The 144,179-nt window shown below is 41.2% G+C and overlaps 5 protein-coding genes across 7 annotated transcripts; 3 read left to right on the top strand and 2 right to left on the bottom strand.

Moving 5' to 3' along the window:
• Window positions 1-8,264: 8,264 nt before the first annotated feature.
• Window positions 8,265-12,554, top strand: Tmem247 (transmembrane protein 247). The gene is made up of 3 exons (XM_047522139.1): window positions 8,265-8,381; window positions 8,997-9,317; window positions 12,315-12,554. Exons 1-3 carry the CDS (start codon window positions 8,265-8,267, stop codon window positions 12,552-12,554), a joined length of 678 nt encoding a protein of 225 aa, XP_047378095.1.
• Window positions 12,555-41,105: 28,551 nt separating this feature from the next.
• On the bottom strand, window positions 41,106-41,786 carry Atp6v1e2 (ATPase H+ transporting V1 subunit E2). Its single transcript, XM_047521848.1, has one exon. It carries the CDS (start codon window positions 41,784-41,786, stop codon window positions 41,106-41,108), a length of 681 nt encoding a protein of 226 aa, XP_047377804.1.
• A 22,910-nt stretch (window positions 41,787-64,696) lies between these two features.
• Window positions 64,697-99,564, top strand: Rhoq (ras homolog family member Q). 2 transcript variants are annotated; one of them, XM_047523428.1, is made up of 5 exons: window positions 64,721-65,231; window positions 65,787-65,845; window positions 95,027-95,191; window positions 95,513-95,608; window positions 99,239-99,564. In XM_047523428.1, the coding sequence occupies exons 1-5, from the start codon at window positions 65,090-65,092 to the stop codon at window positions 99,392-99,394; spliced, it is 618 nt and encodes a 205-aa protein (XP_047379384.1). In that variant the 5' UTR covers window positions 64,721-65,089; the 3' UTR covers window positions 99,395-99,564. The 2 variants fall into 2 exon arrangements, with proteins under 2 accessions (XP_047379385.1, XP_047379384.1); XM_047523429.1 differs by lacking the exon at window positions 95,513-95,608 and having other exon boundaries at window positions 64,697-65,231.
• A 25-nt stretch (window positions 99,565-99,589) lies between these two features.
• Window positions 99,590-133,425, bottom strand: Pigf (phosphatidylinositol glycan anchor biosynthesis class F). 2 transcript variants are annotated; one of them, XM_047523427.1, is made up of 6 exons: window positions 133,323-133,425; window positions 131,862-132,110; window positions 130,717-130,808; window positions 129,474-129,590; window positions 112,879-112,987; window positions 99,590-99,911 (listed from the first exon to the last, which is right to left on the bottom strand). In XM_047523427.1, exons 2-6 carry the CDS (start codon window positions 132,087-132,089, stop codon window positions 99,798-99,800), a joined length of 660 nt encoding a protein of 219 aa, XP_047379383.1. In that variant the 5' UTR covers window positions 132,090-132,110; window positions 133,323-133,425; the 3' UTR covers window positions 99,590-99,797. The 2 variants fall into 2 exon arrangements, with proteins under 2 accessions (XP_047379383.1, XP_047379382.1); XM_047523426.1 differs by lacking the exon at window positions 133,323-133,425 and adding an exon at window positions 132,789-133,301.
• Window positions 133,426-133,563: 138 nt separating this feature from the next.
• On the top strand, window positions 133,564-143,423 carry Cript (CXXC repeat containing interactor of PDZ3 domain). The gene is made up of 5 exons (XM_047523430.1): window positions 133,564-133,673; window positions 137,243-137,308; window positions 138,166-138,220; window positions 141,976-142,079; window positions 142,285-143,423. Exons 1-5 carry the CDS (start codon window positions 133,658-133,660, stop codon window positions 142,347-142,349), a joined length of 306 nt encoding a protein of 101 aa, XP_047379386.1. The 5' UTR covers window positions 133,564-133,657; the 3' UTR covers window positions 142,350-143,423.
• Window positions 143,424-144,179: the final 756 nt, after the last annotated feature.

Below are 144,179 nucleotides of genomic sequence, written 5' to 3'. Positions count from 1 at the left end.
AAGCACTGTTGTTTACCTGAAATTCAAATGTAGCTGGTCCTCTTCTATTGTTAGCTCCCAATTCTAGCAATCCTACTTCCAGTTCCTTGCTGGGGCTAAAACCTTGACCCAAGGTCATCAAGGTAGCTAGGAAAAGTGGATCGAGGCTACCATGGGAGCCCCTTGAAGCTTCAGGAAGTACATTCCCAAGGCCAAGGGTTTTCCGACATTCTTTTTTTTTCCAGATCTGCCTGCTAATAACGACCCCAGGGTAAGAAAAAGCAGATTCCGCGTGAGCTCTGCGAGCAACTAATTCCACAGGAGGAACACACAGAGTACACAGTGGAAAATGAGCTGAGTCAAAGAAATTTGGGGAGATCGCATTAAACAGAAGGGCACCTGCTCCTTCACTGCTGGGCTTCTCAGGCCCTTGGAAATGTCAGTGTGAAGTATAGGGTTCTAGTAAGGAGTGTGGTGCACAGTACTTTGCAAACCTATCTGGTCAGGGAAACTTGAGGAGTATTGAGAAATATGCTCTGGAAAATGTTGTCCTGGAGTTGAGGCCTGATGGCCAAGCCACATCAGAACTCCCATGAACTCCAGGCAAAGCCCAGATGCTCATACAATCCCTGTAATCTGGAGTCATTTTCAACCCCACCAGCAACCAAGGCAGCCTCTTAGCCAGCAGACAGACAACACAGCCATGACAGATGTCTGGGTTTTTAAGGAGGGTCCCACTTAAGGGCTTGTATCTTAAGCTGCTGGGGGTTCAAAGTCTTAGGCGTGGTGAAGGGCTCTGGGACGTCTTCCTCTAACTCCCAGCCATCACCTCTTCCATTATTCTACTTCACCTAAAATTCCATCCTTTGGGTCAGAGGCCTTGAGACTAGTTCGTATGCTAATAAACCCAAGAGCAGCACAGTGTGTTGAGCCATTATCCACCACCGGGACTAAGTGTGGCTGCTAGATGGGTTCCCCCTCAGGTCACAGTCCCCCAGCAAGGGATCTAGATGAGGTGAGCTTCAGGAGAGGGCAGGTACCCTGCCAGGACTGCAGACAACAATCACTACACAAGTGCTTTCAGCAATGGCCGAACTCAGGCCTCGCATGGAATTTTACAAAAATCTAAGCACAGGCCTGGGCTAATAGCCCCTTACGTGCAGCCAGAGCCACTTAATCCTTCCCTTTATGTTCAGCTCACCTCTGGAAACTCTGACTCTCCCAGGGACGCTAAGCCACCTGTGATAATACCTAGGACATCCAAGAATAGGTCAGCTTGGTCCAGGCCCACCCTAATCCCCCTATTTTGGTGACTGAGTCCTATCTGCTACCCCAGTTCCAAGACCTGAAAACTTACTCTTGTTGCCTCACCTTATTTCCTAAGCCCCATACAAGACTCCCCACCAAACCCTCCCTTTGTTACCTTCTAGGGGTGCTGGGTTCATTGTTTCTGTTCAACAAAGAATTGAAGAACACAGAGATAGCAAGCAAGAAGTAGGTTTATTGCAAAAGCCACAGAGATAGACTTCTCTGGAGACAAGGGGTCCCAGACCTGGGAATGCGGTGGGGGAATTTTGGCTTGTTTTTTTTATGGTCTCTGGAATTCCCTCCTTTCCTCATCCCCTCCCCTGTCCACACTCTCCTCACTATTACTGATTGTGCCCCCTCTGTCCACGTGTCAGTTTTAGTTCTGCTCTTGGATCCCCCTCTTAGGGGCACGAGGACAAAGGTCCCCCACTTGTGTCCTTGAGTACTTTCGTCAACCAGGAAGTTGACTCATCAGAAGAGCCTCTCCATGCTCCTTTGTTCTGGCCCTGTCCCGACCTCCTCACTCACCATCACACTGGCTGCCCAAGCCCTCCTACATCTCCCTCACCTGCTTCCTGCCTCAGTTTCCCCCTGCCATGCCATTAGTCCTACATCCAAACCCAGGACAATCCCAGGTATACACAGCCAAAGCTCACATTGCCTCCAGCGATCATGCGCCACCTACCTGATGGGGTGGCTGCTGCCTGCTTCCTACTGATGTCCCTAATGGCCAAGGCCCTTAGGGCTCCGTCCATCTCAGCCTCACAGGCCCAGCTCACAGGTATTTCTATTTATGATATCCTCCTTTCCTCCCTGGATCACAAACCTCCGCAGATATGGATTGCCATCAGGTAGTTTCAAACTGAAACCCCTTTCAAAGTTCTGTGGGTACTGTTTTTCTGGGGTGACCTGATGATTTTGCAAAGGACCGAGATGAAGAATCCCTGGAAAAACAGGGCTGAAAACCCAACAAGGACAAACTGTTGCCACCAGGGGGCAGTGTTGCCCATTGCTTGTTTTCCAGAGTTGAGGTCACCCTCCTATTGCAGGAGGAGGCAGAGCACAAAGATAAGGGTGGGATTCTCTATGGGATAGAGTTATGCTAATTTATATAAATGAAGAAAGGGGATCAGATGAAACACTCAAGGAGGCTTTTTTGAGGGAGACTCCAAACCTGTCGTCAGGTAGGTCCTCCAAAAGGTCACCTCTTTTGGCTGGGTTGGTTTGAACACCTGGAGCCAAGAAAGCACATTCTAAAGGGCCAGGTGACAGCAGTGTCCATAGCAGGTGTGTGACTGGTACTCTGGCTACGTTGTGAATGCAGGAATCAATGACAGGCCTATATGAAACTGGGCAAGCTTAATTGCCCTGGTGGCTTGAATGCAGAAGCTGCACTCTCACAGGGCTTCGACGGCTTGCCAGCTGGCAGATCTGGGGTCTCCTTGGTGCACATCTTCTGCTGCCCTCACTGGGCCCCTCCTCTGACCTAAAACAAATCAGTGAGCAAGTGGCTACTGGAAGTGGGCCCCGTCTAGAAGGTCTCCAGGACTTCTTCCAGCTCTGAATGATGAAAGCCCAGGATTTCAGACCAATGCAGGCTCTTCTAGGGACATTGCTTGCAGATTGCCAACCTAGTCAAAGCACAGGGCACTTCTCTTCAGGTTTTTCCGAGGTCACCATAAGTAAGCCATGTTTTAACAAACCCTCTCTATGAGTAGCCACTGGGTTCCTATAAATTATAAATTAGGAGACAGCAGCTTTGTTAAATTATGCACAAAGTTCCTTTAAATAGTAAAGTTCCCACCCCTGTCACCCTATTGCCCAAGCACTTAAAATCCAACTAAATTTACACAGCTTGGATTTAGAAGCAACTTGGTGGAAATTCACCTACTACCAATTCACTCCATCAAGGTAGGGAGATGAAAGAAGGGAAGTCATTAGGAAGTGAGGCCTCTGGTTTTCTTGGAGTATCTAGATACAAAAAGGAGAAGGTAAGACTCTACGATCCGCTGATCTGCTTGCCTGTGTGGCACTCACTAGCCAACGTTGAGCCAGCAACCTTGCCAGGGCCATTGACAGAGCTGCCCCTTCTCTGGCTCCTGGGAGCAAGGCCTTGTGTTCTGCCCTCAGCTGGCCTCTCATCTAGTGGGAGACAGTAGACAAGAACCAGCCAGAAAAATATAAAGCCGTTTCACAGGTGATAGTAGGAGCTGGAGGTCAAAGGGGACACTCCCAGGTGGAGACAAGGGGACATGCATTTTCTATACCATGGAACCCACCAGTGAAAAGGCAAGGAGTCGGAGTGTGAATTTAGGGAACAGTGACAGGCACTCCCTCTTTCTCCAGTGCTGTTATATACTCCACAGAGGTAAGAGTTTCATATGTTCCTTGGTACTTCCCTGCTCAGGGTCATGAACCCAGAAGGGACTTCTGAAATATTGGTTTGGGGTAACTTCCCAAAAGACAGGGCAATGACACAAGGGTGTCAAGAGGGAATTGAGCCAGGCATGGTGGTGTATGCCTGTAAACCCAGTAACTCAGGAGGCTGAGGCAGGAGGATTGGAAGTTCAAGACCAACCTCAGCAATGTAGTGAGGCCCTAAGCAACTTAGCAAGACCCTGTCTCAAAATTAAAAAAAAATAAAATAAAAGGACTGGGAATGTAGCTTAGTGATTAAGCAACCCTGAGTTCAATCATGGTACTCTCCAAAAAAGGTGGAGGAATTGACTTTCTGGTCTGCACACACTGTACCAATTATCAACTCATTGCCACTCAACTGCAGATCCATCCTTCATTGTCCTGCTTGTGATTCTGAAGTGTAACCCTATAAACATTCTCTTGTCTGCTGGCATGATATTAAGCTTCTTCAGTAGAGGGCAACAGAGAGACATTACAGGACTAGGGACAGCTCTTCCTAGCTCCTGACATGCTCCCCTTGTCTTTTTCCTGAAATGCTGCAGTGCTTGGCCAACATGCAGAACACTCAGTGGCCTTTTACTGCCCTCTCATCACCAGAGAGTTTGAGTAGCACTTTGGGGGCAGCTTCCCAACAAGTTTCCCAGCTGAGGTTCTCTCCAGAAACTTCTTGACCAGTTCAATACACCCTTACCAGATCCGACCTGCTGTACCTTGACCCCGGTGAACTTACACACCACCCACTGGCTCAGTCACACCCTCTCCAATGAGGTTGGAATCTCAGCCTCAGGGAGCACCTCTCATAATTTGATTCTTTTCTGCATTTCTTAGAGTTCTGTTTAAGTAGTCTTCTTCCTGTTACTAATTAATAATTCTTCATATTCTACTTTCCCTGTTGGAATTGCTGTGTGGTTTCTGGCTCCTGAGTGGGCTTTAGGAATTCACTCACACACCTGTATTTATTAGCATTCCTGCAGCTCCCAGGCAGCCCCTTGCTCCCACCTCACACTTATTTCCCCTACACATCCTTGGAGCATCTTGACTCACCTCCTTCTCTTGATACCCCCTTATCAACAGAATTCAACCAGGAAAGCAGATACCACTCTAGGTATGTCAAGCAGAAAGAGATTTAATCCAGGGACTTTAATGCTTAAATCCTGATTTTAGTGCTCAGATCTTGGTTTCTCCCTAACTGTATAACTGTGGATAGGTAAGTTAGCCTCTATAACTCAGTTTCTGCTTCTATGAAGATAGAAATAATGATAATACCTAATTTATAGGTTGCTCTAAAAATTAAATAAATAATCCATGAAAAATTCCCTGTTGTTGGTATAAGGTTAGTGCCCAATCACTAGGTTATTATTATCATTACTATTATAATCCTCTGAACACTCCAAGAAACCTGTGAATGGGATCGCAAAACCACTGAGTCCATAGCTAAAGCACCAGGAAGGAAAGAAAACATTTTAGTAGAAGACTTCCATCCCAAGTTGAAGTACAGGTTACTCTGGATGGGAGGGGGGACACAGGGATGGGCAGATGATGTGCAGGTTCGACGTGGCTCACAGCTTCCTGCCTGTCCTCAACTTGAACAAGATGCACATCCTAGACTGCCTTTCCTGCATCCTCCAGACACCTTTTGAAATTTTAACTGAAAGTATAATATCTGAACTTAAAAAGTCAGAAGTACAAAATGGTATACAGTTAAGAATAGGTTCCAGCTCCATAATCCCTCCACTCCCTCCCCTCAGAGACGGCCATCAGGAAACAGTTCATCATGTGTCTTTCCAGATATGTTCTATACACATGTGTGTTCCTACTTGAATACACATAGGAGCACTTTCTTTGCTTTTCCAAATTATAATACATTTTTAAGAATAAGATACTCATACTAATGCAGTTAGTTACCTTACCTTTCTTTCTTTCTTCTTTCTTTCTTCTCATTCTTTTTATTAACACCCATTTAGTTTTTTGGGAGGGGGGGTGACCAGAGATTGAATCTAGAGGCGCTTAACTACTGAGCCACATCCCCAGCCCTTTTTTAAAAAATATATTTTTTAATTTTGAGGAGGGTCTCACTAAGTTACTTTGGGCCTCACTAAATTGTTGAAGCTGCCTTTGCACTCACAATCCTCCTGCCTCAGCCTCCTGAGGTGCTAGGATGGCAGATGAGCACCACCGTGCCTGGCTTGCTTAATATTCTTTTTTTAAATTACTTTAATTTTAATTTTATTTATTTTTATGTGGTGCTGAGGATCAAACCCAGTGCCTCACACATGCTAGGCAAGTGCCCTACCACTGAGCCACAACCCCAGCCCGCTTAGTATTCTTGACATAAATACAGGACCAATTATTTAACCAGTTCCCTTCTGGTAGAATTTAAGTTGTTTTAAGTCTCTTGCTATTACAAATAATGCTGTGATAAACCTCTATGCACATACATTTTTCTTTTTATGAGGAAAAAAAAAAATCTGACCTGTTAGAGTTGGATCATGGAAGACCATCCTTGTGGTCTGGTAATAAAACACAGGGGCAGGATCTGGAGGGTCCACTCAGCTGCTGACGTCCTGTGCACCCACACACAGATCCCTGGCTCTCTGAGTGACTGAGGCTCCCTGCTTTTTAGGCAGCAGTAACTGTACCTACTTTAATTTGTCCCACAAGGGCATTCTGAGAATCCAATGAGATAATGCACATGAAAGCTTATGAGTGCTGTGCTAATATACAAGTCTCTCCTCTGGTTATTCACCAGCCCTGGGACTGATCCAAAGCTCTGTGAATGTGCCCTCCAGTCTTCAACCCCAGTTGCCCCTGCTAAGGGAAACTGACCCACCTGAAACTCTTGCCTGTGGACAACCTGAAGCGGTACCACATGGCCCTGCCCTCCCTCTCCTTCCACTTCACTACAGATGACACTGGGCTAGGCACTTCTGCAGGTTGCCCAGTGCTGGAATGAAGGGCTCTGCACTTGCACAGAGCAGCAGGTTCCTTCTGAGTCTTCCCTTGGAAAAGTTTACTAGGCAGCCATGAATGACTGGGTTAGGACCAACAGAACAAAGGCACAGAGAGAGGCCCATGCTCAGGACCACTAGAAGCCAAAGTTATAGGTAAACCAAAGTTGGGAGGAAGCGGAAACCTTGCACACACTGAAGTTATGAAGTAGGAAAACACACGAGGACCTTGGTTGGAAGTGAGAAGACACAAGCAGAAATAAACCAGGCAAGTCACAGCAATGAGAAAGTACACATGAAGATGCACAGCCCTGGCTGCTGGTCCCCAGGACTTCCTGAATCCAGCACCATCCCTCCGAGGCCAAGTCATCCCAAGTCCTGCTGCCTGGCTCCTGGGTGACCCCATCTCCTGTGTTCCCTCATGTCACTTTGCTGCACGTTCCCCTCCTTTGAGGCTCTTTTCCTGTTGCCACAAGTGCAAACCAACCCAAGGCTCATGAGACCCATCACTCCAACTTCCTAGGGAGCTCCCTAAGCCATGGGTTTGATGTATCCTGGGAGAGGGGAAATAAAAGTCCTAGACTGTTTTGCTTAATGAATGAGATGCTGCTTCATGGAGGTCACCTTCCTGGAAAGGGCTGGGTAGGGAAGGGCAGAGAACAGAAATGGAGAGGTGAATGGATAATGATCATCAGTGAAGACTCCACCATGCTGATCCTTTCCTCTTACTCAAATTCCACCCACCCTTCATATCACTTTTCCACCAAACCTCCCAATCATATCATCACTCACCTCTTGACTCTCGGGTACATTACCTGATTGCTCCCAAATCTATCCCCTGTATCCACACCTTCTGTCCTATATCTTTGCAGTTCCCCTGACCAAAATGGCAGAGTACATTTCCCCATTCTTTAACTTTGGGTCTGGCCATTGTATGAGACGGAAGTGAAGGTGTGTTCATTCCAAGGTCTCTTGGGCTTCTTTCATTGACTTGGAAAGAGTGTTTCCAGGCTAGCCCACCATTTTCAAGAATAGGGTAAGAGAGACACGGAACAAAGTTCCCTAATCAAACCCCCAGCTGAGTCCAATGTAGATCAATCTTTAGATATCTGAGCAAAATCAATGTTTACTGTACACCATTGACATGTTATGGTTATAACTGGTCTACCCTAATAACCTCTTTTTAACGTAACTTCTATAAAGATTCTATCTCCAAATAAAGTCACATTCTGAGTTACTGGGGATTAATATGATAACATAGAAATTGGGAGGAAGGGGTTCAGCACCAAACAGGGTTTATGGAGCTAGTTGTGACTTATCCCAATATAATCTTCACTTAAAACAACGCAAAGGAATAGTTTTAGATGGTGGGATTCTGGTTTTCAAGTGGTAGAATTCCAGTTTTCAAAGCAATCCGTAGGAGTGAAAGTTCCTAATAATGGCACCTCAAAGGTGTCACACCCTTTACCAAAGGGGCCTTAGCAACTAGTAGAATGTGGATTATTATGAAAGGATTATGATGGCAGCCAGGCTGTGGAATCTGGTGAGGCCAAATGTTATTGTCTCAAAAGATGTCCTCTGGCCTTAGGTGGCAACACCGTGGTTTTTTAAATGGCAACAGAAGACAGAGAAGTGATGGAAACCCGGGGGGCAGGAGAAAGTTGCCCCACCTTCTCCAAGTTGGTGCCTAGTGACTCCACATCTGAAGGCAAGCCAAGGGCTTCATTGGTAAGAGGGTTGCCCCAGCCGGTTCCGTTGAGGGAAAAGAACACTCGGAACAGGTGGTTGGAGCTGAGTGCTATGAGATGCAGAGAGCTGCCAAGAGCAGGACTAGCACCCCATCCCCATAACTGGCACCCAGTTGCCACCAGGGACCAGGTGGCCCTGCACAAAAGTGTTAAGTCACTTGAAGCTGGCTTTGGTCTCACCCATCTGTCTCCTCATTTGAAGTCACCCCACCCTTTGTTGGTTCATGTTTAGGTTCTCAAAATGCTGGGTTTATTCTCCCTCTATGGCCCCCAGAAGACCTTGTATCTTACAGGGTGGGCAATGGGATGTTACCTCCCTGGAGACTTGAAAATCAGTAGGCACAGACATCTATCTGGGCTTGCCACTTGTGGGCAGGGGTTCTTTGTATTCCTTTGCTTTGTCCTTTGCAGCACTTGGGTCCTGATAACTCTGCCTAAGTACACATCTAATAAGAATGCAGGCAGCCTGAATCTTTACAATGCAGGACACTTTCCCACAGCTCAGTCCACTGCCGCTTGGAGCTGGAGGAGCAGAGGGGTAGAGGTGGGGCAGCCCGATCTGACTCCCCACTGCCCCCCACCTCCCCTTTCCCAGTCCCAGGAGGCAGAGTCCCCCAAGCCAGACTCCTATGACTACTTGGAGGAGATGGAAACCGATGAGGACAGAAACTGCCCAGGGCCCCCGAAGTCAATGACCCCAAACGCTGGACCTGCCACCAAGGGCCAGGCGGGTGATGGACCAGAACCCACGGAGCTGCCTCAGGCCTCGGGAATGGAGCGCAAGGCCATGGAGCTGGAGAAGGTGCGCATGGAGTTCGAGCTCACGCGGCTCAAGTACCTGCATGAGGAGAACGAGAGGCAGCGGCAGCATGAGGAGGCAATGGAGCAGCTGCAGCAGCAGGCCACACCCCGCCCGGTACGTGGGGAGGTAGGCTTGGGGTCAGGGGCCAGGGCCAACATCAGGAGCAGTCGGCACATAGGCCACCTCACGCTGTCAGGGCAGGAGTGAGTCCACCTTCCCTGTGGGCTCTGTGTGTCTAACCATATAGATCCTGGGTCTTAACTGAGAGGAGTGACCATCCCCAAGGCTACCTCCAGCTCTGCTGCCTTGGGTCAGTTCCTGAGATGGACTGAGATCAGTACCCCACATGAGAAGGCTTTGCTAGAGCTTCCACGTTGAGCTGAGAGTCAACTCTCTAAGGCCAGGAGGGGGCCCAGAACCACATGATCTACTTAACAGCCCTTTTGATAACCTGAGGGGAAAATCCTCAGCACTTTCCAGCACTCTTAATTCCTCTTTGCTTCTCATGCAGTGTGACTACTGGAGACCAAACCCAGCATCCCCCTGGAGTTCAGCCCCATCACCTCCCTGACCAGGGCTGTGGTTGCTGTAGGATGACAACTGAAACAGTTGTTTTTGCACAAGAAATGTACACTCAATGCTCATCTGTACTAAACAGGGATAAGAACACCAGCCCAAGGTGAAATGGGATGGGAAGTACTTAGCACAGTAGTAGCTAGGGCATCATAAACACAGCCATAAGGAAAGTTGTTACTGCTTAACACAGTATCTCCTGGGCTTTAAAGGCTGTCCTGTGTTAAAATCTTGCCTCTACCATGTGTAAGTTGCTTAACCTTGGGCAAGTTATTGATCCTCATTGAGCCTTGGTTTGCTCATCCCTAAAGTGGTCCCTGCCTCATAAGGTCCATGAGGATTAGAGGAGAGAATGCATGTAAGGCGCTTTGCAGTGAGCCCAGTGCATTAGGTAAGCACTCAATAAATGTTAGCTATTACCATTTTTATGTACTCATGCAGTTCACTTCTTGACCCAATGCAACAACTTACATTCATCACTTTTCAATTTTATTAGGATGTAATGTATTAGCTGTGCTTCCCAGATCTGAGTCATCCTCAATTCTGAGAAGTTTGCTTTCTGTCTTTCTCCAAGTCATTGCACTAATTGTTGAGGAGGATATGACCTAAAGTAAATACCACTAAAAGAGCTCACTACAGGTTAGCAATGTTCCATCAATCAACACCCTGAAGTTACATTTTATCCAGCTCACATTTCTCCAGCTTGGCCAAATAAACTGTCCCAAGACACACTGTCAAATGGTTTCTCAGAATTAAGATATTATATTACCTATAGCATTTCTCCAATGGCTAGTCAATTAAAAGAAAAGAAAAGAAAAGAAAATAGACTTGGTTTTACATGATTTGTTCTCAATGAACACATGCTAACTTAATTATCTTTTTTCCTCTCACAAAATACCTGCTTAATTATATATTAAATGATGTCACTGAGCCAAGTCAAGCTTATTGAACCAGGACTTCCATTTCCATCTTTTTCTCCTTTTTTCAAAATCTGAAAAATATTTGCCTGTATTTAAGATTCTGGCACATTTCCTGATATTTTTGAAATTTTCCAAGTTCCATTTTCAAACTCATGGGATTTCACAGTATCCAGGGATAAAATTTGTTCCAATTTTGAGCCTGAAACTATTGAAGGGCAGGTATGGTGGTGTATTGAGTCTTTGGTCTGTCTCCTCCTAACCTTATTTATTCTTCCCTTTTTCACTGGAAAATCTTTCTCCTTGCTAGATGAGATGGGAACCCTTGGCATATCCATCCTCTATCCTACCCATCCTCTGCCTTAAGCTTAAAAGATAGGCCATTGAAAGTGTTTTGAAAAGTCTACAGGGTTTCACAAATGCATGTTTCATTATCAAAATCACAATTACCACTCCACCTTCCACCCCATCAGCATTTCAGACTAAAAACACACACAGACTGCCCAGAGTGGCCAAGGCCTCGAGTACAGAGCCAGCGTCTGCAGAGCATGGCTCCTGCCAGGAGAACGCTAGGTCTTCTCGGGTCTCCTCTCACTTTAGAGGCTCACCACCAGAGCTACCTTCAACCCTTCTGAGTTTTAGTCACCCCACATGTCATGTAGTGGTTTTAACAGTTGGTGGGTCCAAGTCCTCAGATCATTGGTAATAGTTTCCCAAAGTGTTTTACTTGTGAGCTTTGGTTCCCCATCTTTTCTTTTTCTGGGAGGCTAGGAAGGATGGATGAATGGGTAGATTTCATTACACTGAAAATACTTCTTTGAGTGTGCTTATTGCTGGTTTAGGGCATCTCAATCCTTGTTATCTGGCTGCTTTTAAAAATATGACATGATTTTTAAAAAATATTTTAAAGAATGAACCACGGCTGATGCCTGAACTAAAGAACAAAATCATTATATCAGCTTTGCTTTACTTATACATTGATGCTGTCTACTGTTAAAATAGGTCTGTCAGATCCCAGTTATACAGATTCCAGAAAACAGCTTAAAGGCAGAATCAGTCAGATCATTCAAGCTGCTTTTCCTAAGCCCAGTGGTCTGTGAGTTAATGGGGGTCCTATTGCTCATCTCTCTGCACTCGCCCCCAGGAAAGACCAAACCCTGGACTAAAGAACATGGACTGAACCATGTGATGTGTGCCAGGACCCAGGGAGTCAGTCATCCGTACCCAAGAGATGCCCTGTCATTGTGCTACTGTCCAGAAATCTACGTTGAATGTCAGTTGTCCAGAGAACACTCCCAAAACCCAGAGTCCAGATCTGAGGATCTTGGACTCGGAGAAATTGCTCCCATGCGTAACTCCAATGCACAGTGTGGGGTGTAAAGAGGAAGCAAGGCGTTGGCCCTGGGCCCCAGCCAGGAGGGATAAGGCAGTTTCAAGATGTGAAAATTAATGAGTTCCCTCTATGTGCCAGTGACCTGACCAGGAATTGTCTCGTTATTTTTTCCTCCTTCTTCCTCATGATTTTGGGAAGAGAGTACTATTACCCTTTCCTTAGGTGAGGATGATAACGAAGTCACGTTCAGGAAGTGGCGCCAGCTCCACTGTCTTCTTTCCCCCACAGTTCTCGGGAGGCCTCCAGGACCTCCTGCTCCCCCAGAACCAGTTTGCCATGTTCCTGTACTGCTTCATCTTTATACACATAATCTATGTCACCAAGGAGATGGTCTTCTTTCTCTTCTCCAAGCACTACCTGTTCTGCATCGCGGCCATTTTGCTGTGTTTGATTAAAACTTTGTGGTCCTACTTCCAAGTGCCTTTGCTCTCTCCATCACTGGGGGCCCCCATGCTTGAGCGTCATTAGGATCCAAGTTAACCCCAGCCTCCCTGGCTGCTGCTCCTCCTATGCAGTGCCTCTCTCCATCAGAACCTGCCCTTAGGACAGGCTCAGCTGTGACACATTGACACCTGAGTGTGAAGAAACATGTCAGAGCCCCTGGCACTGAGCCTGGTTCTCACTGTGGTAACCACACTTGACCCAGCAGGATTTCAGAAACAAGCAGGTTAGGAAGGTGTCTGTGGGGAGGAAAGGTTCAGAAACCCTTTCCAGAATCATAGACTCACCCCATGGCCAAGCTCGGCATACACGTTCATCATTTTCTGACATGTGGGGAGCCCAGAGTAGGTTTGAGGATAGCTCCTCCCACACTCCAGCAAAAATGTCCACATCCAAATCCTCAGCATTGTGAATTTGTTACCTTGCACAGCAAGAGACTTTGACACATCATTAAATTAAGTTCCTTGAAATGGGGAGATGATCCTGGATTATCCAGATGGACACAATGCAATACTGTCCTTATAAAAGTGAGGTAGGAGGGTGTGAGGGGGAAGTGCCACAGAAGCAGAGGTCAGAGTAATGCAGGGCCACAGGGCCAGGAACAGGTGCAGTTTCTAGAAACTAGAAAGGAGCAAGGATATGGATTCTTTCCTAGAGTCTCTAGAGTAAACCAGCCCACTTTAGACTTCTGACCTACAGAACTGTAAGATAATAAATCTATGTTGCTTTAAGTCACCAAGTTTGTGGGAGTCTGTTACAGCAGCAATAAGAAACTTATATAGGAGCCAAGACTATAGAACTGTTTTGCAAACATGTTGGGATAACAGTCAGGCCACTGGCAAGGTGCATTCGGCACTTGGCCTGATGCAGAGCAGCACATAGCCAGCCATGAAGGCTTGGAGCCTGTCTTTTTTTTTTTTAATTTATTTTTATTGTAAACAAATGGGATACATGTTGTTTCTGTTTGTACATAGAGTAACAGCATACCATTTGCATATTCATACATTTACATAGAGTAATGATGTTTGATTCATTCCGTTATTTTTTTCCTTCCCCCCACCCCTCCCACCTCTCTTTTCCCTCTATACAGTCCCTCCTTCCTCCATTCTTGCCCCCCTCCCACCCCCCGTTACGTGTCATCATCCGCTTATCAGTGAGATCATTCCTCTTTTGAATTTTTGAGATTGGCTTATCTTGGAGCCTGTCTTTAGACAATATCTGATTGAAAAGGAGAGATGCTGGCCCCCAGAGAGCTCAGGATGGGCTTCTCAGAACCTGGTGGAAAGGAGCATCCTTATCACCAGGCAGAGGGCATCCCACTGGTAAGGCAGTTGGCAAAATAAGGGCACACTCCTTGGGACATAAAGATGGAAGAATTAAGCACTTGATGAGACCCAGAGGAAGTTATCAGTGGTACTCTACTGGGGGTAATAATGGGAGAAAAAAAACCAAAAAACCCAAAATGGACACACACAACCCAAGGTGCACCCCCACCTCTTCCTGTCTATGCTTACCTACCAACCCAAGCACTCAGACTCGCAAAATGCAGGGATGCTAACCCAGAAACCGTGCTTGCACTCGAAAAAGTCTGTGTTCACCCCTCTCCTTCCCCCGCATAGGGTTCTGCCTTAGGAGGGACCAAAGAATAAGTTTCTGTCTGGCTGGGCTCTGACTGATGCTCCACGTAAAAAAGAAGCCTGCCTTGGGGCTGCACTGCCGCTACACATTAGCACCACTTATGACCATTTCTCATATTCCACCCAATTCAATGCATCCACCACCATGGATCACTGTGTGTGACAGGTACTTAACTCAGAAGTGGCAACACTGTCACTTCTCATTAAATTTTCTCTGTTAGTACTTTTTGCTGTAGGTCACATCTCACCATCATCTAATTGGATCCTGCGTTCTGATGTGGGATGGAGGTGAAAGGAAAAAGGTTAAGCAGGTCATAACTGACAGAAATGGCAGCTTGCAAAACAAACAAAAAACAAAAACTAAAAACTCCAAGTGCTATAAGGCCATTCAGTCAATCCCCCTGTATCAGTAAATTTAAATCCATTTTCTTTAAAAATATTCAGAGCAAGATTTAGTTCACGCCCTTGAGTAATTAAGTTAGCATAGCATCTCACGCCCATAAGCCAGAGATGTGAACTCTCTCCCTCTATCCTTCCTATTGTGTTTGAAGATTGAAGACAACAGTCTAAGATCTGCCTGCTAAGAAAATGAGAACAATTCTTTGTCAACCCTGAAAATTAGTACAGGTCTCCTGTTGGAAATGCAAAGCAAGAAAATCAGAGAGAAGAATAAGTCAACACTTAATCACTTCTTGGGCACTTCGAATGCACCAGGAACTCCAGTTAATGCTCATGGACGCTATTTTGCCAAAACTCCAGGCAGCAGAAATGTATATTATCACCATTTCATAGATGAGAATACTGAAGTTCAGAGAGTCTTATTCCAAATCAGACACTTTTTCCATGTTTCCAAGCTCCTGCTTTGGAGGATCATCCAACCTTGTTGGCGGGGGGTGGGGGGGTGGGGGGTAGGGTTTGACTTTAACACAGATAAAAATGCAAAAGATCTATATCTATAGAGACTTCAGTTAGGAAGGAGATCTAAGTAGGAGAGTTTCCTGGAGTCCAGGGTGATAAGGGAAGACTTCCTGTAAGAATAGCCCATAAGGGTGGTAAGCCTGGAACAGGTGGAAACGAGGAGAGAGAACCCAGGGTGGTAGTGTGTTACCTCTATTCAGAAGAGAAGGGTCATCCTTGCTTGGTGAGTGTGCAAAAGGCAATAGCCTGGAAGATTGGTTTGGAGCCTGGTTTTACAGAGTGTCAAATATTGATCTGGGGAATGTGTTAATGATCCCTTGGGAAATAGGGAATCCCTGAAGACTGTAGGGTAGAATAGTGACCAAAGGTTGGGGGTGGGGTGGATATAAACGTCCTTTCCCTGATAACTTCTGAGGACCATATTCTTGTCTTTTCAGTCTAGAAACATTCCCAGTCTAGAAACATTATTTTTGTGGTCCTGAGTTTAAGCATTGCATTCAGCTGTAAAATAAACCCATTTACAGTTCCTTAACCAAGTAGAGGTTTATGTTTCTTACATATCAAGAAGTTCCAGGTGGTCAGTCCATGGCTGGTGGAACTGCTCTTGGAAGTCACAGAGGACTTGGGCTGCTCCCTCTCCACCATCCTTAGCACAGGGCTTTGAACTTCATCCTGTAGCATTCAGCCTCATTATCTCAAGATAACTGCTAGAGCTCCAAGTACAAAGTCCCCAATTCTAGGTCAGAACAGGGCAGAAGAAAAGGGGACTGACTTTTTTTTTTTTTTTTTTCTTTGCGGTGCTGGGGATTTGTACCCAGGGCCTTGTGTGAGGCAAGCACTCTACCAACTGAGCTACATCCCCAGCCCAAAACTGACTTTTAAAGGCTTCCCAAGAAGCCCCACCGAGAGACTTTTACTTACATCCCTCATTGGTCAGACTGGGTCTTGTAACTGCTTATAGCTGCGTGGCATCTAAGATGGTAAGTGTTTTGCCTGGGCACTGTTGCAGCTTTGAAAGAAATTAGGATTCTGATAGTATGGAGTGGGGGAGATATTACATAAGCAAATAACTGTGTCTACCTTCCCAACTTTCTAAGACCCAGCTCCCGCTCCTAGAGCTGCAGAGCCTGGTCCTTCCTGGGGTTGAACAAGGTGGAGCACAGCTGCAGCTAGTCTCAGGAGGAGCACCACAGGACACAACCGCATGCCATAGCCGGAGGTCATGGTTTTCCCTGGACACGCGCAGGGGGCCACTCTGCCTTCAGCCCTCCCGACCTCTGCCCAAGGTCTCATGACCTCCACCAACAGGGCAGTGGCCTTGCCTGGGAACTTGGAAAGGCACCACTCTCTGTGCTAGGTGCCCTCACAAAGCTACAACATGAGGCAAGTTGAAGTCCAGCGTCCCTCCCTCTCCCGATCCCAGATCCCACAAACACAGCCTAGTCCCAGTCGGTGGATTCACTCAGCTCCCTGACACTGAGATGGTAAAGACTGGGTAACACGTGGAACTCATTACAGAGCTCCACTCAGCTTTAGTCCAAATAATGAAGCACTAATAGTCAAATTTCAGGCAGGCATAGGGAGACAAAGGTGGTGAATCTGGCTTGCCACCCAATTGGAATCTCAGATTGTAACCCCAAGCCCAGGGACAGGCTAGAGTCAGGAGACAGCTGACATCTCTAGGAGGGCAGGAGAGCAGGCTTGGTTCCAAAGACCCCTTCCCTGCCGTGTGTGTTTCTGACCCCACTTTAGCAGGTGACTGACTAAAACAAGTCAGTTAAGCTTTCTAGGCTTCCATCATTTGGGTGAACTGCATATTATCTAGTCTCTACCTCAGTGCAAAAATAAATAAGGACCAAAGCCTAGTGTCTGACTTAAGTAATGTAAGATGGTATCCAGAGGTGACTTGGAGCCTTAAAAGTGCCCCAGTTGATTCTAATGTGCAACCACAGTTGAAAAACTAATTCCTGTTCTTCAGCATGGGGTCTGTGGACCAGTAGCTCAGGACAGCCTGGGAAGCCTCCTAGGAATGCAGTGCTCCAGGCCTCACTCCAGACCCACTGAATCAGATGGACTTTGACAATATCCCTGGCAATTCATAAGCTTGGTCCAGGCTGGAATGATCATTTGGGATGATGAGACTCCATTCTGCCAGCCCTCTGCTGTGAGGGCACTGCTCTCAGCCTGCAGGGCCTTCTGGGAGGATAAGAGGGAGGGTAACTGAGTATGGCACCTTAGAGGTGTCTCCATCGACACCTGGCTCCAGCAAGGGATGGCGGGAGCTTGCCGGGTGACGTCAGGACGCTGAGTCTGGAAGCAGCACACCTGCAACCCTTCACTCTGCGCTCATGCACCAGCCCTTGCTCTGGGCTTCTGAGAAGCCGAATGATTTTGACTGGCACCCCAGGAACCACCATGAAGTACTGGAACCCCTCCAGGTCTGTGTCTGCCTTTTCCCCCTCTTTTGATCCGGCTTTTGTGTGTGGCTTAGGGAAAATCTTGCTAATATACCTTCATTCATTATTTAAAGGTCGCCACTGTTCCTTCAGGAAGGATAAGCATGATTAAAAGATGGGATTTCTCCACAGGGCACAGCGGAAAACCTAGGATTCACATCTTTAAGCTGTTTTGGCCAGGCCTTGTTGCATAATTTAAAGACTGTGACTTATTTAGTTTTAATTAGCCAAAGGAACAGCAGCAGTAGGTTCATTAGTCAGTATTTATTAAGCACCTTCACACGCTTTGTGGGATCCAAGAACAAACGAAGGACAGATTTTGGACTTACAGCTCCCTCAGCTGAAGTAGGAGGGGACCACAGATGGTGGAGGGCATTTTTGTTCCTTGGAGAGCAACAAGGTGACCCAGGTTCACTGGGAAAGGCCCCACAAAAGACCCCCAGTGGGAGATGTCACCTCCTTCCAGGGTTGTAGTAACCAGCTGTGTGATAATGAGTCCAAAGACCAAAGTAAAGGCCTGTTACCCAGAGGACAGAGATTGGCAGGAATTGAACTAGGAAGAGAAGTGACTGGTCACCTGAATTTCAAAAACAGAGGTAGGAAGATGGGATTCAGAATTTGTGGGGCTCAGTACAAGAAGACAAGGCAGGGTCCCTTGTTCAAAAACTATAAAGAATTCCGAGGCATGGTGCTGCAGTCCTGTAATCCCAGCAACTCTTTGGGAGGCTTTGGCAAGAGGATTGCAGGTTCAAGGCCAGCCTCAGCAACTTGTAGAGAGACCTTGTCTCAAAATAAAATAAAATAAAAAGGCTGGAAATGTTGGGAATGTAGTTCAGTGGTACAGTGGTAGAGTGCCCCTGGGTTCAATCCCCAGTCCCGCCCCCCACTACATACACACACAAAAACAGCCAGGTGCAGTGCTGCATACTTGTAATCCCAGTAGCTCAGGAGGCTGAGGCAGGAGGATTGAGAGTCCAAAGCCAGCCTCAGAAAAGAGAGGCACTAAGTACCTCAGTGAAACCCTGTCTCTAAATAAAATATAAAATAGGGCTGGGGATGTGGCTCAGTGGTCGAGTGACCCTGAGTTCAATCCCTGGTACCCACCCAAAAAAAGCTCATTTCCCAGCAGAGCATTAAGCCAAACTGAACCCCTGTGTACTCATGCTGCAAACCCTGGGGGTAGATGAAGGAGACCGTGGGATTGGGGACTCTTAAATACCACTCTGAGAAGGGACTATACTTAGCCCCCACTCCATCAACAGCAGGGAGGGAGCCAGTTCTGAAGGAGGTGGGGACCCCTGGAGTGGACCTAGGGGTGCAGGCACTGAGTCAGGTTGTCTGGGGCAAAGTCCCTCCAGGTCAAGCAGCCTCTCCTACACTTACCAGACCTGGAAGCAGAATCTGGCCAGGTAGAAGGCCCCTCTTGGTGAACAGGTTCTGCTCAGGGCTCCCAGCTGCTAATCACAGGACTAAAGAAGCCTGGAAGTCTCCACTTGGTGGCATTTCCTTTCCCTCCTGGCTTCCACCCCTAGACCCATTCAGCTGACCATTTTCCTCTGTTAGAAAAATCTAAAAATAGGAGAAGAAAGCTACACTTTTTACCCTCTCAAGACTCCTGTATCGAATGACACGGTCACTTTGACTCAAACTATTCATCAAAGGGGCCTTTGTAAGGAAGGTCCTGGGGCAGAAAGCCTTGGAAGACAGCCACCAGGAAGTTGCACAGAAAGTGCTGAGCAAGGGGACCCTGGGTGGAGGAGGTGGGGTGGGTAGGGTTTCAGGAGCTTCCCTCCACCCCAGAAAGCACCAGTGCCAGATCCATCTCCCTCCACAGGCAACTCAGCTCTGAGCACCCTGGAGATGCCCAGAGCAGCAAAATGTGACTTCACTGTCCACCCGACTTCAGGGCTATCGAGTTCTCAGGAGCATCAGAGAACGAAATAAAAAAGCAACAGGCAATGCCAGAAAGGCCCTGTGAGCTCTAATATTCTGTGCAGGCTTCTAGAAAGGGAAGAAGGGCGCTCCTCTCTACCAAATACTTAGAACATGCTGCACCCAGTCCAGTGCACCGTCCAGCATCAGTTTCATCCATGGCCACCCTGGGAAGCAGCACCATTACCCCTCCTAGTGTATTAATCTGTTCCAGCCACCATAACAAGTACCATAGACTAAGTGGCTTAAACAACGGACATTTATTTTTACAAGTCTGGAGGCTGGAAGTCCAAGATCAAGGTGCAGCCTCTCTCCTTGGCTTGCAGGTGGCCATCACCTCACTAAGTCCCTGCATGGTCTTTCTTCTGTGCCTGCATCTCTGGTGTGTCTCTGTGTGTGCAGATGTCCCCCACCTATAAAGACACCAGCCAGACTCATTTAAGTCACTTTTTTAAAAGTCCTGTCTCCAAATAAGGTCAAGTTCTGCAGTAGTTAGAACTAAGGATTCAACATCTGAATTTGGGGGAAACACAATTTAGCCCATAACACCCACAGTGCAGATGAGAAACAGACTCCGATGGTTGTGAGTCACCTGAGCTCGCTCACTCAGAAGGTGGTGGAGGCCAAGGGCGGCAAGAGACTGAGAACTGACTTGAAGTCAGACTTGAAGAAATCTGCTGTCCAGTCTATTTGGGTTTATGGATGGACATTCAGAGCTGCCTGAATCACATATGAAGAAACTTATTTATTTCAGGTGGTAGACACAGCAGGTCTCTCTGTAAGTGTCCTAAGGGTAGTAGAAGCTTCAAAGTTGTTCTCCCTGTAAACCTACACTTTTATTCTACCTATTCTCCCCCTTCCCCTCGCCCAAGGCTGAGGAGGAAAAGTTTATCTAGGGGCTCATGGTTTCAGAGGTGTCAGTCCATAGATGGCCAACTTCATTGTTCTTGGCCGTAGGCGAAGCAGAACATCATAGTTGGAAGGGTGCAGAGGAGGAAAGCAGCCCAGGACATGGCAACAAAGAAGCAGTGGATTAATGCACTGATTAGGTTAGGACTCTCATAACCCAACCATTTCACCTCTAAACTTTCTTGTTTTGTCTCACACATGAGCTTCTGGGGGACACCTCATATCTAAGTCATAACAGTGTCCTTGAGAGGGGTTAGAAGGCAAGTCCTCACTCACTGGAACACCTGTTCTACACACCCTGAAAGAGTATAGAACCTTTCTGAGTGAGAGGAAGGCCATGTTCATAGGCTGCTCATAGGACCCCACACCACATCCTCCACCAGGTTCCCCAGTCAGGACAGTGAGACTGTAACTGGCAGCCTGGAACAGGGGTGGGTCTTCTCTCTCTTATAAAGACCAGGATGCTATGGGCCATTCTTAGATAGGATCAGGTATAGGACACAAGAAAGAAGTAGTTGGAGCAAGAGAAAAATCTGAATTCACTCTCACTGACTTGCCCTTCTGGCAAATTTCTTTACCCTCACATAAAGTACGTGCTATGAGCAAGCCTGAGTTGGTTCCTAGAAAATGATATTTGATTGGAAGACTCTATGGGTGGCAGAAAGCTCACCTTGTCAGGCTAATTTGAGAGGAACTCCAGAAGACTGCCCTAAGCAAACCACATATACTACAGGTCAATCCTGGTATCTGAACAGAACAGTTAGGGCAAGGGTCACTCATTGCCAGGAGGACCCATGTGGGTCAGGTAAATGAGGCAAGCTGGTCAGGTAGAGCTGACAGGAAATGAAGAGTCCATAAAGCAGGCAGCCATCCTCAAGGCCCCTACCCACCTTCACCATGTGGAGGTGCCAGCCCCATGTCCAAGTCAATGGCAGCCAGAAATCCAAGCTTTCATGTGATACCTGCTGATTTTTAAATGTTGGTTCAATTCTCTTTGGTCACTCTGTGAACCTAACAGAAGTCTGCAGGGCCACCAGCTCACAATCTCTGAACTTGAGATGTTATTTCTTTTATGATAGAGTTTCTGTTTCGCTCAGAGACATGCTGGGGGATTTCTTTAAACAGAAAACACTTCCAGTACAAAAATAGAATGTGATTCACTCCCTAACAATGTTGAAGCCCAGAAGCAGCAGGAAGGGATGCTTCTTCCCTTCCCAAATTGCCTCACCTTGAGGTGTTCCAAGAGACAGATCTCCTAATGTATTTCAAATCAGGTTAGAGGGGCAAAAACCTAATTTTCATACAACTCTTTGAAGGGAGATAGGAATTTAGCTATACCCTAGATCAAGATTAAGGAAGGTTCAAAGCAGAGGCCTGGGGAAGGGAAATGAGGGAGAGAGTGTTAGTGGTGGAAGGTGAAAGAATTAAGCTGGCTACCCAGGCTAAGTGATGTGGGGAGGCGATGGCAACTGCTCTGTGAAGTTGATCAGACAAAGACTGGTGGGGCCTGGGAACCAGAGGGAGCCGGAGAGGGGAAGAAGAGGAGGAAGCATCATTAGTTGCCATGGTAACAAAGGAACAAGGAAGGGGAGAAAAAGAACAAGGGAGGATCTCAGGGAAGAGCAGTATCTGCTGCTCCTGCTTACCCCTGCACCCTTGACCCTTACCAAGGATTCTGCAGCCCCTCTCGGACCTCCCCACCTGACTCTGCTCCTTGCTGACATGGAGTACTTACTATGAAATCAAGTCAAAGATGTTAGTTCTTAACACAACTGGGATGAAGGGCACCTATTTAGTGAGCCTCTGGGTCTCCAAAAGGCCTCCTGGATTTAAAATATTTTCTCCTCTGTCCTGCCATAAAGACTATGATTTCACCATTAAGATAATATTTATTGGACCAAGACTTTGTTCATGTTCAGTAATAAATCCTCATTAGGAGGTTTAATATCTTGGCCATTAAATTCAAATTTTAGACTCTCCTAAGGAGGTTATCATATGTACTATGAATCTCAGTTGCAGTCTAGGAATGTCCATAGCAGAGCTTAGGTATATTTGACTCTGTAAGATACACTGGTGAAGCAGACAACAGCTAGGCCAGTTCCTGGGTTGGTTCCAGTGACATCTGCTGTGTGTGTCCAATATTTATTTCCCCTTGATTTTGTTTTTCGGGAGCTCCTTCTTCCTTGATCTTAGTCCATGAGATTGTGGTGAACTGACTTCCAAAACATTCCATCTTCTGGCCAAAATGATTGGTTCTAGTGTGGACGCATGACCTAAACCCGCCCAATGAGCCTCAAACATGGGACTTATGCTGGAACTCCTGAGAAAAATGAACTCATAATCTGGTAAAAAAAAATATATGTCCAGAGCTACTTGTGGCAGTCCTGTTCCATCTGGGGAAAGCCTCGCTAAGAATAAAGCTGACATAGAGAAACACAGAGTCAAGAAATGGAAAGACACAGGCAGGGGGAGAAAGGGAGTCTTCACTGAGCCCCTGAATCCACCTGAAATAAGAGACATCTATTAGCTAAGTGTTTTAGCTTCCACTTTTTCAATCTTTGATTTGAATTGGGTTTCTGTCACTTGCAATCAAGAGCTCTGAGTCATACACATGGATTCTCCCATTACATGAGTTGTCACCTGGGCTCTGCAATAGGTGATAGAGGAGATATCATGGCATTTGCTCCCAGATAGTTAAATGGAGAAAGATGTGAAGTTGAACCTAAGCAAGGGAGTTCCAGGGTTATGGGGAGAAGCAGAGTTATTAGGGGTACATGTGAGAACATGTACCCTTCTGTAGGGAAGAGAGCCATTTCCTCACTTCTTGAGAGAAAACAGGCCTGCTCTAGTTCCCTGAGGGATGGGGCATTGATGCTGGTGCCAAGGGAAATAGTGGCAGGGACTGGCTAAGAGGTGATGCCCAGTGGGAAACTCCACAGGCTAGTGTATGTGTGCACTGCCAACACTCAGTCCACTGCGCTCACAAGAGGGTCCTGGAAAGGCCTAGAAGAAATCTAAAACATCCACCCCCTGGTGAATAGATAATATGTGGAATGTCCATATTATAAAATAATATTCAGCAATAAAAAGGAATAAAGTACTGATTCCTGGTAAAGCATGAATGAAACTTGAAAACAAGTTTTGACATAATGCTAAGCCAAAGGAACCAGACACACAGGGCCACGTATCCTATGGCTCCATTTATGAAATGCCTGGAAAATCTATGAGCAGAAAGTTATTAGTAGTTGCCTAGGACCAGGGTGACAGGGAGACTGGTTTCTGTGTGGGGCTGGGGCAGTAACAGCTAAAGGGTATGGAGTTTCCAATTCTAAAATTGATTGTAATGGCTGTTAGCTGTACAAGTCTGAATATACTAAAAGCCATTGAATTGTATACTTCAAGTGAAATCATATGGCATATGAATTATTTTTTTTTTTGATTTGTTGTTTTTAGACATACGTGACAGTAGGGTGTGCTTTGACATATACATACATGGGGTATAACCCATTCCAATTTTGATCCCATTCTTGTGGTTGTACACAATGTGGAGTTTCACTGGTGGTGTATTCATATATGAACATAAATAATTTATGTCCAATTCATTCTACTGTCTTTCCTATTCCCATCCCTTCTCCCTTCCCTTCATTCCCCTTTGTCTAATCCAATGAACTTCTAAACTTCCCCTCCCTACACTCCCTTGTTATAGGTTAGCATCCCATTCAGAGAGAACATTTGACCTTTGGATTTTTTGGGACTGTCTTTTTTTACTTCTCATGACATTCTCCAGTTTCATCCTTTTACCAGCAAATGCCATAATTTCATTCTTCTTTATAACTGAGTAATATTCCATTGTGTATATATGCCACATTTTCTTTTTCTATTCATCTGTTGAAGGGCACCTAGATTGGATCCATAGCTTGACTGTTGTGAATTGAGCTGCATGACCAACATGATCCTATAATAGGTATAATCAGAAAAGTGAGAAATTACACTTTGTTTATGTCTTATCTATCAAAATGTATAAATGCATCCTACTGTCATGTTCAACTAATTAGAACAAATTAAAAAAATTTTTAAAAGATATTATACAGAAGAAAAAATTGGTGTGGCTTCATCACTGTAGTATGCTGATTTTAAGTTTTTTTGTGTATAATTTGAGCAGTGGGATAATTGGATCAAATGGTGGGTCTTTTCCAAGTTTCCTGAGGAATCTCCACACTGCTTTCCAGAGTGGTTGCACCAATTTGCAGTCCCACCAGCAATGTTTGAGTATACCTTTTTCCCCACATCCTCACCAACATTTATTGTTATTTGTATTCTGGATAATTGCCATTCTGACTGGAGTGGGATGGAATCTCAGTGTAGTTTTAATTTGTATTTCTCTAATTGCTAGAGATGAACATTTTTTCATATATTTGTTAACCATTTGTGTTTCTGAAAACTTCAGACCAATATCCCTGATGAACATAGATACAGAAATTCTTAGTAAAATCCTGGCAAATCACATGCAAAAACATATTAAAAAGATAGTGCACCATGATCAAGTAGGGTTCATTTCAAGGATGCAAGGTTGGTTCAACATATGGAAATCAATAAATGTAACTCATCAAATCAATAACCTTAAAGACAAGAACCACATTATTATCTCAATAGATGAAGAAAAAGCATTTGACAAAATCCAGCATCCATTCATGTTCAACACACTAGAAAAACTAGGGATAGTTAGAATATACCTCAACGTTGTAAAAGCAAAATATGCTAAATCCAAGGCCAACATCATTCTAAACGGAAAAAAATTGAAAGCATTCCTTCTAAAAACTGGAACAAGACAGGGATGCCCTCTTTCACCACTCCTATTCAACATAGTCCTTGAAACCTTAACCAGAGCAACTAGACAAAAGAAAGAAATTAAAGGGATACAAATAGAAAAAGAGCTCGAACTATCCCTATTTGACCATGACATGATTCTATATTTAGAAGACCCAAAAAACTCCACCAAAAAGCTTCTTGAACTCATAAACAAATTCAGCAAAGTAGCAGGATGTAAAATTAACCCCCTTAAATCAATTGCATTCCTATTCCTCAATGACAAATCAGTTGAAAGAGAAATCCAGAAAGCTACCACAATAGCCTAAAAAAAAAAAAAAAATACTTTGGAATCAATCTAACAAAAGAGGTGAAAGACATCTCCATGAAAACTATATAACACTAAAGAAAGAAATTGAAGAAGACCTTAGAAAATGGAAATACCTCCCTTGTTCTTGGATAGGCAGAATTAATACTGTCAAAATGACCATACTACTAACAGTGCTATATAGATTCAGTGCAATTCCCATTAAAATTCCAATGACCTTCTTCACAGAAATAGAAAAAGTAGTAATAATAGAATAATAGAAAAAGTAGTAATAATATTCATTTGGAAAAATAATAGGCCCAGAATAGCCAAAACAATCCTAAGCAAGAAAAGCATCACAATACTGGACCTTAAATTATACTGCAGAGCTATAGTAACAAAAACTGCATGGTATTGGCACAAAAATGAAATTGAAGACCAATGGAACAGAACAGAAGACACAGTCATACCTACATAAATACAGTTATGTCATACTAGACAAAGGCACCATAAACATACATTGGAGAAAAGATAGCCTCTTCAAGAAATGGTGCTGGGAAAACTGAAAATCCATATGTAGTAAATTGAAATTGAACCCCTATATCTCACCCTGCACAAAACTCAACTCCAAGTGGATCGAGGACCTTTGCATTAGACCAGAGACCCTGTATGTACTAGAAGAAAAAGTAGGCCCAAATCTCATGTCGGCTCAGGAAAAGACTTCCTCAACAAGACTCCTAAAGCACAACAAGTAAAATCAAGAATCAATAAATGGGATGGCATCAAACTAAAAAGCTTCTTCACAGCAAAGGAAAAAAACAATGAAGAACATGAACAGAGAGCCTACGGAGTAGGAGAAATCTTTACTCTGCTCCTCAGATAGAGCATTAATCTCCAGGATATACAAAGAACTCAAAAAACTTCATACCAAAAAAACAAGTAACCCAATCAATAAATGGGCAAAGGACCTGAACAGTCACCTCACAGATTAATTATTTCTTAATAAAGCTGTTACAAAAAAAAAAAAAAAAAAAAAGCAAGGCTTATAAGGTTCCTGCCCAGTCTATGTGTGGTGTGGTGAAGGGAGGGTGTCAGCCTCCAAAAGGCCCAGGCACATCACATAGCACCTGCCACTCTGGAGGCAGTGCTGCCCTCAGACTTGAACAAGAGAGACCTCACTCTGGCACTTTAAGAAGATTTAAGAAGCCTATGCTCTGGCTTCCTCTGCCCTGGCTTCCTCTGCCATGCCCTTTTCTGTGGGGTAAGGAAACTAAGGAACTCAGTGTATGTGTCCATCATGCCCACGCTTCCTTCTTCCTAGGTCTTACTCTGAGCATACAGAACCCTGGAATTCCTCACCCAAAAGGCCTAGAGCCTGTTTCTAGGAACTGCCAGCCTCTCCCCTACCCCATCCTTCCCAGGGAAGACTAAATTGCTAGTGAGTAGACAAGAGGGGTGGCTGGAAGTTGGATATGTAGTCTGGAGTGCCTGGATCAAATGCCCTGGAGGAGGAGGCAGGGCTGGGGGCAAGAGGAGAAGAAGGGCAGGCCCCTGGCTGCCAGTGTAGGTGGGGAGCAGGCAGGAAGGGTCCTGGAGCCAGCTCTTCCCACAACTACCATGTTCCAGCAAGGAACATGTGAAGTGTGAGAATTCTAAATTCAAACCTGACCTTCCAGGTCATTATGAAGACTAATTGGTCAAGACAGGAGGCTAGAACACTTGAGAGGTTTTTAGTTCATTTTATGGTTGTAACATATTTAAACAAAAGGTTTATGGACCTCTCTTGGTCCTCTTGTTCTGGTGCCCCACAAATGTTAGGAGCTGACCTGCCAGGAGGTGCTATGTTTAAGAGAGAAACCTATCCAAGCTTTTCTTTCTAGTGAATCGTAGTGTGAGGTTTTCCCAGGCTGCACTTACAGATTTGGGAACAATTCATAGATTCCTTGCTCTGGGCTAAAGAGAAGCTGACTGACACATGGCTGGCAGCCACCTTGAGGAGTAATTGTTCCTCTCATCCAGGTCTTCTCTCTTCTCAGCTGAGCCCAGGGATTTGGACGTATAGTAAGGTGCTGACTGAGACAGGGGTGGTTCTATGAGTTGTGCCAAGGAATTCTGTGTCTGTCGGGCTCTCCCGACTTCTCTTTCCTCTTTTAAAGATCTGATATAATAAAGTTCAGTTGGCAGGAAATTCTAACGGAAGTTCATGAGAACCGTCTGAGAGGGGCAGGCCAGAGAGTGTCTGTGAATCCTTTTCTACATCTCTCCTGAGTATCCATAAACACCAGGGGATGTGGCACTCAAGTGCCCTTGTGGATAGAGACCTACAAGACCGTCTGGCCTCCAAGAAGTCATCATCTGGTTGAAGAATTAACACCAACACATTAAAACACAAAGTTTGAAACACACACTCACACACACATGTAATTTAAGGTAAACAGAAAGTGTTTTAAAGACTAGAGATATAGTCCAGATTCAACCTTGACATTTGGACCAGATAATTCTTTGTGGTGTGTGTGTTGGTGAAAGGAACCGAGGACTGCCCTGTGCTTAGGATGTTTGCAGCCTCTCCCTACTAGATGCCAGTGGAAGACTCCTTGCCCCAGAGGGACAACTAAAAATATCTCCAGACACTGCCCAATGCCCCCTGAGGTCAATTGCGCCCCTCCATTGGGAACCATTGCTCTAGAGCTCCCATCATTTCTAGGGTAATCGATGCCTGTTGACTCAAAATACCGCAGGCAGGCCCAGAAGGGAGAGGTGACATGAGCTGGGGAAGCCTGAACTGTGTCTCAAAGGTTGGGGCAGGGTCAGTTAATCTAGCTAGAGGGACACACTCCAGATGTGGAACAGGGTGCTCCAAAGCAGAGCAGCAGGGATGAGCAGCATGTCCCAAGTGGTTTGCAGTTGTGCAATGCCAAAAGGTGTCCAGCTGAGGGGACAAGTGGGGACTGAAATACAGCCACCCTCCCTGGCCAGGCCAGGTCCCCTGGCACTGGCTGCATCATCGGCCAGCAAGAAGGGGAGCCTTTTTCTTAGTACAAAGGTGTCTTGTGCTCCCCATCCCGTGGGCTCGTGGGACTGCATCTGCCTATAGGGGGCCTTTTTCTAATGGCACAACAGTGCCTCAGGCCAGCAAAGATCACCCCTGCCCCGATGGCAAGGAGAGGCAAACCAGCAAAGGAAGGAGGCCTGCACTCTGCGAGGGTCCAACAGGATTCTAGATTTCCTGGCTCTCGTTGGCTGCTCTCTGCTGCTGTCTGACTGGTCTGCAGTGGACCGCACCCTGCCCTCCAGAGCCCACATGGGAGAACAAGAACTGCTTTCCAAGCTCAAATTGGTTGAACAGAAAGGAGAAGGAAGGCTCTGAGAGAAGTCTGGGGCTGAAGGGACAGACAGCAGCGAGGGTATCTGGGGTTCAGATCACCATTGCTTTTGCCCTCTCTGAAGAAAGACCCTGTGGAGATAGAGCCACACCTTGTAGGGAGCCACACCCAAAGCTTCTTCCCTCCTACAAACAGACCTTCAGAACCTGCAGCCCATCACCTCCCCCTCCTCACATTGGTAAACACCAACGTAGCAGTGGGTGCCCTGGGGGATACAGGAAGATTTTCCAAAGGGTACAGTTTTGGGCCTGGCTCATTTTGAGAGTCTCATGACAAGTTCTTAACTTTCACAAGGGTCCTCTTGTACATAGGATGCATGCATGCGGATGAGGATGCGACTGGTTTTCTTCCTGCCTCCCTTTCATGATCCCCCTCCCTTCCCCTATTTCCTTAAAAGAAAAGCACAACTTACCCATCCCAAATCTTAGCCTGATCCAGTGACTTGGGAACAAAATGTTTGGTGCAATGAAGGGACAATCTAAATCCTGGTGTCATGAGAGTTACTGAGATGACTGGGCAAATCTAGTGGCTTCCAATTCTCTGCTGTCATTCAGAGTGAAGGACAATCCATTCTAGTTGTTAGATGATGGGTTTTTAATTATCTACCCATATGGGTATATAATTCAAAAGGAGCTACACAAGTGAGTGGCATCGCTATCATGAAAGTCCTTGTATTCCTTTGTATTTATGTGAAAAAGGTTTCTGAGCTTGTCCCACACATCAGTTAAAACAGAGAGAAAAAGAGAAATAATGCTGAATCCTGACCCCTCCTAGGAATAAATGATATTCATTCATGGATACATGAACTAACTGGGGTAGAGAACTTCATCTCTTTAAGAGATGCACATTATTGCCAGGTGCAATGGCACACACCTGCAATCCCAGCTACTCTGGAGGCTAAGGCAGGAGGATCTTAAGTTTGAGGCAAACCTCAGCAACTTAGCAAGATCCTGTCTCAAAATGAAAAATAAAAAGGGATAAGGATGTAGCTCCATGGTAGAGCACCCCTGGGTTCAATCCTCGGTACCACAATTTTATAGAAAGAGAGCGAGAGAGAGAGAGAGAGAGAGAGAGAGAGAGAGAGAGAGAGAGATGACTTTTATTTCTATGCTTCCTTATTACTTATCAGAAATCAGGACTGGGCTTGTGGCTCAGTGTTAGAGTGCTTGCCTAGCTTGTGTAAGGCACTGGGTTCCATCCTCAGCATCACATAAAAATAAATATATAAAATAAAAGTATTGTGTCCATCTACAACTAAATTTTTTTTTAAACCATAATGGCACTTATTTTGGTTAGTTGTATACTACTTATTATGATATAAACCCAGACAAAATGTTCTTTAACACTAGAGTCTATGGTCCCAGGAAATTTTAGAAATAAGTCTATCTTATAAAGTTTTGTTGGAGAGAAGTATGATAGGATGGTACATGACTTTCAGCCATAAAAATAGAATTATGCCAAAATTCTGTAAGAGAAGTAGAATGAAAATATAAATTCAGAGAGAAAAAAATGAAATGAAAAAAGTCCAACTTCTCATGTATTTTTAAAAAGGATGATGATAAGTATCCAATCACTATAGCATTACTTTAGAAACATTTCCAGAGTACTTTAACAGTTTTATTTTAAAATGTCAATATTTGCAATGCACCAGATAGGAGTCTCTATGTAGCTATTTAAACTTATGAAAAATGTTTAAATGTTCTTGCCTAAAAATGTGCAAGGGGGTACATAGATTTTTTAAATTCTTTTAGGAGTCTGCGAGAAAAACATTTGAGAGGATGGGGTCATGGAGCCTGGCACTTGCCTGCAAGGGGAAGGTGTCTAGAATGAATGGAAACCCAGGACTTCGAGCAACCCTAAGCCTCGGAGGACGGTTGGCACTGTCAAAGGGGTGGGGCCACAACTCGCACTGATGGTGGGGAAGGATGCAAGGGGCTGCCCCTTCATCCTATCAATACTTTGCTCTGGTCTTTTTGGGTTTTTGTTTTATTTTAAGCTTTCCTCCAAAATTCCATTTTCGGACTCCAGGTGCTCTGTCGGGTCCTAGGGAGTTCTGTTCTGTCTTTTCCCATCCTCCTGCACCCCTCCCTTTCTTGCAGGAAGATCCCTCCCCCCAGCAGTACACCCAGTGCACCTGGCCCCAGCCTGGCTGCCCCAGTCTCATTGACTGTCACTTTGGACCAGCCTTCAATCCCCAGCTAGATTCTAAGTTTTCTCCTGTGTTTCTGTCCCCCAGTCTGTTTCCTCAGCAGTAAGATGTGGATAATCAGAAAGCACCTTTACTGGCCTGCAGCCAGTTGCATTTAGCAAATAGTTGCTAATGGTAGGTTAAATATCAGTTCCCAGCGATTAGAGAAGTCGGTGCTGCCCAGTGTCCCCCTCCTTCTGCTCCCAGAGAACCTAGAAGCATTCACAAGTCCCCAGGTCTCCTTTAAATAACTGGTCAAGTTGGGGCAACAAAACGCCCTCTCGCCACTCCTCTGAGGTCAGGCTCAGGCCACGTGACCTCTGCTGCATCTATCAACTGTGATACAATAACTAAGACAGTCAGTCAAAGCTCTTATGACATTCAGACCTGCTCCCTACTCCTCCTCCACCTGCCTCTCCCCTGAACTGGCCCCTTTGGCACCAAGGGACCGTCTCGAAAGTCTAGCAGTCTCAGAGGTACAACTCTCAATGCTACAACTTAAGAAAGGAAGGGAGAGAAGAGGAAGTGAAGTCCAAGATTGCAATTCTTATTGTTGCAGTTTGAAAACCATGCTTAAGTCCCTGTTCTTGAAAATCTTTTCGGCCAAAGTATTTAGGCATATGTATTAACATTCTTTGAAAAATCCTCATACTATCTTTAACCCATTAATTACAATTCTAGGATGCTTTTCTATGGAAATAACCCAAGCTGGGCAAAGATATGTGCAATTCACTGCCATATTATTGAAATGAACAAAATGCATGATGAGATTGAATAAATTAGTACATAAAAGAGCAACTTAATACTAGGAAGAAATTAAAAATAATGATTTCCAAAAATTTTCCTTAACGTGGAACATGCATGAAAAAAACCACAGAGGCGGTATTTGTGGACCACTTGCTATGTGCCAGCGGTTCTCCTCATTGCTTTCTATGGATTGATTCTTACAACTTTTAGAGGCAGATACTATTATTATCCTTCTAAAAGCTGTCACCTAGAGAAGAAAACTGACTAAGGTTGACCAGATTAATCAAGTGTGAAAATTGAGGCTTAGAGTTTATTCAAAGGGCTAAGTAGCAGAGGCTGGATTTGAACCAGGTCTTAACTGTCCTATCACAATAGTTAACTAGTAAGAAATCACCACAGGCCAGGCATGGTGGTGCACGCCTATAATCCCAGCCGCTCAGGAAGTTGAAGCAGGAGGATCGCGAGTTCAAAACCAGCCTCAGCAAGACCCTGTCTCTAAATAAAATATTTGAAACAAGCTGGGGGTGTGGCTCAGTGGTTAAGCACACCTGGGTTCAATCCCTGGTACAAAAAAAAAAAAATCACCATATAACATCAGGCCAGGGATGTGTGTGTGTTTATGTAGATATACACACAAGCAAAGGAAGAGAAAAAAAAAAGGAGAGGCAGACTCCCACATGTTCACCATGTTATCTGTTACTGGCACAATTACTAGGGGTTTAAATTTTCTACAATGAATAGGTATTAATTGAATAATTAGACAAAATGTTATATACAGATTGATTCCACCAAAAAGCCATGGGCTAATTACAGCTTTATTCATTGTAATGAAAACTTAAAAATAGCTTGAAAGTCAATAACTATTAATTAGTTAAATTAGAAAACTAATTTGTTGCAATAGTTTGCAGATATTCGAAATGAAAATCTCAAAGATCCAGTGATGCCATTCTGTGAAACATCAAGGTACAAAATGGTAGGCACAACATGCATAATTATGTGAGGTCATCATTGCGAAACCTCTAAAGAAAGAGAAAAATGATAACTGTAACAAATGGTGAAATTTAAAACTTGAAATTTAAACATGTTTGAAAGTTTGAAAGTTAAAATTTTTAAAAAGCTCAGAGTTTTGAAACTCTCTGAGTTAACGCAACTTCTCTATTTCTTGTAATAAAAATAATTTCACTAAGTTCAGGTTTAGTATCAAAATTAGCATGGAACACATGGACTCTTGCTTTTTTTTAAAGAACTTTCTGTTTTATCTCATTTCATTGTCAAAATGTCCCAGTGAAAATAAACATTTCTCTCGCATTTTACCGATAGGAAAGTTAAGGCAAAGAGAAGGTGAGTGAGTTACTTGGAGTCAACCAGCAGATGAATGTCGACCCTCGGCCATCTCCCGCCAGTTCCCTGACCTAGACACACACTGCTCTCTTTATATAGGGGCTGCCTTGGGCTGCCTAGAGAACACCAACTGCTCTTATTGAGACCCCACACTCTGAGATCTAAGTGTGGATTCTCTCCATTGGGTGATCCTGGAGGCGGGAAGCCTGCCCTATTCATGTTCTTTGTCTTCTTGGGGGAACACATAAGGCCAAAGCCTTCTGTCCCCTTTCCCAACGCCACCACCCCCTCTCCACACAGGCTTCCTGGGAACATGCCCTCCCCTAGGATGGGGGGAGAGGCCAGTTAAATGCAGTTCATCCTCCCCCACGCTCGTCAGGGTTCAGCACTTGCTGCCCACAACTCTAGGAAGAGGAGCAGAGACCCCACAGGCCACTGTGTGTCAAATGCCAGTAACAAACCAGGTAAGCGCCAGTGACACAAGCCTGGATAGAGACCAGAAGTGATCAATGTCAGTGACAGCTCACCAGCAAAGGCGGAGCAGGATCTGGGGAATCCAGGAGTTGAACCAGAGGACACTGCTGATGAGGTATGGCACTAGGCCAAGGCTTATCAATCCTGCTGGCCAGGCAGGGTCCCCAGTAAGAAGAAAAGGAGGCAGGAGTGTGGGGGCGATGGGGCTTACAGACCAGAGGATTCTGTAAATGGTGCATTTACGTGTTTGCTTCCACCCCAGCTGTGAGCACCAGATTATTGGCTACTGAAGACAAAGGTGAAGTTCATGGTACCCTTTGTAAAGAAAAGAGGTACCATTGACCCCAAATGCTATTTGGCTTTCCAGGAGGGGAAAAAGTCTTGCCTATGAAGAGACCCATGTGTTGGTCTGGGCTGGCTGCTCACTGGGCACCAGCTTCCCAGTTCTGTGGAGTTGGTAAGATCTCTTTTGAGTAGGAAGGTGAGGGGCCAATGCTGTGTTGGGCACACAGTAAAATGAGGTCACACTTACAAACTCTCAATGGCATCCCATCATATCTAGAACAAATCCAAAGGCCTTCAATACCACTCTCAAGACCCTGTGAGAACTGGCCCTGCCCCTTCCCTCTGTCCTCCACTCACTCAGGGAAGCCCTGTGAATCATCTTTATGCTTCTCAAAACTGCAGAGCTTTCCTCGCCTTGATGCCTTTATAGTTCAAGTGTGGTTCAGGTGTCGCTATCATCTAAATGTTTGTGTCCCCCTAAAATTCTTATGTTGAATCCTAATCACCATGTGATTATGTTAGTCAGCTTTTCATCACTGTGATAAATACCTGAGGCAAACAACTTAGAGATGGAAAGCGTTATTTTGGTTCATGGTTTCAAAGGTGTCAGTTCATGGTCAGCAAGCTCCAAGTCAGAAATATCATGGTGGAAGGGCACGTCAAAGGAAAGCTCTTCATCTCATGGCAACCATGAAGCAGAAAGAGAAAATACAAAGGGACAAGGACAAGATATAATCTCCAAGGGTGTGTCTCCAAGGACCCATTCCTTCAACTAGGTGCTACCTCCCTTAGCCTCCACCACCTCACAGTAGTCCATCCAGCTATCAATAATAATAATAATAATACTCCATCATGACGTCAGAACTCTCAGGATACGATCAATCCCCCAAAGCATCACATGTGAACATTACTGCACTGGGGACCAAGCCTTCAACACAGGAGACTCTGGAGGACCTTCCAGACCCAAAATATAACAGTGCTAGCAAGGTATTAAGAAATGGGGTCTTTGGGAGTTGATTAGGTCAGGAGGACCCTTGCCTCATGAATGGAATTAGTGTCCTTCTAAAAGATAGCCAGGGAAGTGCTGGGGAATGACTTTGGCCAAATTTTATCATTATGTTGTGTGCACGTATGAATGTGTAACAAGAAATCCCACCATCAGGCACAAATGTAATGCACCAATAAAAAGTGTGAAAAGAGAAAAAGTAAATAAATAAAAGGCAGCCAGGGGGAGCTCGTCGGCCTCTTCCACCACGTGAGAATCCATAGAAGGCGCCATCTATGGAGAATAGGTCCTCGCCACTCATCAGATCTGCTGGCACCTTGATCTTGACTCTGAGAAATAAATTTGGTTTGTAAATCATCTTATTTGAGGTGTATTTAGCAGCCTGGACAGATTCAGACGTGTGACGCACTTCCAGTTCCCTCTGCTGAGGGTGCCCTCCTCATCCCCAGCTACCCCACCCTGATTTTTATAGCTGCCTCCTTTTCATCCTCTAGAGACAAGGGACAGTTAAGAAGGGTCCTCACCTGAGCTGGGGTCACAGAAAACCTCTCCATCCATAAATTTTTACTTTTTCTTTAGATAGAACTCAAGTCATCCACTGCCTACCTGTTTAGTGACCCCTGGTGAACTCTGACCCCTCCCATTTGTGCCTGCCCCTTCCATATTAGAATGTATTAGAATGCTCTTTTGTGAAGTCTGGGACCTTAATTATCCTGTTCACTACAAAGGACGCAGTGCCTGACAGAATGCCTGGCACTTGGTAACAACTCAATAAATATTTGTAGAATGAATGAATGGATAAGAGGTCTGCTAATGGGAGTCTAATTGAGTGAGAACCCAGAGCTCAAAATCCAAAGGGGCCAAGACAAAAGCCTTCACATACCCCCTATTGTTCTCCTTCCACCAGCAAAACCCCAACCATCTTGCTTCTGCTCTTTCCTTTCCTCCTCTGCCCTTCCCCTCTCTGCCTCCTCCTTCCTTCCTTCCTTCCTTTCCTTCCTTCCATCCTTCCTCCTGTCTTTCTCTAAGGTTCATCCACACCTGGCTCTGAGCCAGCCTGTTGTATACTGGGCTCAACTCCCCACCCAATCATCTCCCCTATGTGCTCCCAGTACTCTGACCTTGCACAGGAACACTGAACCCTCAAGTCACATCCCTGTGCAGTCACGCACAGGCACCCCCATCTCTGTGGGCCCTCATTGTGACCAAGCCCTGAGGTCAGTATACCCTGGGAAGGACAGAAGAAGCCTTCTCCAAGGACCCTCTGTGACCATGTATTGCTGTCATATCTGTCCTGCTGACCAGCCAAAGTTCTTGAGCTTCTATATGGTAAGTTTTTCATAAAATGAATGATGATAACTGAAGTCTTTTCAGGCTTTTTGTTTGTTGTCCATGAACCTTATTAGCTAACTATGACCCTGGGCTGCTTCCTTGCTTCCTCTGGGCTTTGGATTCAAACCAACATTTCTTAAGGTTCCTTCAAGTTCCAAACCTTTTGTGATCTCCAAGACATGAATCTGCTCAGGTCTGGTAGCAGCCAGGATGAGTCCAGTATCACCTTCTGCAGACTCATCTCCCCATGATTAAGAATATGTTCAATTCTATCCCTCCAATGAGGTTCTGAAGAGGGTGCTGGTCTGCCATGGCTGAATCTCAAAGTTTGGAGTTCCCTTTTGCTATGTCTGCAGAGAGAAGTTACTTGTCTTCCAATAAAAAGAGTGCTAATCCTCTAGAACAAGTCCATTGGGTGAGCCATGCACTCACTCATGAAGCATGACAGCTTGAGAGCAAGGGTTTCTCCAACTTGAAACAGAGCACGGGAGGTGGTCAATAGCAGGTGCGACTTCAGGGATCATGAATCAGAAGGGGTACAGAGATGTAGTGGGGGAGATAAGGAGTAGGGTAGATTACAGTGTTCCCAGAGAATGCATCAAGGGGCCACAGTTACTTCCCAGAGGTGGGAGGTAGGGGGTTGCAGTTGGGCTGAAGAGTAGATCTACTGACCCGCTTCTGAGGGCGCAATGACCCGAGGGTCACAGGGGAAGCCCTGCATTTTTGTGCAGTTGGTCTGCTCTCCCCGCCTTCTCTGAGGGTCTGCCACGTGGTCAAAAACATCAGTTCCATCTCTGACTCCTCAGGAAGCTCCAGATCAAAACTCTTATCTATTCTCCCCTCCACCAAGGGACCCTGGCTGAGGGACTTGACCCACAGGTTGGCAGGTGCCTGAGAAGGGCAGGACCAAACTGCTGTGGGTTCCGGTTCTGTTCCCCCAGCTCCCCCGCAGCGCAGCAGGGAGTGTATCTTCAACACCACGTTACCAAAAGCAGAGCCTGTGCAACAGCTTCCCTCGCACCTCGGGAGGAAGTGTTAATGAGGAGAGCGGATGGGAAGGGCTGTGCCTGGCTGCGGTTGTCACAGTTTGCTCCTTTTGGCTTCGGGGACTAAGGCGCTTACACAGGAACACGCCTTCTTAAGAGTAGAGCATTAACATGAATAAAGAACGCACCCGGGTTTGCCCCAGTTGACTGAATTGCCCAGAGCAAGCATTTCTAAAGGAAGACCTGACAGGACGCAGCCGTCCCGCTCTGCAGCCTGGCAACAGAGCCTACCCAGATGGCAAGTCTAGAACTGAAGGCCACACAGACGCTGAAACCTCTGCCACGACTAAGCCCCCCGACAGGACACAGTCCAGGCCCATCCCCCAGAGCGCCCTGCTTGTGCCCCCTGCTCCACAGCAAAGCCCTCCCCTCTTGCTTTCCAGGGAGGAAAGGGGTGCTCTAACCCCTCAGGCACAGCCAGGCGATCGATCCAGGATTGAAGTGAGGCAGCCAGCATTTTCTTCGTTGGTTTTAGGGGCTGCTCCCATCCACAGCCTTTCCCAGGAGTAGTACAGAAGGATGTTCCTCTAGAAAAGACGAGTGCCCAGATCTGTGCAGATGCCTTTCCCTCAACCTCCATCTCACATCCTTGCCCCTTTTTATGGGCAAGAGGACGTGCAAGACCCTGGAGTTCTCCATCTGGAAACAGGGGCCAGGCTCAGAAAGAAGACTAGCAACCGACATTGCTAGTCCAGAGCCTCCCATGCGTGCACCATAGCACCGACCTGCACGCGGGTCCTCTGATATATTCTGCTCTTCACACTTACGGGCCTTTGCACATGATTTCCCACCCTTGCCTGGAGCTCTTTCCCCACACATATGCCAGGCGTCAGAGCCCCAAGGCTGCAGGGGTACAAAGAACAAAGACCATTCCCTGCCTAGGAGGCACTGTCCAGAAAGATCAGGTGGATAGAAAAGTAGCTAACAGCAAACAGAGGCAGCACATGGAAAGTCCTCCAGGATAGGCACAGTCCTTGTGCCCAGGGCCTGGGAGGTCAGGGCTTGATAGCCACCAGGTTTTTGTTTTGAGGGATCATGGTGAAGGAGGGACTGGGAAGTTGAGGAGGAAAAGGTCAGAGAGAGAATGTGTAGCAGCTCTACTGGGAACAGATGTTTCCATGGGGCTTAGGGGAAAGTTTGCCCCATAGTCCTCAACTTCCCACAAACCTTTCAAAAACCCTAAATGACTGTCTGTTTTGGTAGGAGATGAATCAATAGCAGGGGCAGATAACAGATTAAGACTGGCTTAGAGGGCCAGACCGGGGCCAGCCAAGATGTTCACACGCTCCTGGGTTATAGCAGGAAGTAGGGCCCAGTTCCTGGAAGGCAAGGCAGCTGGAGGCTTGGTCAACTGGGAAGGGGACACTTTGCTGGCCTGGCTAGGAGAGAAGGGGATGACTCCAAGAATAGGAGATCTCGTGAGAAAAAATTGTAAGGTGATAAACCTTAAGTCCTGCGCAGGTAAAGAGAAGTTTGGGGGAGAGAGAGGGTAGAAGGCCTCCCCTAAGAGACCTAAGTATCCCTGAGTTTCACTTGCCTCAGGAAGGAGCTGGAGGGATTCTTCATCAACTCTCACTGAGGCTGATAAATAGCCCCCGAGTAGGTCTCTGACTTCTAGTCTCTCCCCTCCTGTGATGTGTCCTCCACATACAGTGAACTAAAGCAATCATTATTAAAGTTCTCATTGTTTTGCTCTTAAAGTCCTTTTAGTGGCCCCTCATCCCTCACCCAAAAGAATTACAGCCAAAGGCCTGAGCAGGGCACAGACATCAGGCCCTGCCCATCCCTGCAGCCCCATGGTGGTCACGGCCTCCTCACTCCTCACCCCCATAGCAATGACCAGCCTTTAAGTATATCCTGCTTTTCACATCAGGACCTTTGCACATGATTTCCCACCCTTGCCTAGAGCTCTTTCCCCAGCACAACTGCCAGCATCCAGGCAGTCTCCTGTGATCCTCTCTGCCTGTCACTGTATTCCTATCCTATCTTGAATCAGTACTAGGCTGGCACTCACCACATTGTACCATTACCACAATCATCATCTGTTTCTACATCTATGACCCATTAAAAGATGGGATTGGATCATCTTCTCTGCAGCCCAGCTGCATCACAGTGCCTAGCTCATCAATGACACTTAGCAAGTGGGTATTGAATGACTAAGTTTGAAACTCAAAAGGACCCACACATAAGACACTCTTTGGGGAGTCCATTTAGCTGATAAAGCCTCCTTTTTCCCCTCCGGGAGCTGCTTCAGACACAACTGCACCAGAGGGTCTGACCCAAACTGGACCAAAGGACTTCCCTTTCAGGAAAGTGGAATTGAAAGAGAAGCAAGTTTGTTTCTGGAACTGGCACATGTAAGCTTTGGAACTGTGGAGCATGCATACTCCACCATTGACATGGGGTAGTAGAGAAAGTCACTCTTCGAAGAAAGAAAGTGAAGTGGCCTGGCTTTCTGAGTCCCAGTTCCATCCCTCTGCTGGCTGTGAGAGATTCCTGTGAGACCCCTGTTTACTAATAAGTTGTTCCCTACTTTGTGGAGAGTTTCGTGGGGTTTCTGATCCTTACAGTATCCTGATTACACAGGCCACAATCTTTGCCCTCAAGAGAGATACTTGGGATTTCCTCAAAAATCTTTAATATATGAGGCATGTTCAGGCATGGAGTAGACCCAGGCAAACCAGCCATGTAATTTGCAGGGTCCACACAAGATAAAAATATGAGATCCTTTTTTCAAAAAGCAGAACAAGGTGCCAGTTAAGGTACTACAATACAAAACTCTTTTTTTCTGCACTCTCCCCACTCTTTATGGTGTTTATTTCCTATTTAATGTCTTCCTAAGTAGAGAAAAATTAAAATTGTAAATTATTAGGATGAATTTAACTATCTTATACTGTGTAATGCCCATATGCAAAATCAGCAAAATAGCATGATCTGATACTTCACAGGTCATGCACAGACCCTCAAAAACTCCTGAGGGTCCTGTCTTGTCACTTGAGCCAGGATGTCCTTCCCACCAGTCACCAGACCTATGCACTATCTGGGCCTAGGATAGGGATGGCCACCATTTTGGCTGGCCTTGAGACTGCACAGCCCACTCCGATCTGCTCTGCATGCCCACTAGGCCCTCCCCAGAGAGTGGCAATGTTCACTGGACAAGGGAGGGAAGGCTGGGTCTCAGGGCTGCAGGGGGACTGGAAGTAGGTAGCCAAGAACCCATCTTGGGGAGATAGGTAGGCTTCAGGAGTCAGTAGCATGCATGAGCTGAAGCTCCAAACCCCTGGTGCATGTTCCAGTGTCCCACTGGGGCTTCACTTTCCAAACACTATAGAGTTAAACTGCAGGTACGGGGCCCTTGTGACAGTACTGACCACATGTCTATGAAGTTGGCCCTTTGTGATGAGGAAACCTCAAAACTTATCACATAACACAAGTGCAGGGACTGAAGCTGAAACAAAAGAATGAAAACATTATACATGTATATTGAAAGAAGAGAGCACAGGAATGCAATTCACATCTCACCCAAAGCTAAGCAAACAAGCAGATGTCTTTAGTTCCCTCATCCAAGACTACAGAATGGCCCAGAAGCTGTTGTATGTGTGGATGAACTTGAATTTGATTTATGAGCGTCAATTTGAGCTTTATTCCAAAGTTAACAATACATAATGCCTTTAGCTATTCAAAGCTTCATGAAAGAAGATAGGACAATATTGGAGCTTTCAAAGAAGAGGAAACATTATTAGTTTCCTTTGCCCAAATAACTTACTTTTAATGACTTAGCAGTTTAACCCGAGTTTCACTTTCCAGAGCATTATATAAAGAACTTTCTATTGGGATTAGCTCCAAACAAAGTCATTCGTATTTCTGGCATCTTTTGCTGGGCTGAGAGATCCAGTCGACTTTCCAGGGTATTGGAAACCATTATTTTCCGATTGCTGCTGTACATCTCCACACCTCCAGCAGCATTCACACCCAGGTATTCTTCTTGATCCATGTGGATATCCACATTTTTTTGGGTTACCTTCTTGTACTCAGGGATAGCTTTTTGCACCGCAGTCTCCACCAGGGGGAAGTCCTGGGGCCTGCAGCGCACAATCATCACCGGCTCCAGCAGTTGGAGCATAGCCTGGATCACTAGTTTATCCAGCAAATCCTGGTAGGTTTTGGGGTCCGCCACAATTCTACTGAGTTTCAACTTTGCATCACTGAGCAATTCTGAGATGAGGTCATCTCGGGCTCTCAGGACTTTCAGCCTTGCCTGGTTCCTCATGGTGGACAACTGAATTTTCTTCTGCTGCTCTATCTGCTTCTCCTTCTTCTCATAATACTCCATGATCTTCAGTCGTTGGGTTTGCACAAGACGTCCTTTCTCGATGTTGAACTCCTCCTCAGCCTTGGCATCTATTTCCTCTGCCTTCTCATTGGCTTCCTGCTCGATGAAAGCCATCATGTGCTTAATCTGCTTCTGTACGTCAACATCACTCAGTGACATGGTTGCTCCCAGAAAGGTAGACAGAGGGAGAGTTGGTGGGCCCTCTGGTTTCTTTGATTTAGGGCAGAGATTCAGAAGCGTCTCTGAAGTTCCACTTCCTCAGCTGTGGAATACACAGAGAATGAAAGAGAAAGTCAGAGCCTAAAGGGAAAGAGCAGAGGAACCATCTACATACCTCTCATCTTACAGATGAGGAAAGTAAGATCCAGAGAGGGAAAGCAATTTGTTTGAGTCTATATCCTAGAAGAATTCTGAGTCTCCAGTGCTCCATTCATTGTCTTTTTCTCATCAAAGAATGATTGGCAGACCTAGTCCAAAAGTTCCCTAGGCAGTTATAGTCCAAGACTCAGGAAGCCAATGGAATGGAAATACCAAATTAATTCATAAATGGAAAGAACTGGCACATTTTGTGGTGGAAAGGACTAGGAAGAATCACAAGACACTGTGGTTAGACAGGATTCAATCTAGAAAGTCTGAACTGAGGTGAAAGGATTTCAAGAGCCTTCCAAGTGATACAAAGTATAGAGTCCTGCTAAGGAGGTCATACACCTTGGGAAAAGCTGGGAGGTGAGAGACGCTGAATGCTGAAAGCAATCTTTTTACTGGGAATGAATTTAAATCTGTACATACCCGAATCACCAGGGAGGGTCTGGAAATCTGTATTTCTTAAAGGTTCCCCAGATGAGGGGTCAATAAGTGTGTTCAATAAATCCAGGAAGATGATGTATGAACAAAATGAAAATGTAAAAAAGAATCAAATTTTGGAACTGAAGAATACAATAATTGAATTAGTAAATTTGTTGGAGAAATACAATGGCAGATTTGATAAGACAGAAGAAAGAACTAGTAAATTCAGTCAGGCCACTTGAAATTATCCAGTTAAAGGAGCAAAGAAGAAAAAAATAAACAAAAAAGTGGAAAAAGCCTAAGCAACTCACGAGAAACCATTAAATGAACCAATATTTGCATTATGGAAGTCTCAGAAGGACAAGGGAGTAAGGAAAGAACAGAAAGCTTTTGAGGAAATAATATCCCAAGACTTCCCAAAACTGGGGAAAGAAATGTATATCTAGATTCAAGGCATACAACAGACTTCCTCTAAGATAAACCCAAAGAGGTGCACACAAAGACATAATCAAATTGTCAAAAGTCAAAGAGAAAGACCTTTAAAAGCAGCATGAGAAAGAGTCTAGTCACATAGTAGGGAAGTTTGTAAGACTACCAGTGGATTTCTCTGCAAAAACCTTGCAGGCCAGGAAGGAAGGAGTGGGATGATATATCCAAAGTGCTGAAAGAAAAATACTTTCAGATAAGAAATACTATATCCAACAAAACTGTCTTTCAAATAGGAAAAAAAGAGGGTCTGTAGTCCCAGTTATTTAAGAGGCTGAAGCAAGAGGATCACTTGAGTCAAGGAGTTGAGTCTAGGAGTTCAAGATCAGCATGGGCAAAATAGCAATACCCCATCTTAAAAAAAAAAAAAAGAAAAGAAAAAGAAAAAGATACAAAGACTTCCCTAGATAAGAACTGAGTAAGTTTACCACCACTGAACCCTGAACCCGAGTTGCAAGAAATGCTTAAAGAAATCCTCCAGTCTGAAGTAAAAGGACACTAGACAACAACATGAAAACATATGAAAGTAAAAATTTCACTGGTAAAATTAAATATTTTGGCAAATATAGAATATTGTAATAACGAAGTACTGTAACAGTGGTGTGTGAATCATTTTTAATTTTGGTATAGAAGGTAACAGACAAAAAGCATTTTAAAACTATAAAAACAATATAAAAAGATAATTTGTGATATCAACAACAGTGAGTGTGGAGTAAAAAATAGTTTTTCTATATGATTGAACTTAAGTTGTTATCAACTTGAAATTGATTATTATAAGGTGTTTTAATACACTTGATTTTAGTCAAAAGACTGAGAAGGGACCCATAAAATGATTTAGTAAGCCCATGGCTACCTTGAAAAAAACACCTGCAGAAGATACACAAAAGGACCCCAAATGGCCAAAATGATCTAGGGAAAGAATAACAAATCTAGAGATCTCACATTTCCCAACTTCAAGACATATTACAAAGCTTAAGTAATCAAAAGTTCTGGGAATAAAGACAGAATAATAGACTAAGGGAAGAGAATGAAGAACACAGAAATAAACCCACACATTTACAATCAAGGATCTTCCACAATTGCACCAAAACTACACAATGGAGAAAAGATAATCTCTTCAACAAATGGTGTTGGGAAAACTGGATATCCACATGCAAAAGAATGCAATTGGACTTTTATCTTACATAAAAAAAATCAACTCAAATGGATTAAAGACTTAATTAAACTTAAGACTTGAAACTATAAAACACCTAGAAGAAAACAGAGAAAATCTTTATGACATTGGTCTTGGCTATGATTTCTTAGCTATAACACCAAAAGCAAACCGAAGAAGGAGGAGGAAGAGGAGGAGGAAAACAAATGGGATTATATCGAATATAAAAACTGCAAAGCAGACATCAATAGAATGAAAAGGAAAACTCTGGAATGGGAAAAAACGCAAAGCACATAACTGACAAGGTGTTAATATTCAAAATGTAGTGCTGATGATATAGCCCATCTCATAGTGTGCTTGCCTTGCATGCACAAGGCCCAGGTTCAAATCCCCAGCACCGTGGCATTGGGGAAAAAACAAACAAACAAAATGTATAAGAAACCTCTCCAACTCAATAACAAATAATTTTTAAATGGGCAAAGGATTGAGCGGAACTTTCTCCAAAGAATACATACAAATGACTAACATGTATATGAAAAGATGTTCAATATTACTAGTTATGAGGGAAATGAAGAAATTTTTTTATTAAATTAAAAGAAAAACACAATGACTATCATCACCTCACACCTGTTAGGATGGCCATTGTAAAAGGAGGAAGGAGGCAGGGGCGGAGGTGTGGGTATGTAATCCCAGCCCAGCAGCTCAGAGGCTGAGGCAGGATGATTGTGAGTTCAAAGCCAGTCACAGCCAAAACAAGGTGCTAAGCAACTCAGTGAGACCCTGTCTTTAAATAAAGTACAAAATAGAGCTGGGGATGTGGCTCAGTGGTCGAGTATCCCTGAGTTCAATCCCTGGTACCCACCCCACCCCCTACCAAAAAAAAAAAGAAGGAAAAAAGAGAGAGTCAGGAGGGGAGAAAGATAGGGGGAGGAGAGAGAGGGACAGAGGGAGGGAGAAAAAGGAAAGTTACAAGTTGGCAAGGATGTGTAGAATGGGATCCCCTGCTTACTGTGGTTGAGAAGGTACGATGATGGAGCACTATGGAAACCAGTATGGAGGTTCCTCAAAAATCAAAAATGGTGGGCTAAGGATATAGCTCAGTGGTAGAGTGCCTGCCAAGCATGCATTGAGGCCATGGGTTCAATGCCCTGTACTGTAAAATAAATAAATAACTATAAAGAGTTGTTTAAATTAAACATAGAATATACCCATACCCATGTTTATTGCTATCACAATAACCAAGAGTTGGAAACAGGCTAAATGTTCATTGAAGGATTAAAGGATATAGAAAATGTGCTATATTCATAAAATGGAATAACGTTCGACCTTTAAAAGGAAGAAAATACTGAACATGGAATGAACCTTGGGGACATTTTGCTAAATGGAATATGTCAGTTACAGTGGGGGAAATACTACATTTCTACTTACATGAGCTATTTGAATAATCAAACTCATAGAAGCAGAAAAACAGAATGACAGCTGCCAGGGGCCAGGGAGGAGGAGGAAATGGAGAGTTGCTGTTCAGTATGTGTAGTTTCCACCATGCAAGGTGAGGATGTTCTAGAGATCTGCTGTATAATAATGTTCATTCAACTAACAATACTATACTACACTTAAACATGTGTTAAGAGGGTCGATCTCCCATTGTTTTTTTATCACACACAAAAAAAGTGTGCTGTTCCAGAAAGATACACCACTCACACTGAGCTTCATGGAAAATCAACCCAGTCTCGTGGCAGTCTACTGCCCTTGGGTTCAACCTTACACACTGTCATTAGAAGCCAAAGAGAATTTTTTCAATTCCATCTATTCCCATTATCTTAGGAGGTACTTTTTAAAAAATTATGTTTTTGTAAAAGGAGCAAAATATTCTCTGCTCTTCAATAAGTCGATTAAATGTTTTTGTTTTTGTTTTTTTAAATACAACTCCCTGAGTAACCCTGCTGATCACCAGCTGTGGGAGCCACAATCAATGAAAGTAGAGAGAGTGCAATGCAGGAAGCCCCAGGTTATGTGTGTGGAGGAAAAAACATCCCCTTACCAGTCCCCTGCCAAGGACAGCCTTTGCTCTGGCGCCGGGAGTCTGTGCACAGAATGTGGAACTTGGAATGCTCCCTGGAACCTGGCACTGTCACTTCCTTCGTTGTACAGGCGACCCTCACAATCTGACCGGCAGTCTGAATCCACAGAACCAGGCTGTCACTGGGAACTGAAGGCCAAGTCTGCCAAGAGGAGGCCAGGAGGGATTTCCTTGGCAACGAGGCCATGACCCGGGCTCATTCTTGTACACTCCAAATCTCAATTAAGTTAGCACACAGTGGGCTCCACTCTGGGGTGGGCTCACCTTAACAAACGTGGGTGGACCCAGGCAGCCAGTTTATTAATTTACTAATGAAAAATACAGCTGTCAGGCTGGCAGTGCGTGGCTTCCTTTTTCAGAATGTGAGTCGCCTGGGAAGCCGAATCTGAAGGTTGTTTAATGAGAAAACGGCACAAGCAAAATTCACCAGATGGTCTTTAAGAGATTCACACCCACAACAGGGGTGCCATGCTTCAGTCCACAAGGGAGACACCTCTTCATGCCCAGACAGGGTTTAAACGGGCATGGCCAGCGTCCATGGTGAGGGCTCTGGTGTCTGACTGAAGAATGTCTAATTCTGCACTGACCATTTGTATGACTTTGGCAGAGTAGCCCAGCCCTCAAAGCCTTAGTATCCTTATTTATATGATGGAAATAATAATGGCAACCCACATCGTAGGGTTATTGTGAGGATTAAATGAAAGAAGTGAATGTTTATCAAAATACTAGGCACAGAGTTAATCTTCATGCTTGGTAGTTACCGACATCACTACTCTCAATGTTACGCCACTCTGTGTGTAACAAGTAACTAGGACGGATTGGATGTCCCCTTGCTAAAGTGGAAATATATCCTAGTCTTGCCTCTGAATCTTAGTACCTTGCCTGGATTTTAAGGATACCCCAATTCTTCGTGGTACCTTCACCCACAGTCTCAGGCATCAGCTGCATCCGTGGTGGTGATGGTGGTTGAATTTCCTAAATTCCAGGGCTCTTAGCGGGGGGCCAAGGTAGAGTCATCTCATGGCCTGTCACATATCCCTGTCCCTGATTCTGCAGGCCCCAGTTCTTTTGCTCTCCCTGCACCCCACTTCTGGACAGCTTATTAGTGCCAGGACTTGGAGGCAGCCGCAGGGTGGGGCAGGGTTAAAAGTCAGGCGGGAGTAGATGTCTCTGCAGGAATGCCGGTGCCCGTGTAATGTGTCCGGCGGATGTAACTCCAGGCTGTCTGGGATGGGGATTATGAGGCCGCATGGGCCTGGGACTTGAGCAAAACAGCAAATCAAACCAAAGATCACATGTCTGCTCTTACCCGCCAGCTCAAACCGCTCTACTCCACTGATGTAGGGGTCCCTCAAAGTGGCATCCCTTCCTGCTGCCTGCATTTGGGACTGGGGACAGTAGGTAGGTCCCTCCAAGCCAGATTTACCTCCCATTAGCTATTCAGTTTCAGGATTTCTTTGCGCGCGCGCGTGTGTGTGTGTGTGTGTGTGTGTGTGTGTGTGTGTGTAAGCGCACACGCATGTGCACGAGGGATTGAACCCAGGGGTGCTTAGCCACTGAACCAAATTCTCAGGCTTTTTTATATTTTATTTTGAGACAGGGTTTTGCTAAGTTGCTCAGGGTCTCATCAAGTGGCTGAGGCTGGCTTTGAACTTGTGATCCTCCCACTTCAACCACCTGAACCACTGGGATTACAGGCATGAGCCGCTGGGCCTAGCTAGTACCAGGATTTCTTTGTTGCCCCCCAACCACATCAGCCCTGTCCCACTTAACAGCTTTTGCTCACACTGTTCTCTTAGCTAAAATGCCCTGCTCTGCTTCCTTCCACCTGCTAAATCCCACCCTCACTTTCAGGCCAGTTTAAGCCCCACCACTTCCTGGGCCTCTGAATTCCTTTCAAAATAATGACAGCATGGTCCATTTTCAGAGTTGAATCCAGTGCCCTTTGTTGTCCCAACTAATTGTGCTTCCTCCACAAAACACCTGGAAAACAGAACATCCTTCTCCAGCAGGAACTGGCGCAGATAGATGCTCAGCAACCACGGTTGATTGGATTAAGGGTCTGGGGGTAGGGAAAGAAATCTCAGTCTCTCTCTCTCTCTCTCTCTCTCTCTCTCTCTCTCTCTGTGTGTGTGTGTGTGTGTGTGTGTGTCTGCCTTGTTTTCGGGGGAGGGATTTGGTTCTGCTCAGATTGTTATAATTTTATGTGTCAGCTTTAAATAGCAGTGTGTCCTCAGCACATCATTTAGCTCTCCAGGGCCTCAACATCCTTCTCAAAATGGAAATGGAAAAACTTTAAGTTGGGAATAAAGGAAGAGGATGCTGATACTATGCCAGGCATATTGTTATTGGTAAATAAGTTGTATTGATTCCATTTCAGACAGCTGTTCTCAGTTGGGGACATTTGGAAAATATCTGGTGAATATCTGGTTGGTTTGCACAACTGGGATTCCAGGGTGGGACTGTGCTACTGGTGTCCAGTGGGTAGAAGCCAGGAGTGCCACCTAACATCATGCAATGCACAGGACAGACCCTCAGAACAATGACAAAAAATTACTTGGTCAAATATTTCAATAGTGCTGAGATTGTGAAATAGTGGTTTACAACAGAACACAACCACCAGTATGTCACTGTGGTTCCCATTTTACAGATGAATCAGCCAGCGAGCCAGAGTTAGCAATGGTGCCAAACACATCTGGTGCTTTCACAAGATCTTGGAGCTGATGTTTGTTGAATATAAAACCTGATCTTTCTGAAGCCAACCACCATCCACTCTCTTCCTACACATCACAGGTATTGCTGGGGACACCTTACCTCTCTCCTTTTCTTGCCCTTGTCTTTGGGATTCGCTGTCCTTTACCTTTTTATTGTGAAATGTAATGCACATTTAGAAAAGTTCACAGAATACAAATGTATGGCTTAATGAATTATTAAGAGGCAAATATCCCTGTAACCACCACGTAGGTCAAGGACCAGAACATTGCAGCCTCCCCTCCCTATAACCTTGGAGGGGACGTTTCAAAACTGGAAATTTTCGTGAGTGTAGAAGGGATCTTTAGAGGAACTGTGAGCTTGGAGATCTCTTTTGGGGGGGATCCTAGCCCAAGTGAGGCTGGGTGCATCCTGGGGAGGTAAGGGATCCACTGCACCATGGGAGGCAGCAGGAAGAGGGAGGAGTGCCTGGTGGGCACAAAGTGTCTGCCAGCCCTAGCTCTGCCCAGTCCAGCTGGGTTTGTAAGCAAGTCTGAGGTCGGATATGTCGGATGTGGGATCCCTCCTCCCCCAGCTCCAGACAAAAGGGAAGCAGCACCAAACTTGGGCCTCTAGACACTTAGAAACAGCATGAGGAAAGGAAGGGGCTTTCCAGAGATTAGAGCACGGGGCAACTTGTAGGAAGTGGGTAAAGAAATTTAGGAAATCTTTTTGGCAATTTCAAATATTAACTAAGTGGGAGGGGAGCACCCCCTTTTCTGTCTTTCAACAAATATGTGTTGAGCAGTGGGGTGGGTGCTGTGTAAGCACCAGAAATGACAGAGAACAAAGCCGATGCTAGCCCTGCCTCCAAAGCCCACTGTGATGGGAGAGAGGATTCCAGGAGCAGGTAATCCCATGTCAGGCTGGTGTGTTGGGAATCAGCAATTTCAAGAGCACTAAGTGAATGAAAGCCCCCCTTCCAAGCCCCATCATAGGCTCTTTTATAAGGTTTTATGCTACAGACAGTTAAATCTTGCAGGGGATGGTTTGGGACACTCCACTGGTGACCATAAGATACCAATGGGGAAGCAAGGGAATGATGAGGAATAAGAGGATATACAGCAATTTAGGAAAACTTAACATGAAATGGAATTTCAGAAAGAACTCTGCCTCCTGATCTCTAGGGGGAAAGCTGGGGAGAAAGCAAGAGTGAGAAGGTACATTTGGTTGGGAAGTAAAAGGAGACACCTAGAGAGGAATCAGAAGTGCCTGAGAAGCTTTACCTCTGTTCAGTGCTGATTATTCAATAAGGGCTACATAGAGGCAGTCCAGGAGGCAAAAGAGGCTTTGATCTGGGCTGGAGAGGGCTAATGCTTACAAGGCCAGGTGGGAAACAGGGAGGGTCAAGCAGGCAAGGACACATTTTTCCCCAATTTACATGATTCACAACTTCTCTGAAAACATCTGCAGCTTCAAAGCAGTGGGGTTCTCCCCATGAGCAATTTGCTTCATATTTGCATAGCTAAAAGTTTCCAGAGATAGCTTCCACCCCGCAAAAAGCCCACTTCCATCTCTGTCTTAAGGAGCAGACACTACCCAGGCCCAGCCTTCTGCCATGCTAGAAAATGTAGATTTGGAAGTCATAAGATCTGATAGTTTAGAGAAACTGGGAATCTCGTTTTAACAGTAAAACCCAAAAAGTATTTTTTTGATTGTGTTAAAATATACATAACATAGATCGTGTCATTTTAACCATATTTAGTGAACAGTTCTATAGCCTGTGCAAATAGCACCACTGTTCATCTCCAGAACTTTTTCATCTTCTCATACTGAAACTTTGTGCCGCTGAATTTCATGTGTTGAAACCTAACTTCTAACACAACTGAATTTAGAATGGGCCTTGGAAGGTATATAGGTCTTGAGGATAGAGCCCTCATGAATGGGATTAGTGCCCTTAGGAAAGAAATTCCAGGGAGCCTGTTTACACTTTCCATCACAAGGGGATGCCCAGAAGCCACCACCTATGAGGAATGGGTCCTCACCAGACATTGAATCTGCTGAGATCTTGATGGTAGACTTCCCCACCTCCCAAATTGTGAGCAATAATTTCCCACTGTTTATAAACTTTCTAGTCTAGGCAGGGAACCACCATATGACTTAGCTATACCACTCCTCAGTATTTGTTATGAAAAAATAAAGGCATCATATTATAAAGATACATACACAACCATGTTTATAGCAGCGCAATTCACAAGAGCCAAACTATAGAACCAGCCTAGGTGTCCGCCAATGGATGAATGAATAAAGAAAATATGGCATGTGTACACAATGGAGTTTTATTCAGCCACAAAGAAAAATGAAATTGTTATTTGCAGGAAAATGGATGGAACTAGAAATTATATTAAGTTAAATAGGTCAAACTCAGAAGAAGGTCAGGGGTCATGTTTTCTCCCAAATGAAGAAGTTAGAGAGGAAAAAGGAAAAGAAACATGGCAGCAGATCTCATGGAAACCAAATGGAGATGAGTAGAATAGAGGAAAGGGACCAAGGCATGGGAGGAGGCGAGAGAGGGGTGAAGCACCAGGGAGTGATATTCAAATTATATTATTACATTGTATGCATGGACTAATATGTAACAGAAGTCCCACCATTATATACAACTATAATGCATCAATTAAAAAATGTGTAAAAATAAGTTACCTAATGTATTTTGCTATAGTAGCCTGAATGGACTAAACAACATGTCATTTCCGTGTTTAACTTTTGAAGAACCAACATGCCATTTCCCAGAGAGGCTGAAGTATTTCAATCACACCAGTAATGCACCAGGGTTCCAATATCTCCACATTCTTGCCAAAACTTGTTATCTTCCTGGTTCTTGTTTGTTTTTTGCAGTGCTGGGAATTGAACCCAGGGTCTTGGGCTTACTAGGCAAGTGCTCCACCACTGAGCTATACACCCCTTGCCCTGGTATTTGCTTTTGCGAACATTCATTCTACTGAGTATGAAGTGGCTTTAATTTACATTTCTCTAACAACTCTGATATTAAGCATCTTTTGTATACTTATCGGTCATCTGTATATCTTCTTTGGAAAATGTTCATTCAGGTTCTTTGCCCATCTTTTAATTCTTTTCATCATTTTGGTTTTTTCTGTTTCTTTTTTCTTTTCTTTCTTTCTTTCTTTCTTTTTTTATTCTTTCTGTTGAGTTGTAGGAGTTCTTTATTCCTCTGTGGTTTTGAGCACTCACTTTCAACTTCAAACTACTGTACTTAGCCAGCAAACAGCCTTACAGCAGGGTTTCCCATTCAGGATCCTTTAGTGGACTGTGAAGTCATTTGTGGGTCACCACAGCAAAAAAAGAAATGAAGCCAAATAAATGGGAAAATCCAGAATTCACTGCAAGTAAAAAGATTAAGTAACATTTTGTTTCACTTTTGTTTGTTTTATGTGCTGTATACACGAACATACGTCACGTATACTGGTTCACAATGAAAAACGGATTCATTCCTGTGATTTGCAGTATAAAATGTTTGAAAAACACTACTCTAAAAGTTATCAGAATCTGCCCTCCTGGAAAGCAGTTAAGCAACCATCTATTGTTATTAAGCATAACTCACCTTGAAAGTTCTCATGTATCCCTTCGATTCACTTATCGAAGTACTCACCCTAAAAATCAGGCCTCTGCTGAGGTGGGGGTGGGGCAGGGGGAGTGGCCTGAGATTTGGCCACATGGTATACAAGCAGTTCATATGGAGGACAACAGCAAGTGTGCACTGTGCTGGGTGGATGCGGGCATCACAGGATGGTAACTCCTCTGAGGTAGGACTCACCTCTGCTCCTTTGTGAAAGTAGGAACCAGGCTGCCCCTGAAATAGGAACTGTCTTTTTGCCTTGGATGCTGCATGGGAAGTAGCTTGTGTCATGGGAAGAGCACTGGACTTGGATCAGAGGTTTGGATAGGTTGGACAACTTAGATCAAGGTACACCATCTGCCCAAATCCTCTTTTGGATGAAGACACAAACCTACATCTGTTAAAACCAAGATGTTAATGAGGAGTTAACATCCACAATGAAACTGTCAAGGTCAAAGGGCAAAGGGGTGACCAGTCTTTGGAAAATGCCTGATGAGTGTCAGATGTTGTTATTCACCAAGTACCACTCCCCTGACCCTAGCTCCTAGCTGAGGGTGGGGATGAGGTCTGCAGGGAGCCATGGGACCTAGCCCTTGTCTAACATCCCACCTGCAAGCTGTGGGCAGGGATAGTCCCAGAGGGAGTGCAATGCTCTGCCTGCTCAGGAACACACAGGAGCAATGTCTGCCCCAAGTCCTCCACTGCTGGTGATATATGCAGATACCAAGTACTGCTTTAATACCATTTTACTCTCAGCATGACAAGTCCTGGCTGGCCTCACCTCTGCAGGGAGACAGTTCTGCACCTGGATCAAGGAACATTCTCATTTCCAAGGCAGAGAATGTATGCATCCATTCTGTGCTGTTCTTCCTTCACCAACTATGTCTAGGGACTTTCTTGGAGACCTTGTTGGAAAGAGTACTCTTTCCAACCTCCTCTGCATTCATCTCTACAACTCCCACAGAATCCAATATGCAGAAGAGGCCTAATCATAACGCCCTTTGAGGCCCGTGGATGAATGGATGAATGGTGAGGAGATTCATTCATCCTCACCTCCATCAACTGCTAACAATCTAACAACTCTTTCAAAAGGAAAGAAGGATGTGAAGATGAGGTGATGCAGTGGTCTGTCCCAAGGGTCACCCCTCCTGTCCTGCCCACATTGCTAGATCACAGAACTCCACAAGAACTTTTAAATGTAAGTTATATAAATGAATTTGCTTGGGATCTTCCAGTTAAGTCTATTCTACTCAAAAAGGTGACTTGAAGGTCCATAAATGTTCCAATGATTCTAAACTATGCCTTAATCAAGATGACACTCTATTATTAAAAACTCAGTTATCAACAACTGATAACCAATCAGAGTGATCCTGCCTCAGTTGGAACAGAGTCTTGAAAGACCCCTGATCAGCTGGGCATTAACCCCTAGATGTTGAATCAGGAGGTCAGAGGAAGCCAGGCAAAGACCTGGTGTGACTGGGACACCCAGGAAATTCAGGGCAAAGAGTGTTTACCATGCAAGACAAAATTATTTCAGTATTTTTACAGCCTGTTTGGTCACACTGCTGTAAAAGGGGTAAAGGTTAGCTTTGGCTCTGTGGCATCTGTTGGAAGTACTCACCTCTATCTGAAAGTCTCAGAAACACACATTGCAGGACACAGCCCCTCTGTCTCTCTCATCTCCAAATGAAGATGCTCAGTCTCAGACCACCTATGCCAAGAACCTTCTCTCCTGATGAGTCCAGGATTCCCAGGATCCTTGAAGTGTGTGAGACCAGAGTGGCTCTAGGAGAGGAGACTGAGCTGAACAGAAGCTGAGGGAGAGCCAGGCCCGTACACAGTGTGGAGATGGAGGCAGTGGGTGGGGTAGTCAGTTATGTCCCTTAATTCTGCCACTAACTCAGGGTAAGTCAATCACCCACCCTTCCACCCCTCTGGAACCCAGAACCAACAGCCTCCTCCCTTCCCCAGCCCTCATTCAGAGATCAAACAGCTTGTTTTTTCAAGTCCTCAAACACAAAAATTCACACACACCCTGTTTCCATGGACGGTAGGGCCAGTTGTCCTGGACCCCTCCCTAGTGTTACATAGGATGTAACTTTCAACAAGGCCAGCTCTAAGTCTATCAGCTCGCCATTTGCTTTCTATTCATTCCAGCTATTCTTTATTTCTTTTTTCCTCTTTTCCTGACTTTTTGATTGTAGTGGTGGTGCTGGTGGTACAATTTTTTATTATGAATTTCACAATAACATAAAGTTAACCATATTAAGATATACAGTTCATTGCATTCAGTACATTGACCACATCTCTCTAAAGTCAAAATATTTTTATCACCCCAAAAGGAAATCCTGTACTCATCAGGCAGTTGCTCTCCATTTTCCCCTCTCACCCAGCTCATAGCAACCACCAATTTGTATGCTATCTCTATGAATTTACCTGTTCTGGATATTATACATAAATGGAAATATACAACATGTGATCTTTTGTGTCTGGCTACTTTTACCTAGCACAGTGTTTTCAAGGTTCATCACATTGTAACATCTAGCTAGACTTCGTTACTTTTATTGTTGAATAATATTCCACTGTATGTATGTGCCACAATTTTTTTGTTCATTTATCCATTGGACTATCTCCACTTTTTGGCTCTTAATAACACATCTATGAACAGGATGGGCACATAAATGTGTAAGTACCTGTTTTCAATTCTTTGGGCTGTACACCCAAGCAGCATCATTGGGTTATATAGTAATTCTATGATTAACTTTTTCAGGAACCTCCAAATTGTTTTCCATAGAGACGAGCTATTTTACATTTTAATCAGCAATATATTAGGTTCCAATTTAATATCTTCACCAAATCTTAAATTCTTTTTCCTTCTTTCCCAGCCCTAATTATAGCTATCCTAGTGGGAATAAAGTAGACCTCCTTGTGGTTTTTATTGGATTTACCTAAAGACAACAATGAAATCTTTTCATGTGCTTGTTGTTTATTTGTAGATCTTGTTTGGGAAAAGTATATATATATATATTTTTTAACTTTTTTTGGCTTTTTTTTTTCTTTTTTTATTGTAAACAAATGGGATACATGTTGTTTCTCTGTTTGTACAAAAGTATATTCAAATCCTTTACCCTTTTTTTTTTTTTTTCCTTTTGGTACTGGGGATCAAACCTACAGGTGCTTTACCACTGAGATATATCCCCAGCCCTTTTAATGTTTTATTCTGGGACAGGATCTCACTAAATTGCTGAGGCTGGCCTTGAACTTGTGATCCTCCTGCCTCAGTCACTGGGATTACAGGCATGCTCTCTCATGCCCAGCTAAGTCCTTTGCTCATTTAAAAAACTGGATTATATGCCTTTTTATTGTTGAGTAATAGTAGTTCTTTATTCTAGATGCCAGACCCTTATCAGCTATAGTACTTGTATTTTCTCCATTTTTAATATTGCGTTTTCATTTGCTACTCTCCTTTCATGCAGACAAGTTTTTTTTTTTCATTTTGATGAAGTCATTTATTCCTCTTTAATTGTTTATGTTTTTAATGTTATATCTAAGAAACTCTTGCCAAATGCAATATTATGAAAATTTATCCCTATGTGTTTTCCCCTAAGAGTTTATTATTTCAGCTCTTTTATGTGGTTGCTGACCTGTTTTAATTTTTGCATATTTTGTGAGGTAAGGATCCAAATTCATTCCTTGAATGTGTGTATCTGGTTGTGTGGCACCATATATTGAAGACACTGTGCTTTCCCCATTGAATGGTCTTGGCCTCCTCCCGCATTTCTTATTTATTCATTCATTTATTTATTTTGTATTGTTTTATCATCATTAATGGCTTATTGGCTATACCTCTTTTATTATTTTTATACTAGTTGTTCTACATTTTACAGTGTGCATCTTTGATATTTCCTAGTCTACTTTTGCTATGATTTTCTATATTTCAAAATATATGCTGGAATTTACCCGATGGTATTATCAGATGAGTCCTCTGGGAGGTGATTTAGGAAAGCAGAGAACTCATGGATGGAGTTAATATCCTTATAAAAGTGCTTGCTGATTCATTCTTTTTCCTTTTTCTCTTTGTGCCTTTCTACCATGTGAGGACCTTGTGTTTGTTTCTTCTCCTGTGGAGGATGCAGCAGCAAGGCACCATCGCCATCTTGAAAGCAGAGTGAGCCCTTACCAGACACCACGTCCGCCGGTGCCTTGATCTTGACCTTCCCAGACTCTAGAATGATGAGAAATACATTTCTATTATTTATAAATTACCCAGTCTAAGGCATTTTGTTATAACATCAGGAACGGACAAAAGAGCACTTCAAATACTATTATATCACTAATGTACGATGTAAAGATTTTATAAGAATGTGTTTCTAGGGGCTAGGGAGATAGTTCAGTTGGTAGAGTGTTTGCCTTGCAAGCACAAGGCCCTCGGTTCAATCTCCAGCACTGCAAAAAAGAAAAGAATGTATTTCTACTCTTGTTTTTCTATCCTTGTGTTGTTGTAGATTTTATTTTTATACATGTTAAAACCATGCTATATATTGCTATTATTTTTGCTTTAGATTGTATTTTAAAGAAATATTTAAAGAAATGCCTCATATATTACTGTTTCTAGTGCTTACTTTGCTGTGTATAGATCCAAGTTTCTATCTGGTATCATGTCCTTTCTGTCTCATGAACTTCCTTTAATATTTCCTGTAGAGCAGATCTTCTGGTTAAAAAAAAAAATCTTCAAACTCTTTGTTGTCTGAGAAAAACATTTCTTTTTCCCTTTTTCCTCCCTAGTCCTGGGAATTGAGCTCAGGGCATTTCACCACTGAGCTACATTCTGGACCCTTTTGTATTTTATATTTTGAGACAGGGTTCAACCAAGTTGCTGTGGCTGGTGTCAAACTTAAATCCTCCTACCTTAGCTTCCTGAGTAGCTGGAAGTACAGGTGGATATAGAATTCTAGATTATAATGCTTTTTTCCTTCTTCTTTTCATCACTATAAAGATGTTATTCCATTAGGTTCTAATTTGCATTGTTCCTGATCAGATATCTGCAATTATTTCTCTGTTTTCCAGTATATAATGTGTATTTTTCTGCTTTTAATATTGTCTATTTGTTACTGGTTTCCAGTGATTTAATTATGAACTGCTTGTTTGATGTGGTCTATTTATTTTTTATTTTTATTTTTTTTCTGCTTTGGGTGTGTTGAGCTTCTTGGATCTGTAAGTTTATGATTTTAATTAAATTTGAAATATTTTGGGCCATTTGTCTTTAAGTCATTGTTTAATTATGTGCATAACTTTAAATCACTTGACATTGTTTCACAGGTCTTTGAGACTATTTCTCTCTCTCTCTCTCTCTCTCTCTCTCTCTCTCTGTATGCACGCATTTCTCTCTGTGTGCTTTCCTTTGGATGGTTTCTATTGTCATGTCTTCTGTGTCATAGACATTTCCTTCTACAATACCCAAATTGCTGTTAAGCCTCATCAGTGAATTATTCACTTCAGGTGTTGTATTTTTCAGATCTTGGAAGTACCATTTGGTTCTTTTTAAATATCCTCCATTTCACTCTTCACTATGTTCATGTTTTCCTTTAAATCCTTGTGCATATTTTAAGTTTCTTTTTACATTCTTGCCTGGTATCTTTATTATCTCTGTCATTTCTGGGCTTGTTTCTATCTACTGAGTTTTCTCCTAATTTTGGGTTACATTTCCCTACTTACTTGCATGTCCGGTAGTTTTGAACATTCTGAATTTTATGTTGTTGGATGCTTGTATTTTGTTGCCCTTTAAAAAATGATGTTTCTGCTCTGGCTGGCACATGGTAGTGGGGATGAACTTGCTCTTTCTGAGGTTTGTTTCTAAACTTTGTTGGGGGGGATTTTAGAGTTTGCTCTACTTCAGGGCTAACTCTGTCCTTCTGCTTATGCACAACGCGTATGTGTTTTCTACTGAACTCTAGACATTCAACAAGGTCTCTTCACATTGACCAGTTGAAATTTAAATGTCTCCCAACTCTGTGTGAGCCCAGGAACCAAACAACTCCCAGCCCTTGGGTAGTTCTTTGCCTAGCCAGGTGGAGTTTTCACCCTCTGTGTGTGCAACTTAGTATTCCACAACTTAGCCCTTTCTGCTGTCATATTCTCTCCTCTAAGATACGCTGCCTAATGATCTTGTCAGCTGAGCAAGACCACTGTGTTCTTCTTGGGTCCCCTCTCAGTGTGCTTCCATTTAGAAAGTTTCCCCAGAGGAAGTCAGGGTGAAGATTTGGCTTGCCCTATTTGTTCCCTTCTTTCAGGAACCGCAGTTCTGTGCTGCCTGCTGTCCAATATCTGAACATAGTGATTTCATACATTTTGTGCCATTTTTGAGTTGCCTCCATTAGGAATTTAAGTCCAGTGTCAGTTACTTGGGCATGGTAGAAGTAGAAATCTCTAGTCTCTCTATAAGAAGAACCTTCAATATAGTGATCTGCTTCTCCAACCCCTTCTCAGGAGGCTGGGTGCAAGCAGCAGAGTTGTCTATGGCTGATTAAACAGAAAAGGAAACTTCAAAGGGTCATAGGTAGCACACAGGATTGTGGGAGAGTTAGGGAAGCCACTCAAGACAGGAATGGTGTCCACAGGAATGGTTCTGATGAGAAAAACATTTCTGGTACCATTATTGTCACCAAACTCTAGACAATACATGTGTACAGTTGTCACTTCTGAACCAGAAACTCAATTTTACCACATCCACCACTGCTACCTTCCCTGATGTGCCACTTCCTGTGTCATGAACTGAATTGTGTACCCACCCCTGAAGCTGCACCAAGGTAAAGAGAGGTTGTCTTGTATTTAACTCCAGTTTTACTAGCTCTTGAGTCTGACAAAGAAATCAAGAATCTGAAACTTCCAGCTCTTATAAGAGCTATGACTTTTCTTCCCATAAAGACTTGAAAAGTACAAGATTCTCCAACTTGAATGGTAGTTCTGATATTTAGTGACCAAACATCTACTGTGGGGGAATAGCCACAAGTGAGTCTTGGAACTGAAGTATGGGGTAAAATTGATAATTTCATTCCTAGAAGGGGGTCTATGATATAGCCTTCTTTGGAGTTTATGGAAGGGGACCACCCCAGATCATATATTTCACTCCAACAACCTCTATAATTAGTTCAGAAATGGGTGGTGATGTTACCAGTCCTAAAGACTGGTATCCTGAACTTGGGTTGCCACCGTAGAATTGAAGATGGCAAAACATTTAGAGTTACTGGAGCTCAAATTCTCAGAGACTAGAGCACATGACTGAGTTTCTGGGAGGTAATGAACTAGAAAAAAGGGTCTAGATACATTCCAACTGGAAATGAAAACCAAGTGAGGCAATGTTGTTGGAGTTTTTTAAAATCATTTTGATCATAGTGACCATTGACCTTTAGGAAATTGCTACAGTGTTTAAGCCTAACATTAATACCTTAACTCAAAATATTGTGCAATGTACATTAAATCTGAAGAAAGAATGATGGAGATGGGAGGTGTTAGTGGGAAGGGAAAGAGGATGGCAGATGACACAATGCTATGAAGGAAATCCTGAAGGGAGTCTGGAGTCTGGGAGCCCTGGGAAGTGAAAAGGCTGTAGTTTGAAGATACAGAGCATGTGTGGCAGAAATAAGCATCATGGACAAGCAAGGCAGCACCAGGGTAAAATGATGACATTCATTTTACTTCCTTATCAATAATTTCTAAGAAGGAGAGGGGGGAGGGAGGGAGGGGGTGAGAGAGGGAGGGAGGGAGGGAGGGAGAGAGAGAGAGAGAGAGAGAGAGAGAGAGAGAGAGAGAGAGAGGGAAGAGCTAGACTAAAAATGGGGATTTGGAGAGAACACTGGTTCCAGTATTGACAAACGAACTGACTGATATCTAGAACAAACCATGGATTTGACATGGATCCTTCCCACCTTCCTTTTCCCTTGACATCTGCTTCTTTCCTCAGATCCTTTATTTTCATTTTAGCTTGGTGGTGGGGACATTAAAAGGTGAGCAACAGCAAGGTATAATGGATATTGCTGGTTGCCTCCCCAGCACAGGTGTCCCTCCAGACCCACACACACCTGCTACCCCATTTGCAAAAACCATAGAATCTGGATAGGAATGAAACCCATGGGTGGAAATGACTGATAAACCAAATCAGAGCCCCTTGTCATCACGATGATTTATTATAACCCTGATGATTTATTGTACCCCTGGCCTAAGGCAACAGCCAACTGACTTTGGCTGGCCCCTATGATTGGTTTAGGGATGAACTAAGTTGTTCAGTGATTGGGTCAAGAAAACCATCCTCCTAGAAAGTGTGGTAAGTGAGCAATGATGCAAACCTTCTCCATGCTGTGATAAGACCCTGTAAATTCTATCATCTAAATACCACTGAGACCCATGCTCTCCTCTTCATGTTCATGGTCATGCTTGGTTCAGACTCACATGATCTCTCTTCTCACTCTCTGCCTTCACTCTCCTACTCTCCAAATCCATACTTCAGTCCCAGACTGTTCTTCTCAAATGACAGACATGAACTTGTTACTGTCCTACAAAAACTTTTGGATTTCTCATCAGTGTAGAACATGGCAAGCAGCATGAGCTTTGAAGACACATCATTTTAAGATAACTGAGTAATTTTGGGCAAGTTTCTTAATCTCTCTGCACATCCCCTATCTCAGTTATAATGATAATAGTGTAATAATTAGGATTCCTTTGGTTACCAGTGACAGGAAAGGAGAGATTTATTAACTCAAGTGACCAGTTTAAGAACAGCAATGCACCAGGGTTTCAGGACTAATTGGATCAAGAATTCAAAAGTGGCCTATTTCCTCTTTTCTACCCTCCCCTATTTGAAGGCAGGAGATCATCTCTCCATCTTCTCTTTGTAATTTCATTTCATTTCTTGGATTGGCTATTTCATGAATGGCCAGCAGCTTCCAGGCTCACGTTATCCAGTTTAGTGAGTAAAAGAGAGGAAACTCTTGTGAATCCCAAATTCAAAATGTTCAGGAAAGGGTTTTGCTTCTCTCATCTTTCATCAGTACTCTCTTAGGGCCAATCCACAGGTGTCAGGGCAAGAGGTGTAAAATGGCAGCTCCCATTTAAACCACACAATTACACAGATGAAATCAGAAAGAACACTGGGCAGAAGCAATGGTGCTGTTCTGGATGGACAAACCATAGTTACCCAGGACAGTGCCTGGCTGCAGGATAGGCAAATGCTCTGCAAATTCTTGTTTCACCCCTCCATTACATTTTTTCTTCTGGGGCCACTGCTTGCCTCAATACCGACTTCATCTCTTGCTATGTAGTGTCACCCCTCTAGGTAGATGAACCCCAATGGGCACAGGGTTGGACAAACAAAAGTCGCACCTGTGAAAAGACAAAAGTGTTCCTTATTGTGATGGACATAGCCTTGAGCCAGAGCTGTGGGCCAGATTTCTCCCTCAATGGTGTTCTTTTGTCCTAGCCTTCACTTTTGTACAGTACACAGACTGTCCAACCTGATGGGGTCCTGCTTTCAGGAGGCTTTCACACGGTTTCCAGAAGCCCATGGACTGGCTACATCATATGGTACACAGTTACATATAAATGGTTCCCATGCATCACTAACCCTGCCCTCTGCTCACCTGAGATGGCTCACTATGACCAGGAGGTTGTATTTGCTTCTTCTTGCCCTGGAGCAGGACCCTCTGCCCTTCCAGGCATTTTTCCTTTCCTCTTTTTATACCCCAGACACTATGGGGTATAAATGACACTACTTCCACGAATCCTTTAGCACACCCAGGATATGCAAAACCGCCTCCTCTAAACTTCCAGAAGCCTGTTCTTTATTCTCTGCAGCAGCACTGATCACATTATATAGTAATTATCTGTTTGCTCATCAGTTCCTTTCCGCTCCCCCTCCAGTGACTGTGGCTTGCCAGCTCTTCATCCCCTGTCCAGGAATAAAGCCTGGCTTCTAGTAGACCTCAATACATGCTTGTTAAATGGAATACTGAATGAATCAATGACGAAGAGGAAGGAGGGAGTAGGGGAAAAAGAGAAGGAGAAGGCTAAGTAGAAAAGTTCTCTGTTCTCACACAGACCTGTGTCTGTTTCAACACTTGCAGTTCAAACAAAAGGAAAAAAGCAAGCAGAGATCCTAGGAGATGCTTAGAAACAGAATTGCTTCCTGTTCCTCAAATCCTGACATTTGAGAACTGCCTTTGTTTTTTATTTATCACTTGGGGCATCATCTTTTTGGCCCTGGGAAAGCAAGGTTCCTGCCCAGGGCTGTTTGGTCCTCCAGTTAAAACAGTCAGGGGCTGACATGGGGGCATTCTGAATAACCACTTCTTCACTCCACAGCAACACCAACGTAGGACTGGTCCCAGAGCTCTAAGTATTCCTGGCAGACCATTTGGCATTGCTGTGGGCCAAAGGAATGAGGTCACTGTCGCCAGTGAAATCACCACTGCATGATTCATCCCACATCAGTTCCCCATTTGGAGTGCTCTGACATTCCCAGAGCTTTTCCCAGAGCACCCAGAACCCAGGGTCCCTGTGAGATGAGCTTATATTTATAGAACAGAAAACTGAGGCCCAGAAAAGGGAAATGACATTCTAAAGGTAACACTGTTAACTCATGTCAGAGCTGGGACCAAATTCAGCTCTTCTGACTGAGTACCCTCCAGAAGTTCCTTAACTTCTTCTGGTAGATCCTCCTTCTAGTACAATAGCCCTGGAAAGGCTGTCTGAGCCTATGGTCCTGCAGACAAATAACAGGGCAAACTCTCCTCTCTTTCCCTTTAAAAGAAAGTGGCAACCCCTGAATTTGAGGCTCTGTACTGTCTTTCTTATCCTGTCATTCAGGGCATACAAAGTTATCTTCCGAATTTGCTGCATTAAAGGTACTGCAAAACCTACATTCAGATGCAATGGGTGGGGTCTGGAGAGATGCTTAATATAGATCCACGGGGAACTTCCAATAACCCTTGAAGTCTTCCTGGGAGAGCGGAAATCAGAATTAAGGGTTTGAGAACTGGGAATTGAGAAATGAGGGCATAGAAATGAGCATTTCCTAAATTGTACATCAAGTCCTTGAATGGCAAGAGTAGCTAGAAGACTTTTGGATAACCACATCACCTCTCTTAGCAGTTTACTCACCTAAAACCTAAGGGCCATGGTCCAAGTGACCTCCATGCTGCCTCTCAACACAGCATTTTCTAATGCTGTGAATCGATGAAAGGAAGCAATTTCCCTCAAGTCAGCAAGCTGGAGATAGGGGTGCGGTGCGCTGTCAGCGTGGAGTGCACTCTTGCCTCCATTTCCCAGTGTTCAAAGCAGCATTGTTGGCTCGAGAACCGGACCTGGCCAGACGGGTTTTTTTGCTTTGCCAGATAGAGGGGCGGGGGATGCTGCTTGGATCACAGGCACGTGAGGGTATCACTTCTCAGACATCAGAGTAGAACACCTAGGAGGGACACGTAGGACCGAAAGAGGGCCTAGGAGAATGTCGCCTCCAGGGGGAGCACCGGTACATGTGCAGCAACCAGAGCCTACGAATGTCCCTTTTCTGGCTCTTTGGGGGGTGCTTTAACGGTTCAACACTCCGTATCTCTTAGTCACCAGTGTTATAGAAAATGATTCAAGCTCGTGCTGTTAAAGGTGTGGGGGTGGTGGAGGAGACTAAGCAATAAACCAGGAGTCCTGCCTTCCAGCTCAGGACCCCCATCCCCATCCCCACTCCGGGCGCCTCCTAAATTATTTTTAAATCCTCTTGGCCTTTCTCCTTGATTTCTAGTTCTATTGTGCACTTAAGAGGCCGATAGGATGGCTCTTGCCTTCCGGGTGGAGTTTAAATATATATGCAGAATTTTGCATGACTCTTGCGTCATCGTTGAAGTCGTCGTGGTTCCCCGAGCGGCCTCCTTGTCTTCTCCCGGCACCGAGGCCTGTGGACGTTTCCGAGCGCAGTGGGCACTTTAGCGAGGAGCCCTCGGCTCCGGGCGAGCGCTTCCCTCCGGCCCCCTCCCCCGCCTCACCCGCCTCACCCTCCTCCCGCTCCTCCCGGGCTCCTCCTCCTCGCCCCTCCGCGCTGTCCTCGCGGGGAGTCAAGCTAGGGTGAGCGGCAGGCCGCGCGGCGGCCGCGGCGGCAGGGCGGGGGCGCGGGGCGGGCGGCCGCACTCGGGGGAGGCGCCGGGGCCCGCCCTCCTCCCGGGCCGAGCAGGGCGGGGGCCGGGGCCGGCGCGGGGCGGGGAGAGCCGCCTGGCCCCTCCCCTCCCTCCGCCGCCCTCCCCAAAGTTGCCGTCTCCCCCGGGGCCGGACAGTCTTATGATCCAGCGGATCCTCCTGGGGAGGCCGGGCCGGGGAGAGGGCGCGGGCGCCGGGCGGTGGGGGCAGAGGGCGGGCGCGGCGACCGGGGCCGGGCCGGGGATCCCGGCAACGACCGAGGCGGCGGCAGCGCCCCGGGCCCGCCGCCCCCTCCCCTCCGGCGAGGGGAGCCGCTGCATGGGGCCGGGGGGGTGGCCCTGCTGCGCCGAGCGGCGGCGACGGCGGCGGACCCCCCAGGCGGGCTGGGGCTGAGCCCGGGGCCGGGGCGGGGGCTCCGGGGGGACCATGCCCGGAGGCCGGCCGGCCGCAGCATGGCTCACGGGCCCGGCGCGCTGATGCTCAAGTGCGTGGTGGTCGGCGACGGAGCGGTGGGCAAGACGTGCCTGCTCATGAGTTATGCCAACGACGCCTTCCCGGAGGAGTACGTGCCCACCGTCTTCGACCACTACGCAGGTAAGCCTCAGAACTGCTGACTAAGGGGCCGCTCCCGGGCCGGGAACTTTAGAGCAACTTTCGCGGAGCCCCCTGGCTGCCTCCCCTGAGCGCACTACCCACCCCTCCCCCGCCGCGCCCTCCACCAGGCGAACTGCCCACCCCTGAGGCTGTGTGTCTCTGGCCACCCCCTTGCTGCAGCTCCCACCCCTCTTTCTCGACCCCTCTCCCGCCCCTGCTCCCCACACTCCCCAGTCCCCTTCGCGCCCTCCTTGACCTTCCCACAGTTGCCTCCCCTATTGCCACAAGCCCCTGGGAGAAACATTTGAGGGTTTCTGGCAAAACGAGTCTTTGGGACTTGGGAGAAGGGGATGGATAGCTGGGGACCACATCACATCCCAACTCATGCCACTTCACAGCGAGCCTTGCGCAAAGGAAAAGGGGGTGACATCTCCCGGGGAGTACCCACATGCCACCAGCTGGGTTGGGAGAGGAGGGTTCTGGTGGGGAGCGAAATTGCCTCAGAGTCCAGGTCATTGTGAGCTTCTCTCCCCACCCCCACTTCTGTCCTTGCAGTCAGCGTTACCGTGGGGGGCAAGCAGTACCTCCTGGGACTCTATGACACGGCCGGACAGGTGAGTGTCTTGGCCTCTGGCCGACGTCTCCTTTTCCCTGATTCTTTGTGGCGCCGAAGGGCTTTTGGAAACTGAGGTGTGTAGGTGGGAGGGTGTGTCTGCCAGGACTCCCTCGGGATCAGGTCTTTTCTCAAGTCAGGACATTAGGGGAAAAAAAACGCACACAGACTGGCCTACCCATGTGAACCCCTGGACTGTGAAAGTTTTGCCTGTGTGGGTCCTTCTGTGTGGGTCCCAACTCCTGTTGCAAAGTGGCAATGGCCAATGGTGAAGCGCCCTTATTTTTAGTTGCAGATGACCAGGTCTCCCCCTCACAGCCTCCGTCTGGTCCCTCATTGGTGAGTGGTCTGCCTGCCGGAGGAGCCTGATTGGTGGGAAATGGCATCATCTAACATGATGGGAAGGCATTTGGTCCTGGTTATGTTTATTACAACATCATTGCACTCTGGGACTCCAGTCCCTGGAAACGTAATTTGTGGTGTTACCCGAGGACCACAGGGAAAAAGAAAAGAAACAACAACCATCCAGCCACTCCCTGGGGTGGGTGTGGGGGAGAAGGGTTAAGAGTTCAGTGTGTATCTTGGAGGAAGAGCATTTTCCCCTCAGGAGGGCCAGGTGACTTTGGGTTTTCTTTGGAGAGATTGCAGTGCAGAAAGAAAATGCACACTTCTTCAGCTGCAGCCTCTGGCCAGTGTTTGCAAATCAGACTGTGCTCCTAAAGGAGTAAGGCCTTTTCTCTCTCTTCCTTTCCCACTCCACCCTCTTCCCAGACCCTCTTTTGCTCTGAGCCTCAGCTGATTGTGTGATGAAGTTTTGCAGAATCCAGTTCTATGATTTACCTGAAGACTTAAGCAGAAGTTTTCTGGTGTCAGACTGACTTGAGTTGGTGAGGGTGTGTGAGCAGCTGAAAGGCTTAGAGATCTTTCAGGGGAAGCCAGTGGTAGTTTCTTTATCTGTAAAATGGGGTTAAAAAGAAAAAAGACCATCCTCCTGTGCAGATACCGTGTGCCATATGCCAACTGATGAGCCCAGCACATACTTGGTACTCAGTTAAAGGAGTGCTGTTCTTTGTAACTTGTCTAGATTTGGCTTTCAGAGTTGTGGTACTCAGTTAGCTTCTGTGTTGGATTCTGAAAATGACATGGGGGAGTACCTTAATGTGGTCTTGGCTTCTAAAACTGAAGATGGAGAACTGCTGGCAGTTCAGGGTGCCAGAAGCCACCCCCTTTACTGGCCCATCACTACACAACAGTTCTTGGCTTCCCAGGGCTCCTTTTGGTTGCCTGCCTGTAGTTGTTGTTCCTTCTACCTTTGTGAGAAGGTATGGAGGGCAAGAGGCAGAACTCATTTAATGAAAGAAGATCAACTCTTAAGAAGTATAGTTAATAAACAAGAGGTTGGCGTGATTGATTGAAAAAGGAAGGTTTTAAAAATTTTTCTCCAATTTTAACTTCTTTCATTACCTCCTCTTCCCTTATCTCTTTTACCTGTCACTATGATCATTTTTTGACCATATATCCCATTCAGCTCAGCATGGGTATGTCAGGGCTGTTCTGTGCGCTCTCAGAGCCAACTGATATTTGCAGAGTGCCTTCTACATGTCACTCTGAGGCAACCACTTGCAAATATTACCTTATTTACTCTGTGAGACAACTTTCCCTTCTGCAGATGAGGACATGGGCTCAGAAAGGCTGAGTTGCTTGCCTAAGGTCACATAGCTATTGAGATGCTACAGGGATTAAGATTATGTCTGAATCCACACTCATTTGAGGTGATTATGCACACAGGAAGTCATGGGAAATGCTAAGATGCATCCCCATGTCAGTCAGATTGTGTGCACATTGATTTGATACCTGGAGTCTTCACAGCCATTCTCAGAGTGGGGTTTGTATGCCATCTTGAACTTAAATCCAAAGAAACACCCCAAGTGAAGCCCACTCATAGAACCAGGGATCCCCATATGTCATTCTAATTGCTCTCTCCAGCAGAGGATTAGAATATATATACCAAGATCAACATAAGGCTTGTTTTTACTTAGTTGTGGGACACCTACTCTGTTGGCCCAAATGTGTGTTAGGCCCCTTTAGTGTTTCTCCTAGTGGCTAAGACATCTGTTTTGGGATCAAAGTTAGTGATAATTCATCTCTTTAACTAATAAGCCAATGATGAGACCAAGTGATAAGTGCCTTCTGTACACCTAGTACTATATTAAGCATCTGGGGAATGCAAAAGAGTAAATTTAAGGTAGGAATCTAATGTCAGCATAAGTAGAAGTGTGTGGATCACATACCTGTTCATATCTCTTATGTAAGAGATTTCTGTGTTGTACTTGGTCATTGAGACCCCATGCCTCTAAGGATCACTGTCAGATGTATGTTATAATAATAATTATAAACAAACACATATACAAACATAGGCGCACATATATGTGTGTATAGAAAATTTTAAACCTGATGGGCAGCAGAGGAAAGCCCATGGGATTTAAAACCATTAGTCACATGATTCTAATGATGCTATTTACCTTCTTTGTAATAGTAAACACATGGATAATGAGACTCTACACTGCAGAGTTGTAGGCTATCTTAAATTCTTTAAGGTATGTAAAAGTAGTTGACACTGTTCTTCATGTACAGTAGATGTATAAAAGATAGTACCAGAAATTATTGTACTCTGCTCTGGGAATTTCATGGGGGGAAGGATCCACAGGTGGAAGAGGACAGTGCATTATGCCTGGAGTTGATAGAAGGTTCACTAGAAGGCCAGATCTAGAATCTTTTCAGTAGAGATATGGAGCCTCACCCCTGTTTATATGAGAAATATCTAAGAGTTCTGTGCAGAATTTGAGAAGCAAGGGGCATATGTAGGCTTTAGCTGGTTTATTTTTCAGGGAGGTAAGATGGGATGAGGAGGAAGCTCGGAGTGCTAGAAAGCAGTTGCTTTCTCTCCAAAATGTTCACTCATGCACATGGGCACCTGCTGGACCTGTTTAAATAACAGCAGTAGCACTAACCCCAGGTTGGCACCTCTAGTCTACTTGCTTACTCTTGACCTTCTCAATGACCCCAGTCAAGTTCAAAGTCACACCCAATTTACATATTTGGAATCTACCAATCAAGGAATTATCGAAGTAGGGTGACCTTTTTCCTTCTAGAGAAGAGTGCTTTTCACTCGACCTGTGCTGCTATTAGGAGAGAGAGAGAGAGAGAGAGAGAGAGAGAGAGAGACAAAGAATGAGAGTATGAGAGTGTGTGGGATGTTAGTCCCCATCATTTGCTTTGCCTGAGGACATTCCTCAATGTCCCAGCTTATTCACTAGCATTGCTGCCAAAGGGAAGCCCTTTCTGCTCTTGACTGAGCCCATGGGTGGTCCAAAGGCAGTGTAACATTTGGACCGTGACGCATTTGGAGTGAAAGTTAATGGCAGCATCTTCCTCCTCACCAGGGGCCTCGCAGGGAGATCTGGCTTTCTGCCAGGGTCTGAGTGGAGTTTCTCCTTTTTTGCCCAGCATTTAGAACTTTGGCATGCGCTCTGTTCCATCCCCACTGTCTTCTTGGGGATTGGAGAGGTGGGATTTTCCCTTCTGCCTCTGCCCTACTTGGAACAAGGGGAACTGGGAAGAATTCCCTCTATACAGACAAGTCAGTGGGGAGCTGCTTGGCAAGCTGCTCTCCAGCCTGGACTCCAGGCTGATCTCTTAATCCTTGGCAGGAAGGCAGAACTTGATACCCTGAAGAGAGAAGGACTGAAGTCCAGTTTATCCCAGGTCCCAGAATACCCATATTTAGGAGGATGTGTGTTGGGGGTGAGTGTGGGTTCCCTAGAATTCCAGATTTAGCCACTGTCTCCGTTTGTGGAATTCCATTTGTATGCCTTTGGACGTGTTGTTTCTATGTCTCTTAACTTAAACACACAAGTTCAGGGATGCATACATGAGAGCTATAAATATCCTTTACTCCAGTGTCCCCTGGGGTAGCTTTTTCAATGACAGGGGAGGTTTGTTTCACACTTGACATAGCCCAGCAGCTGTGGCTGCCCTGCCAGCCCTCTGGGTGCGTAGGGAGGCACTTCCCCTAGAGAAGGGAATCTCCACTGAGGGAGCCTCGACAGGCCCCTCCTACATCTCATGGGGCAGCACCCAAGGGCCCAGCATGATGGGAAAAGGGCAGGAGGAAGAACAAGGGTATTGCCACGCATCAGGTTCCTCTTCCCTTCAAGCCAGGCATGCTCACAATACCCTTCACAAAAGTTCTCCTAAGACTTTTCCCTTAGGAGGAAATGGTAAATGAGTGGGCTTATAAAAACCAGATAGAGATGTGAGACTGCCTTTTTTGAGAGGACCTGCATGGAACACAAGTAGGACCCAGGAAATGCCCACTGGTGGCTTCAGCCCCATGTTTCATCCCTAAGGGACCCAAAGAGCAGAGTCTGGGAGGAACCACAGGGTTCCTTCCAGACATTAGCCACAACAGGTGAGATGCTGGCACTAAGCATCCTGGTTTCCCTTAGTAACCTACTGTAGATTTCTCATCGTGCATTTTGCTAACCTTTTTAGAAGCTATTAATATTTCCAGGCTACACCGAATAACACAGGAATGCTAGACTCCTCCTCTGAGTTGGGACGGTGAATAGCCTATTTCAGCTCCAAAGCCTTTGCTGATTAGAATGCCCTGTGTTCCCTCCTTGGGACTCTGATATCAGTTTGGGATGTGACAGCTCAGACTGTGGACTGGCAGGCAGGGACCTCGAGGTTGGGGCAGTGGCCCATCAGCTCTGATTGGCTTCTTGTTTTATTCCAGCTGTGTCCATCAACTTCCAGACCCTTTGATCTGTCTGCCTTTTTCACTTCTATTATGATTTTCCTGAGGTTTCATGACACTTCTACTGTTTCAAAAAGAGCTTCCCAATAGATAATACCAGGCATGAGGGTTACAGGTGTACTGAGATGCTGTCCCATCAGCTCTGAGGCACCGAGGGAGTAGAGAGCCTCAAAGGGGCAGAGCATATGTTGTCATTTGTTGTGTGTACCATGGAATGACAAAAATGACTTTTTATTTATTTATTTTCCTGGTACTGGGGATCGAACGCAGGGCCTCACACATGGTAGACAAGTGCTCTCCCTCTGGGCTACACCCCCAGTCCATGCCATGATCTCAGAAAGGTATGAAACCTTGTTTTAAAACTTGTGGGTCAGAGGTCTTCTGGAGAATTGGGCTTTTGTGGTTTTGTTGTGGAATTGGGGGTTTCAGGAGATGTGACCTAATGGTGTTAAAACAAAACAGAAGAAACAAAGCAACTCTCCATGGGGGTATCAGTTTGCAGCAAGAACAGTGTGTTGGCAGCAGTGGGTACTACTGAGCACCTCAGACAGACCAGCAGTTCTGCAGAGGAGGAGGAAGGAGAGGCAGTTACAAAGAAACCAAGTGAAAGACCATTCCCGACCTTTTAAAAACAGCTACAATTTATGATCGTGGTAGGCTGACTTTTCTTTCATGGGAGGGGCTTGGTTTGGCCCTCATTTGGCCTGCTGGGGTTGGGGAGCAGCTTTCTGTGCCCTGAGCAGCTTGCTGTTCCTGTTTAGTGCCGGGCACAGCTGCTCTGCACACAGGCTGCAGGGTGGCGGCACAGCCCTCCCTGCTCCCCAGTGGAGATCTCGTGGACCACTGAGTGTCATATTCTCCCTGTCCGGTTCTTGCTCTCTCTGACCTCCATGAGGAAGGGACTGTGCCTTTCTCCATCACATCCCAGTGCTGGTGTGTGTGAGGCCTGCTGTGAATATGTCTTAAAAGGAATTCATTCTCATTCAGCTGTCAGCTCATTGTGCTAAAAGGCTAACCAGTAACTATGGGGATAGCTGTTAAATAATAGCAGCAGGCACAACCCCTTTCCTGAAAAAGCTTTGTTGATACAGTAGAAGTCTCCAAGGGTCCAAGTAGATGTGTAGCAAGCCACCAGTTTTATCCCTACACAGGGCCAACAGCTTTCAGGTCCCCAGGCTCAGGCTTTTGTATCTTTCTTGAGACAACCTGCTCCTGGTCTTCTGAGCAGGAGGCAGTCTGGCAGTGGAAAGACTGCGGCTTTGAATCTGCAGATGGAGTTTGACTCCTGGGGTTTCCTTGTAGCTGTGTCTATTGGTAACCAGCTCACCCCCGTGAGTCTCTTTGTCCTCTGCGTGAGTTGGGAAGATAGTTTCTACCTTGCAGGATCGCTGTAGGGATTAGAGATTGTGTGTAGTTATGGCATGGTGGCAACTGAGAGTGATGTCCTGGACCAGTTGGCGGGTGGATGCGTTGGGGGCTGTTCCACACGTCTTCAGTTCCAGTGGTGTCCATTCTGGTGCCTGCTCTGTGTTCAACCTTCTGGGAAGAGTATGATCAGATCACAGGAAGGTCCCCTGCACAACTGGGAATGTGTGTGTGAACCCTGGGTGCTACAGGAGTCTAGATGGGAAGAGGCAGGTGGTAGAAAGAGCTCTTTGGAAGATCTGGACCTACAGGTATTGAGGCCGGCAGTGGAGCACTGACCACCAGTCTGGGTCCCCCCATTGGACTGCCTCTGTTGGAGGGTTGGCTTCCACTTTCCAGTGAGGAACTTGACCTCTGGACTCCTGTTTCCTTATTTGGAAATGGGATTTTAATAATACTTGCTTTTGGTTGTTGGATGAGAGCAGAGTTTCTCAGCTCCCAGAGGAGGAACTTCCTTAGCTCTCAGGGTAGCTGGCCAGGGCCTAGGGCAGCCAGAGGCTCAGTTGTTCCTTCTGGTTTGAGCAGTCTCACCTCAGTTGCTTACCCATGGCCTCCTGTCCCCACCCCAAGTGCGCGGAACACAGTGTTCCATGAAGTGAAAATCTGGGAAGGATTACAATAGATGAGACCATACAGGCAGAGGGTGTGGGGAATTCATATTCTGAGCAGGGGGAGCAGATGGGGAAAGCAGTCATGGGGGTGTCCCACAAGTGTCTTTGTGGGCCTCAGATCCCTGCTATCAGTGTCAACATGGGGAGTAAGCTTGAGAGCTAAATTATGGAGTTATTCACCCTGTGACTGACAACTTAGTAATTAGAGAGATATTAATCTGGTGCTGCCTTGCTTGTTGATTTTAATTGAAGGAAAAGAAAGTGGGGGGAGGGGGCCTTTATTGTTGTCACTGTTTCTTTTCACGTGGCTGGTGGGAGAAGTGAATCTGCCTCTCCAGATCCCTGGATTGCAGGTATTCCCAGGCTCAGGGTAGAGCGGGGGGCTGAAGGATGACGCACCACTGAATGGCATTTTCAGAGTGCAGAGCATGCAGCATCTGGTGCCTCCCTGGGGCCTTCACCTGCGCCATCACAAATGGAAACCACTGGTGTTTGTAAGTTCAGGGAGGTTTAAGTGACTTGCTCTAGGCCACACAGCTGTTAAAAGTCAAAGCCAAGATTCCAGGCAGTCCCTGGGACTCCAGGTCCTGGGTCCTTTATGTTAACTTACACTAAGCTTGGCCAGAGCAAATATTTCCTTCTGGGGCATATAACCTGTTGTTGAATATTTCAAGTGAGAAGTACACTCGCAGCACATTGCTTTTCTGGAGAGAAGAGCTGGTGGAATGGTTTCTGTGGGTGGAACACAAAGGGGCTGCTGCCAAAATGGCTCCTAGAAACACTGTTACCCCCATGAAGTTGGGGCTGTTCTGTCATTTTGCCCATAAATCCCTTAACAGGGGCATATCTGTGGCAGTGCTTGTGTGCATTGCTGATGAGTGTGTGGAGGCACCTTGGTGCCATTTGCTTGAAGGCATGGCCCCATGTCCTACGTTGAACTGTAAGTGGACTTTCCTCAGACCAGGGACCCAGTGCTCTCTCTGCCTCTTCGGGCTCCCTGTGCCCTGTTCTGTTCACTAGCCTTGACCTGACTGATGTAAGCATATTGTCTGGGAACTGTCTGCAAATGATAGGTGTCCACTATCCCATGGAGGCTACCCCAGGCCTTTCTTTTCTCTCTGAAAATTTTCTTATTTAGGAGAAAGATGCATCTTCAAAAATGTTTGTCCCTTTCACCTGAATATTCCCAGAATATACCCAGAATCTTCCTCTGCCACTTGCTGCTCATCTTGTCAGCCTTCCCACCATCCCTGTCACCACCCTCTTGTCATGTACTCCTGCCTGGGTCACTTCCTGTGGTGGCTGTCAAGACTGGATGAGAACATTCGGCCATTCGGCAAGTATTTCCTAAGCACCTAGATCTGGGCTGGGTCCTGTGCTAGGGGCAGAGTTTACAAGGTAGGTCAGGCACACTTCTTGCCACCAGGAGCTCACGGGGTAGTAGGGGGAGGGGAACTGGGGCCTTTTCATGGGGGCAGGAGGAGGCTGGGGTCTGCTCTTTTGGAGAGACGAACTTCTATTAAGAGCCGAGTAAGGGTTCTCCCGGTGCAGAGAGCATTAGATAAGATTCCCACACTCACTGGCCTCTCAGCAAGGGTTTGAAGGCACTGGTTCTCAAAGTGTGGTCCAGAGTGTATCTCCTGGGGAGTCGTTAGGCATGTGTATTTAGGCTCCACCCCAGATCTCCTGAATCAAAAGCTCTAGGAAATGTCTGTTACTACAGGTCCTTCAGGTGATTCTGCTGCATGCGCACATGTCAGAGGGACTGAGGCAATGTTTGTGTGCTTATATGCCTTCTCTTACCAGCCACCTGCACCCCTACCCCAACATATACACCACCATCCCAAGAGTGCAGAAGAAAATTCAAGAGTGCAGAAGATTTATTTTTTTAACCCTTTGCCCTCCCAACACTCCCACCCCACCCCCACTCTTTCCTTCTAAGATCTTACCCATTTGGGGCTCTCCTTATTTGTTACAATGAATCAAATCCTTCCAGTCATTCGGGCTGCCTATCCAGCCTGCCTATGGAGATGGGCCCAGGCACTGTCAAGAGAAAACAGCAGGATTTCCTTGGTCCATTGGAGTGCCATCTGACTTAAGGTTGTGCACACATTAGGCTCTGCAGGTATTCCTTGATGAGGCCTAAATGCCAAACCATTTCATTAAGAGACCAAACATACACTCTGATCCTGGAGACTGAAGCTGGCACTCTGACTGGGGTCAGATTCTGTGCCCAAGCAGGATGGCAACTTAGTTTGTGCTGAATTAGTTCCAAAGCATCAGATGGGCCATGGCATCCCCATGCAGGTCCCAAGGAATGGGTGGAGGACGAGGAAGGGCTTTGTTACTCCAACACGCACCTTGGCAGTGACTGCTTTCTCAGTGACTGACAGATGCATTCTGTGCCATTCTCCCTTCCTCTGTTCTCCTGACCCCTCCCTTTAAAATGTTTTCTTCCTTCCTTCTTTTCTTACTTTCCCTCCCTTCCTTTCCTTTTCTTTTCTTTCTCCTCTTTCAGTCTAAAGAAACCACCCTCTTTCAAATGGCATAATGGTTGGGATTATAAATGAGTTGGTTCAATGTAGGCTTCCTCCAAGAGAGAGCATTTAATTCTGACCATCCTGTTCGATTAAAATTCCATTACTCTAGCTTAATTTTCCAAGGGCTGTTCTCCCCAGTCAGCCAGGTCAGGACTCACACTTATTACCTGAAGGTGTTTCTAATGGCCTCCTTTGCCCCAGAAGCTGGGGATGGCACTGGATGTGAGGAGAGGCCAGAGGCCAGAGGCGGAATGTCTGCTTCCTTTGTCTTCCAATAGGCAGGAGCCTCAGACCTTCAACCAGCTTTCATCTAGCAAGTGAGAAGGTCAGTCTGAGGCTGAGGGACCCACAGCTTCCTCCCCTCTAGAGGTTGATTCCTTTTTTGAATTTCAGCTGTGTCAGTTGTGTCTATGCCACAATCTGGCAGTTGGTTTTTTTCATGCATAGAGCTTTACTTCCATTAAGATAAGAACCCCTGACGGCAGAGGGCAGGTGGCACATTGTACTGGGCATGGATTTGGTGAGTATTGGCAAGACTATTATGAGAAGAACCTTTCCCCTGACTTTATCACCTCTTTAGTGACTTTCCTATCAGCTCATTTGAAAGGGGGTTCCAACCTGTCTAGACATTATCGAAGAACTTTAAAATCAAGTTAGAGGGGGAGGTTTTAATGCGATTATTCATTATGTTGTTCATTACTGTGGGGCTGGTTAGCAGAAAGGCTGTCAGGTCCATTTGAATAAAATATTGGTGGTGAGTGTGGTCTACTCCAGCAGGCCTTCCCCTGCGGGAATTCTTCTCTGTGCTTTATGTCAGGTGTGCCTCCAGAGTGGCCTGTTGGCTGGCTGTGACAAGTGGGGAGGAGGGGAAAGTGGAGAGAGCTGATTTGCTCAGCACTGCCTTGCCAGGGAGGGAGAGCTGAGTGTCTCCTGTGATCCAGATGGGCACATGGAAGTATCAGCAGCTAGCAGGTGGCCTTATGAAGAAAATGATTACACAGGGGCATTCCTGGTAGATCAGATTGTTGATATATACATTTCCTCCTCCTCCCTTTTAACCATTAAGATATAACTTATAGAACATTTTCATTACCCCAAAAAGATATCCTGTACCTGCTAGTTGTCACTCCCCATTTCCCCTTTGCCTATCTCCTGGCAGCCACTAATCTGTTTTCTGTTTCTATGGATTTGCCTATTCTGGACATTTCATGTAAGTGGATTCAAGCAATATTTTCTCTTTTGTGTCTGGCTTCTTTCATTCAGCTTAATGTTTTCAAGGTTCATCTGTGCTGTGGAGAATATCGATATTTCATTCCTTTTTGACTGAATTTTCCTTCTGATTCCTTGTGTCTGTCTGTCTGTCTGTCTGTCTCTCTCTCTCTCTTTCTCTCTTTGGTACTGGGAATTGAATCCAGCCCTTAACCACTGAGCTGAATATCCAACCCTATTTATTTTTTATTTTGAGTCAGGGTCTCACTGAGTTGCTTAAGTCCTTACTGAGTTGCAAGGCTGGCCTCAAACTTGTGATTCTCCTGCCTCAACCTCCCCAGTCACTGGGGTTACAGGCATACACCACCATACCCAGAATGTCAGTCTTTCTTCCATAGTCATTGTACTGATCTGGGGACCATGTTCAGGGTTATAAGGTTAAAAGCAAAGTTCTGCTGTCCTGAACCTTGAGCTCTCCTCTCTTCCTTTCCAATATTCTTGTTTCCTCTGTGCCTGTGTTCAAAGTCTGTCTCTCCCCCATCTACACCCTAATTCATTAGCTATACAAGAATCTGTTAAACATAGGTGAGGCAAGGATCACAAAAGTCCATCCATTAGGGTTTGTTCCCTGTAGGATTGGTTTATAGAGTCCATTGGGAAGAGAAAGCATGTACAGCTGACCAAAATGCAAGTAGGTAATGGGAGATGTAATAAAAATGATAATGTGAGAAATGTCATAAAGGTGCCCAGTGGCTGCTGACTTGGCCAGGTACTCTCAGATACTCAGGGTCTCCGTAGGGCCACCTCAATTCTGAAATGGTTTTATTGGACCATTCTTGGATTATTAGATACACGGGTCCAATTTATGTTATTTCATGAAAAATCCAAGAATAAATGAGGTTGCCAATGTGTATGTGGCCCTGGTGGAAAAATGGACAAAAGTTGTTAACCTGTAGCTCACAAAAGAAGAAAAGCAAATAGTCAGTAAAGACACACTGTGCAAAGATATGCAAATAAAACCTTTTTTCCCCCACTATCAAGTTGGACAAGATGGGAAAAATTAATACCCAGGAGACAGGAAAGTGGATGCTCTACACTGTTGTAGGGAGTAAAAACTGACACAACCATTTGAAGGTTAATTCAGAAAAGGCTCTTGAATTTGCAGTGATCCATTTGTATAAATTTGTGCCAAGAAAACATTCAGAGTACACAAAGATTTACATAAAATTATATTCTTCACAGTATTGTTAATAATAGTGATAAATTATAAGCACATTGATGCATAGTAAAAAGGGAATTGTTAAATCACAGAATGATGTGTTTTAGAATAATAGCCATTGAAAACTGCTTTCAACAAATATTTAAAGAAATGTAAAAGGCTAATGATGTGTTAAGTGTGAAAAAGCATGAATCAGAACTATATATAGCATGATTACAACTTTGAAGAATATGTATAATATTCAGGGAATAAAATTGGGACAAAATAGTCAAAATGTTAAAGTTGTTGACTCTGGGTGGTGATATTAAATAATTCTAGAATATTACTTCTTTGTACTTCCTTCTGGTTTTCTCCTAACTGGAAAAAAAAAAAAGTCATCCTTTTTTTTTTTTTTTTTTTTTTTTTTTTTTAATCAAAGTCATAATGCAGATGATTTAAAGAATCAGCAATTCTGTTAGGTCCTACTGTGAAGTCCCAAAAGATCCCTTACTGAAAAGAGGTGACCCGCTCCCCTGAGACATCCACTTTTGACTGTTTATTTTGGTAAGAGACACCTTGTGTTGACTTTGTACCCTGCACCAAGGATGAGGCTTTGGCTTTCTTTCATCGGTCGTCCCTGCCACTTCCCATCCACACTCTTCCAGTAGCTGCGTGGTGTTTTCAGGCTGACGGATGGTCGGTATTTCTATTTTTATGACTCCGTGGGCCCAGCTGGGCCCTGTAGTATACTATGAGGACTGTCCTTCTTGTACCACTCTTGTTGCTCTGGAGTTAATGATGACCTTATTTTTCCCCTTATTTTTCACTGTATGTTTCTCTGTCTCACCTTTGATTGTCCTTCCATGCAGTCAGGTGTGTCAAGTGCTCTTGCAGAGTCTTCTTCCTGGGGACATCCCCCTGACCTTCTAGTCTGCTCCCATCTGCCTCTCACCTGCTGCATGGCTACTTCCCCCTCATCTTTGTTAGGATTCTCTTTGCTGCCATCTCTTAATTAGATCTTTGTGTTCAAGATCTCTTGTCTTCTTGGTTTATTTCCTCACTTTGACGAACATTTTTTTCTTTCTAGTTCCCAGAGAAAATATTCCTGGTGGGCAAATTTTTTTGACACCTAGTTTGTTTTTATTTCTTTCATTTGTGATTGACAGTTGGAAAATAGATTGACTTTTTTTTTTTTTTCCAGAATTTCAAAGGTGTTGTTCCATTAAGTGTATGCTGTTGAAAATCCCATACCAACCTGATTCTTGACTTGTCTCAGAAACCTCTTTTCTTCTCTGGAAACTCTTAAGATTTGCTATTTCATCCTCCTAAAATTTCACAATCATAGATTTTAGGGTAAGGTCTAACTGGCTTTGGTGGCCCTTGCAATATAGAAATCATGTCTTTCAGTTCTGAGAAATTTTCCTGGTTCATTTCTCTGGTTTCTTCACTTCCTGTTACTTCACTTCTGTTACCCAGATTTAGAGGCCGGAGTTCCTGGAATGCTCTTCTAATTTCCTTACATTTTTGCTCACTCTGTCTCTTTTGCTCTTTTTGGGGGAGATTTCCTCAATTTTGTCATCTATATCTTATATTCTTTTTTTTTTAATGTGATTCTATTTTTAATGTACAAGAGGTTTTCCTGTTCTCTGGATGTTCCTTTTCTCCCCTCTTATTTGGCTTCTTTTTTTGATGGAATAACTTCTGTAATTTCTCTGTGGATATTGATAGTTCTTTCAAGTTTCTTTAAATTCTAGTATATTGTCATAATTATTCTATTATTATTTTAATCTCTTCGTGTCTATTTTAAAAGTTAAACTTTATTATGTGTGTGTGTAGGAAAAAGCATAGACTATGTAGGATTCAGTATTACACATAACCTCAGGTATCTTCTGGAGTTTTGGAATGTATCCCTTGCAGATAAGGACTATTAGATAAGTATAGAATGACTAAATCTAATTAAAGCCTTTTTTTAACTAAGTCTAATGTCTGTGTTTCTTCAAGGATGGTCATGGTAGATATGTTTTGATCCTTTGAATGGACCTTGTTTTCTTGTTTCTTTGTCTTCAAAGTTTTTATTTCCCTGCGTAGTCTCTCATTTTGATCTGTGCCTTTTATGAAGGATGATTTGACATTTCCTCATATTTAGGAGTGATACTTCAGCCTGTGAGAAATGGTTTGTGAGTGGCATGGTTGACTTTGGTCTTCCCTGTAGATCAGGGTTTCTCAACTCATCATTGTTTATGTTTTGGGATGGACTGTTCTTTAATGTGGGAGGTTGCCATGTTCACTGTAGGACGTGTAGTGGCCTCCTTAACCTCTTTTTCCTAAGTGCCATTAGCACCCCTCCTCCAGTTGTGACATTCATAAAATGTCTACAGACAATGTCAAATCTATCTGTAGGGCCACATCACCTCATAACCTCCTCCACTCCCAGTTGAAAACCACTATTGTATTATGATCTGTCTAAACCTGTTAATTGGAGGAATCTGAAAGGTCAGTAGGTTTTGATCTTTCCTCTGGGGGTGATCATATTCCCCCAAAAGAATCTTCTACTCTTCTGCCTCAGGGGTTTATGCTAGGCTGGCAGTGTCCAGGATAGCTGGAAGAAGTGGGATGGGAAATCTCCGTTTTCCTGGCCTGGTGTGTTCAGTGTGTTCAGCTGGGCCTTGTATCCTGCCTTCCATGTAGCCTTTGTTCTGTCCTTTCCAGAGAATAAATATTCTCTGCCTTTTCCAGGGTTGGGGAGTTTACTATAATAGAAAATAGGATCTGGAATTAAACTGCTTCATAGGTAGACTTTGGGTCCACCCTTAGTTTATGTCTCTGCCTTTGTCCCTTGTCCAGAACATGCTGCTCCAGTCCCCTACCTTCAGACCCTTGGGGTGCCCTGTTTTGCAGAATGAGCTACTACTTGCTCTCATTGCTGGCTTGGGCCTGGCTCCTAGGTCTACTAAATCAGTTCATTCATTCTTTTGTCTTCTAGCTTCTAAACTTTTCTTGCTGTTGTCTCTTTTCCTGTTTGTTTTGTCCTTGTGGCTTTATGCTTTAAAAAAAAAAAAAAAAATTACTGTACCCCTTAGAAGATTTTGGAGGGATCTGAGATAAATGTTCCTGTTCCATCAGCTGGGATTTAACTGAAGTCTTCCCCATTTTATAATTAAAAACATAAATATGAAGAACATAGTTATAGTGATGGCTCTTCTTTTCAGTGCCTGCCTCGAGATATCTGGAAAAATGAATTTGTAAGAAACTTGCTTGGCATTTGGACTTTGGAGCAAAAGTAGTTGGATGTCATGGAGGAGATTTGTTTCCTTCGTGACCTGGAAATGCATGCTGACCTTTTCCTTCCATATGAGAGCATGACTTTCTGGTGACTTGGAACTCTCTCCACTAAGTCTAGCATCTTACCATTGGTCCACTGTGTGGACATCAGTATTCCAGTTATCCTGTGCTAGATTCTGTGTAGGGTCTGTATGGACAATGACCATTCAGTAGACATATTTTTCAGATAGGCCAAAACATACTCTATTAGGTTACAGCTTTCTTTGGTTGCATTTCAGTCGCTTTGATTAGATTTGGGTATTCTCTTATGTCTCAGTCTCCTTAATATGACCTACGCTACAGACGAACAATAATGGTGTGGCTTGATTTTCATTAATGTGATTCTCAAAATGTATGTAGTCTTGTCTGAAATGGTTAGGTGTCTTCCTGTACACTGCCCCCCAATACATGTTGACTCCACCTGCAGTGCAGGGACACTGGCAGGCAGGAAAGAACACGTTCTGCTGTGGTGCGGGGGCAGGTCTGAACAGTTTCCAAGGTGAGGAGTGGGCATGGGTATGTGGATTTGGGGTGAGGAGAAGCAAGTATTCTGGGCTAAGGGCATAAAAGAGGTACACGGGAGAGGTTGGGGGTGGGAGAGGAGCACGGGAGAGCAGCCTGTGTCCGTTTTGGCAACAGAGTGGGTGGCATCAGGGAAGCCGTTGATGCCAGGGTTGGCAAAGGAGCTTGAAGCCAGCTGTGAGTGGCCTAGAACACCCAGCTAACGACCATGCTTTCTGAAGGTTACAGTTGGGAGCTACTGACTTCTGAAGATTGGTGCCATGAGGGAGGGTAACAGAGAGGCACATCATCAGGTGCTTTCTCTGTGTAGCCTTTTCTAGTCCTCAAGAGTGAATGTATTTTTTGCACTGAATTTCTGTGGCATGTAGCACTTTTATCTCCTGCTATTATTCTCTGCCTGCATTTGAGGCCTTCTTTGGACCTGTTTATCCCATTCAGTCATAACATGTGATCTATGAGGTTGGTAGTATCATCTACCCACCCTTTCCATTTTTCAATAAATGAAAAAAAAAGTCTCAGAGACACCGAAAAGACTTGTAGAAGTTTACACACCTGGCCCTTGAGAGGCAACACTAGGCCTCAGGCCAGACCTTCAACTCAGATTTGTATCCCCCTGTTAAGTGACTTCCCTTTGATACCTGGATCTCACCAGATTCCTTATAAGCCAGTGACTCCTTAAAGGGAGCCACTGTTTGATTTTCCAGGCAGCACAGAACACAGGCTCCAAATGGTCTGCAGGCTTCCACAGTCTCACTTACTGGGTAACACAGGGCGGGGCTCAGAGCCAGAGATAGCAGGCTCCTGTGCAATTTGGCCAGGCCACAGCTTCAGTCTCAAACTTGAATCCACCCCTGAAGGTGCAACTGCTCCAGGGACTGTTTCACCACCACTTCACCTAGTGCCTGGGCTCAGCTGCTGCCCTCACTGCCCTGGAGAGAGGATGGATGCAGGGATTACTGCCCCTGTCCCGGTGCCAACGCCATGAGTTTTACGAGAAAGCACAAAAGAGAACAGGCTTGAACCCCTGCATGAAAGCGCGGTCTGTCTGGTGCTTTTCCAATCTACTGTTGTGGTTCCTGGTTTCCTCATCATCTGAGTGTTGCTTCCCTTTGATTTCGCTTCATGGGTTCTTGGTTTGCTTTGGTCAGTGTAACATGGTTCCCTAGCCAGGTCTTTAGAGTAGACGATCAGCTCCTGGATTGGCTGAATTTGAAACGCAGAGGATGCTGGTGTAAATGAGTGTCCAGTTGTTATTTTAATGTCAGCCACTGAAAGTGGCTGTGATTGTGTGCAGCAACAGCCAGGCAGGGCCTGCGGCCACACCACAGCCTGTGTGCACCTCGACTCTTCCCTTTCTGGGCCTCCTCACTAACTTTCATTTTCTGAACACACTTTTGGTTTTGCTGTTTTCTAGCTAGCCATGTAAATGTGCATATGTTTAAACCAGCAAAACTTCTAGGTGTGTTTTTCTCAAAGTCAATGTAATTCTCAGTTCTCATTTTCTGCCTATTTATTCCATATCGAACTGAATGGAGAAGGAACACACCTGGGCAGGTGTGGTTATAAATTAACAGCTATCACATGGGCTAATTGCCTCAGTTCAGTTACTCGTCCCAGTAGCTTGAGGGGAGGATCCATCAGTAGTCCATTGGATAGATGAAAGCCGCAGGAAAGGTAACGTGCTGGAGGCCACTCAGCTTGCAAGCCTGACTCAGATTCACAAGGTTCATGCCTGAACCTATGATACACTGCCTGGTTAGAGCTGATAATTAGGAGAACTGCCAGCGGCTCAACTTTTGCCCAGTTGACCATGTGACTTTAGACAAGTGTTGAACCTTCTTGAGATTCAGTTTCCTCATCAATAAAGTGGAAGCCATCCTATCTCCTGGGCTAATAGTGAAGGCCCAGTAAGATAGTTGGGGTTCATGTGAAAGCAGGAACCAGGTAGTCTCCTGGGGCTGTGAAGTTAAATAGGCTGTAGTCGTATGATGGGGTTTCTTGTTCCAGGGCTGCAGGAGCTCTGCGGGTAACTCCTGTAGTACAGAGAAGCCAGAGCTGGAGAGGGAGAGATGAAGGAAGCAATTCAGAACAGGCAGGGCCATGGGGGTGGATCAGACCTGTGCTGGAGGATCAGCCACGCTCCTTAGCGTGGAGGTGTGTAATGGGGAGTTATGCAGGGCGTGAGGGGTCGATGTGGGGCTCCCAGGGCTTCCTACGGGGTGATTCTGCTGTGTTCAGCACCTTTCTGAGTTTCTAAAGAACTCTATATGAGCATTTGGGGGAAGGTGCCTGCAATGTCACACCTTTGTACACTTGTGTATCTGTACTTTTTTTTAAGTTTGAGGTTAGAATTCATACAACAAAAATTTAACTATCTTGAAGTATATAATCCAATGCAGCCACCACCTCATCTAGTTCCAGAGCATCTTCACCACAACCCAAATTGCATGTAATTTGAAGGGTCTGTCCATGCACAAGTGTCTGTGAGCTGTGTCAGTTCATCCCAATCTTGCCTACCTACTAGGAGCCCACCTCCTCCACAGACAGTGGATCACTCATGGTTTGGTCTGCAGAGAGTGACTCATGTTCTTAGGTCCCAAATGGGTTTGTTAGTCACAGCGTAACTCCTCCATGCAGTTTGGCTGCCTCATCTGGATGTAGAGAAAAGCAGCTTTTCAGGCTTAATCTGAGAGTACTATTAATCCATGGTCTCCTTGGGGCGCCATTCCAGAACCTCCCAGATCCTCAAATCCATGGATGTTTAAGACCCTTATATAAAATGCTGTCGGATTTGCATATAACCTACACACATCCTCCCTTATACTCTAAATCATCTGTGGATTACTTATAATATGTAATAAATGTTAATTGTCATTTTAGGAAATAATAAGGAAAAAAGTCTGTACATGTTGAATACAGACGATTTGGTGTGTGTGAATATTTTCTATCCACAGTTTGCTGAACCTGTGGATATAGAGCCCATGGATAAGGAGGGATGGCTGTTCCTGGGGTCCTCTCATGGCTGCTTGACTGCTTGTCTTCCCAGTGTAGTAAAAGGACAGGTACAAGTGTGGGAGACTTCAGTCTCTGCAGTCTGGGTGTGGGTAAGGGTAAGAGAGCTGTCCCCAGGGAAGTGTCAGGCCTGGTACTTTCATTGCTAGTTCTGGATATTTGTGTAGGTTCTGTGACTGAGCTGTTTTGCATATACCAGTGGTGAGACAGACCGTAGTACTTACCTGTGAGTAGTCTGACCAGTCTCCCTGAGCTGCAGTAATGGACCAGAGAATAACAAATCCTTGAATGCCAAGAAGAGTGGGAGAGAGATGAGGGAAGTATCAGCTGCATAAAAGGCAGAAGAGGCAGGGTCCACTTTGGACTATCCAGGAATGCTTCATTCTGATTGGACAGTTTAGTTCGCATATCCACCCAAGAACCAATGCCTACTCTGGGAAGGATGGGGAATGGGTGCTGATTGGCTTAATCCAACCAGGGATTTTTCTATAGCCAAATAGTGGGTCAGAATCTCCAGGGCCATGTGTCTGGGTAGGCCCTGTACTAAGTCAGGACTTTGGAAAGGAGGAAGCAGGGTGCCAGGTAGAGAGCCAACAATTTTTCCTTCATACTAGGAAAAATAAATGTGAAAACAATGAAAAAAAAGGCTGTGTTGAAAAATAGTTGCAGGAACTAAAATGTGAAATTAGTTCACAGTAGAGTGAGTTTACAGCTGACTTTATTCAGGCAGGTGGGTTGGATCCATTGGTGTGCACAGAAAAAATAACTGTGATCACAGGAACCAATTTGATTTCTCACTGAAAATGACAATAGCAGCCTGAGAAATTAGCCTGTCACTGGAGAACTCAGACACTTAATCCATCCTCTCCAACTCTGAAGTGGTAAAGGAGTGTAGGCCAGCACAGTGCAGGCCACCCGTGACCTGGCTGCAGCCTCCCTTTCTGACTTAGTCTTCCAAGTGCTACCCTCCTCCATTCAGCAAGAATTTAATAAGCAGATGCCATAAGCCAGACTTTGAAGACTAGTGCCCTGGACTTAGAGAGTGCTGTGGAGGAAACAGGTAAGAAAATAGGCACTCAGAGTGTTGGAAATGGAGGAGAACCCACAGTGCTGTGGAAGTACTAGAAGAATGGAGCGTGGGGATGCTCAGAATGAATTGGGGGTTCAGGTGAGATCTGTTTTAGTCAGCTTTTTCACCACTGTGACCAAAAGACCTGACAAAAACAATTTTTGAGGAGGGAGTGTTTATTTACCACTCCTGGTTTCCGAGGTCTCAGTGCATAGACTGCCAACTACATTGCTCTGGGCCCAGTGTGAGCCAGAACATCACGGTGGAAAGGAATGGTGGAGGAAAGCAGCTTAGGACACAATGATTGGGAAGCAGAGGGAGCTTAAGTGGGGCTCACCAGGAACAAAATATGTAGCATTTCCCCAATGACCAACCTCCTCCAGCCACACCCTACCTGTCTCAGTTACCACCCAGTTACTCCATTTGAGTGTCTGCATGTACTGATTAGGTTAATACTCTCAAAACCCAGTCTTTTCACCTCTAAACTTTCTTGCATTGTCTCACACATGGGCTTTTGGGAGACACCTCATATCTAAACCATAACACTGCTGGACAAAGCGATTTCTAGACCAAAACCTGGAAGAAGAGTAGGAGCTACCAGGTAAGGAAGTGGGGAGTGGGAGAGGGATGTGAGGCTCGCTGGGCGGTTGGCTGGCGGGGTGTGCATGAAGGGCTCATACTTCTAATCCACTTGGGGTTGCTTGAGGACTTCCAGGTTTCTGGCTTGGACTACCTGATTGGGTGGTGATATCATTTATCAAGATGGTCAACACAGGAGGAATTGCAGATCTGAGGGGAAGATGGAATTTAGTTCAGAGATGAGGAGTCTGAGATGTTCTGGTTCAGCCTGAAGGAGGCAGCGAGCAAAGAACTGGGTCTGGAACTCAGGCAGCCGGTCCTTCTCACTGCTTGACTCTCAAATTTAATGTGTCCTGCATGGGCCTTGAGTGTTCTCCTGAATGTACTTCTCTCCACCTCTGTCTTTCACATCTCTGTAAAAGATTCTGCCAGCTGCACAAGCCAGAACGTGGATTATTCCTTTACCCCACCTCCAGTCCGTCTCCCAGGCTGAGTCTACTTCCCAAATAGGTCTAGAAGCCACCTTTTCTTTACCTGTCAGCTGCTTTCACGTGGTCCAAGCCACTGCCTTCTGTCCCCCAAGTCCCTGTAGCAACTTCTCTTATGTTCCTGTCCACTTACATACAGTGCCTCCTCGAAGCATCCTGGATAGTCCTTACAAAGTCAAATGATGTGGGTCCCTTGTCTCACCTTGTGATGACTTCCATGGCAGGCCGGCTCCATCTCTAACCCCACCTGTTACCCTGTCCTTTCCCAGAGCCTTTAATGTCTGTCAGGACCTTTCTGTGTTGGGGCTTTTGCACACACTGCCCTGCATCTGGCCTCTTAAGGTCCATGTCAGGTCTCAGGTTGGAGGTCTTCCCCTTAGAAGAGTCTTTCTTGACTGTCCAGAGGCAGCTGGTCTTCCTGGTTTTCCTCTCTCCTAGTACCTGGCTCTTCCTTCACAACACCCATCCCACTTTGCAGATGGTCATTTCTGTCCCAATTTTGCCTACCTCAGGACCTCAGCTATTATCAGAACCACCCCCGTACCTTTTTCTTATCCTTTTTACCCTTATCCTCTTGTTTTTTCTTCCAAGTGAAATCTATACAGCCTCCCTAGATACATAAAATCAGTATAACATCCTAGCCATAACACAAAGTAGAATGAGGGAAAGTAATTCATTATAAAAATATTTATTTCAGTAGTAAATTTCTAAATTCCCAGGGCTTATTATTCCAGAAATCATAATGGAGCAATGAGTTGTCTGTACCTATAGGTATAATAGTTACAATTATGAATGCACCAGCCACAATGTTTTTTGGGTTTTATTTTGGGGGGGGGTACTGAGATTGAACCAGGGGTGCTTAGCCACTGAGCCACATCCCCAGCCCTTTTTTATATTTTATTTAGAGACAGAGTCTCACTGAGTTGTTTAGGGCCTTGCTAAATTGCTGAGGCTGGCTTTGAACTCATGATCCTCCTGCCTCAGCCTCCTGGGCCGCTGGGATTACAGGCATGTGCCACCACTCCCGGCTCCAGCCATACATGTTGACTGACATAATTGTGTTTTATTGGTGATTTGGATACTAAGAACAATATTGCCAGTAGCATGTGATTTTTTTTTTTTTTTTTGTGATAGTAGAAATTCCTGAAATGTTTTGAACAAAACAGTCTCTCCTTCAATTTGGACTGAGACTGCCTTTCTAGAAAATTCATTAAAGCCAAGCTAAAATAAATTGTTTATTGTTTTTATATATTCAACCGAGTCAGGCCCTGGATTCATGTAATTATAAAAGGGATTTTCATGTTTTTGAATGTCTAAGAGAATACATAATAATCATGCAGGTTCCAGGACAATTTTTCATCATACAGGTTGTGTAGCCCCCTAACTCCCACCCCTAAATGCCAGTGGAGTTCCACCATTCATTCTGACAATCAAAGCCCCTCCCAGATTTCCAGCATGGCCCCCAGACACAGAGCCTTTTCCTGCTCCCCCATTATGAGCTAAATTCCAGGAGGGGCAGAGTCCATGTCTGCTTTCCCACTAGTGTGTACCCCGTGCTCAGCACCTTTGTGCCAGATATTTTTTTTGAAATGAATAAATATGAATGACGATTTCATCAATGTGAAATTTGTGCCATAAAATTGAAAAGACGTATACCCGCTGGAAGTGGGACCTGGCGTTTACCTTCTTTCTGTGCGCCTTAGGCCAGATGACCTCTGTTTTAGTGAGAGAGACTTATAATTACAGCCCCAGACATTGTAGAATTTCAGCTGTAAGTCCTTTACAACCAGGGGAGTCACCTCACTGTGCACAAAAGCAATCGTGCTGGCTCTGAAGCTGTGGCTTTTCTTTTTTTGGAAAGGCAGCCTAGTCTGCTAGAAGAGCTCAAAGCCCTTGACCAGCTCTCTTCTCTCAACATGTGTAAGCTATATTTATTCTCCCTTGACGGATGGGGAAATGAAGCTTGCCTGAGTGCCATATTTAGCTGGGTCTTGATCCTTTGCCGTGTGGGGGTCAGCTTCGATAAAACAGACTCCTAAGACTTGAGTTTTATCCAGGAGTTTAAACCTCCTCCCACATTCAATCTGTTACTAGCACTGCTCACAGGGTAAAAAGTTAGTGTGAGCGTTTTCTGTGTGATATGTGGCGATCTGCTAGTTTATTCTCCCTTCAGAGACGAGGAAGTGCTGGTTCCTGAAGACACACAGTAAGATGACGGCAAGGCCAGTCCCCTCCCTGGTTGTCGTCCTGCCCCATCAGTTACACATTTCCTCTCCTTTTTCTCAGGCTGACCTAGACAGGAGTTATGATCAGTCAGGTAGCTGAAAGGAAGGTAGCAATGTAAACAGCCCACCATCTGGGTCCCCAACTCCTAAAGAATTGGTACAGTAATGGGGAGACTGACATTAAAAATCATGTGAAGATGACAGTTGCTGAAAGAAGCTAAACCTTCAATTTTGAGAATTCTGTTACTAAGAGCTAATCAGGCTTGTAACATATAAATACCATTTCTCAACCAAAACGAAGATTAAAAAGAAGAAAAAAGAGCAGATAAATGAAAAGTTTTGAAAAATAGTTACCTCCTAGGAATTTATAGCACATTAAAAAATTGTTTTTTAGCTGGGTGTGGTGGTGCATGCCTGTAATCTCAGTGGCTCAGAGGCTGAGGCAGGAGGATCTAGAGTTTAAAGTCAGCCTCTGCAACTTAGCGAGGCCCTAAGCAACTCAGTGAGACCCTGTCTCTAAATAAAGTACCAAAAAATGAAAAAAAAAATGTTTTTCATACTCAAATGTTCTTTGATCCAACACTACTAGGAGGGAGTAGACAAAGTCAATAAATTGATAACCAATGAGCTCTGAACCAAACTTATCAAAATGGTCCCCAAGGGGACTCAACTCAGCTTCTTTGAAAACAGATTTTTGTTGTTGTTTTGAGGTGTAGGGGATCAAGCCCAGGGTCTGCCAGTGGTGGGCAAGCATGCTACCACTTGGTTATATCCCCAGCCCTAGAGTTATTTTTAAGGAGGTAAAAAGTGATATCTTCATTTCACAAAGGTAAATATGAAATGAACTGAAAAGTGGCAAAGTGACTACACAGAGGAAATGAGATTTCACCGAGTACCATTACCACCAATTAATGTAGAAAGATCTTCAGTATTAATTTAGATAGAACACTTTCCATCTTCAGGAACTAGTTTCAACACGTGTCCCCTGTGAGGGCCGAGGTGTTTCAGGAGTTCTGCTTGGTACCTATTTTGGGCTTCTCACTGGAAACAGATGTTTTAGATGTTGATTTCTACTGTGTGCCTTAGAAGTGACAGAGTTGCTACTATTCATATACCACAAAGCCACCAGTTGTCAGGGTATTCTTACTTAGTTGTCAGACATTTTATATCGTCTCTGAAAGTAACCAGCAACCTTTTTAGACTTTGGAATGATAGGGCTTGTCTATGAAAGAGTTCTTTAATTGTGGTCCCACTTTTTCTCATGCTGAGTCATTATAGAGGAAGACTCTTAGAGGTTGTGATTGATGACTGTTTCCTAAATCAGAGTAAGATCCTGGGTTATTTGGGAGTATAATACATTAGCGTTTGTTAGTGACATCTTCCCACTTTACGACAGAGAAGCAAAGGCTTCAATAAAGAAGGGACTTACCCAAGGCCACATTTGTTGAATATATTCTAATCCTCTCCATTCTGCAAGGCCCAAATCAAATGATTCTTGAAGAAGTCTTTTCTTCATGTCTCCTAATTACCACTTTTGGCATATACCACGTTCTAACTTGTAATACATGTTCACAAACATTTTTCTCTCATCACACACTTCTAAGAGCAAAGACTGTTACACATTTGAGTATATCTCCCCACCAGTCAGAATTCTTCCTCGATGGTACTAGCCTTATGTGTCTTTCCACACCAGCCTGCTGTTTCTTCTAGGCTCTGGCTTTGTGGTCTGCAAAGCCCTGGAGAGGTGCACAGGCACATTGTGGGTACCGTTGCTCATAGGAGCTCCTTGCTTTATTTTTAACGGACAGATATCTTAGAGAGCTTTTTAATGTTTGCAAAGTGTTTTTCAAATTAGATATTTGTATCTTGCCCTTCCTTCATGTCCCTGATGACTACAGCACCATTCTGGGCACCTAGTAGGTGCTTAGTAATAATTCTCAGATTAAGTGTTTATCTGTTCACCTGTTCTTACCTCCACCTGTCTCTCCTGTTGTATGACTTTTTCTGTTTATGTCTTGAATTCCCAACTAAACTGTTAGCTCCAGACTGTGCAATTTTGTCTTATCTGTGTGTATGGAGTCTTATCTTCCATGAAGTATAATCTCAATAAATCCTTACTGATTGCTTTCAAGTGGCCCATGCATGGTAGCACACCAGCTAACAAAGCATGGCCAAGGCTAGCTTGTCCATCATAAATGCATGTCCTAGATGGGTATTTTAAATAGACATACACAACCAGAAACATGTATTTTAAACAAAGAGCAGCAAAGTAGGAAGGAGTACCCAGGTCCACACAAAGTGGGTAAGAATAGTACATAAACATGCTCATGGGCCATGCTGGCTAGCCATACATAAACAGGGATCATGACTGATGGGCATCTGCTGGGTTTCCCCATTGTTCCTGAAGGTCTTTTGTTTCCTCTCAGAGTGCATTTATTTGGTTCCTTGTTGGTGATTTTTGTCTGGTGGCAAGTGTGTAATGTTTTTAAGGTTCACGGTCATCATCATCACAGATTAAGAGTGTCATCACTGAGCTACCAGAATTCATTCCTCTGCTACTTAGCCAGTTAGAAAGAAGCTCAAGAATTACTAACTGAGCAGTTGGTAAACACAGTGACCAAACTCACTATTTTTTTTCATGGTTTTGATGTCAGATAGTTGTCTTTCATACACTTTTCTGTATTCCTGACAATGTTCCAGTTAAATACCTACTTTTTAAATTAGAACTAAAATATCTAATTGGTTTGTTAATTAGGAGGACACTGGAGAGTTGGCTGGGAGAAGTTCTGACTTTGATAAGTAGTCATCTAAAAGTAAGGGCAGTTGTTCCATATTTAACTCTTTTTGTGTTGTCAGATTTAAAATATATAGTTCAAAATGAAAGATTCTATAAGCTTCCATCCATTTATTCCCAAATCTGGCATTTCACATTAAGTTCACTCAAGATATGGTGTAGTGAGTATAAATAGTTTAATATGATGCTGGGCACAGTATGCACAGGGGATAATTTATTTTTTAAATTTTCTGTCTATTATTAGATTTCTAATTACTCAGGCTGGATGGAAACAGAAAGGTCTTATTCTTATAATAACTGCCAGTTATTTAGCTGGAGGTGACAGGCAGGAGGAGTTCATTTAGGTAATTTAGACTTAGGAAGTAATGTTTCTTTCCAAGGAGTTCTAAACATGTTTTTGGTTTTGTTTGTAACCCCAGTTTTTCACATTTAATTATTTTAACAAATCTGCAGTTTAGCAAATTCCTGAAAATGGTTGGCCTAATCGCCTTCCTTCGTGCCCACATGTCTCTCAGCCAGGAAAGTCAGGATTCACTGTGGTTAGGAGAGGAAGCTGTATAACAGACATATGTTCTCTGGAATATTTGGATTAATATTATTAAGTATTACTACTTGGAGAACTTTGAATTCAGCTCCTTGAAATTTCTTGTCCTATCTCCCTAGAGAAGAGAGTGCACAATTCTGTCTCCCTCATGAGGTAAAGTTGCTTCAAAGGTAAAAATTTCATTAAATTATCTAATTTGGCATTCTTGAAAAATATAAATCTTCCTTGGATGTATTTTAAGCAGTCTCAAAGCTGTTGAGTTCCAAAATGACTAATTAGTACAGTCATAATATAACCTTCTCTTTTTATTAATCTGAAATTTTTTATTTCTCACTAAAGGAGTTTCTTCTGGGATTGGGGGGAGATAAACAAAGCCAGGAAGGTGTGGGACTCCGTGACCCTGTGTGGATTTGCAGAGGAAGGGAGAGTCAGCTTGCTATGGGATAAAGAATCTATGTTAAAGCATTGGGCAGATTCTCTCATGTGCCACGGGTGATGCTGAGTGCTTTATAAAGTTGTATTATTTCATTGATCCCTCATAATCCTATGGGATAGTACCCTCATTTCTGTTTCTGCAAAAATTGGAAATCTAAATATGGATGAGGAGTGATGTTTAATGAGAACATCCCATTCTGGGACCAGGCCAAGCACAGGTTTGCTCAGAGCACAGGGCTGCTGGGTAGGATGCTGAGACTGGATACTGTTCTTTTTATCCTTTTATGGATTTATAGTTTGAAAAAGGCAGTAGAGTGCAGAAAGTATATTCATTACACCTGATCATACTACTTAACACTCAAACTGGTATTCAAAACATGTTATATGTATTTAAAAAAAAATTTTTTTTAGTTGTCATTGGACCTTTATTTTATATATTTATATGTGGTACTGAGGATCGAACCTAGGGCCTCACACATGCCAGGCAAGTGCTCTACCACTGAGCCACAACCCCAACCCAAAACATTTTGTATTTTTCACACTAGTTTTTTCATAGTAACTGGCTGGGGCGTGATGGGTTCCATAGCTATTCTACTTGATCTGATCATTACTAATGTCTTAATACCAGGGCACAGCTTTAGTAAAAACCAACTAGAGGCCTCCACTTTTAAAAGTAAAGGGTACAGAAACTTGGGGAGGGTATTTCTCCATTGTCCCAAGATAGCCAGCACCTAAGAAATGTTTCAGTGCCCACAGCTCCAGGATATAGGTATAAAACTTTGCAATAATCCATAAGGGTTAACCTCAAAGAGTGCAAGATGAACACAGTCAGCCCCCCCACACACCCCATATCTGCAGTTTCCGTGTCTGCAGATTCAACCAACAGAGGATTGAAAATATTTAGGGAAAAAAAGAGTCTGTATTGCACATGTGCAGACCTTATCCCCTGTCATTACTTACCAAACAATACAGTATAACAGTGATTTACACAGCATTTGCATTGTACTGGGTATTATAAGCAATCTAGAGATAGTTTAAAGTGTATGGGAAAATCGAGACCGTTATATGCAAATACTATGCTATTTTATATAATGAGCTTGAATATCTGATAATCAGGATCTTGGAATCAATCTCCCACAGATACTCAGGGATTATTGTATGCTTGAGTTGAAAATTATAGTAAGAAATTGTCAGATGATAATAAGAAAGGAAAACTGTTCTATGAGGGATAGAGTACTGCTAAACACTGAGTGGAAGATACTTTAAGGTTTTCTTAGTTTTATATTTGTGCTCTTTTGGTACTGAAGTGGGTCATTTGAAAGTGAAGGAATTGTAGGCCAAAAAGTTTGCTTGAAACCAAATGTGAGTCTAGTCAAGACAAAAGTGGAATTTTGATTCTGTTCCCTCACTAGAATGTGAAAGCAGAATTTTGTGCCACATAGAACAGTCCTTGCAAAATGAGACATTCACTGCCTTTTGTGACAGAGACTAAAAATCCCACCAGGAAGATAGCCAAGAAGCAGCAGTTTAAAACAATACAGTGGTCTAGGGGGTTCTGATTGGAGAGCTCTCCAAGGACATACTCAGTAAGGGAGATGAAGTACATGTGTTCCATGATCTAGTTTATGTCTAGCTGTGTGAACATATATAGTTGCAAGTGTATATATGCTTAGAAAAAGAACTGGATGGATACACATGAAAACATTTGGGAAAGGATATGAAAGGTGGAGAGAGAAGGGAGGTTTTGATGGATTTGCAGATTTTTCTCTCTTTAAATTCTCTCTTATTCACACACAAATTAAGGAAACTACATGGAAAGCAAAAATTGTGGGTCTTAGTGGAGATGTATAGACAAGATAAGGCTCTGGAGTCAAACTTGTGAGTTTGCATCCCAGTTCCTTTATTTACGACTGTATATCCTTAAAACAAGTTATTTGCTTTCTGTGCCTCTATTTATGCAGTTCTGTGACATACAGTTGTTATAAGGATTAAATAATCCATAAAAGACCATATTGATTAGTACTTGACATATAAGTAAATATTCAGGATGTCGTTATTAAATAATGATAGTGTCTAGTTCTCCTCAGTTCTTCCTGTAGACTGTTTAGTTAAAAAGGGTCCCAGTGACAGCTTTAGTAATCACAATGTATTTTCTTTTTTCATTGGAGTCTGTTAATGATACTCTTATAATATTACTCCACTGGTTTTCAGGACTTCGAAAAGAGAAATAGCAAAAATAAGTGGAATTATCTTGCTTTATGTAGAGTGTCATACATTGCATCTATGGAGTACTCCTGAGTTGCCTCTTTGGCCGTGGGATCTGATGTACATGTCATTGTGGATTGTAGATATGTAAATGTGAACAGTGAGTTTTGTCTTTCTTTCTCTTAGGAAGACTATGATCGTCTGAGGCCTTTATCTTATCCAATGACTGATGTCTTCCTCATATGCTTCTCTGTGGTAAACCCAGCCTCGTTTCAAAATGTGAAAGAGGAATGGGTACCAGAACTTAAGGAATACGCACCAAATGTACCCTTTTTATTAATAGGAACTCAGGTATGTCTCCTTTGATTTTACCCATTTAAGAATAAACTGTACAGCCAATCTTTGGGGGTTGCTCTCAAACTGTCCAGCGTTACCAAATAATATATGTGTGTTTAATCTCAGTTGCAAGTTAATAAGTTATTTCTTATTTTTGGAAAAAGCAGTGCCAAAAGAAAACAATTTTATATTGGTAGTTTTTAAAAGTTCAGTTCTTTTATTTTTATTGATTGATTGATTTTTTTTTGTTATATGGGGATCAAATGGGACTATATGCATTGATTTCTCTCTAAAGACTTGTAATATTGTGGGACATTATTGACTTTTCTTAATTAGATTGATCTCCGAGATGACCCCAAAACTTTAGCAAGACTGAATGATATGAAAGAAAAACCTATATGTGTGGAACAAGGACAGAAACTAGCAAAAGAGGTAATGGAATATTTGCAGAATTTAGAAATAACTGTAAAGATAATACTAAAAGCTAACTCTTACTGGTATTTATGGTATGCTGGGCACTACCGAGTGCTTGACATGCGTGATCTCATTTAAATCTTGTACCTACTCAGTGAGGCAGGTTTGACTGTTCCCCTTGTTGTAAAGAAGAGAAAGCAGAGGCTTGGAGATGGCAGGGAACTTGCCCAAGATCCCATAGCAGTGGTGGCAGAGTCAGGTTTCGGTCTAAAGCCTGACTTCAGGGCCCAGGCTCTTGCACCTATGCTACCCTGCCAACAGTATTTTCTTTAAAAGTCACCCAGAAAGAGGCATCAGAAGCAGGTGCTGGGACTTCAAGCCCCTCGTAATTACCTAAATATTTGAACTGTGCAGATCAAGCTGTTTCCAGTTAAGATTCTGGAGTTAGATGGTAGAGTGACACAGGAAGCCAGTTTAAACCTGTGGCTAGTCAGAAAATTATGTCCAGGTTTCTAAACCTCTTAACTTATATTCTTCCTCATCCTGAAGCTAGGTTTGCTTTTTTTTCCATTTGGCCCTAACATTATTGGATTCTATTTTTTAAATGTTGTGACTTTAATAGGACTTCTGTGGAAACAGAATTTCATAAGGCCTTTGAAAATGTACTATTAGGAGATAAAAAGAAAGCAGAAGAACTTTCTGGGGGACAGTTTTTTTCCCAAAGAAAAATATAAATGGTATCACTAACAAATCATTTTAGGAATTCCTCGTATTCAATTTTGTAATCATGGGGAAAGAAAGAATTTCTAAATACCATAAAGGGAAAAGTCATAAATGAAGATATTGATGATTTAGCTACACAAAAATTGAATACCATATCAAATGCCAGAAATTAAAGATCACACAGCAAATCTCATATGTATAGCAGAAAAATACGTTAACACCCTTTAGTGTACAGAAGCCCCCGGCATAAAATGAATTCTTCAGAAGAGGAAATAAATCCTGTAGAAAATAGGCTAAGAACAGCAATAGAAAATTCACCAAAAAATGCAGATTACATTGAAGATAGGAATGTTCAGACTCATTTAGGAGTCAGATACAAGTTCAATTTCCATATATAAAGTTGGCAATGAATGAAAATGTATTATATTCACTGTTCCAAGGGTGCAGGAAAATAGGCACCGGGTTATATTGGTGGTCACTGAATAAAAGCAGTCTTGGCAATATGCAAAAGCCTTAAATCATGCACACTTTCTATCAAGTAATTCCTGACATAGTGATTTATTCTAAGAAAGCTGTTAGGATATTGGTCGAAGAGCACACAGTTTCAGTCAGGAGGAATAAATTTTTTGAGACTGTACAACACGATAACTATCATTAATAAGTGTATTCTGTAATTCAAAATTGCTGAGAGTAAGTTTCAAATGTTCTTACCACCAAAAATAGTAAGAATTTGAGTTAATGGATACATTACTTAGCTTGATTTATTCCTTCAACAGTGTACATTATATCACTTTGTACCCTATAAATATATGCAATTACAATACCAATTTATAGTTAAAATAACTATTAAAGAGATGACTACAGGTGCTCAGTGGTAGAGTGCTTGCCTAGCATATGTGAGGCACTGGGTTCGATCCCTAGCACCACATAAAAAGAATAAACAAAATAAAGGTATTGTATCCATCTACAACTAATATATATATTTATTTATAAAGAGATGACTACAGAGATGCTGCCTTGTACATAATGATCAAACAACCTTGCATCTATTAAAAATTCATTGTAGTTAAAGGACAAAAAATTCACTCCAAAACAATATATTCTCATTTATAGACCATCAGCAACATTAGGCATAGTTGGTTCCTTTTTCTTTTTCTTTTTAAAAAAAATCTTTTTTGTGGTGCTGGGGATGGAACCTAGAGTCTCTCACATGCTAGGTGAGGTCTCTACCACTGGACTACATCCTCATCCACCTCCAAGTTGGTTCTTTCCTAAAACACTTTCCTCATTCACTTCCTCTCTTGGTTTCTCTCCCCTCGTGGCCCCTTCTCCATCTCTTCATCTGCCTGGGCCCCAGAGGTCAGCACTTTCTATAGCCATAACCATTCCATAGGCCTAGGGAGCTTCTATCAGTCTTGTGACTTGAACAATCTGTAACTGAAGATTCCTACATTTCTATCACCAGTCTGCATCCCTTCCCTATACTCAGATGTGGACATCCAATTGTTTGCTCAACAAGTCTCTCTGGGTGGCCAAGCATCTTAAAATTAACATGTCCAAAACAGAATTCTTAATCTTACCCTTCAAGCCTGTCTTCCCGGTTACTTGAGTCATGCTTGACTTTGCTCTTTCTGTCATACTGTACATCTAGCCATTCAGCAAAATATATTATTCTACTTTGAGAACAGATCCAGACCAGACACGTCTCCTCACCTGTGGTCTGGATTACTGGAACAGCTTCTAGCTCACATTTCTGCTTCTGTCTCTGCCCCATGATAACCTGTTCTCAACACAGAGGCCAGAGTGAGTCTTAGGTGTTTAAGGTCAGTCAGGTCACTGCTCTGGCCGTCCCCATGCACTCAGAGTAAAGGCAAAAGCCCCTCCCACAGCCCTTAGGCCCCTTTCTCTCTCTACCCACTCATTGTATTCTAGCTCACTGATGTCCTTGCTGTACCCCCTAAGTTCTGTCGCAGGGCCTTTGTACTCTGCCGTTCCCTCTGCCTGAAGTGGTCTTCCCTGTGTGGACATTATTCATTCTCTCACTCCTTTCAGGTCTCTGATCAAATAGCACTTTCCCAGTGTGACCCTGCTTGATTTGTCCCTGCTCCCTACTTTATCTTCCTTCCCGTTTTTCTCCAGACCACATATTACCTTTGGATATTCTCTATTCTTACTACTTCATGGTTGGTCTTCTCTAAAATGAAGTAAGTTGCATGAGAAAATAGGGACTTATTTTTCTCTGTTGTGTTCTCACATTTAGCAAATGAGTGTTCAGTAACTTTTCAATGAATAGTTTCCCTCTCAGAGAAGCCCACAATTATGTCTTCGAAGCTGCCCCACTGACAGTACCTTTTACACTGCCTGATGCCGTCTGCTATTACTCTGGCTCCCTCACTGTTCTGGAATACTCCAAGCCTGCTCCCACATCAGTCTTTATGTCTGTGGCCCATCTCTCTGGCACTGTCTCCCTTGGAAGGCCTCACTGCTCAAACTTGGCCTGTTGAGAAGCCTTCCCTGACCACAGCCATGCTCAGCACTCCCACCTCCCTCATGCTGTTTTCTGCATTTACCACCATCTGCTCTATATTCCTTTCTTTGTGTGCCTCTACTCCATGGAATGTAAGCAGATGTAGGTGCCTGACAGCAGGGTACCTTTGCTCTTTGGTTCAGTTCACTGAAGTATCCCCAGCACCCAAAATGTTTGACCATAGTAGGTACCATAAATATTTGATAAATGAAAGAATTTTTCATAAAGAATGTCTGCAAGGACATACACTAGTATGCTACCTCTTGGTATTATAAATGTGGATAATGAGTTTATTCTTGTTGCATAGCTATATTTTACAGTTTCCTTATATTATGTGTCATATCAATTGTATATAAAATAATTTTATATATTTGTAATTTGTTTTTTCTCCCTTCCAGATAGGAGCATGCTGCTATGTGGAATGTTCAGCTTTAACCCAGAAGGGACTGAAGACTGTTTTCGATGAGGCTATCATAGCCATTTTAACTCCAAAGAAACACGCAGTTAAAAAAAGAATAGGATCAAGATGTATAAACTGTTGTTTGATTACGTGAGAAACATCTTCAGTGGCCAAGGAAACTGTCAACTTCTCTCAGAAAGCGTGTGAAAATGGTACAGCTATATGAGACCTCTCTTAGATAATGAAGCAATTTAAAACTTGAAAGGAAAAAAAAAAAAACCTGTCCTCAGAATTCTATCAAGTTCATTAAGAATGTTTCTTAAAGGTCTAAGAAGCAGCAAACAGCATCTGAAGCCACAATCTATTATAAATACTTTATTTCAACTAGAAGGTACAATCTCTCAGGGGTTTCATAGTTTAAAAAGCTACAATCACATCATGTCGAAACTACATAAAAAAACAGTGCTGTAAATGGAACTGCTTGGCTTTGACCACACACATTTCTGCACAGCCCTTGTGGAATCTGCACAAAGAACGATCTTCTCCCTTTGCTCTAATTAATTGTTCTTGTACGTAAGTTGCTTTCTATTCCAGTATATCCAGAGTGGTGAAATAACAAGGCCAGCCACGTAGCCAAAGGTCGCTCCAAGCGTACAGGAGATGGGCCATACCTAAGGAGAGAATGTATGAGATCAAAAAAGAACAAACGTTTTATTACTACTTGAGCACAAGTTAAGTGTAACCTAAATATTTCTATATTAAAGCTTAATGTGCTTTCTTAAAGAATGCCAAAAAGTGTAATAAGGTCATAACTGCATTTATCATGAACACTAAAAATGGACACATTTTAGTTAATGTGCATTAAACTGTAACAAGGCTTCTGACAATTGTAGATTTAGTTTGATGCTCCCCAAACTGCATGAGATACATGCTGAAATTACAAATTAAAATTTTGGGTCAGACTTTGCCATAATACTGGACTTAATTTAGCTCTCTGAACTAGCTGATAATTTTTTAAAAATTCCCACATTAGCTGTGTATATCAAATGATGTATGCTGACCAAATCACAAGGAACTAAATTGTGTTAAAGAGGAAAGATGTAGAATCTAAGCATGTTACATGGAATTTATAATAGAGCAGCTGCTTCCACAAAATTGATATCACCTTTCAGATATAGATATTGGAACCATAGCAGAAGTTATAGAACCACTGCTTATGTACACACCTAGAGTGTAAATTAAACAGAATAGTACTGGCTTCCAAATACTCACTTTCTCCAGCTCTATTACATTTCACAATATTACATTAAGCCAGTAGTAAATAATGTATTTAATTTATTTAATCTGCAGGCAGTGTGTTTTGGTCCCTAGGTGAAAGGCTCTGCTTGGGAAAAAAAAAAAGTTGGAAACAGATTTTCATGCTCATCTGTAAAGCTTGGTGTACTGGAGCCATTTATAATCTTCCTCTGTGGTAACAGGCCAGAGAACTGTGTTAGAGGTGAACCATCTTATTAACTGATTCTGTTACCTAATTCAACTTCCTTGTTTGGTCTGCTATGGATCTGCCTTATTCCAAATGCCATGCAACCGACAGTATGTTAGACACAGCTTCAGCACGAACCACCTAATGCAGTTTAGAGAAGCATAAGCTAATCTGTAATTTTTCCCCCTAGCCTTTACACATTTAAACTTGCTGTTGCCTAAACTATGCTTTCTTTGTCTTTGGTGAGCTTCTGTTAACTTCCATGATTTATGCTTAAAGCTCTGTCTAGCGCACCAATTGGGTAATGGAACACTAAACATTTATACTTGAAAATTACAGCCTTAAATGCTCATATCAGTCACAAATCTAGAATGTACTGTCTTGTATGTGAGCTTTGTAGAGATTTTTTTAAAGTATAAGCATCATCTTCCTCTTTGAAGAGTGGAGAGTCTATTGGATAACAGGTGTTTTCTTGTGGAATTGAGTATCAGATGTCTTCTTTCTTCCAAGATATAGTGGTTCACATTGTCATGGCCTTATGTATCAAATGGAATCTTCTGTAACTTTCTCATTTAATTTTCATCCTTAGTTAGAATTGAAAGGGATTGTATAAATCAATTAACATACTAAGTTGCTAGACACATGGTATGAAGGAATTAAGAAAGTAAAGTATTATACACTTCCAAGTTGCCTTTGGGGATTTGATGGGGAATTTTTCCCCCAAATTTACATCTCTGAAACCCTTCACACTTGGTTTACTTGGCATTGAAAGTTAAAGTCTAGAATACATTCTTCCCTAAGAGAAATGGATTAAGAATCTGGAAATGCAAGCTGGTGTGTCACCTATTTCTTGTCTGGGCCTCAGTTTCCTCATCTTGTAAATATGGGAGGTAAAAGAGATGATCTCCAGTGTCTCTCCCATTTATTAGCTCTTATCATTCTCTTCTTTCTAATTCACAATAATCTTTGTTGGACATCATCTTTTTCCACTTCACATTCTCCAGATGGTAAGAATCATGTATATAGATTATTAGAACTCTAAGCAGAGACGACTGCATCATCCGCACCTGAGGTGCCTTAGGTACTCTATTGACCTTGAAGGGGTTGGAGTTTCCCATTGCTTATTAAGAGCTTTTTAATTGTTTTGGGTTATTTAGTATTTCTTTTTGCAAAATCCTTCCTGCCACTTTAACCAAAAAACCAAAGATTTGTTTTCTATTCATAAGTGGATTGTAGAAGAATTGCCTTATTTTCAGAAGCATGTCTTCACTAAAGCGTAGGTTTTCGAGAGAATTTGAGACAAATCTCTGGAGTGACTGTTTCAAACTAGTGATCTGGGAAATAATTAAAAAATATTTTACTGACATGAATTTTACAAATGCATTGCTTCACAAGAGGTCATGTATGAAATAAAAGAAATTTGTAGTTAATCAGTTTTTGCATATAGAGAACTAGTTTTAAAGTTCTTAAAAATAATTTTAGAGGCTCCCTGAAAACTTATTTAATACTTTGCTAACATATGCCCTTATTCTATCTCTATTGGTACATTTAAGTTACCCACATTGAATTATCATATTTCCAAAAATTAGAGCATGAATTAATGGTATTTGTCATGAATTATCTTAGTTACTTTAAGCACTGCTCAATTTGATTTTTAATTATTAATTTTAAATACCAAATTAAATGCTGGTTTGTTGACTGTTGCTTTCTAAGTGATTGTTACTTTAACAGTGTCCCTTCTTAACATATGGGGTTACAAATAAAATGATATGTATAGTTTACTCTCTATGTAAAGCACTGAACTTCTTACCCTAGTAGTTTTTAATACCCTGTGAAAACATTTAGAAGAATACCCTTTCCTCTCTTTTCTCTGCTGTGAGACTGCTCATCATTGGCAAAGTGTGAGCACCTGCATTCAGTTAAAAATCTCACTGTCACAGTGTATATAGAATAATAATTCCTCATGAATTCCAGCCAAATTCCAATTTGGGTTACTAAATTCTATTTTAATCATGTTGTAATTTCAGTATGGCTCTTTGTTCTCAAACACATACATACACAATCAGCATACATCCTTTGAACAGCTGCCATACTTCACCTCTAATGGAATGCCAAAAATGAAATCTGTTGATTAGAAAGTTTTGCTAATGAGGAGTTAAGCCTTGGAACACTTGTGATTCAGTGTTAGGTCAATCTCAAGAAATCAATGCCAAATGTGTACGTGCTTTTAAGACAGCTAGTGATGGATCAGGTTTTGTACTTACAGGAGTACCTGTTTGACTTTCCTGAAATAAGTAGTCCTAAATTGTAACATAGTCCTTTTTTAAAGATACTTTTCTTATCTAAGGGCAATTTTCCTGGTTTTTATAGACGATGATAGGGAATGGTAGAAGGAGTAGTTGAGGGAGGTTGCCCAAAAGTAAACACTCCTAAGCAATTTCTTCCTAACTCACTTATTGCTTTAAAATTTTAAAAACTACATTATGGCAATAGAATTCATAGTAACATCTTGTTTTGATTATGTGTCAAAATAAGTGTCATCTTAAGCATCATCTTGGTTTGATTATGTATTTTAATAATTAGATCTTAAAGTTTTCTATTTAAAATTATTTCCTTGTCTTACATATAGATGTTTTTATTTAACACTGTTCATGTGATAATTAGGAATTAAAAAAACATGGTATCAAACAGTTCAGCTGCATAAGTACAAATATTTCTCCAAATTATGGTAATCTGGAATGGCTGTATATAATTATTTTGTTTTGCTTAAGGAAAATAGGAAACTGAGAACAAAGACATTCATGTAAAGAAAATCATTCACAAGTGCTGGCCACCAAAATGACAATCATTTTATCCAGTTCTTAGAAATTTAAAATTTTTTAATCACTATATAGAAGAAACAATTCATATTGCATAACAAACTATAATACAAGGCAATTGGTTAAAATTATTAAAATTGCCATTAAAAATAAAAACCTATTTAAAAAGGTAAGTGGCTAGATCATATGAAAAAAATACCCTGCCTAGGGCACCATTATTGTCCTTTCCACCTAACCTTTCTGTGCTTTGGTTTTCTCACCTGCAAAATGAGAACTGCCATAACTTACCTTAGGGTTTGATTCTCTAAATCAAATGACTCCTTATGTATTTTTCATCACTTAAACCAAAAAAAAGTACAGTGTTCTCTTAAAATAATCAACGATAATAAACGTCTTATATTCCATAGAATATGGTCTGAGTACATGGTACCGGTAATGTTTGTTTTTCTCTCAGAAATAAAATAATTTTACCTTCCTAAGCTAAAAAAAAAAAAAAAATCATATTACATCTTATTTGTTTTCTCTCTTATGCAGATCAGTATTATTGCTTATGGAAAGACACTTCAAAATTATAAAAGCGTATTTCTACCTGAAGACCATACTGCTTGTTTGTTGTTGTTGTTTTGTGGGGTTCTTTGGTGGTGGTTCTTTTTGGTGGTGCTAGGGATGGAACCCAGGGGCACCCCTTTTTCATTTATTGATTTTAAGACAGGGTCTTGCTAAATTGCCCAGGCAGTCCCTGAACCTGCAGTTCTCCTGCCTCAGCTTCCCTAGTAGCCGAGATTACAGGCATGTGCCACCAGGCTGAATCATACTTCTCTTTTTGATCAAACATTGCTACAGCACTCTCTGCTTACACTTTAGGTAAGGAATATGCACCAAAATATCTATACATTGTGTAATATTCCTCAAAGCATATTCTAAGTAGTACAGAATAGTGGTTAAGAACACTGATTTGGTACCAGGCAGTGGATTTGAATTTTGGTGTTTACTATGTGACCCGGGAGCAAGTTATTTAACTTTTCTGTTAAAGTCATTTAACAGAAAAAAGGTTAAATGACTTGTTAAATGGCTTTGATTTCCTCATCTGCAAAATGAAGACTGCCAGAAAACTTACCTCGGAGTAGCTGTAATGATGAAGTGAGGTAATGCACTACGCATTCTATAAGCATGATTATAACAGCATCTGGCATACAGCACAAGTGACCAGTACATCTGAACTCTAATTTATCATAATCTTTTAGTTCATATTCCTTATAGGCACATATAACTTGCCACTGCAATCCAGAGTAGCATCATCCCCTAAATATACAACTTCTAGAACTGCTCCTGTAAGTACTTTAAAAAGATTTTTACAATTATACTTTACAGAATTCTTAGATCTTTCTTGCCAAACATGAGTCTCAGATAATAAATCTGCATATATTTTCAGGGGTTCATAGACCTCAAAACTCATCTATGGACTCTTGGTTAAGAATCCTTGCACTCTGCATTGCTCTATCATAACAAGTACAAGTATTTTTTATTAATCGTGACCCTTTACCCTTTTGGGTTTCAGAATTTTAAATCATGAAATTATATGACTTAAGAGGAAACCACTGAAATATACTTTATTATAATATGAACATTCTTTAGGTTCCTTTAATACATATTAAATACAAACAGATTTTTTTTAAATTATTTTAGTTGTAGATGGACATAATACCTTTATTTTATTTATCTTTATGTGGCGCTGAGGATCGAACCCAGTGCCTCACATGTGCTAGGTAAACACTCTACCTCTGAGCTACAAGTCCAGCCCCCAAAGAGATTTAAAAACTTGTGACATCCACAACTTTTTGATCCTCTACATAACAGTTCTTTGGTATGTCATTACTGACTGTAGCAGTTATAAGCTGTTACAGGTTTCCTATAAGGATGATTATTTGAAATTATGTAAGGATAATATTTTTGAAATTAGTTTAATGTGTTCAACAAAAAGTTTCTAAAAATAATTATTCTAAAATAATAAGCCATTTTTTCTTTTTTTGTGGTGCTGGGGCTAGGCAAACACTTTACTACTGACTACATCACCAGCTCCTATTAAGCTAACGTCTAAAATATATCATATTTTACTTGGGAACTTTACTTTGCTTTTCTTGGAAGTAGCATGAAACACTGGAGTGAATGATCTGAGTTTCAGGGCCAGTTCAGCCATATGATCTTGGCCAGATCACTTACTAAGAGACTTAATTTCCCAATCTGCAAAACAGATGCAGTATTACCTATTGTACTTAAAATGTGGACTATTTTATTAGATGAATATTCTACAATGTGTCATAAAAGTGTAAAGTACCATGTAACACGTACCACTATTATCCCATACATTATAACTCAAACAAATTGAACTTACATGAACACTAATGTATTTCTTATGTAATTGACACAGCTAGATAATGAGAACCCACAGTCTAAAGAAATAAAATAGTTCACTAGTAGTGTTATACTGTATAGTAGAACTATTCCCTTACCCTTTTATGCAATCTTGAATACATACTATTCTTCACATGAACTGTCTGAGGAGTACAAGGCTTACAAAATAAAGTTCTCAGGAGCTATACAACATACTAGCATTATGTCAACCATTGTAGCCTCACTTCAGAAATAGAGAAATTACCTGCTCTTAGTTATCATTTTTCATACACTTGTTTTTTTTTTTTTTTTTTTGAGACAGGGCACCACCAAACCCAGCTCATTTTTCATAAGTCTTAAGAAGCAAAATTAAGTATCAATATGGGGTTTAAACCAAATGCTTGTAGAAATTTGTTTTTTTTTTTTTTTTTTACTAATTGCCCAGGTTGGTTTTGAACTCCTGTATTCAAGAGCTCTCTTGTCTCAGCTTCCTGAGTACCTGCAAATAAAGGCAGATACCACTGTTCTCAGCATTGGATTTTAAAAGTCTCATATGAATGACTTTGTTCATTCAAAATTTAAAATTATTTATTGAGCACCTACTATAATCCATCCAATAAAGGTGAAAATTAATGTTAAAGCATTTAAATTGGGGGTAAATTTTAGTATAAATTCTTAACAATATGCATTTCAACATAATAAAAGTACTTATGTGTATGGGAAGTGGCATATACCATCACAGATAACATGGAGAAACTGACAAGTCAGCTGATGAGAACACCTCAAAACATTTAGGACAACTCAACCATTAGGATTGACGATAAAGGAAGATAAAACTGAAGCAGCTAGTTCTAAATCTCACAAACCACTGGGTGTTTTGTTTATTGTGCTTGCCACAACTTGTTTTGCATTGAGTGATAGCATCATCTTTCAAAGCCTGTCGACTTTCTACTGGCTTTTACTGATCATTTATATTTTCCTCAGAATTTGGTCTTGAACTAATAATACTCAAGGAAATGATGTTGCCTCCCTGATGGAGAAACACACGTACAGATGAATCTGCTCACCTGGCTACATTTCTCTAGCTGTAAATCTGCTCTGTCCACAGATTTAGGAAGAATTATTTGTGGAGAGATATGTAGTTACTGGTCTGGAATTTTTGTTAAAGGCACACTAAATGGTCTTGGCCATGTTCATGTAAATGAGTTAACCTGGCCAGCATTATTATCTTTCAGATGAGATTCCTACTATCAGAGCATATCAACACAATTACCCTACAGCGAACACACTTTTTAAATCCAGAACCATCTCTGTCAGTTAAGTATTATATATTTTTCCACATGCATGAGACATATAAATCATACTAATGAATATTTTATTTTGGTCTAAAATGGTATAATCCTTTGGGTAAAAAAAATACCAATTAACCTAAAAACATGCAATTCTTCAATCAATCAAATCCATAATCTTAGTTTTATCCCTCCCTCTAGCATTTTGCAATAATTTATAGTTATAATCCCCTATGAGCTCTAATTTCAAATTATAAAAGAATTATCTATGACTTTAGAAAAATGAATATATTTTTCACAAACATTAAATTTTTAACCTGGTAAAACTGAAGGAAAAAAAGGATTTTTAAATATAACAGTGCCTCATTTATCTGTTACCTGCTGGGAAGAAGTGCAAATATTTTTAAATAATTGAAAATGTTTCATTCTCCAGCATTTAAATTTTAAAAGGTTCAAATTCAATTGTTTAGAGTACATTTTGCTTTTAAGAAATAAGTATCTGGGCTGGGGATATAGCTCAGTTGGTACAGTGCTTGCCTTGAAAGCACAAGGCCCTGGGTTCAATACCCAGCACCGCCAAAAAAAAAAATAATAATAATAATAATAATATCTTACAGGAGACTTGATTATTTGGTTCAATTCCTTTTAGACATGGTAGCACTGAGGTTCACAGTATAAAGGCATTTGTGGGGTTCTCAGGCACAAAGGCATTGTACATTAGCTTTGAATACTCTCCTACAAAATGTATAACATTATGTTCTTTTTTCTGTAGGGTAATTTTTATCAGTGCATATTAATTATACCCGAACAGTGGGTTTCATTGTGGCATATTCATACATGCATGTTTTGATCATTTCTAACCTGACCTTCCCCTCCATTTTGAATTCCCTTTTACACAGGGTAAGAGAGAGTAATCTAGTTCATTCATTCCTCCTATATATGGACAGCCAGTTTTCCCAGTGGCATTCTTTAAAAATTTTTATTTTTATTTTTACAGACTGCATTTTGATTCATTGTACACAAATGGGGTACACCTCATTTCTATGTTTGTACATGATGTAGATTCACAAATTATGTTCTAAAATACAGATATCATCAGAGTGGTCATGGTATTTAGAGGAAACAATGTGGGGAAAGAAAGCTATTTAAAATTTCCAAAGAGACCTCAACTATGACCATTCAAAAAAAGAAAAGTTGTTTCAGTCTCTAGAAATGAAGAGAATCATGCTGTAGTAGGGCTTGTGTTTGAATCCTAAGTCTTCCTCATACCAGCTTAGTAATGTCAAAAAGATGTTTACTCCTTCCCTCCACACCTGAACTTCCAGGTGTATAAAAATGGGACTCAACTCTACTTACACTATTGTTCTCTGGATTAAGTTATTCTGTGACAGTGCCAAGCCTCATGTCTGGTACAGAGAGCTCTACAAATGTTATGGTTTTCTTTCTACTATCATCTGAAATGTCAGACAGCATTGAAAATTATGTGAAAACCAAATACCCTAAATTGGTTTAACAAGATACCAGAGAAATAAAAAGAGAACTTAATAGTCCATTCTAATAACTGTTAGACTGCTGGACAGGAAGAATAAGACAACAAATTGAGACAAGTGAGGCACTAACACGTGAGAACTCAATAAATAATGGAATTCACTTTTTTTTTTTTGGCTTGTCAAAGGAATAATCATTAAACTACTGCTTTTATAAATCAGAAATGCCTAGAACATTAAGCAGTAACTATGTGTCAGATGCTGAACTAAGTATTTCAGAATTTTATTACTTAATCATTACCAGCAAGTGATAGAGCCAGGATTTGAATCTAGTAATCTGATGCCAGAGCCCTTAATCATTATCTGCTACCTATTAGTAAAATATGTGGGTTTAAAAACCTCATAGTCAATTTTTTTTGCTGAGAATAACCAACATTTCTTAACCTCCCACTAATGTTTTATAACATAAAATACTAGCCCATGCTTGATAAAGAATTAAGACATTTTCCAAATGAAAAACTCATAGCTACCTATTCTACAAAATATATAAAGCATATTAAATCTGAATCAAAATTATTGCTAACAAATCATTAAGTTCCAGTCCTGGATAATATTTAAGTATCTTATTATACTTACATAGAGTATATGCTTTGCACATAGTAACATACTTATTGATTACTTAGTTACCACAGATAAAGAATCAAATTATAATGTAGAAAGGTTTTCTGTAGTTTGAATATTTATCAGTAACTATAAGCTTTCTCTAGCAATGAAGAGGCTAAGATTCATTTTGAATATTACACAAAACAAAGATGGCCAGTGGTATAGTAGGTATCCACCCTACCAGTCTCTTTCACCAAACCCCAGTGCTATTTTCTATAAAGTGAAGGCCTCCTCCTCCTTAAAAATACCTACTATCTTTCATCACTTGTTATTACCTAAAATCAGAGTTCATATTAAGTGAAAAATCATTTACATATTTTCAATGGGTCCAGTCACTTAATGAAGAAATAATTTTAAAATATAAACATGCTTGAAACTTCTCAATATAGAATTCATATTATAACCTTATGGAAGGAACATTACACCAGGTCAGATTTGAGTTTGAGGTAGAGAAAAGGGAATTAAAACATACAGCAGTTTTTGTGGGGTTCCAGTGTGTGCATGTGTTTTTTTAAAGAAATTGTAACTGATTAAATATTCCTGTTTCTTTGACTAGAATAAAACAGATCACAATCTAGAAAAGCTTGTTTACCACAAACATCAAACCTGTATTGGGCTACAAGGAAAAAAGGACCAAGAACTCTTCTTAATACATGCTATACTTTAGCTAATACACAGTATTCTCTTCTCATAAAATTTTGCTCTAACATAAACCTCCATTTTTAGGGAATGCCATATCAGCTTATCTGATTTATTGCTTCTCTGGCAGATTCTATCAGGATCATGAGTTCTGTATAGTCAGAATTATTAAACACACACACACACACACACACACACACACACACAAACCCTTGTTTGCTGAAAATAAAGAGTAAAAGAAAAATGAAACTTCATTATTTCTCTGTTTTATTAGTAAATAACTCCTACAAGGGGAGCAAGTGAGTATTACATGAATAAAAATTTTTAATTACACATCAGTTCCATCATTCCCCCATCAGTATGTATCACAATTTAAAAGTCTGATGGTGAGTGAGTGGGTTGTTAACTTGGAATACTCTAAAAACAACCCAACAGTAATGAGAGCTAAACAGCCAGTAACATTCCAGCTGAAGGAAACTTCTTAAGGATGAAGACCAACAACTTGTTACATATTTAAATTGGCTAGCTAGAAAGTCTTCTTAAAGGTTAATACTTCAAGTGGAAATATGTTAATTTAAAAAATCTGATACCATCAATTTGGATACAGCTTACTCCTTACTGAAAATAAGCAGTAAGGCTAAAATATGAGCCAATTGCTGAAAGCCTGAACAATTAAAAAATGAATAACTTGATTGTAAATAATTAACACATTTTCTAAGCAAACCAAAACCCACATTTTACAGAGCGTATCTACTCCCCATGATTCAGTTTATACTTCCATAAGTCTTATAACAGAGAAGATTTAAACATGATGTGTGTAAAAACATTACACTTTGACACTCTAAAATATTCCATGTATACACAGACTGATACATTAATCAGTCTTATTACCAGCTTATTAAAGCTGAAGACCCATGGTGCTTTTGTTTTTCAGTCCTTTGTATTTAGATTTAATTGCATTCCCTGAAAGTATTCAAACTACTACAGTTCAAAACAATTTTCTATGTATACTTTTAAAATAATGTCCTCTAATTTAGAAATCACTGACACTCTACTGAATAAAATCAAGCATGAATGAAGTCTATAACATGCCAAGTTGATCACTGAGGTGGCCAAGGATATATAAAGGAAACCTTTATTAGTATTAAAACCTTGGGAAGGTTATCAGCAACACTACATACTCCAAATCTCCAGTGATTTCTATAACATAGTGAATGAATGAATAATCAAAATAGGGCAAGTATACACACCAAAATTATTAAGTGTGAAAAAACAACTCAACTGGCAATAAGACATCTGACTGACAGCATAAAGAATGGACCTAACAGTGAGCAGTCAGGAACAGGACACAGAATCCAGATCCCACAAATATGCACAGATGCATGGTTGAGTATGACAATAACCACAATAATAATAAAATATTAACAGTGAAAACTGAAAACCACCTAAATGTTCATTCATTTGAAAATCTAGCATATAATTTTACCCAAATAATGGAGTATTATTACATACATATAGGTGTTCATTGACATGGAATGAGTTCCATAACATAGTGTTGAGGTGGGGGAAAAAGAAGACTAAAAATAACATGTATATCATGAAGAGTTATACACACGGGGAGAGAGATGCAAAAATTACCACCAAAATACAAATTGGTGTATCCTTCGGGTACATGAAAAAATTAAACAGTAATTTAAATTCGCTTCTTTATTAGTATTGCTTACATTTTTAAAATATATATTCTATTTGTAATCAGAAAAAAGTGATCTTCATGTTAGAAAAGAGTATATTTATCTTTTAATACTATAATTCTATCTGGGAGAAATTACCCTAAGAAAATAATTAGAAAAATTCATGAAGCTATAGACTCAAAGATGTTTATCATAGCAGTGTTTATTATAGTAAAATATTAGCAATAATCTAAGTGATCAATGATAAACAATAAATTAAATTATAGCATACCAAAAAGTCACTAAAAATTAAAAATACATCCATCACATTGTAGTTCAGTGACTTATATGTCTTCTACTGGTCAGTTTCCTTGTCAGTAAAAAGGGGACGTAAAGAGCTCTTCCCTGGTTCCATTTTCCCTAGCCTATTAGCTTTATCCGATCATAATAGGAAATGAAAAATCTGATGTTTGTGAGTTTCCTCTGATATTACATATCTCTACTTTAAAAATTACTTTGCTATGTGCTTTTGAAATATATTTCAAGATCAACATTCAATTTGCCATCAAGCAAGATGGCCATCCAAATTTAGGCTTAAAGAGAAAATAAACTTATGCTAAAGTGAATATAAAAGTTGAAAACAGAGCCCGTGTGGTAGCACATGCCTGTAATCCCAGCTGCTCGGGAGGCTGAGGCAGGAGGATCACAAGTTCAAAGCCATCCTCGGCAATTTACTGAGGTCCTAAGCAACTCAGTGAGACCCTGTCTCTAAATAAAAATATAAAAAGGGCTGGGGGTTTGGATTTGGCTCAGTGGTTAACCTGGGTTCAATCTCTGATACCAAAAAAAGAAAAAAAAAAGTTGAAAATGGAATTTCTATAACTTCTAGCCTAATTGTAAAAACAAAAAACATATAAAAAACCTCCTATATATATTCACAAAATAAGTTTGTTTATTCACCTCTACATGTAGCAAAATAGTGTTGGAAGACTGTCCATCTGTCTTCCTTAATGATCAACTTAGATGATTTGGTACTGGGACAGGCCCCAATAAGAGGTCACCTCGATTACACCAACAGAAAAATGTATCCCTACTTAAGTGAACAACAAAATTTATACATATGCACTAGTTTCCTTCATTACTTTTATTATCATCATACCAAAGTATATTTTGTTGCTTTAAATAATTAAAACCTACCTGCCATGGTCTTTCCCAATCCAGTGGAATAGGAAATGCTCCAAGCCATGCTCCTACAAAACTAGAAATTGTAGTGATCTGGAGACTATTCTCCCAAATGGATGTAACTCTGTAAAACACACAGATGCAAATCATGGGTGGTCTATATTTTAGCTGTTGAAGAATCAATTGGGTAGCACAAATTAACACTATACATATATTAAGTTCATTTAAAATGAGCATCTCAAATTGACATTTAGATATTTACCATGAACTATTTATAACTAACTGGTTAAAAAAAAATACAAATATATTTCCATTGGAAAGGTAATAATATATGCACAGAGTAAGAGTCCAACAATACAGAAGAGCATTTTGCAGTGACAACAAAATCTTCTTCCCACCTGTTAGCATCAATTCCTGGTTTCTTTCCCCAGAGGCAACTGCTATTTCCAAATTACTACATAACCTTCGAGAGATATTTTCTACATGTACAAATAAACACACAATTTTGTTTGCATAAATGAATATTACAAATATACATACATGCATATTTACATAAATGAAGTGTACATATGTATATAACCTTCAAAACAAAATTCAAATTCATCATGTTATAAACCTAATTTATCTTTTTTTGTTTACCTTTGTTAACAGCTACAATAGTATTCCAGGCACATCACTTCCTGTATTCCAATATAGAAGAGTTGTGTATTACGTACAGGTTAGTCAACATTTGTCAGCTTCACACAGTCAAAAATTACTAGTGAGTTTCTTCAACTAGCATTCAGCAGAACAGAAACTTCTTCCAAAATTAGAGGAAGAAGAAAATTAGCTGAGTTGAATGCAAAAAAAGAATTATACTACTCAGGCGATGTTAAGGATTCTCTAGGGTAATCCGACTATATGTGGCTGACAAACAGTGACTAGCTCCCATGTAACACATGATTATTACACACTTCAGTACAAAAAAAAAAAAAAAAAGTGATATGCCAGGAGACATAAAGCTGGGAGAGATTGAGAGCAAGATTCAGTTTCTGCTGGGAAGAGTTTACTTTTTCTGTTTTATGAAAGAAGAGGAAGTTCAGCTGGATTTGAAAGAACAGGTAGGTTTACACCTTGAACCAGAGAAAGAGATGCAATGCAGAAAAGAGAATATAAGTAAAACTGGTAGAGGCCAAGTGGAAGAAAAGGAAATGAGGCTGGAAAAGTAGGTTAAAGTTGGAAATTTTAAAAGAACACCTTTTTTAAGTATAGTACACAAATGCTAGAAAATTCTTTTTCAGTCATACTATTCACCCATTTAAAGTATACAATTCAAAAGTTTTGAGTATATTCATGCAGTTGTGTATAACCATCACCACAGTCATTTTTAGAACATTTTCATCACTCCAAAAAGAAACCATTAGCAGTCACTCATTTCTTCTCTCTCCCCCGACCCACCTCTTATTCCCCAGGCCTAAGCAACCACTAAGCTACTTTCTAGCTCTGTGGATTTGCCTATTCTGGACATTTCAAATAAATGGAATCATACATGCAGTCTTTTGTGACTGGTTTTCTCTGACAGAATAATTTCAAAGTTCATCTAATGTTGTAGCAGACATCAGTGTCTCATTGCTTCAAACATTTTATGGCTCAATCGTATTGCCCTGTATGGATATTTTATTTATGCATTCAACAGCTGATGGACATCTGGGTTGTTTCTGCTTTGGGGCTATTATGAATAATGGGGCTATGAATATTCATGTGCAATATTCTGTGTGGATGTGTATTTAAATTTCACATCAGGTTACACTTAGGAATGGAACTGCTGGGTCATCTGGTAATTCTATTTAATCATTTGAGGAACTGCAGAACGTGTCCCAAAGCAGCTGAACCATTTTACATTCCCACCAGTAGTGTAAAAAGGTTCCAGTTTTTCCACATCCTACCAGCACTTGTTATTATCTGTTTTGATTATAGTCATCCTAGTGAATGTGAAACAGTATGTCAATGCAGTAGCTTTAGGGTTAGGATTTAAGAAAAGGTTTAAATGCCATTCTAAATGAGCCACTGAAGGTTTTAAAACAAGGCAGCAATATGGTCAAGGTGTTTCAATAAGATTTAAGCATATATCTTCTCTAACCTCTAGGCTCCAAATTCACTGGACTAAGGGGCAAGAAACATGTTTTCGTATTTTTCACTGTTTCAGCACACTTGTGGCAAACTTATGTTTATTAAAATAAAAATGCAAATATCCAAGAGGTTATCCTGCATTTAGGTTGCATGGTATATCCAAGAGTATTTATGATCCTACATATAATGAATATAGAAAAAAAAATAGAAGCAAGACCTAGTTTAAAAAATACAAAAACTCCAAAGGCTATCTTTTTAAAATTAAAAAAATTATATTTATCAAAGCAGTATATGTAATACCTTTAAAGTAAAGGACTATAATTAAACTAATAACAAAAATAGTCTCCCCTTTCATCTCTCCCCACTCCTGACTTCTGCACCCAAATACTTTCAATTCTTCTTGCTGTTTCTTCTGTTTACCTCAAGCTTTAAAAACGTATTTTAAGTGTTGATTTTTTTCAAGATTTAGTTACTTCCTGAATTTTACTACAGAAGATGGCTTAGCTCCTTTTGGCTACAAGCACCCCATCTCCACATACACCCTTCTCCCTCTTTGTCCCCACTTCAATAGTAACATCTCTCCTTTTCAGCTAAATAGCAGTATCTCCATGAACATGATTCCATAGATGCTAATCACTGTGAACCACACAGCAAGCCACAATCACCTTTCTCTTCTCTTAGTAAACATAATTGTTAATTGTCTTTGAATGTTAAAAACTGCCTCTCCCCACTCCCAGCTGTTTATGTACCTGCAAAATCATCTTCAAATATTCAAAAAAACACAACAATACCTCTGCTAAATGCTCTCTCCTCCCTTCCTTCACCTGTTCCTATCTGAACTGGTTTCTCTAGGCCTGCTGACAGCTGGGGTCCTATGATGTCCCTACACTATCATCTTGAATTCTCTTTGCCTCTCAGTTCTGGTACTCCTGGATTCCAAGTCTCCTTCTCTCCCTCCCTCCCTTCCTCCCCTCTTTCTCTCCTTCCTCACCCCCTCAGTTCCTTCAATAGATTACTAAGAAAGGGTACCTGGAAAATAGATTTTTAGAGATATTTTAAATCTGAAAATGACTACTCTAGTGGGTTGGAAATAATTTTTCCTGAGAATTTTGAAAGCATTGCTCCATGGTTTTCTGATTTCCACCTGAGAGGTCCAGTGCCATTCTAGTCCCCTGTCCTCTGTAGGTAACTTGTTCCTATTTCAATCATTATGAGTGAAATATATGGGCCTTAGTCTAGAATTTCAGTTCTTTGGGTTCTTGAAATTTTCCTTGGACCAGGTGCAGTGCCACACACATCTGTAATCCCAGCAACTCAGAAGGCTGAGGCAGAAAGATCACAAGTTCAAAGCCAGCCACAGCAATTTAGTGAGGCCCTAAGCAACTCAGCAAGACCATACATATCTCAAAATAAAAAATAAAAAGGGCTAAGGATGTGGCTCAGTGATTAAGCACCGCTGGGTTTAATCCCTGGTACCAAAAAAATAAAAATGGCCAGACACAGAGGCACACACCTGTAATCCCAACGACTGAGGAAGCTAAGGAAGGAGAATCCTAAATTCAAAGACAGCCTCAGTAACCTAGTGAGGCCCTGTCTCAAAAAATAAAAAGGGCTCGATGCAGCTCAATGGTAAAGTGATCTGGGTTCAATCCCCAGTACCAAAAACACAAAAACAAAATTTTCTGCCCAAAATCTTAGAAATTTTGCTTTTCCTACTCTTTTGCTGGAAATACTATTATTTTGAACCAATCTCTGCTTTTCTTATCTTTCACTCATTTTTCACATCTTTCTCTTTTTGCTTGAAGAATCTTTTCGTCTCACTATTGTATTGTAGTGATAGTTGTACAACTGTGTCTATACTAAAAATCACTGAATTATAATACACTGAAACCAGGTGAATTTTATGGTAGGTAGTCACATCTAAATAAAGCTAGTTTAATACAACAACAAAGTAAAATCCTTAACAGTTGACGGGATGCTTACCCTATATGAGTAAGATGATTCATTGTTCAGTATGTAGAATTTCACTTAATCTATTCCCTAAAGAGTTTGAACAAATATCTCAGCTTCTAGGGATAACTAGAGTAGTTGAGGATGTGAGGAATACAAATATGTTTTCTCTATCTTCTCCCATGGTATACTCTTTATTGTTTATATTATTTTTATAATATTTACATTCTGTTCTGTGACCCTAATTCATTTGATTATTTTCTTAACATAGTGAGCCCCTTTAGTATATAAGCTGAACAATTCCTTCATTTGGAGAATTGTCTTCTATCACATCTGTGAATTTTTTGTTTTGTATTAGGGGCACTAACTGGTCTTATGTCTGAACCACCTTTGTCTCTTCTCTATATTCATCATATTTTCTCTAATTATTTTATTCCTTCCAACCCCTTCCCTACTCCTCATTCATTTTGATTAGCTCAAATCTCTCCTCCCTAGTAAGATTTAATTTTGCAATTTGTCCATATTTATTGATGTTTATAATCTATGATCTATAATAGGGTGGTTTGGATTTTCAATTTATCTCATCAATTTTGCAACTTCTTCCTCTCCCTCATTTTGTTTCACTTTTTCATCTTTGCTTTTATTTTACTGAATTCATCAATAAAATAACATATTTCTGTGGTAAACTGTGGCAGTTTCTGTTTGTTTTTTTTCCTTGGGTAGTATTTTCCCCCATACTGAATTCTTTGTCTTCTGCATAACCTTCCTGGACCCTTCTTTCACAGTGTGTTTTAAGGTTATTGTGTGATTTCTATTCATCTTGCTCACACTTCACATTGGCAGGCTGTCTAGACAACCTATTTGCTCAGATGAGTGAATTATCTTTGAAGCTGTCTTTCCATTTAACTGGTGCCAGTTTTTTCTGTCTCAAAGATGCATTTTGAGAACTGGATGCTATTTTCTGTCCGGTTTTCTGTAACATGAGGTAAGGGAGAGAACAGAGGCAGGGCAAGGTTAATGCTACCTCTGTAATTCAATCAGTAATATTCAGTTGACATTTAATAAATGGTGGCTCCATGAATCAAACTTTTAAAAACTAGTAGCCAGGGCTTATGCCTCCTACTCAAAACCAGATGAAACTATTGTATCACATAGTCTGCCTTCTCAGTAGAGCCCCAGTAAGAAGATGCCCTGTTTTGTTAAAAAATAAACAGGTCTGATGGTCAGTGAGGGAACCAGCACACTGTTGGTAAGACTATCTACATAGATATATACACATTCTTCAAATTTAAACTTAAGTTTGGTAGTGTCTATGAACTTCCTTTGATCCCCTAACTCTACTCCAGGAATACAGTTGACAGAAATCTTTGCACAACTGTACAAAATTACATAGAACAAATATGTTCATGAAAAGATTATAATCATGAAAATCCAATAACATTAAATAGCAAATTAAATAATCATGGTACATGGAATACTTGTAATGAAAATTAACTGCTCAACATTTATCTTATCCCTGATAATTAGGCTAATTCAATCATGGAATCCCATTCTCCTTCCCAATGATGAGTTTAGGAATAAGTGAGAAAGATAAGCTGCTGCCATCTCCCTCCCAGCCTGAGGATCCAGGAGAATCCCTATGAAGTGTAGCTACACCCTACCAATATTTAGAACCACCCAAACTGTATGGACATAATCGGTTCAAAACAACATAGGCTGGACTTTTATTTTACTTAAGGACACACCAACTAATGGTACTATGCAAAAAGAGGTAGATTATACTCATACAAATAAGGATGTTCATAATATATGAATGGAACAAAAAGTTATAAAGCAGTGAATAAATGCCCCATTTTGTTTTAAAATTACATTTGTTTTATGCATGGATGAAATTAGAAGAACATATAAAATCTATTTGTAATCACTGACTCTTCAATAGAATTATTAGGATCTTTAACTTTCTATGTTTTATTATTATTATTTGAAATTTTCATTTGAAATACATAAAAATATGCATATTTTTAAATATGCAGTAAAAATAACATGCATTCTTTTGTAATAAAGAATGAAGATAAGATGAAATGAAACAGGTATATTCAATTTGATTAACTAATTTCTTTCAGCATTGACATTTGTTTATTCTCATTTCATTGGTTTCCATAAAAATGTCATCTAAATTCTATGGTTATTGGCTAATTTTATCATAGTTAGAGAATTTGCATATAGAGTCAATAGGGCTGAGAATAGAAATGGCTTGCTGTTCTGTGAACAAACAAGAAGTTATCAAAATAATGTTACAGATCAATATTCATGACAACAGGGTCCAAGTACCTGTCCTAATTATTTGACTCTGAAATTAATTAGACAAATACCAATTCAAATAGGCCATTTTGAGTACCTCCTATATGCCAGATGGCGTATCATGTATCTGAGAGTAGTTAATAGTAAATGCCTCATGAAAACAGTATTTGTTGAATGGATTCGATCTTCTTAACTGTTAATCTTTTCATCTGAAAAAGAAACTCTACAACTCCTCCTAGTGGCTAAAGATATTTGACACAATTCTAATAGAAATTTCTCTTTCCTACTTAATAAATATTAGAATCAATGCCTCTTTGCCACTAAATATTTGTGTCCATATTCAGATTAAATTGCTTTTTTTTTTTTTGAGACAGGATCTTGCTACTTTGCTCAGGCTAGTCTCAAACTTGCAGGCTCAAGATACTGCTGGCCTCAGCCTCACAGGTGTGCCACCATACCCAGCTCTACATATTACATATTTGTGTATTTGTATATTTGGTCATTCGTTATCTTTTCACTCTTATTGTCCACAGTGTTTTTTCAATACAAAGTGTGTTTTTCTCTATTAAAATGGATCTCAGTGTTTCACCTTGCAAAATCACGGATTTGTGTTTAATTGTATTCAGAAATTTTCTCATTTCACCAAAGGTAATCAGGTTCTAACTTACACGTTCATAATAACAGCATAAAAAAACTAATGAATCCAAAAGCAAAATTCACTGAAAAACAGGTCTGTGGTAATCAGATTACTACTTTCCTTTATAAGACAGTCTACAAATGAAAAAAGAAAAAAACCTGTGGTAATTGTTAACACTAGGAAAAAAAACCTGAATTAAACTAGTACAAATTAAGTATATTCAGTAAAAAATACATCAATAAGAAATTGGCAGAATATTTTAAGAAGCTGAATCATTTTCCTACCAAGTTTCTTTATGATAGCATTCTTTTGTTCTCCTAGAATATATTTGCTTTAAGGAAAAATCTTGTTAAAATAGTATCACTTAATTCTGTATTAAATGTCAAAAATATCAGAATTGATCCTTTACTCTTACAATGTTAATTACTACAAACCTCAAAGTTTTTGTTTTTCAGTCTTCATGATTATGATCGGCTCAATATTAAATTTCCCATAAATGTGCAAATAAATGCATTAAAATAACACATTTATATTGATTCAACATTATGAGAGATGTCATGCCAATTCAAAATTGGTCTATTTCTACTGAAATTCCACTTAGTCTTATTTCAATATTGTAATACAGAAAGGGCCAGCTTTAAATTTAAAAAAACTACAAAACACTACTGTTTTTTAAAATTAAACACAGGATGAATAATATTTAAATCTCTAAAATCTTCAATATTTTAACATATTTAAAATACCTTCAAACCATAGCATAAGAACTTTTTAAATTAGAAATTAATTTCTGCTCTAAATCGTTTGGGGTAAGAAAAATCTATTTTGTATAACTTACTTAATAATAGGATTCTTTAGAAATAGAATTCTTTGAAACTAAAGTTGAAGCTCAATATGAATAATGATAATGGCATACTGGGACAACTGTAGTGCAGTACCTAATTAATTGGGTTTTGTAGATATTTCATTTTATCATTACAGAACCATTAGATCTTCAATTTTTTAAATATTTTTGCATAAAAATAAACATTTAAACAGAAACAAATCCACAAAAATACAGTCATCTGGTCCTTGACAAAGGTGCCAAAAGCATACACTGGAGAAACAACGAGAGCTAGGAAAATTGGATATCTCTATGTAGAAGAGTGAAACTAGATCCCTACCTCTCATCCTGCATGAAGATCAACTCAAAGTGGATCAAAGACCTAGGAATTAGATCACAAACAGTGAAACTGCTGAAAGAAACACAGGGGCAACACTCCAAACATTGGTGACTCCTTAATAAGACTCCTAAATCTCAAGAAATAAAACCAAAAATCAATAGGTGAGGTAGCATTAAATTAAAAAAACTTCTGCACAGCAAATGAAATAATTAAAAGTGTGAAGATAGAGACTAGAGAATGAGAGAAAATCTTTGTCAGTTACTTTCTGACAGGGATTTAATAACCCGAATATATAAAGAACTTAAAAAACTAATAAATCATTCAAAAAATGAACATAAGATCTAAAGAGACACTTCTCAAAAGAAAAAACAGTCAACGAATACATTTTAAAAGTCTCAACATCTTTAGCAATCAGGGAGATGCAAATCAAAACTACACTTAAAGTTCATCTCAACTCAGAATGGCAATCATCAAGAATACAAATAATGATAATTGTTGGCAAGGATATGTGGAAAAAGTTACCTTTACGTGTTGTTGGTCGGACTGTAAATTATTACAACCACTTTAAAAGCAAGACCAGGAATGGAATCACCATATGACCCAACTATCCTACTCCTTGATATTTATCCAAAATAACTAAAATCAGCTATAGTGATACTATACTATATTGTATACTATAGTGATACATCATACTGATGTTTATGGAAGCACAAGCCACAATAGCCAAGTTATGTTACCAGCATATGTGTCCATCAACAGCTGGCGTTATAGCCCATCACACAGAGTGCCTGCCTCCCATGCTCGAGACCAGGGTTCGAGACCCCGGCAGCACTGTTACTTCAGGGAAATTACAAACAGACAAATGAGACTGAGTCGGGTACTCCTAACCCTCCATCCTCTCACCAGCATATGTGTCCATCAACAGACAAAGGGATAAAGAAAATGTGCTATATATACACAATGGAGTTCTACTCAGTCAAAAAGAAGAATGAAATTATGGCATTTACAGGTAAATGGATAGCACTGGAGAACATCATGCTAAGAACATTATGAAATAAACCAGACTCAGAAAGTCAAGGGTCAAATGTTTTCTCTCATATGTAAAAGCTAGAGAGAAAAAAGGAACAAAACTGGGGGAAGTCACAAAAATAGAAGGGCAATCAGTAGAGAAGAAGGAAGGGAATAAAGGGGCAGCGGGGACAGGAGGGAAAAGGGAAGAACAAGGAAATGAAGTTGACTAAATTATGCTACATGCATGTAAGAATATACCACATTTCATTCCAATTTTATATATAACTATAATGCATCAATTTAAAAAATAAATAAATAGAAGGATGACCAAAAGAGTAGCAGGAAATCAGGGGAGGGAGAAGAAGTGGGTAGTATTGAGGATAGAAATGAAGAAAATTATGTTATATCCATTCAAGAATATGTCAAAATGAACACCACTGTTACATCTAACCACAGTGCATGCACTAAAAATTTTTATATACATTTTTTAAATGAAAAAATATTGCAAAATCTAAAGAGAGAAAGAAAAACACCTGGCAATACCAAACATTGGTAAGGAACTCTCATTCACTGCTGTTGGGCTTGCAAAATAGTATGGCCAACTCAAACAATAGTTTGGCAGTTTTTTACAAAGCCAAACATAATCTTAACATACCAGCCAGCAATTGCACTCCTAGGTATTTACCGAACTGAACTGGAAACTTATGCCCACACAAAATCTACACGAAAATGTTTAGAGCAGCCTTATTTAAAATAACAGAAACCTAGAAGCTGCCAGGATGTCAATAGGTAAACGGATAAGCAAACTATATCCCATACAATGGAATATTATTCAGTGACAAAGAAATTAACTCTTGAGTCATGAAAAGACCTGAAGAAAACTTAAATGCATACTTCAAGTGAAAGAAGCTAGTCTTAAAAGGTTATATGCATACAGTATGATTCCAACAAGATGCCATTCTGGGAAAGGAAAAACTACAGAGATATTAAAAAGATCAGTGGGCCAAGTGTAGTAGCACCTGTAATTCCAGCTTCTCAGGAGGCTGATACAGGAGGATTTCAAGTTTAAGGTCAGCTTTGGCAACTTAACAAGACTGTGTCTCAAAAAAAAAAAAAAAAAAAAAAAAATTAGCAAGATTACACCTGTAATCACAGCAACTCAGGAGGCTGAGACAGGAGGATCACAAGTTCAAAGCCAGCCTCGGCAAATTTGCAAGGCCCTAAGCAACTCAGGGAGACCCTGTCTTAAATAAAATACAAAAAAAAAAAAAAATGGCTGGGGATGTTGCTCAGTGGTTAAGTATCCCCGAGTTCAATTCCTGTTACAAAAAAAAAAAAAAAAATTTAATTTAAAGGGTTGGGGTATAGCTCAGTGATAGAGCACTTGCCTAGATGTGGAGACCCTGGGGTCAATCCCCAGTACAGGAAAAGGTGATACACAAGTGAATACACAGGGTATTATTAGGTCAGTGAACCTATTCTGCATGGTACTGTAATGATGGATACATGACATGCATTTATAGAAGTCCACAGAGTTGTACAGGAACTTTAGTTAATAACAATGTGTCAATATTGGTTCACTAATTGTAACAAATATACTAATTAATGCATGAAGTTAATAACTGCCAGTGGAGGAAGTATATGGAAACTCTGAACTATCTGCTCAATTCTATAAATCTACAACTGTGCTAAAAAATAAAGTTCAGAATTATTTTAAAAAAAAAATGAACATTAATGAAGGCCACTCAAAAGTTAAACAAGTTAAACTACCACATTAGTTACTTCCTAGATCATTAAAAAAAGTGACATGTTTTCTACACTAAATTCTTGTAATAAAAGTGTTAGGAAGAAATTGAACTATCACTAGTTAAATTATTATGTATGATGGAGATACGAAGACTTAGGCTCCCATCTCACAACAAAGTTCAAATGAACGTCACACTAAATTAACTGCAAAAACCATTATTCCTCTGTGGTTGTCTAGGTGCTAGAGTCCTTGGTCTGTCATCTGACCTAAGAAGACTGAGACAAACCAGTCAGGATTAGAAGTATAATATATAAAGATGCTCCTTGACATTTGTTAATCCACTTGACAAACATTTCTTGAGCACCTACTATTGATTTCACTTATTAGCTTACTTAGTTCTGACAATAACCCTGCTAAGTACATATTAGTTTTATTCTAGTTATGTTATGCATGAGGATCTATGAAGCTAAGTGCTTGTCTAAGATCATTTGGCCACTGAGTAGTGAAGACCAAGAATCCATTTTCTGACTCCCAATATTCTATATGGTATATCAGATGATCTAGACTCAAGTCCTAGTTCTATCAATTATTAGCCATCACTTGTTAGTTTTCCAGCAACCTCATGTATAAAACAATGAAAATAGGAATATCTCACTAGATTGCTCTGAGAAATGCCATAAAATTCATGAAATGCTTTAAAAGTTACTAAAATATTTTCATATTATTACAATTTCATGTCATGTCCTGTATGATATTAAATGTTTTGTATTACAAATTGATTATTTTTAGAACAGTCCTCTAGCTACTGAATTGTTCTCTGTATGATGGAAATTTTAGAAGAATAACTTTTGCAGTCTACTGAAACAGGTGGCATCAAAAAATCTTGTAGCCTCTTGACACAGACCTAACTTTCAATAATCAAACAGGTTAAGTACTGGCAAAAATCTTCATTAATATGTTTCAAATTTTAAAAGACAACAAAAGGGATTCAGTGGAAAGTCGACTTAGTTTGTCTCCTGGCCTACCCAGAGACAACCAATTTTTTAAAAAATCAGATTCTTCTATATCCTTCTAGAAACATATAAGTATATATATTCCCCTTACCACATCCTATGTACATTTTTCAATCATGCTTTTTTCTACCTAACATAGAATAAATAAAGAAAGGAGAAAGAATGTGTGAGAGAGTATGTGTTTGTAGCTGCATAGTATTGCATATTATGCATTAAATGTTATTTAATTGTACCTTTTTTTTTTTTTTTTATGGTACTGGGGATTGAACTCAGGGGCACTCAACCCCTGGACCACATCCCTAGCCCTATTTTTATTTTATTTACAGACAGGGTATGAGTTGTTTAGCACCTCACTTTTTCTGATAGCAAAGACAGCACCTTGCCATCCTCCTGCCTCAGCCTCCTGAGCTGCTGGGATTATAGGAGTGCACCACCGTGCCTAGTTAACCATATCCTTTTCTAATGGACACTGAGGCTATTTTCAATGCCAAAATAAGTAATCTTATGCACTCAATATTTTGTAAATGTGTTATAAATGTTACCAAACTGTACTTCATAGAATCTGAACCAATTTACCCACCAGAGACTCTGGCACTTGCTTCTCCAAACTCTTGACACTATGTATTATTAAAATTTATTATCTGGGATGGGGCTGGGGCTCAATGGAGAGTGCTTGCCTCTCATGTGTGGGGCACTGGGTTTGATCCTCAGGACCACGTAAAAATAATAAATATATTATGTCCATCTACAACTAAAAAATATTTTTTAAAAAATTTATTATCTTTGCCAATCTAGCTAGAAACTGTAATTTCTCTTCCAAAAGTTTTTAGTTTTACTTCTGTTATAGATCCCTCTGAGAAGAGATAAAGTGCAACAGGCATGCGAACAACATGCCAACAGATTTATTCACCAAATCTCAGAAGTTTCAAAGGCAAATTTAAAAATAGATTTTAAAAGTTTTTTACTCAGGAGAACACAGGCATGCTTCAGTCTATAAGTAGAAAGAGAGTTTTAAAAGGCCAAGGAAAAATATATACATATGAAGTCCATAAGTTACATGAAAAACTAGAAATAGTTTTTTCCTCTGTTTCCCTTGAGACTTAACATTTAACTTTTTTCAATTTGGAGACATTAGGAACTTATATCCATGGCTATATAATGCTTGCTTTGAAGATTCAAATTTGGTACAGTTTGATATATAGGAGAACAACATGAGCAACTTCATCCAGAGAAACACTATGTAAACATGAAAAACTGCACCCAGATGTACTATGAGACACAGGAAAACACGAAATATTTTTACAGTATGCCCCTCAAACCTCTACCAGCTAGTCAAAATAGCATTGTACTAGCATGTGAATAAACATACAGGTCAATGGAACAGAACATATAAAAGCATGTTCTTATGATCAACTGATTTTCAACAAGGATGCCAAGATCATTCAATGGGGGAAAAGAGTCACAACTGGTGTTAGAACAACACCATGTAAAAGAAGGAAGGTGAACCCTTATGTCACACCACATATAAAAACTAACACAAAATGAGGTGTGGGGGGAAAACTAACACAAAATGAATCAAAGACTTATAATACAAGAGGTTAAATCATAAATTTCTTGGAAGAAAACATAGATGTAAATCTTTATGACCTTGATTTGGCAATAGATTCTTGGATATGACACTAAACATATGAACAACAAAAGAAAAAAAGATGGATGAACTAGGCTTCTTCAAAATTTAAACATTCTGGGCTTCAAAGGGCACAATCAAGAAAGTGAAAAGACAAAGATAAAAAATAAATAAAATAAAAAATTTTTTTAAATTTAAAATTAAAAAAAAAGAAAGGGAAAAGACACTATAGACTGGGACAAAAATTTTCAAACCATGTATCTCATGAGGAAGTTATAGTAAGACTATATAAATAACTCTTACAACTCATAATAAAAAGACAACCCAATTTAAAAATGAGCAAAGTTTCTGGAGAGACATTTCTTCAGTGAAAATATATACTGGCCAATAGGTACATGAAAAGATTTTTTACTGTCAGCAGTAAATGTAAATAAAAACACAATAAGATAAAACTTCATACCCATTAGGATAGTAACAATCAAAAGGTCAGATAACAAGTATTGTTGAGGATATAAGAAGAATCAGAACTTTCAAATAATAACAAAAAGGTAGAAAGAACCTAGATACCTATCAATGGGTGAAGGAATAAACACAATGTAGTACACACCTATACAACAGAATGTTATTCAGCCATAAAAAGAAATGAAGTACTATACATGCTACGACATGGATGAACCTGAAAAAAAAATACACATTGTTGATTCCACTTAGATGAAATGTCTGAGATAGGCAATTATATAGAGATAATAATGGATAAGAAGTTATTAGGGCTTGGGAATGGGGACCTAAGGAGATGACAGCTAAAGGGGTTGTTTTTAGTACTGAGGACTGAACCCAGGGCTTCATGCATGCTAGGTGCTCTACCACAGAGCTACAGCCCCAGCGCACAAAGTTTCTTTTTGAGGTGATTTAAATGTTCGAAATTTGACTCTGGTGGTAGTTATACGTGTCTGTGAATACACTAAAACCATTAAATTGTTCACTTTAGGTAATGAGTATGGTATGTGAATTACATCCCAATACTATTTTAATATCATCTTTTTGGAGACAGGGTCTTACTAGGTTGCCCAGGTTAGTCTCAAATTTGTGGGCTCAAGACTCTTGTCTCAGCCTCCTCACCAGCTGGGACTATAAGTGGATACCATGATGCCCCAGCTTCAATACTCTTTTTCAAAAAGTATTCTCCCAGCAACCTTAGTTTACCAAACATCAAGTCATACTCATCCATATCTGGGGTTAACTTTGGGTCAGATTTCCAACAACCATTCTTCACTACTTCACAGTAACTCAGAAGAGACAACCCTTCCCGAGTCTACTTTCAAGGCAAACTTCAAATTTCTTCCTAGGAAAAGAGCTATATTTGATGTAATATTTATGTATTTATTAACCACTTAACATGTGTCAAATGGTGCTATCATTTTCATTAAGTTTCTATCTTTATTCACGCCTGTCATCCCAGCAACTTCGGAGGCTGAGGCAAGAGGATCGCAAGTTCAAAGCCAGCCTCAGCAACTTAGTGAGATCCTGTAAAAAAGGTAAAAAAAGGCCTGGGGACATGGCTCAGTGGTTAAGCGCCCCTGGGTTCAATCCCTGGTACCAAATTTAAAAAGTTCCTATCTTCCCTTTATGTGTCACTGGCCAAGTTTTTGAGTGTTACATCCCTAACCCCATCGTTCCCACAAGTATTGTGTTTTTTACTATCCAATTTTGCTAAATTCAGTGATTTTTATGAATACATACACCCTGTTATACCAGAACTAACTGTAAAAATCAAATGACAACGTCCCCTCCAAATATATCATTAACTATTAGAAAAAATCAAAGCTTAATAAATCAGCAGTACAAACCAGTAAGATTGCACCCAGTTTCCACTGTTTAAAATTTCAAACTAAGAAGTTAATTTCAAATGCCATGGTAATAATGCAGGAAGATATTTTCAGTTGTTACACTTTTGTTTTCTAGAGTCTTTATGAATAGAAGACAGTTCTTAAGAACACAATCATTTCCCAAGGAATAAGACAGTAATTTACGGAACCAAACATTCAGCATGCATTCCCTGCTCTCCTTCAGCTGTTTGTTCCTTCCAAATTGCACAAAAATACCATTTGCATTTCAGTTTTCATCCCCTTTGCACAAGGTATCTTTTCTTCCTGGTCTCATCAAATCTTTTATTCCTGACCAAAGATCATTCCCCACACCAGCCCCATTCTTCACTGCTCCCTATTCCTCTGAGTTCCTACAGCACAGATTGTGTTAAATTTACAGTTTTAGTTTCATACTATTTGTTCATTTCATTCTTATCCCTTGAATGTTGCAAGCTCCTCAGGGGGGAAAAATCTTCCTAATATTTTGAAATTCACATAGAGCTTAGCATGTGGAGGACAGTAAGTGCTCAAGACGTCTTTGCTGCTAGGTAACAAACAGAACAAAATTACAGGTACCAAATTATCTTCTGGTTTTCTTAGTTAGAACTCCACCATCTCTGGTAAGTATTATTTCAATGTCTTTGAAGAAGCTAAATTTTTAACTTGGCTTTACTGAAAATATTTATGGTTGCTAAGGAAATAAAATCTGTTCAATCTGCACTCCAATATTTTTATCATGACAAAGGCCAAACAAGAAATTCTTGTTATTACATGAAACATTTTTATAAGTACACCATTTGCATATTACAAAATATATGTAAACAATTTTATTTGAAGCACTTTATCATAATGCCAAATCATCCCAGTGATTTCAAAAGCTTTCTTTTGGTAGCAGAAACTTTTTTTTTTTCCAAACAAAAAGTAAATTCTACCATACATTAAAAAAAAAAAAAAGCATACTCGATTTTGCTAATGTGGAGGAAGAGGGCTGTAGTCTGCCTGCTTGGGTCCCTCTCAAACCATCTGTTCTCTGCCTCAATTCCCCAAATTCACTGGCCCCTTTTGGCATTTTTGAGAACCACACAGTGCTGAGAAACATTCATGGAATAATCAGCACACTGTCATGAATAGAAAAACACTTTATTAATTTTTTTAAATTACTAATCACAAAATATAAAATTAAAACTTACCCATTTCTACTGAAAACTCTTAGCCAGGCTTTGAGATTTGGTCCTAACAAACATAAACAAGGTACAGTAGTAAAAGTAGACAAAAGAACTGCAAATAAAAATGTTTCCAACACCAACCTAAAAAACAAAAACAAAAAACTATTAATTTCTTAAAGAGTGTTAAAAATGCACATACACACACATACAAAATCTTTATCAAATGAGCAGATTTAATATAAAAATATTTTCTGATATTTTGAAAGATTACATGAATCCCATCAAAATGACTATAATAATTTACCACTAACATACAAACTTTAAAAGCCAATCTAGGAAATATCATGTTTTCATGATCAATTTCAAAAATGGGAAAAACCCTAAGATCCATACTGAAACTTCCATTTCTAAGTTAGCTTTCTTCCACAACGGTCACCAGAACTTTCTCTACAACCAATGATTCAACTCTTATTTCTAGTCTATGCTGGATTAGACAAAACCTATCATTTCAGATGATAAAGGTCTTGTCCTCCTCTCTCTAGAAAAGAATAAATCTGTTAGTTTAATATGTATATGTACAGTTACATATAAATATTTATAACTGTATACATAATTATAGATGTATGTGTATGCATATCTATGTATATATATTACTCATTTCACCATGATCATTAATCACTGCTAAACTGAAGTTTTCCCAAACTTAATAAACATTATGTAAGAAATATTTATTAGTCTCCACTGATTTGAAATTGGTTAGTTTTGAAAAAGTGTTAATTTGACCTATATTAGCTTAACTGTTTAATTATTCTTTTTTAATTTTTTACAGAATGGATTTTGATTTTAATACAAAAATTTATTGATTTTCCTTAAAAACAAACTCTTTCAACTACTTCAGAATCACATTTGCTAAGAATTGACATGTTATTTATAACCAACTTACACATATCATGACAGTGAGTTCCCTTAGAGGTTTTAAAAGAAACATATTAGTATTTTAATATTAATTAGTGTTTTAAATATACATACACACAGTTCCTCTTCTGCCCTCCCTCCTTCCAACATGTAGTTGGGTAACAGAAGACTAAGTAATAGAAGCATTTAATGAACTAAGTTATGAATTGTGCTAAAGAAAAAATGATGCTGTTCTCCTGCCTTGATTCATTAAACATAACACAGTTTTTCTCTAATTGCCAACAGAGTTAGCACATTGTTTAGTAAATCAGTTTTCTAAAATATAAAATTAAAGTACACATTTCAAACTTACTCTATTAGTGGTGCTCCATAGAGAACAAAAATCACATGAAAGGAAAAGCAAGACAAAAGAAAGTAGATACAACATTTCAAAACTCTGGTTACCTAAAAGAGAAATGAATAATGTGAAGACTCAAGAGACTGACTAAAGGATAAATTTTTCCATTTTATCTACAAATACAACTTTTTCCCATAATGTGTGAAACAGCTGAATGTTCTAAGAGGCAAATATCATACACATCCACGTTCTACCTATCCATGAGTCAAATGGATTTCTGTTCCTATAGTATGTATTGAGCTATTCTATTAATCCATGTAACGGAGTGCTAATATATAAAATATACCCAGTACTTATTATATAACAATGCATGAAAGCACCGCAAAATGTAACTTTTTTTTTTCATTTTAAAACAAAACTCCTGGGAAAACTGCAACACAAAAACAAAATATTATTAATTTTCTAAGTCACATTCATATTACTGTATGAATCACATGAAAAAAGACCAGATAGATGTATCTGTAGATGTGTTATCTACAAATAGTACATGAGGGACTCACTTGATTTGGAAATTAAGAAGATATAATTATAAATATACATTAAGCTTTTAAAATCATAAGGCAGTAAAGATGTTAAATTACCTGAGAGTTTATACGTAATATAGAATGTTAAGTGAGGACTTTATTAAAGTAATAGTGAAGCACAGTGAATATTCCAGAAAATTGATTCTAATATTTGAAATATATTTAACTGTTTAGTCAAGGAAGCCTATGTTTGAAACAATTACCAGTGACGTCTTTTGTAATTCCTGAAAAGTACACTTTCTTTCAGAAATGCAAAAGTAAATGAAAACAAACTGCAATGTCTTCTAAAATAAGGTTTAAAGATAGCCATATGTATTTATCTTCAATGGTAATGTCAACCAATGGATTATACAGGCTCACAGTGCTATAATATACACTGAAGAAGTCATAATTCCACAATGAATGCACAGCAAGGATCTATCAAACATGGTGGGTACAGCAAGCAACAAGCTACTGATTTGAAAAAAATCAGGTTTCTTTACATGCCTTAAGTAACCCAAAGAGGACAAACACTTTATTCTTTCATTAAAAGAAACACAACTTCCATCCAATAATTGCTTAAGAAGTAAGCCTTACCTTATGTGATAATGAACTTCTTTTAGAAGACACATTTGGTTTCACTACCAAATATAATACTAGATTGATAGCAGTTACAAAAACAGAACAGATACACAACCACGTCAAGTGTGTTTCCAATATTGAGAAGTTCTCCAAGAATACTGATGGAATGAAGATGCTTAGGATAATTGAAAATATGCATAAAAGATGGGTATACAGTAGTCTCTTGATATCTGTATCTTTCATGGTGTTTTCTTTGGTGACTATCTAATGAAAAACAAATTAAGAAAAGAAAGACATATGTAATAATGATTTCCCCATTATCCTAAATGTTTCAACCTCTAAAAATAAGCAATGAGCTATTTACTGTCTTTAAATACATATATTTAAATTACAGGGAGCTTATGTATTATACTGACTAATGTTAAGTGAGGACTTTGTATTAAGAAATTATCAATAGGTTACATTGTGGTGAATAACCCAGAAAATTAAAGCATCCCAGAAAAATATAACACACGTGTGCACACACGGAAGTGGAGGGAAGGGATGCACGAATGTGAAAGAAAAACAAGTGAATCTGGGATTTGTACTAATGGTCCTCATTTAATTCACACAAATCATTTTTCAAAGGCACCTACTTTACTCATAAGGAAACAAGATGAACTAGTTAGGTGACAGGTACAAGGTTTCACACGATTGTCATTTCAAGCCCTAGCCTCTTTGCTACGAAGATACACTTCCAGGGATTGGGAACACAATGGATGGTAAAATGCAACCAAAGTTTCTTCAAGACGCTAAGCTCCACTGACAGCGGGTCGGGCAGGGACAGAACCAGGAAACCCTTTGTATACAGATTCCTTCTGAGCCACTCTTGGAATCCCAGCTACCATCTGCAGATGTGGACGCAAAAGAGAGAGCAGTAAGCACCCACGCTCAGAGGCTTACTGGATGAAGTAGGTGAAGTGTACACCCTTCCTCGACACTGGCGCTGTCAGGCCTTGGAGTGACTCCGAGCACACCAAACATCGCGAGGCCGCCGCCTCCGCGTAACGATCCGACCTGACCCAGGTCGGCAGGCGTGGCGGTAGAAAAAACACATTTGAGCTATCCCAGAGCAGGCTTCGCGGGGATGCTGGACCTTCAGTTGCAGACCCACCTCACGCTGGGTCGCTCGGGACTCTGCCCCAGCCTCAGCCGGCCGGGTTGTAAACATCGAGAAATCAGTTGAGGAGTATAATCTAAGAATACAGGTGCTGGACACAAGGGAACACTGAAGGACAGAGACAGAAACTCGGATCCGAAAGAGGGTCCCTTCGTCAGGACAGCCCCTGGGTCACGCCGAAAGGGTGGCGCTCGGGCGGCGGGTGGGCTGCGGCCGTGGGCACACCGGGCGCGGAAGTTCGCAGCCACTCCGGCAGTTGGCGGAGTGATGTGCACCCGCGAGAGGTGAGTGGGCCGGGGGCGTCCATCAGGGCTTACCTAACTCTCCCGCCCGCGGAGGGGAAGGGGAGGCACTGCCTCCCACTGTCAGGTGAGACGGGCTGCCATGACCTTCGCGCAGGCGCAGGCCCAGGAGGTGGAGACCCACGGCCGCACAGCCAATCGCAGAGGGGAGTAGGTGGAGCCAACTAGACAGCCCCACCCACCTGCTCTCGTTTATTCCTCCCGCGGTTTTCCAGGCGTAGGGTAGGCGGGAACCTAGGGCTTAGAGACGGAAATAGGTTGACGTAGCCGGAAGGGGCATCCTTCTCAGGCAGTAGTGTTGTTTTGGGGTTGCTACTGCTTCGGCGTTTGAGGGAAACGTAGACGGAAGGATGGTATGCGAAAAATGTGAGTTAAGGACCCGCTTCTGAGAGAGGAGAAGGCTAGGAAAAGCTGACTAGATTTTCTTGGGAACTTGACCTTATCTGTTTTTCCCACAGGGCTGAGTCTAACCTTTGCCCTCCTGCCTTGCCCCTCCCCAGGGACCATTTAGTCCTATGTATTATGTTTTCAGAGTGGTCTCTGTTCTGCATCTCTATTTCCGTTTCCTCTCCTTACCCCCGAATCTCATCAATTTCAGCTTCTTGACTGGCCCCCTCAGGCTTCAAATGAACCTTCAAAATCGGTTCAGTGGCATCTAGAGTTGCAAGATACAGCAGGAAAGAATTCCGGATGCTCACTTGACAATAACGAATGATTTCTTAGTACTGTAAGTTTGTCCCATGCAATATGAGACGGCTTTGTGTGCTGTTTTTTCCTACAGTAAGTGCCATGTGCCCTGCAGTAATTAACTTAAAAATTAATTGGTTACCTGAAATTTAAATTTAGCCGGGCATCCTCCGTTTTATCTGGTAACCCTAAGTCAGCATCCAATTCAATGTCACGTAAACTCTTGGCATGAGTATATACAGCACTGGGATAGGAGAGCCCGGAAGTCTCGCCATCTTCAAGGAAGTCTGTAGGCATCCCTGGCTTTTAGAAAGGTCTTTCCCCTGTAGTGATTCTAATGCAGACTCTTGAGATTTTTAGAAAAGATTTGATGAAGTTTGCTTGTTTTAACCTCACAGTCTGTTTATGTTTAAAAACAGCTTTCATATTTCCAAGTCTCTGTTTTCTCGGGTTAGATAAATCTGGCTCTTTTGTGACAAGGTTTCAACTCCTCTTATCATGTCAGGTACTGTCTAATGAACATGAATGAACATGATCCATTTTGTTTGTGTCTCCTCAGTGGGTAAAACTTGAGCCATAGACACCCATGACTTTCCTTTCTTGTATTAGATTAAACACTGTTCATGGATGAGCCACTTAATATTTCTTAGACCTCATTTTCTCCCCTGAAAAACATAATTTATGTCATTTTGTGAGAATTAAATAACATAATGTCTAATACAAAGTGCTAAACTTAATATGTACTCAAAAACTGATTATTTCTATCATAACCTGCCCCTTACGTATGTGGCATTCAGAATTAAACAGCACCATTCTGTGTGGAACATAGTGAAACTAATACCCGCCTCTTTTTAGTTTATGTACCATATAACATTATTGTCTTAAATTAAAATTTTAAGCCAGACACAGTGTCACATGCCTGTAATCCCAGCAACTTGGGAAGCTGAGGCTAAGGCAGGAGGACCACAAGTTTGAAGCCTGCCTCAGCAACTTAATGAGGCCCTAAGCAACTTAGCAAGACCCTGTCTCAAAATAAAAAACAAAAAGGGCTGGGGATGTGGCTCAGTGGTTAAGCGCCCCTGGGTTCAATCCCCAGTACCAAAAAACAAAAAAAAGAATTTTAAATAATAGTAAGAATTGATGTAATTAATACACCATACAATTCACCCATTTAAAATGTGGTTTCTAGTATATTTGCAGAGCTGTACAATCATTACCACAATTTTAGAACATTTTCATCACCCCCTTACACCATGCTTTTTGAAACTCCACCCGTAAGCAGTTTTTTGGGTTTTAGATTAAATGGGTGTTATGGGGGTGTTAAATTAAATGTGGCTTAAATGTCTTTAGAGTATGTGCCTGCTCTGATGTCTTTTATGGTGTACACTTCTGAAATGTGTAACTTGGGCCTTATTTGTAATTTTTGTCAGTTCTATAATTTTTACTTTAGGAGACAAGAATTCTGCCTAGTTTTACTTGTAATTCTGTTTACATTATACATACTTTGTCCCAGGGGAAATTAAGAATACTGGGGTAATTGTGAGAGTTAATATCCCAAGGCACATAAAATTTTGAGAATCCAAGATCCAGTGTGGTTATTAAAATAAAATTGATATATTTGTGGAATATGATATGTATCCTAAAGGTCATTCCCTCTTACTATTATTTTCTACTTCTCCACTCTTCTGAAAAGTCTAACACTCCGTTGTTTTTGATGTCTCGATCTATCAGTTTATTCCATTCACCCTGCAGGTAAACAGATTTCTGTCATACATTTAAAAAAAGTCTACACTCCAGCTTTCTCTCTTACACTCTTAGCTGTCTCTTTCCCTGTATTATACAATGTTTTAAGAGACTTGGTTTTGTTTGTTGCCTTCAGATTTTCATAATTATTTCTTAGTGTTTCTTAGTGCTTTACAAACTGACTTTCTACAACACTAATAATTTTCAAAAGTTTACCAGCGGGGCTGGAGTTGTGGCTCAGTGGTAAAACACTCGCCTAGCACCAGTGAGGCACTGGATTTGATCCTCAGCACCACATAAAAAAAAATAAAAATAAAGTAAATATAGTAAATATAAAGTAAAATATAGTAAAAATAAAGTAATGGTATTGTGTCCAGCTACAACTAAATATATCTATCTATCTATCTATATAAAAGTTTACCAGTGATCTCCTTATCACCAGTTCAAGAACCTTTTTGGGGTCTTTAATCCTCTGACTCCATTTGACTCTTTCAGAAGTGTTTGGCTTCAAGTAGCACATCCATACCAATGAAATGTCTACTTCACATCTCCAGCCTGACTTTGCTCATACTTATACAGGAAAAAATAACCCTGACTGTTTTGGAGCCTAACATTCATGTCTCTCCACAATAAGGCCCCAACTTCTCTCTCCCAGCCTCATATTCACTAACCTTTACCCTTTTCACACTTGAGCCAGCCAAATTACTTATGTGCTTGTATGTACCCTGAACTTTCCATGCCTTTCCTTAGGATGCATCCTTTATCTAGTTTGATGTCATTCTCTTGCGTCCTTTTTCACAGTCCCATTTCTACATATTGAAACCCTCTCTGTAGTATACTCCTGAAAGCATTCCTGAGCTTCCAAAACTAGGTTTATTTCTACCTGCATGGAATTTCTCCTACTAGTTTAGCACTTAATTTATTTTAGCTCACAGTTGTACTTTTTATTTTCCAGCTTTATTTTGGTTGAAGTGTTTTTAACTCTTTTGGAAGTCTCTGGTCCCTTTGAGACTCTGACAAAATGTATAGACTTTTACTGGGGAAAAAAAAAAGACTCCACTTTTTTTATTTATCTCATAACGTCTGCCTGTGGAACTCAAATTAAGAACTGTTAGAGAAACTAATGAACTTAGATATATGTTTCCTGAAATGTAGTGCTTTCTCTGATTCATGGTTTTATTTTTTTCAGCACTTTGTGTAGTGGCTTGTAGATCATAGAGGCTTACTCAGTAAATGTCTATGAAATGAATTGATTTATCAGATTTGTTTAAAGTATAAACAGACAGTGAAAGTCTATTGTAAACCATCTTGTTATACTACAAATTTTACTGAGGGTCATTTATCCATTACCTACAATTGATATCTTGAGTCTCAATTTACTGACCCATAGCATTCCCAGACTCCTACTATAATATGACTGTGTGATACCATTGTGACCCTTAGGCATGGTGTAGTATATTTATTAAATAGTGAATTCTATTTTCCTTTTTACTATCTTGTAACAGGTGAAAAGAAACTTGGTACTGTTATCACTCCAGATACATGGAAAGATGGTGCAAGGAATACCACAGGTATTTTTTTCTTTTAGAAAATAGAAATTGAGGACCGGGGTTGTAGCTCAGTGGTAGAGCTCTTTCCTAGCATTTGTGAGGCACTGGGTTCAATTCTTAGCACCACATAAAAATAAATAAATAAAGGTATTGTGTCCATCTACAACTAAACATATTTTTTAAAAAAAAGAAAATATAAATTGAATCAAATACTTCCTGTAAATACTCTTTTAGCTTTTACATTATTTGTAATATGAAATGTTATGTGTTCAGTGTATTTCATCTGTTAAACACTAAAGAATACTGAGTCCCCAATAATTTAATATCTTTTCATTTAGTTCTCTGAGTTACATGTATGAGATAATGTAGTAGGCAGGATTGCAAAATTATTAAGTGATCTTCAAATGATGATTTCATTTCAGTATTTGATTTGATTTGTATTTAATTTCCCCCTCACCTAGTTTTTAATATTTTTGAACAAATTTAAACTGTTTTCATTTTTCTTATCATTAAATGCATACAGTGAAATATATTTCCAAAAAGAAGGAAAAGAAACACTTTCACTGTATTCAAAGTCTATGACACTAAAGTAGAAACTTCTAGATTTTGCAGTAGACCCAAGAAAATGTAGATCCTTCTAAAGTACTACTTTGAGAAATAAAATGATTGCATTTTATGTAAATTTTCAGATTTCTTAATAATTGTTTTCTTTTTAAGTTGTGTCTTAAGAACTTGGCTATTAAATAAGTATTTTAAAAATTTATATATGGGGCATTCTATTGAGAGGAGGTCAAAGAATGAACTTTTAAACTAATTATTATATATTGTATGTAAAATGCATAGAAATAACCCACTAAAACATGTATATTTTGATACAGAAAGTGGTGGAAGAAAGCTGAATGAAAATAAAGCTTTGACTTCAAAAAAAGCAAGGTGGGTAAGAGCATGAATAAAGGAGTTGTAAATTTCCACTTTCTTTTAATATTAAGCCTATTGAATTAAATTTGATGTGCGTCACTCCATTGTGATAAAACAGTTAGGGAGTTCCTGTTATCCAGAGACAAGATAGCTGCTATAACCTACTAATTTCACTGTATCTTTACTGTATCAGTATATGAAGATATTAGTGCTACTTCATTTATGTAATTTTATCAGAAAATGTTACTTTTATCTACTTCTTAATTTTCCTATAGATCATAGGCAACAGGGAAATGTGGAAAGATGATAACCTTTTGAGCTAAAACTAAATTTGAGTCTAGGTTCTGTCACTGTCCTGCCCTGTGATCTTAAGCTAAGTTAAACCATTCTCTTAACCTTTATGAACTTTACTTTTTCATTAGTGAATGGGCATAAAAATATCTCCCATCTTAAAAAATTTTTTTGACACTGTGCTTTTTTGATAGTTTTTAAAATTCCAGGAACTCTTCAGCTGCCACTGTTTTCTTGCTTCCGGTCAAAAGTTTTCAGAATCCTTATCTAGATACTTTCTCAATGTCCTTAAGTTCCATTCTCTCCTGCAGCCATTCTAGTCATGCTTTCATCCCCACCACAGCCATAAAACTGCTCTTGCTAGGATCAGAGTTACATTTAAAACTGAGGACTGGGGCTGGGGAGATAGCTCAGTCGGTAGAGTGCTTGCCTTGTAAGCACAAGGCCCTGGGTTCGATCCCCAGCACCCCAAAAAAAAAAAAAAAAAAAAAAAAGTAAAACTGAGGACCACTTGTCTGTTCTTATCTTACTTCCCCCATTAAGTCCCAAGTTTTCAATTCTAATTGAATTTCAATTTTAATTGAATATTTCAGTTAAATTAACACAGGTGGATTAAAATGAGTTGGGAATCATAATCTAGTGCTTATATATTCTTTATTAGCATTAAGAACAAAAATACATTGCCCTATAAATAGGACATTGGGCTGGCACCATTGCACACACCCGTATTCCCAGTGGCTCGGGAGGCTGAAGCAGGAGGATGGCAAGTTCAAAGTCAGCCTCCGCAAAAGCGAGGTGCTAAGCAACTTAGTGAGTCTCTAAATAAAATACAAAATAGAGCTGAGGATATGGCTCAGTGGTCAAGTGCCCCTGAGTTTAGTCCCCAGTACCCTAAATAAATAAATGAATAGGATATTCGGACAATATATTCATCTTTTTTATATGTATAAAGCATCCTATAAATAGCACTTTGAGAAAATATATCTGGGATATTGGAACAAAACAGGTTAATAACTCACTATTTGGGCAACACTTTATTCTCTTGGTCTGGAATACCCCATTTTCCTGGTTTTTCTCCCAACTCTGTTCTTCTCAGTCGAGTACCTCAGGACTCAGTACTAAATAGTTTTTCCCCCCATTTATAAATTTATAAACTGTCTGTCCTAATGTGACTTCAGGTCTTTGGTAACTGGTTTCCTGAATCACCTAATTTGATGTCTAAGAGAGAGCCTCTTCTTCAGTCTTCTCATCATAATTACTGGCACTACTGCCCAATCCAGTCCGCCCAATCAGACCTAAAAGCTACTGATTATTCCTTTACCCCCACTTTGCATATCCATCAACAAGTTCTGTGGATCTGCCTGTAATATATAACTTGATCCTGTTCATTTCACTATCTGATCCTGTTCATTTCACTGCTCCTATGCTGTTCCAAACCACTATATTTCTTACTTGAGTTACTGAAATAATTTTCTAGCTATCACCCTGCTTTTTGTCTCATTTTCTGCAGTTATCTTATAGTAATCAGAATGGTCATGTAATTTCTTTGCTTAAAATTCTCTAATCATTTTCTTTTTCACATAGAATAGAATCTAAACCCTCTACCATGATATGACCTCTCCCTTTCTCTGAACTTTTTTTGTACCACACTCCTCTTCATTTATTATATACCATCCTCATTAGATATGACAAGCCAGCTCCACCTAAAAAGGTTTGTACTTGCTGCACCTTCCTGTGCTCCTTCCTCAGCTTACGTATCCAACTATCTTACTTGAGTCTAGCGTGAACTGTCACCTCCCCAAAGGTGGGTCCCTAACTAACTAATCTTTGCTCTTTCCCTACATCTCTATTACAGTATTCTGTTGAATTTTCTTTATAAGACTTATCACTACTTGAAAACACTTGTTTTTATTGGACTATCTGTTACTACTTGTTATTCTTCATTTCCCAATAAGATATCAGTTTGGTGAGAGCAGGATTTTGTCATGTTCATCTTTGGAATTTAGAACAGTAACTGGCACATAGTAGGTACTCAGTAGTTATTCACTAAATCAATAAATTTTTTATGACATTATCCCCAAAATTAGAAATAATAACAATAATAAAGCTTTTCCTACATACAATATCTGGCACATAGTGGGTACTTATTAAATAATGAATACAAAACAACGCAGTAGACTTATTCTTCAAAGCAGCATCTCACTGTATATTGTTGACCAACTTATGTCTACTAAGACCAATTTTTATTGACTTGTTATTTGTTCAGATTGTATAGTTTTATATACTTTGTTTTATGATCCCAAACTTAACTCTAATATCATTAAAAAGTAGCTATTACCCTTTGGAATATGTACCACTGTATTGCATTGAATCTACAATAGCATTATTTATGAAGTGCATCATTACTTTAATAAAGAAAAAACTGCCAAGTAGTTGTAAGATTTCAGAGATTGAAATGTGTATCTTAGAATGATAAAGTACAGTTTTTAAAAAAAAGTAATCTCTAGATGTACAGGTCAAGACAAATTGAGCTTATTAAAAAGAAAATGGTGTCTGTCTTGTGAGGAGTAAAATGATATTCTTCTGGGTTTGGAAAAGTTAGCATCTGAAAATTAGCTGTTGTGCTATACCCCAAGAGAAAATACCAGGGTCTAGGACACTATGTGAGAATATTATAGAAAATCATTTTGTAGTTATGGAAGCAGTTATAAATCAAAGTCTTGCTGTCAGTTTAAGAGGAACTATTTCTTCTAAAGTTATTCTGCCCTCCAGTCATCATTTTTATACAGAAGCCCTGTTATCTAAAGAGATTAGGCCTATTAATTGAAAATATCAAGGCAGTCATTAAAAGATACTGTTAACCTCACTTATACATAACTATAGATGAATTTATCCATCATTTGGTGTTTAGATAAGACGTTGAGTATCATTCTTCTGACTAGAGTTCTACATCATCTTCCTTGCATAAGTCATAACCAATTTTTTTTTTGGTATTTTTAGAATAGAGCAAAAATTGACACATTTGAAAGTGTGGAATCCTTCCACTTATGATTTCCCCCAGTTTTTAACAGTTGTCTTATGCATACCTATTTCCATAGCAGAGTTAATGGTTCACACTAGTCATCCTAAAGCACTTAGTTTTTATGGAATCAGTTATTCTTTTGTACTCACATTTTGTCAGTTTTCATAATATTTATGTCACACAAATAGAATGACAAATTTAAGTGACAGATTTGAGAATAATTGCAACTAACTCTTCATAAAGCATACAGCTTACATGGAAGGAGCAGAGGTGTGTGACAATAGTCACCCACCCAATAATAGTTGACAAGAATGCGTGACAACTATAGAACTGGATATAAGGAATGGTGAGCATGGATTAATCCTGAATGTTAATTAAGTAGGGTTGAAAGTGTTTCTATTGTAGTATACATTTCTAACATAGTATACATTTTTCTTTCTTTAAAATCAAACTCTAGATTTGATCCATATGGAAAGAATAAGTTCTCCACTTGCAGAATTTGTAAAAGTTCTGTGCACCAACCAGGTTCTCATTACTGCCAGGGCTGTGCCTACAAAAAGGGTAAGTTTTTTTAAATTCCATTTTTCTATTCCTAACCTAATTCATGACAAAATAGAACTGAAAACATGTTCATGATTAAAAGTGTATGTTTTTTTTTCCAATTTTCTGATGCTGGTAAATAATATTTTAAACTTCAGTATTGACATAAATATTCCAAACAGTTGGTATTATGATTTGCTTACTCACATGTTTTCTTTTGTTTCAGGCATCTGTGCAATGTGTGGAAAAAAGGTTTTGGATACCAAAAACTACAAGCAAACATCTGTGTAGATATATTGATGAAGTTACTGGCTTTCTGTGATTTTCCTTTCTGTTTTGAATTTTCAAGGCTTAACATAGATGTTCAACTTAAAAATAACCAATTTCAGAACAAATGATTAAGTTTTAGTGAGGAAAGTTGATCAGTACTCATTCTTTTGCTCTCAACAAGTTCTCAATGCAACAATGTAACTAGTATTTGCTTTAAGTGGTTATTTTTCTTATAAGCATTTTTTTGAACTAAAGTAGCAAATTTAATGAAAAAGTATTTCTGAGTTCTGTATGCACTTTTTACTTAACATTATTTTACTTATCCTCTCCATCTACTTTTATTTATAGATATTGCAAAAGTGAGGAGATTATTGATATTTTGCTTTGAACTTGGCATCCAGATTGAGAATTCTTACCTCATTCCCTTTCTGGTGGCATAGTTCTTGGAGTCCACATTCCCTTAATGAATTGCAGTTTCAGAGGATATTTAAATGTTTGAGGCCATTATTGCCGAATGGTTCCTTAGTAATTAGTCTAGACCCAAATCAAAACAAGTTGGATTTGTGATTTTCAGTTCCTTTCATATGTGAATAAGAATACAAGGAGTATGCATGTGTCCAAATTAATTCACTGGATTTCAGAAAAACATATTACACATATTGATTGCCTTGAATTCAAATTGTCATGAAAGCTATGATAACAGTGTTCATCCATGTTGATGTGTATTGAAAATGAATCCCCCCCTCCTTTGGGAATGCTCTTTGAAGCAAGTAACAAACTTTTTTTTAACCTCCTTCCCACCCCTCAAAGAAATAAAAAGAACAAAGCAAACATCTTGACTCTTTTTTATAATGTAGATAACTGAGAGATTACTTTGAGGTTTCAAATAAAGCTCTTTCTTATACAAGTTCAGAACTTCTTTTAAAATCCGCAGCCTATTATAGGCAACCAAAAGGATATTTCCTATTTCCAACTGTAATATGTATAAATTTGTCACTATAAAATATGTAGAATATTGTAGATAATGTGGTAATATGCATGGTAAAGACATTGCTTCTATTGTCTTAAATTACTTTGAAAAGTATTTAAAGTTTTAACTGTACAAGATTTTTGAATAGTATTTTTTTTCCAATTTTATGTTTTTTTAATTTTATTATACTCTATCACATGGCAAACATTTTTATCTTGTTTTGCCTTATTTTCTTTTTTTTTTTTTTTACGTTTACATAGGGTAATGATGTTTATTTTTCCCCTCCTCCCACCCCTCCCACCCCTCCCACCCCTCCCACCCCTCTTTTCCCTCTACACAGTCCTTCTTTCCTTCATTCTTACTGCTCTCCTTAGCCTAACTCTAAACCTAACCCTAAACCTAATGCTAGCCCCTCCCACCCCCCATTATATGTCCTCATCCGCTTATCAGCGAGATCATTCGTCCTTTAGTTTTTTGAGATTGGCTTATCTCACTTAGCATGATATTCTCCAATTTCATCCATTTGCCTACAAATGCCATAATTTTATCATTCTTCATTGCGGAGTAATATTCCATTGTATAAATATGCCACAGTTTCTTTATCCATTCATCAACTGAAGGGCATCTAGGTTGGTTCCACAATCTGGCTATGGTGAATTGAGCATCAATGAACATTGATGTGGCTGTATCTCTGTAGTATGCTGATTTTAAGTCCTTTGGGTATAGGCCAAGGAGTGGGATAGCTGGGTCAAATGGTGTTTCCATTCCAAGCTTTCTGAGGAATCTCCACACTGCTTTCCAGAGTGGCTGCACTAATTTGCAACCCCACCAGCAATGTATGAGTGTTCCTTTTTCACCACATCCTCGCCAACACCTATTGT

The sequence above is a fragment of the Sciurus carolinensis genome, chromosome 13 (genome assembly GCF_902686445.1).
Source record: "Sciurus carolinensis chromosome 13, mSciCar1.2, whole genome shotgun sequence".
In the NCBI taxonomy this organism is placed as follows: Eukaryota; Metazoa; Chordata; class Mammalia; order Rodentia; family Sciuridae; genus Sciurus; species Sciurus carolinensis.
This window is presented reverse-complemented; position numbering and strand designations above follow the sequence as displayed.

Coding starts and splice junctions, on each gene's coding strand:
- Tmem247 (XM_047522139.1), top strand. CDS start 8,265: ATGGCAACAGAAGACAGAGAAGTGATGGAAACCCGGGGGGCAGGAGAA. Junction 8,382..8,996: donor GCAAGCCAAGGGCTTCATTG/GTAAGAGGGTTG, acceptor CCCCTTTCCCAG/TCCCAGGAGGCAGAGTCCCC. Junction 9,318..12,314: donor AGCAGGCCACACCCCGCCCG/GTACGTGGGGAG, acceptor TTTCCCCCACAG/TTCTCGGGAGGCCTCCAGGA.
- Atp6v1e2 (XM_047521848.1), bottom strand. CDS start 41,786: ATGTCACTGAGTGATGTTGACGTACAGAAGCAGATTAAGCACATGATG.
- Rhoq (XM_047523428.1), top strand. CDS start 65,090: ATGGCTCACGGGCCCGGCGCGCTGATGCTCAAGTGCGTGGTGGTCGGC. Junction 95,192..95,512: donor TTTTATTAATAGGAACTCAG/GTATGTCTCCTT, acceptor TTTCTTAATTAG/ATTGATCTCCGAGATGACCC. Junction 95,609..99,238: donor GACAGAAACTAGCAAAAGAG/GTAATGGAATAT, acceptor TCTCCCTTCCAG/ATAGGAGCATGCTGCTATGT.
- Pigf (XM_047523426.1), bottom strand. CDS start 132,869: ATGTTTGGTGTGCTCGGAGTCACTCCAAGGCCTGACAGCGCCAGTGTC. Junction 129,591..130,716: donor TATGGAGCACCACTAATAGA/GTAAGTTTGAAA, acceptor TTTGTTTTTTAG/GTTGGTGTTGGAAACATTTT. Junction 112,988..129,473: donor AGAGTTTTCAGTAGAAATGG/GTAAGTTTTAAT, acceptor TGTGTTTTACAG/AGTTACATCCATTTGGGAGA.
- Cript (XM_047523430.1), top strand. Junction 137,309..138,165: donor TGGTGCAAGGAATACCACAG/GTATTTTTTTCT, acceptor ATTTTGATACAG/AAAGTGGTGGAAGAAAGCTG. Junction 142,080..142,284: donor GGGCTGTGCCTACAAAAAGG/GTAAGTTTTTTT, acceptor CTTTTGTTTCAG/GCATCTGTGCAATGTGTGGA.